The 144,179-nt window shown below is 32.6% G+C and overlaps 5 protein-coding genes across 7 annotated transcripts in view; 2 read left to right on the top strand and 3 right to left on the bottom strand.

The window, feature by feature from the left end:
* LOC139502467 (E3 ubiquitin-protein ligase TRIM71-like) overlaps positions 1-4,981 on the top strand; it is a 9,980-nt gene extending 4,999 nt beyond the window's left edge. The window contains exon 2 of the mRNA XM_071291944.1: positions 3,002-4,981. Coding sequence (XP_071148045.1) covers positions 3,011-4,702 — 1,692 coding nt within the window. The 5' untranslated portion in view covers positions 3,002-3,010 and the 3' untranslated portion in view covers positions 4,703-4,981. The remainder of the gene's footprint in view (positions 1-3,001) is intronic.
* A 16,704-nt stretch (positions 4,982-21,685) lies between these two features.
* Positions 21,686-23,377, top strand: LOC139504155 (uncharacterized). The gene has a single exon (XM_071294216.1). The coding sequence runs from the start codon at positions 21,686-21,688 to the stop codon at positions 23,375-23,377; it is 1,692 nt and encodes a 563-aa protein (XP_071150317.1).
* Positions 23,378-26,564: 3,187 nt separating this feature from the next.
* LOC139504154 (craniofacial development protein 2-like) lies at positions 26,565-27,599 on the bottom strand. Its single transcript, XM_071294215.1, has one exon. It carries the CDS (start codon positions 27,597-27,599, stop codon positions 26,565-26,567), a length of 1,035 nt encoding a protein of 344 aa, XP_071150316.1.
* Positions 27,600-30,704: 3,105 nt separating this feature from the next.
* LOC139502737 (uncharacterized) lies at positions 30,705-33,965 on the bottom strand. Its single transcript, XM_071292301.1, has 3 exons — positions 33,905-33,965; positions 33,206-33,502; positions 30,705-31,832 (listed from the first exon to the last, which is right to left on the bottom strand). The coding sequence occupies exons 1-3, from the start codon at positions 33,924-33,926 to the stop codon at positions 30,721-30,723; spliced, it is 1,431 nt and encodes a 476-aa protein (XP_071148402.1). The 5' UTR covers positions 33,927-33,965; the 3' UTR covers positions 30,705-30,720.
* An 11,621-nt stretch (positions 33,966-45,586) lies between these two features.
* LOC139502492 (uncharacterized) lies at positions 45,587-113,653 on the bottom strand. Of its 3 annotated transcripts, none has more exons than XM_071291977.1 (4): positions 113,634-113,653; positions 66,230-66,432; positions 49,251-49,342; positions 45,587-46,789 (listed from the first exon to the last, which is right to left on the bottom strand). In XM_071291977.1, exons 2-4 carry the CDS (start codon positions 66,406-66,408, stop codon positions 46,740-46,742), a joined length of 321 nt encoding a protein of 106 aa, XP_071148078.1. In that variant the 5' UTR covers positions 66,409-66,432; positions 113,634-113,653; the 3' UTR covers positions 45,587-46,739. The 3 variants fall into 3 exon arrangements, with proteins under 3 accessions (XP_071148078.1, XP_071148076.1, XP_071148077.1); XM_071291975.1 differs by lacking the exon at positions 113,634-113,653 and adding an exon at positions 99,344-99,488; XM_071291976.1 differs by lacking the exon at positions 113,634-113,653 and adding an exon at positions 81,643-82,004.
* Between the last annotated feature and the right edge of the window lie 30,526 nt (positions 113,654-144,179).

Here is a 144,179-nt window from a genome sequence, read left to right as displayed (position 1 = left end):
AAAACTTGAATTAAAACATTCCCAACATACATGTAGTTAGTTATCATTCTGTATATCAATTCGTTTTTTTTTACATGTGTCTTTGCCTTTGATGATTGACATGACCAAAAGTGATGTGAAAACCCTAATTTTTTTCCCTACTACACAATTTAAACGTTAATATAAAAAAAGATGTGGTATGATAGCCTATGAGACAACTCTCCACAAGAGACCAAAATGACACAGCAATTAACAACTAAATATCACCATACGGCTTTCAACAATGAGCAAAGCCCATACTGCATAGTCAGCTATAAAAGGCCCCGAAATGACAATGCAAAACAATTCAAAAGAGAAAACTAACGGCCTTATTCATGTACAAAAAATTAGCGAAAAACAAATATGTAATACATAAACAAACGACAACTACTGATTCACAGACTCCTGACAGGCACATACATACATAGTGTGGCGGGGTTAAACATGTTAGCAGGATCCCAACCAAACCCTTACCTGGGACAGTGGTATAACAACACAGCATAAGAATGAACTACATGTATTTAAAAATCCGTTGAAAGGGGCTTAACTCATCATTGGACAAAAAATACAAGTGGACTTAGCCGGGGAATTGTACATCCCAACAACAAAAAGACACTAGAAACAGATCTGAGAGCACTCGTAGTTAACTGACAGCTAGTTCAGACCACTAACAACTACTTAAAAAGCTTGCATCTAAGACTCAATTATCAATTCGTACACATCTAACATCCTATGTATTTAGTGTAAAGAAGTCATAAACAGTCAGAGAAAAACATGATCTTGTTTGACGTAATCAATTAAACTATCGAATTTCAAACTTACCTTATCTTATGAACATATAGATATAAGAAGATGTGGTTTGGGTGCTAATGACACAACTCTCCATCCAAGTCAAAATTTATGAAAGTAAACAATTAAAGGTCAAGTCAAAGTATGGTTTTCAACACGGAGCATTGGCTCATACCGAACAGCAAGCTATAAAGGGCACAACCAGTAATATTGTAAAATCATTCAAACGGGAAAACCAACAGTTTAATTTATATAAAAAAAACCGAGAAACGAGAAACACTCATGAGTCACATCAAAAAAACGACAACTATTGAACATCAGATTCCTGACTAAAGACAGGTGCAAACAATTGCAGCCGTTTTAAACATTTTAATAGGTACAAACCTTCACCCTTATCGGAAACAATAGTGTAACATGACAACACAAAAAGACAAACTATAAAATATCAATTGAAATGGCTCGACTCAATCAAAACACATATTAAAACACAAGTGAGCACTGAATGAAGTATATGGAAATGCTGTCATCTATTGACGTCTCCCGTAATTGTATTTTAACTTTTGGTCCGTTTGGCTAAGCATGAAGCACAATAAAGCACTCATATATTCACATGAGCATTACGACAGTTCCTACATGTATAGTTGAATCCATCTTCTTGCCCTTACTGAGCTCATGAGATTTTCCAAAGTTTTGTTTAGAAGGGCTCATGTTGATCTTGCTTCAGTTATTAGTGTTGCTGGTTGTGCTTTAGATTTTTATTACTAGTAACAACAGGTCAAATAAACAAGAAAGTACGATTCGAGAGTACAAGAAGTTACTGACAGCTAGTTAAAAGCCAAATACAATTAAAAATAAAAATCATGCAAGACTAAAATCAACTTAAACTAAATCCTAGATTTTATCGCGTCTTTGAAGTAAATCATCATGTAACGTGGGACGTCTGTTTGAATGTGAGATATGTATACATTTTCAACCATGTCCTGTCGGAGAGATATCGTTAAATACGAAGCTTCTTGATGTGACAACAATGAACCATTGATTGCAACAGTTCTTATTTTGCATTTGCAATCAAAATGTCTAACGTTCTTCTGTGTAATCCCATCTAAGACAACCTACCTAATGTATTTATCGTTTTGTTGCAGTCCTGAATATGCATAAAAAGTTGCCACTGGACGTTAAGCAAACGCCAATTAATCAATTAATCTTATTTAGTAAATTATCTCATCTCTTGACTGAAACTCTACTCTATAAAAATGACACAGATTTGACCAACTTATTTGTGCTTCATGTCGCTACACTTGAGAAAATCCTGAGAAAGAGAATCAGTGTTGAGACTTGACAATTGGCCACTGATTTTAAAGTTATGACGTCTCTATTTCTTATTATCTAAATGTATATTTATTGATAAAAGCTGCTGCGTTTTGCAAGCATTAAGCCCATGAAAACAACTATTGATATCCTTATATGCAAGGGAAACCAAGAAAACAAGTGGTCAGACAGGACATATCAGAAAGAAGCGACGGTGCATTTAAGAATTGAATGCTCTTTTTTGTAAATTTATTGGGGTGTAAAAGCGTTGACCGAAGTACATTTTGTATGAAGCCCTATAGGATCACGAAAACACGCCTTTTATCAAGTTTTTATTTCATTTACCTGTGCACTTTATTGTGGGACCTCGTGTCATCCTGAATGAAAAGTTTTATTGTGTGATACAACTGCTTAAGGAATAACACGTGATGTACAGTTAGCCAATGATAATAACGTATTATAGTGAAACATACATTTAATGTAATTATTACAGAATATTAACTCTGTGAAGGCCTATATGTAGTTGTCAATAACAAATATTATACACCATTATTATATAGTTACATGTAACCCACGCCATCGTATATTTTTCTTTTATTCCGTAGAAATGGATAGATCAATAAAAGAATTGCGATTTAGTCAGAAATTTTAATCAAGAGTTATATATGGCACGAAGACACTCAGGCAAATGCTTTAACGTCACAAACACAATACATACAGCATCGGTTAAATCACTGACATTTCCGTTGTTGATACAACAAATACTGGTCGGCATTTGCTATATATAGTTGAGAAAAAAACTTTAACAAAATAAGGTAACAAATCAGACCATCAATATAAAAGTAATATATACACTTACAAAACAAACTTTTTTTTAATCTTTCAGAATTTCAAAATGGCCACTATTACCAGTATATGTGGCATTTGTTCACTTCGACAGATAACACAAACATCGAAACACTGGTGCCCGCAATGTGAAGAAGCTCTTTGTGATGAGTGCAAAGATCACCACAAGTTACTAAAAGTCTCGCGAAGTCACGAACCTATACCAATTTCGGATTACAAGTCGATTCCGTCATTTATAACTGACATACAGCAATCATGTATCTATCACAATGAACAATATCAACAGTACTGCGTTGAACATGCATTACCTATTTGTTTCAAATGTATCAATGACCATCGTAAATGTAACGTTACTACTCTTGAGAAAATCATCAATAACGTCAAGACCTCTGAGCAGTTTCTAGACTTAGAATCAAGACTTGGCGACTTATTACAAAATATCGACCAAATTAAAAAGGACAGAAATTCTAATGTGACAAAAATTGAAGAAACGAAAACGAGACTTGTTAAAGAAATTCGACAGAAAAGAGCAGAAATAAACAAACACCTAGAAAATCTTGAAAAACAAATTATAAAAGATCTTGACAAAAAGGCATGTCAAAATTTCGAGAGTATTCAGAATGTTTTATCACCGGTCAAAGAAAAAGAAATCATTATCAGTAAATGTCAGGAAAATTTCCAAAAGATGAAACAATACGCATCTGATCTTCAAACATTTCTCGGAATGAACGAAATTGAGGTCAAAGTTTATGAAAATGAACAATATCTGCAGTCAATGAAAGAGGCAAAACGTTTGGAGCAGCTTGAACTAGAATGGACGGTAGACCCATTTGTGGAAACTATTTTGAACAGTTTAAAGAACATTGGATCAATTGAAATGAGAACTCATACAAGCAGCATTGAGTTTACTAGAGCGAAAAATAAGCAAGCGCAGTTACAAGTAGTAACAACGAAGAAGACTATTGACGATGTGAAGTTGATTCTACAGAAAGAGATAACTACAGACGGAATGGACATTAGAGGTTGTTGTATGTCAGCAGAGGGGGACATGTTATACACTGATTATCTAGTCCAGGGTGTATTGCTTACCGTAATTGCATCAGATAATAAACTCAAATATAAAATGTCAGTAGATCCTAGTTTAGGGTTTGACATAACACTAATTGATGAAAAAACTGTTGCTATAACATCTGGAGAATCAAGGGAAAAGGTCGGTATTGATATCATACACATTAAGAAACGAAGCAAAATAAAGTTCATAAAACTTCCTAGTAGTCCATATGGAATCGCACGAGATCACAACTCGCTGTTTGTTTGTGTAGAACGACGTGGTATATACAAAATTAATATTTTGGACGGTACTACATCTTGCGTGATCAGTTTTAAGTTACCGTCATATTCATACGTAGCTGTATACACAGACAGGATATACTTCACTAATTACTTAGACGACAGCGTAGTATGTTGTGATCGTAATGGAGCACTTGTTTGGACTTTTAAAGATAAATTTGTTTTGAATAAACCACAAGGCATTGTTGTTGATAATAATGGAAACGTGTATGTTGTTGGAGAACAATCGTCAAATGTTGTCATTATATCAAAAGATGGAAAGCACCACAAAGAACTCCTGACCAAAGATGACGGTCTCTCTTCGCCAATTACTATTTTCATTGATACAGATAACAGAAAACTGCTTGTTGCAAATACAAAGAAAACTGCTTTTCTTTACACTATTTCGTGAGACTAATTAGAAAAAAATGCAAATATGATTTGTGTGTTAAACTGAAACGTTCTTACTTTTTTTATATTGATATAAAACCAGCGGTTCTCAACAATGTTACAAAAATGAAAGTAGAATAAAGTAAATTTAATGCGAGCCATTTGTTTTAAAAATAATTAATGTAATGTTGTATTTGACATAAAAAATGTGTGGAAATGAACCAAAAATGCTTCCAATATCAGCAATCTTATAATCTATGTGTTCTATGAATTAGGCTTAATAAAGAAGTTATACAATTATTTCAAGTGTTTAGAGTAATATTTTCAAATACAGATTACGCAACGCGTATCTTATACTTACTTTGGTATACATTTTTGTACTTACATGATATTCAATGCAATGATAAATTATACCCATGAAAATTGATTATTTGTATTAGGATCAAAAGACGCAAATTGTACTCTTGTCATTCATATTTACTATACATAGTTCATTATATTTATAACTCACTTTGCTGAGATGTCTATATGAGGGAGAAACAGTCAACTTTTGTTTACCTGCTGTTCGATGTGTTCAAGTTGATTGATTAATTGATTGATGGCTGTTTAACGTCGAGTGTCACATTGTTCATGCATGTTTAGGACGATGTTCTAGCAACAACATAGGAAATGAAATTTTAAGGTATATGACAGATTATTTATTTTGAGCGTTCCTGAAGCAGATCGTAGTATTGTAACGTTCCTCAATTAAATTATTGATTGTGAGTGTTTCTGTAGCAAATCATACATTTTTAGCGTTTGTAACGCTGATTGTTCCTAGTTCGCAGTTACATGTATATATACAATTATAGATGAATACATCGTCTTTCATCGGATATGTTCCTTACTTCGTAACTACAATCCCCTTCCCTTTTATGAATGTGAACTACCGAATTAGACTATTTACCGGATTTGTGATAACATGAGCAACATGACGGATGTCACATGTGGAGCAGGATCTGCGTACCCTTCCGGAGCACCTGAGATCACCCTTAGTTTTTGGTGGGGTTCGTGTTGCTTATTATCTATGTTGTGTTATGTGTACTATTCTTTGTTTATCTTTTTCATTTTTAGTCATGGCGTTGTCAGTTTATTTTCGATTTATAAGTTGGACTGTCCCTCTGGTATCCTCGTCCCTCTTTTATTAATTTAGCGTAATGTCACTTTTTCATTAGTCTGTTGCGAAAGCGTGGTCTTTTTTCTTAGACCTATTTATTTAGTATGTCCCCTTCTTTAAAAGTGTCTTGGAAATGACAAAGTCTGATAAACGTTGGTGTCTTTAGCACAATAAGCAAAGATGACGGTATAACACTTTCCTCATTAAAATGGCACTTTGCGATGCACACAGTCACAGGTAAATTTAATATGGACTGCAAATAATCAAATACTTTCAATATATGGAAGAGAGACGAAAGATTTCAAAGTGAAATTCGCACTAATAAGTCGATTATAAGCCGACAGAAAGAAAACTAGAAAACAAAAAATCTCAAAAGACCTCATTTTGTGTGTCGCTTCTCTTCCTTCCACGATACATTAATCATCATGCCTCTGTGGTCTATAGGTAACATGCATAGTCGCATTTGTTATCCATTCTTAGGATTATTCAGATTGAGTTATTTTGGGAGAAAAACGACAAAAAAAGGAGTCTTCAGATTGACTTTTAGTCATGGAGAAGACTTCCGGTTTGAAACATGCACAAGTACAACCAATCGTATGATAGATGCCAAAAATGAAAAATAAATAAGCCAATCAGAACGTTCTCCATATCATGGTGTTTCGATCGCAAGAACCATAACTATATTATACCTCCTTATAGTGCAGAATTATTTTTCGCCTTTATCTTCATGTAAACTACGATTATACTACTTTAATGTATAGAGTTTCTCTGTATTCTGTCTACTGTTTTCTTTGAAATATTTACTAATTAAGGGATCATACCAGTTGCATATATATTAAAGTAAAACATTTCGAAACAAGAATGTGTCCATAGAACACGGATGCCACATCTACACTATATTTACTAAGTTTCGAGTTGATTGGACTTCATTTTCATCAAAAACTACCTCGACCAAAAACTTTAACCTGAATCCGGACAGACGAACGAACGAACGAACGAACGAACGCACGGATGCACATACTAAAAAACATAATGCCCATAAATGGCGCATACAAATTTATTGTTGAAAGTGAAAGTAGTGATTTAGCAAAAATGAAAGTAGGGTAGAGATTAGAGCTCAAGGCAGGACCTTTTTTTTGGATGTCGGGATCGGGTGTTTTTAATCTCGGGATTTGCGGATTGATCCTTATGGGATCCGGGAATATATTTTTCGATTTCGGGATTTCGGGATATGAATTTCTTTAAATTCTTCATCTCGGGATTTCATGTTTTTAAGCCCGGGATTTTTGGATTAGGACCCCTCCGACCGACCTTCAAATTAGTCTTAGTCGGTCTTAGTCATATATACAAGATTCATATCATACTATTGGCATGTTATTTATTAAGTCTCTCAAACGAAAAAGCACTGATGGATTGTCCTAAAAGCATATTCTATTAGACTAATAATGGTCTATATATAAGCAGTTACATTTATTTCATCTTTGAAGTGGTTCAAATTTTTAATTTCATTTGACTTTTACCAAAATATGCATTGTAGCAAAGGAGAAGAATAATTGTGGTCTGAGGCCAAAACAGGGAAATAATTGAATTTAACAGAAAGGAAACAAATATCGGAGTTTGGAAAAAAAGAGGGCTTTTGATACCTTTTATGAAATTCTCCATACATTATATCTTTTACAAAAAATCATCCTACAACACTTCACAAGCTGTAAATGCCTACGATTTCGCGGAAATGTTCTAGTATCACTGAAATATGGAGATGTGATTGCCCATGAAAAATTATTCAACATGCAGTATAGTCGGTAATTACTAGCACAGCCATAAGAAATGTAAAAACAATTCAATACATATAACTAAGGGTATAATTTATAGCAAACCATTTTACGAAATACAAATATGACAGACACGAACCAACAACTACAGGCTTCTGACGACTTGAAACAAGCACTTTAAATACAACAAAATTACAAACTCTAAGATAGGTTGAAATCAGCTATATTCAATAAATCGGTAGATACACAAAACAATTATAACGTTAAAAACGTAACAATTAGGATGCAATATCCCCATTTTAATAAAAGCTCTTAAGGTGGTAGACCTTGGTTCAGGGAGATAACTCTTTAAATCAGTTATGTGTTTGTTAAAGTCAAATTTCATCAATGTATTTTAAGCATTTACTTGAAACAGATTGGAAATAGTCTATGTATCCAAGAAGCTTAGAACATATTTATGAAAATGGCTGTCACAAACGTACTGATGATTTTAAGAGTTATTTCCCTTAACCTAGGTCTACTTCCTTAAGTTAACCAAAACAAATTTCTGTACCTTGGTTTGGTAAATGTTTTAATAAGTTTATGGTAACGAAATCAGTGACTTAACAATTTATTAGTTATACATTTTATTAGGGAGAATAAAGGAAAGATACTACTGACTTTCCGGGCAAATTGTACGAATAACGGACTCCATTAAAATTCAGTGCAAATTGTTTGCTTTGATCTTGAGTATTCAAGACCACAACGGCAATGATTCCAAGCGGATTTTCGAACGCAACCGATCGCAATCCATTCACGTTATCAGTTGAATCGATTCTGACTGTTTTTATGACGTCACAATAGGGAAATTCATAAAAAAAACCAAGAACATTCAACGTCACAATTAAATTTCCACCAATTATTTGCAGAGAACAATTTTGTTCACTAGAAAAAAAAATTATATTTCTCACACCTATCAAGAAATATGAAAAAAGCAAAAAAAATGTGAAAGGTATTTTCACAACTACAGTTAATAGTCATGAATGAAAATACATAAGTGTAATTTTTTTAGTGTATACTTTAGAAAATAAGAGAGAACAGTGGTTATTTATATGCCTTTTTGTGCCATTTTGTTACATATTTGTTTGTATTTTAGTAATCAAGATTATAACACAATCATGTTGCCTACTGTACACCTATTTTTTATATTTATGTTTGTATACTGAATTGGTATCTGACTGTCATACAAGTGAGATGTTGATTGGCTATTTATGGCTTCAATATAATTATATTGTCTATTCTAATGTCTTTACTAAACTATAAACTAAACCCACCAAGTAACATGTACCTGAAAATAATATAAACAAAATAATAGAAAACACAGTAGTTAACAATCTAATCCTTTTCTCTTTTCATTAGAAATGTTAATGTCCAAATAAAAATGAAAATGAAGGCAATTAAAATGTCATAGTATCAAGTATTTATCTGATCTTTCTTCTCCTTTTTTTTATTGTCAGTTGCACTAATTACAAAAGGCTTGAATTCAAAAGTCCTTTTTCAAAACAACGTAAAATGTCTTGTCCAGAAGCACCATGCTTTGTAAGAACATTGGCGATTTGTTCATTTGTCTGAATCCATTTTACTTCTTTAAGCTCTCCATCTTGAAGTAATTGCTTTATTGCATTGATCTCCACCCTCAATCTCTTTTCTCCAACAGGTTTATCAGAGTATATTGCATGATAAAGGTCTTTGTTGTCAACGAAACAATCTACTGGAGTATGCATCAAATCGTTCTCATTATGCATTAATTCCTTAAACAGAGCTGCTAAAGATATAACACCGTCCACACCATCAGCTAAGGCCAAGGCTTCACTTGCTAAAGTACTACGTACAACTCTTCTTAATTTCTTAGACTGCCAAGTGATTGGGTTCACTTTACCATCATCGCCCATCAAAAACACAACATAACCACCCTGACTTCCACCATCTGGAAGATTTCCAAATGATGCATCACTGAACAAAATAAATTTCACATCATGTCCAAGATTCTGGAATTGCAGTGAAACGGGATCGTTTTGCACCTTCCTAATTATTTTATTGACTTTCTTTAGATCTTCAATAGTGCTAGACTTAATTTTTGATGAAATAGCAGCAACATCAAACGCAATGTCTGGACGTGTTTGTCTTGCTAACCATAATAATTGTCCTATTTTTGACCTCAATAGTGTCTGTTCTGATGATGAAAAACCGTCTTTAACATTCTGACATAGTCTTGCTGGCTGAGAACAATAGTTTCATTTTCTTGGCTGAGGTCAAGACCTAAATATTTGAAAGACTCACAGGATTCTTTCCCTACCTTGAACATATCCCTAATTCTGGACACAACACTTTTCTCAAAGGTACTGGATCCTGCCCAAAGAAAGTCATCTACATGAACTGCTAGGACACCAGTCAAACCTTTTTCATTATACCAATAAAAAACTGCTGAATCAATTTTGGACACTGTTCCTCCACAATCTAGCAATGTCGCTTTAACTTTTTCATACCACTTTAAGGATGCATCAACAAGACCATATACACATTTGTTAAGGCGCCAGACTTTACCAGTTGCTTTAACTTCTTTAGGAGGTCTCAAGTAGACTTCTCTTTGCATTTTCTCTCCTTGAAGAAAAGCAGTTTTAATGTCCACAGAATTAATTGACCATCTTTTACTAGCAATAATTGATAAAATTAGTCGTAGAGACTGCTTTTCACATGTTGGTGAATTCTTTGGTATCTCATCTAGACTGTCTTCTTCAAAACCTTTTGCTACCAATCTAGCTTTTCTATGAAATTCGTTCTCTAATTCTTTCATAGTGTAAACCCATCTTGTTGAAATACAGTTTTGACCATTGTCTTCAACTTCTTCAAAAACATTGTGCTTTCTCCAGTTATCCAGTTCTGCCTCTCTAGCCTCAGTAAAATCAATATCACTTAAAAGTACATCTTCATTCAAGTCATCTGACTGGTTAACAACTTTCAAATCATTGACTGTTCTTAGATCAATTGATATCTGATCACCTCTCATATTTTCTGGCTGATTGTATTCTATATTATACCAGCTCTTTTTAACAGTTGTAGCCTTTCCTGCCCTGCCTAAAATTATTGCTTCTCTTGTGTCATTTTCACCAGGGATTTTAAAATTCACTATCTGATCCTTCTTTAATTTCATACAATCATTTTCCTGGGACTCAGGATTATGTTCCATACTTTCCTCCTGTATATCATTATCTGCCTGATTTTCCAAATCCAAACTGTCTCTCCCTTCAGACTCAGGACCATCTTCACCATTCAAACTACCATTCAAGCTACCAGCATGACTATCATCTTGATCAGCACTTTCGTCTGCAGATTCTTCAACATTTTCTTGATTTTCATCATTCTCAGTATCATTTTGATGAGGCTCTTCATCGTCACTCTCATAGTATACTAAGTCATGATCTGGTTCAGTGTTGTTATATGTTGCAGCTTGAGGCTTACGCACAGGAGTTGACTTTGCTGTATGCTTATGAATAATCTTTTGTTTTCTTTCAACATCAATGTCTCTTTTTATTCTACTTTCATGTACACGCACATATGTACCTCCATATCTTACAAAAACAACTACGTTATCTTGACCAATTACCCAGCCTGGTCCTTTCCACTGATTGTCTCGTAGGAAGAAAACTTTGTCACCATTTTTGAATTTTTCTCCTGAAGGCCGGATTTGCTTACGTAGTGCCCTTCTTACTTTCTCAGAGGATTCTGCGGCAATAAATGCTTTTCTAGCTTCATGTAAGCCAACTAAATGCTTTCCCATAACATTACTAATTGTTGTACCTTCTAATGCAGGAGGCTTGTTAACTATAGACGATGGCATGTTTGGGTTCCTTCCAAAAACTATTTGATATGGACTGTAGCCATAGACATTCAACAAACTGTTCTTAGCATGAACTGCCCAACTGACGGAAGTCTCCCATGAAAGGTTAGAGCTTTCTCTCATTTTATTGATTGTTTCTGTAAGCGTTGCGTTGTGTCTTTCCACTACACCATTGGACCAAGGACTATATCCTGCTGTTGTTTTAACTGACATGTTCAAGTTTTCTGCCATGTCTCTAAATATCTGTGAATTAAATTCACCTCCATTATCTGTGTAAACACCAACTTCAGGTGCAGAGTTGCGCAGTGGAAGCGTGCTGGGCCCATAACCCAGAGGTCCGTGGATCGTAACCACGCTCTGCTACCACTGTTGATTGGCTATTTATGGCTTCAATATAATTCTATTGTCTATTCTAATGTCTTTACTAAACTATAAACTAAACCCACCAAGTAACATGTACCTGAAAATAATATAAACAAAATAATAGAAAACACAGTAGTTAACATGAGAGGTTACATTAGCTATTAAACCAGGTTTAACCCACCATTTTAAACATAAGAAACACTTTGTACCAAGTAAAAAATAGGACGGTTTTTATTCATTCGTTTTGTTGTGTTTGAGCTTTTGATTATACCATATGATTAGGGACTTTGCGTTTTAAATTTTCTTCGGAGCTCAGTATTTTTGTGATTTTACTTTTTACCGATGACAAAAACATGGTTTATCTGTTTTACAAATTAGAAAAAAGAGACGAAAACTATGGGTATCGCATTCACTGAAAACGGAAGATGACCGATCGTAACGACATATTTAACGTCCGTGATATGAAGGCCTAGCCCATCTTGCGGATGTAGTCTTAGGAAACTAAACTAAGATAAAAATAAAACGCACCAATTTCAACAGTAGAGCTAAAAAGTTGTCTCATAATTTCATGCCTTTTTGGACTGTGGTAGATTACATATTTTTCATTTCGGAGCCTTTTATAACAAATGGTATAGGGTTTTCTCATTGTTTAAGGCCGAATGGTTGCCTGTAATTGTTAATATCCACTTCATTTGAACCTAGGTAAACAGTCTCATTGGCAATCATACCACGTCTTTTTATTTTTTTGCACTACGTTTTTATGGTTTTTTTTCATAGACAGAAAAAAATACAGTTATTCCTTTAGCAGATATCAAGCAAATATGAAAAAAAACCCAGAAAATTGACCAAAAAATTAAAGAATTGAAAAATTTATGCAAGCAAAATAAGGAATAGGGAATACTGGAGATCGATAATATAAGGATTTGAGAATAGTTTTAAGCTGCAGTTTCAAAACTACATGTATATATGGCCATATTTTTGGTTTGTAATCGGCACGAAACAGTTAAGCTGGGGTCCAACATTCACGATTTTACTGCCGTCGTTGACAGGACCATTCCCGATTAAAATTTGTCAAAAGTCTGATCAAGATCCTGTGAATCGTGGATGGAAATTCAAACTTAAATTAAAATTTGTAAAACAAATAATTTAATCACGACAACAATCAGATATTGTTCAAGAAGCGTCGATATTCAACCGTTCTTAAGCGAATTTATCCGGATAATCCCGTTCTCAATACGCTTCTAATCCAATGTGTATCTTTCACCAGGTAAAATTCGACCGAGTCTGTCACGACTGCGTCCCGATTCTACCGAATGTAATCCGACAGAGATCAGACAGTGACCAGACAGTGAACCGACGCTTACGGAAGTTATCAGTTCGAAAACTGTCGGCATACTCGGGATGATCAGGTACTGTCGGAACGTAATCCTATCACGGTCCGCTCTATCGCATTGCAAACGGCTTTGTCTTGTCTCAGTCGTATTGTATTCTGTAATTGTCGGGACTCTGACGTGGGTATCATTGACGAATTTCGTATTAATAACAGGACTCACTCGGAACTGTTTCGGAAAAAACGGTTCGCAATCGGCAAGATCTTGATGCAATCTGGACTCAGTCGGCAGAAAAACAGCAATGAAAAAATTCTCCAGATCATTCCCGTTCCACAGGACACCATCCAGAATACACAGACCATTGTTAGGATTTTGATCCGAAACAGCAGAATCTTTCACGACATAGGCACGATTGTAATCCGACTAGATAAAATTGGCTGAGGTTCACCGAATGTTACGGGAAGCACCTAACTGTCGGGGTGATTCGCCGAACTATTCAGACCCTTCCCGACCCGTAGGAATCTGTTACGAACTCAAACGACTGCGTTCAGACAGTGATAGGACATTCCAGATAATTGAGGATAGTAATCCGACTTTTTCACTTTTCGTGTCGTATCGTTGTATGATCTCAAACGGGAGCAATAATCGGCAATGTGTGAACCCCGCATTTAAGGTCTCGGTAAATCTTCTCCAGTTAAGAAACCTGAAACCAAAAAAATAAAAATGATATTTTTGAAATATTGACCTTAATAAATTGTATATTGACGAATGAAGTATAACTAAAAGTATATCATATTTTAAGATGCGTCCGGTTCAAGGATAATGAACGTGATAAAATATTAAATTTACATAAATGACATGTGTTTTAAGATTTTTGTTTACTTTTGGCTGAACTTTTATAATTCTTTATGATATGTCAAATATATGAATCGATTACAAATGTGGACCATCATATACGCACGAACTATTTGCCATCGGACATTTAGCAAACAATAGTCAAGTATAGCAAAAGATCCTCGATGTTAAAAGGAGACCATAATTGATTTTTAAACTAATAAAAGGAGATGTGAAAAAAATGTTAATGAGAAGGCAACCCAACGACAAAAACTAACAGAAAGTCAATTAGAAGCCAACAAACATGAACAGTATACAAGTTATCATGTTGTTAATCATTTCAAGTATATAAAAGTTGTAAATAAGTTGACAGAAACAATAAAGTTAATCCTAATCTAAATGCAAAAGTCTAAACTAATATTCATAGTATATATATTTTTTTTTTATAATTTATCAAACTGTAGTATAAAAAATGTTTTTTGTTTCTCAAAAATAAACAAAGGATGGATCACAAGTTTTTTTTCACGCTTCAGGTCCAGTATGTTCTGTTTTCGCCGAGTCATATTAGGATAATTAGGGGATGTTACTTCTAAAAAAATCTATCCAAAAAATACTCAGCTCAAACCGGTGCTTAGACGCGTCTTGAAGTAGGTTTTTTTTTTACTTCAAGTGGAAGTCCCAATGCGACTTTCAAATGGAAAACAGAAATAAAAGCGCTGTTCCTTGGCTCTTTTTGAGAGTATTGTGCTGATTTTGTTTCATGAATAGATATTCTAATATTTTAGTTTTTGTATTGTATATCTGTCTTTTAAAATCAAAAAGCACAAAACGAACTCAAACAACCCCATCAGAACAGCAAATCATTTGGGCGTTTGCAACAATCAGTTCTTGCCTTTGTCATTGAATCATTCGTTGATAAAGAGACTTTGATGCACACAACATGTAAATATGTACAAAATGATTGGAGCACTACACGTGCCGCAACCAATTCAATATTTGATCTGCAAACTTTATTCAGACAATTACATACTGAATGAAAATAAGGTTTATTTATCTATTTTACAAGTATGGCATACTTTTACTAGTATTATGAATAAAAATAGAAAACAAATAATATAGTGTTGCGTTTAAAAATTCCGTCAGTATAAATCAATGTGTATCATGTGATCTTTTTTCTTGTCAAAAAAGGACGGATGATTACACCTGATTGTTTGGGTGTTATATTAAAGGTAAGGCGCATACAATTTAAATAGATTACACGTATATATATATTTTACATATGGTTTAAAAGAAATTTGTAAAAGGGATTTAATTTGTTATTCATTTTATTCCATAGAATTCGAATGTGTCTCAATTTTTGTTAACAAAATGTACTAAACTGAAAACGGATCGTAACGAACTAAAATTAACAAAATTATTGATAATCTGATCACGTTCTTTACCTGTTTACCTTAGCTTGTATATTTGTTTAAAAGTAGCTCCATTGATAATTATTTCAATAGACAATATTATGGATAAAATCGATAAAATTAAATGTTGTGATATTATATAAACTGAACGTGGCAAGTTATGCACCATTTAACTAGCAAAGTGATCTTGAAAGATACCTTTTTAGCAGTTTTGTTTTTTTAAACTGGCTGATTGAAAATATTAGAAAGTACTCAATAACCTTTCTCAAAGATGATTTCAGAAAGATTAAAAAAACCACCGATTTATTTTCTGTGTCCAGTCGGAAAGCCTGGTGTAGTGGAAATCACTAAACATTGATTGCAACACTTGTTATATTTATTGGCAATCCGAATTTTACATTCATCATCTTAATCATTTTTAACTACCTACTGTATTCATCAATGTGTTCCAGACCTAGATATTCATTAAATGGTTGCAACTGAATGTTGAGCAAATGCAAATTAATCAATTGATCTTGTTTGGTAAAGCATTCCATCACTCCACCGACATTAAGGCTTCTTTATATAAGTAAAGGAATTTAAAATCCACCAAATATTTGATTTTCATGTCGTCACGGAACAAAAGTCTACGAAAAGACTCAAGATTTAGACTAGACAAAGAGCACAATTTTTTTAAGTAATAATGTCTCTAGACACATCTTAGGAAATGAGACATATTTAAACTTGACTCGTTCATATATATATTCATGAATACGAACTGCCGTGTATCGTCGAAGGATGCTTAAAAAACTTAAGTGGTCACACAGGAGATATTAAAAAAAGATCACAGTGCAAAAAAATATTATACCTCTTTGAAGACGTATATGTAGTTGTCCATAACATATATTATACACTTTTATGTTATAGTCAAATGTATCCCCTTCCGTAGAAATTGATAGATCATAGATAGACCATAGAGGAAATGAGATTTATTCTTTTTTTTGAATTAGAGTTTAATATAGTATGAAGACAACCAGGCGATTGATTTAACGACATAAACACCATGCATAAGATCAAAGGAATTTTCATGATGAAACAATAAACAACAGTCGGAATCTTTCGTGGATATACACTTTAAGAAACATAAAAAAAAAACATCTGGAAGGATCCAAAACTTTAATTAAATAAGATAACAGAACAGAATAACATTTTAAATGTAATATATATATACACTTACAAAATAAAATATCTTTCAAAGGGATTTCAAAAGCCATTAAACAAATTTATAAATATGACAAATCAGAGTGGAGCAAGATACTTGATAAGAATTGCAAAATAATGGAATAGTGATTTTCTTGCTCTTTCTTTTATATCCAGAAATCCGAATGGCCGCTAACACCAGTATATGTGGCATATGTTCACTTCGACAGATTACACAAACATCTAACCACTGGTATACTGAAATGGTATCTGACTGTCATACAAGTGAGAGGTTAAATTAGCTATTAAACCAGGTTTAACCCACCATTTTAAACATAAGAAACACTTTGTACCAAGTAAAAAATAGGACGGTTGTTATTCATTCGTTTTGTTGTGTTTGAGCTTTTGATTATACCATATGATTAGGGACTTTGCGTTTTAAATTTTCTTCGGAGCGCAGTATTTTTGTGATTTTACTTTTTACCGATGACAAAAACATGGTTTATCTGTTTTACAAATTAGAAAAAAGAGACGAAAACTATGGGTATCGCATTCACTGAAAACGGAAGATGACCGATCGTAACGACATATTTAACGTCCGTGATATGAAGGCCTAGCCCATCTTGCGGATGTAGTCTTAGGAAACTAAACTAAGATAAAAATAAAACGCACCAATTTCAACAGTAGAGCTAAAAAGTTGTCTCATAATTTCATGCCTTTTTGGACTGTGGTAGATTACATATTTTTCATTTCGGAGCCTTTTATAACAAATGGTATAGGGTTTTCTCATTGTTTAAGGCCGAATGGTTGCCTGTAATTGTTAATATCCACTTCATTTGAACCTAGGTAAACAGTCTCATTGGCAATCATACCACGTCTTTTTATTTTTTTGCACTACGTTTTTATGGTTTTTTGTCATAGACAGAAAAAAATACAGTTATTCCTTTAGCAGATATCAAGCAAATATGAAAAAAAACCCAGAAAATTGACCAAAAAATTAAAGAATTGAAAAATTTATGCAAGCAAAATAAGGAATAGGGAATACTGGAGATCGATAATATAAGGATTTGAGAATAGTTTTAAGCTGCAGTTTCAAAACTACATGTATATATGGCCATATTTTTGGTTTGTAATCGGCACGAAACAGTTAAGCTGGGGTCCAACATTCACGATTTTACTGCCGTCCTTGACAGGACCATTCCCGATTAAAATTTGTCAAAAGTCTGATCAAGATCCTAAGAATCGTGGATAGAAATTCAAACTTAAATTAAAATGTGTAAAACAAATAATTTAATCACGACAACAATCAGATATTGTTCAAGAAGCGTCGATATTCAACCGTTCTTAAGCGAATTCATCCGGATAATCCCGTTCTCAATACGCTTCTAATCCAATGTGTATCTTTCACCAGGTAAAATTCGACCGAGTCTGTCACGACTGCGTCCCGATTCTACCGAATGTAATCCAACAGAGATCAGACAGTGACCAGACAGTGAACCGACGCTTACGGAAGTTATCAGTTCGAAAACTGTCGGCATACTCGGGATGATCAGGTACTGTCGGAACGTAATCCTATCACGGTCCGCTCTATTGCATTGCAAACGGCTTTGTCTTGTCTCAGTCGTATTGTATTCTGTAATTGTCGGGACTCTGACGTGGGTATCATTGACGAATTTCGTATTAATAACAGGACTCACTCGGAACTGTTTCGGAAAAAACGGTTCGCAATCGGCAAGATCTTGATGCAATCTGGACTCAGTCGGCAGAAAAACAGCAATGAAAAAATTCTCCAGATCATTCCCGTTCCACAGAACACCATCCAGAATACACAGACCATTGTTAGGATTTTGATCCGAAACAGCAGAATCTGTCACGACATAGGTACGATTGTAATCCGACTAGATAAAATTGGCTGAGGTTCCCCGAATGTTACGGGAAGCACCTAACTGTCGGGGTGATTCGCCGAACTATTCAGACCCTTCCCGACCCGTAGGAATCTGTTACGAACTTAAACGACTGCGTTCAGACAGTGATAGGACATTCCAGATAATTGAGGATAGTAATCCGACTTTTTCACTTTTCGTGTCGTATCGTTGTATGATCTCAAACGGGAGCAATAATCGGCAATGTGTGAACCCCGCATTTAAGGTCTTGATAAATCTTCTCCAGTTAAGAAACCTTAAACCAAAAAAATAAAAATGATATTTTTGAAATATTGACCTTAATAAATTGTATATTGACGAATGAACTATAACTAAAAGTATATCATATTTTAAGATGCGTCCGGTTCAAGGATAATGAACGTGATAAAATATTAAATTTACATAAATGACATGTGTTTTAAGATTTTTGTTTACTTTTGGCTGAACTTTTATAATTCTTTATGATATGTCAAATATATGAATCGATTACAAATGTGGACCATCATATACGCACGAACTATTTGCCATCGGACTTTTAGCAAACAATAGTCAAGTATAGCAAAAGATCCTCGATGTTAAAAGGAGACCATAATTGATTTTTAAACTAATAAAAGGAGATGTGAAAAAAATGTTAATGAGAAGGCAACCCAACAACAAAAACTAACAGAAAGTCAATTAGAAGCCAACAAACATGAACAGTATACAAGTTATCATGTTGTTAATCATTTCAAGTATATAAAAGTTGTAAATAAGTTGACAGAAACAATAAAGTTAATCTTAATCTAAATGCAAAAGTCTAAACTAATATTCATAGTATATATATTTTTTGTTATAATTTATCAAACTGTAGTATAAAAAATGTTTTTTGTTTCTCAAAAAAAAACAAAGGATGGATCACAAGTTTTTTTTCACGCTTCAGGTCCAGTATGTTCTGTTTTCGCCGAGTCATATTAGGATAATTAGGGGATGTTACTTCTAAAAAAATCTATCCAAAAAATACTCCGCTCAAACCGGTGCTTAGACGCGTCTTGAAGTAGGTTTTTTTTTTTACTTCAAGTGGAAGTCCCAATGCGACTTTCAAATGGAAAACAGAAATAAAAGCGCTGTTCCTTGGCTCTTTTTGAGAGTATTGTGCTGATTTTGTTTCATGAATAGATATTCTAATATTTTAGTTTTTGTATTGTATATCTGTCTTTTAAAATCAAAAGGCACAAAACGAACTCAAACAACCCCATCAGAACAGCAGTTCATTTGGGCGTTTGCAACAATCAGTTCTTGCCTTTGTCATTGAATCATTCGTTGATAAAGAGACTTTGATGCACACAACATGTAAATATGTACAAAATGATTGGAGCACTACACGTGCCGCAACCAATTCAATATTTGATCTGCAAACTTTATTCAGACAATTACATACTGAATGAAAATAAGGTTTATTTATCTATTTTACAAGTATGGCATATTTTTACTAGTATTATGAATAAAAATAGAAAACAAATAATATAGTGTTGCGTTTAAAAATTCCGTCAGTATAAATCAATGTGTATCAAGTGATCTTTTTTCTTGTTAAAAAAGGACGGATGATTACACCTGATTGTTTGGGTGTTATATTAAAGGTAAGGCGCATACAATTTAAATAGATTACACGTATATATATTTTTTACATATGGTTTAAAAGAAATGTGTAAAAGGGATTTAATTTATTATTCATTTTATTCCATAGAATTCGAATGTGTCTCAATTTTTGTTAACAAAATGTACTAAACTGAAAACGGATCGTAACGAACTAAAATTAACAAAATTATTGATAATCTGATCACGTTCTTTACCTGTTTACCTTAGCTTGTATATTTGTTTAAAAGTAGCTCCGTTGATAATTATTTCAATAGACAATATTATGGATAAAATCGATAAAATTAAATGTTGTGATATTATATAAACTGAACGTGGCAAGTTATGCACCATTTAACTAGCAAAGTGATCTTGAAAGATATCTTTTTAGCAGTTTTGTTTTTTTAAACTGGCTGATTGAAAATATTAGAAAGTACTCAATAACCTTTCTCAAAGATAATTTCAGAAAGATTAAAAAAAACACCGACTTATTTTCTGTGTCCAGTCGGAAAGCCTGGTGTAGTGGAAATCACTAAACATTGATTGCAACACTTGTTATATTTATTGGCAATCCGAATTTTACATTCATCATCTTAATCATTTTTACCTACCTACTGTATTCATCAATGTGTTCCAGACCTAGATATTCATTAAATGGTTGCAACTGAATGTTGAGCAAATGCAAATTAATCAATTGATCTTGTTTGGTAAAGCATTCCATCACTCCACCGACATTAAGGCTTCTTTATATAAGTAAAGGAATTCAAAATCCACCAAATATTTGATTTTCATGTCGTCACGGAACAAAAGTCTACGAAAAGACTCAAGATTTAGACTAGACAAAGAGCACAATTTTTTAAGTAATAATGTCTCTAGACACATCTTAGGAAATGAGACATATTTAAACCTGACTCGTTCATATATATATTCATGAATACGAACTGCCGTGTATCGTCGAAGGATGCTTAAAAAACTAAGGTGGTAACACAGGAGATATTAAAAAAAGATCACAGTGCAAAAAAATAGTATACCTCTTTAAAGACGTATATGTAGTTGTCCATAACATATATTATACACTTTTATGTTATAGTCAAATGTATCCCCTTCCGTAGAAATTGATAGATCATAGATAGACCATAGAGGAAATGAGATTTATTCTTTTTTTTGAATTAGAGTTTAATATAGTATGAAGACAACCAGGCGATTGATTTAACGACATAAACACCATGCATAAGATCAAAGGAATTTTCATGATGAAACAATAAACAACAGTCGGAATCTTTCGTGGATATACACTTTAAGAAACATTAAAAAAAAACATCTGGAAGGATCCAAAACTTTAATTAAATAAGATAACAGAACAGAATAACATTTTAAATGTAATATATATATACACTTACAAAATAAAATATCTTTCAAAGGGATTTCAAAAGCCATTAAACAAATTTATAAATATGACAAATCAGAGTGGAGCAAGATACTTGATAAGAATTGCAAAATAATGGAATAGTGATTTTTTGCTCTTTCTTTCTTTAATATCCAGAAATCCGAATGGCCGCTAACACCAGTATATGTGGCATATGTTCACTTCGACAGATTACACAAACATCTAACCACTGGTGCCAGCAATGTGAAGAACCTCTTTGTGATGAGTGCCGGGATCATCATAAATTACTAAAAGTCACGCGAAGTCATGAAGTGATACCAATTTCAGATTACAAGTCGATTCCGTCATTTATAACTGACATACAGCAATCGTGTATCTATCACAATGAACCATATCAACAGTACTGCGTTGAACATGCGTTACCTATTTGTTTCAAATGTATAAATGACCATCGTAAATGTAACGTTACTACTCTTGAGAAAATCTTCAATAACGTCAAGACCTCTGAGCAGTTTCTAGACTTAGCATCAAGACTTGGCGACTTATTACAAAATATCGACCAAATTAAAAAGGACAGAAATTCTAATGTGACAAATATTGAAGAAACGAAAACGCGACTTGTTAAAGAAATTCGACAGAGAAGAGCAGAAATAAACAAACGCCTAGACTATCTTGAGAAACAAATTATAAAAGATCTTGACGAAAAGGCATGTCAAAATTGCGAGAGTATTCAGAATGTTTTATCATCGGTCAAAGAAAAAGAAATCATTATCAGTAAATGTCAGGAAAATTTCCAAAAGATGAAACAATACGCATCTGATCTTCAAACATTTCTCGGAATGAACGAAATTGGGGTCAAAGTTTATGAAAATGAACAATATCTGCAATCAATGAAAGAGGCAAAACGTTTAGAGCAGCTTGAACTAGAATGGACGGTAGACCCATTTGTGGAAACTATTTTGAAGAGTTTTAAGAACTTTGGATCAATTGAAATGAGAACTCAAACAAGCAGCATTGAGTTTACTAGAGCGAAAAATAAGCAAGCGCAGTTACAAGTAGTAACAACGAAGAAGACTATTGACGATGTGAAGTTGATTCTACAGAAAAAGATTACAACAGACGGAATGGACATTAGAGGTTGTTGTATGTCAGCAGAGGGGGACATGTTATACACCGATTTTCAAGTCCAGGGTGCATGGCTTACCGTAATTACATCAGATAATAAACTCAAATATAAAATGTCACTAGATCCTAGGTTTGACATAACACTAATTGATGAAAAAACTGTTGCTATCACATCTGGAGAATCATGGGAAAAGGTCGGTATTGATATCATAGACATAAAAAAACGAAGCAAAATAAAGTTCATAAAACTTTCAAGAAGTCCATATGGAATTGCACGAGATCACAACTCGCTGTTTGTTTGTGTAGAACGACGTGGTATATACAAAATTAATATTTTGGACGGTACTACATCTTGCGTGATCAGTTGTGTTTTACCGTCATACTCATACGTAGCTGTATACAAAGACAGGATATACTACACTAACAACGAAGACGACAGCGTAGTATGTTGTGATAGTAATGGATCACGTGTTTGGACTTTTAAAGATAGATTGGTGTTGAATGAACCGGAAGGCATCGCTGTTGATAATATTGGAAACGTGTATGTTGTTGGAGAAAAATCGTCCAATGTTGTCATTTTATCAAACGATGGAAAGCACCACAAAGAACTTCTGACCGCAGATGATGGTCTAAATTCTCCATCGGCTATTTTCCTTGATAGAGAGAACAGAAAGTTGCTTGTTGCAAATACCGAGGAAACTGCTTTTCTTTACAATATTTCGTTAGAGTAACTAGAAAAAAAATGCACAGACGATTTGTGTGTTAAATTGAACCGTTCTTAATGTTTTGATAGTGATTTGAAACCAGCGGTTCTCAACAATGCTACAAAAATGAAAGTAGAATAAAGTAAATTTAATGTAAGCTGTTTGTTAAGTAATTAATTCGATGTTGTATTTGTGTGAACTGAAAAAGGACCCCAAATATCAGCAACCTTTGAATATAGTCTATGTGTTCAATGAATTAAGCTTAATGAAGAAGTTATCGAAATTATTTAAAGTGTAAAGAGTTAGCTGTTTAGATACATACTAATCAACACGTATCTAATACTTACATTTTGTACATTGGTATTACCTCACCTATCCTCTTCATGCCGGTCGGCATTTAAAGCCCTGATATATTCTTTCCATTTTACACGGTGTTTAGCTGCTGTTCTTGCTGTAGCCTAGCTGTTCCATCCAAGTGATGTTCTTTCAGTCTCTACAGTCCGTCTCCAGGTAGTTTTGGGACGTCCAACTTTCCTCTTTCCCTCAGGTTTCCATGTCAGTGCAACTGAGCATATTCTGTTGGTATCCATCCTTAGTTCATGGCCAATCCATCTCCATCTTCCTTCTATTATATCTTCACTTAGCTTCTTTGTTCCAGTTTTTATGTGAATGTTTTCGTTGGATATTGTATCAGGCCATCTTATTTTCAGTATCTGTCTTCAACATCTGTTTTGGAAGGCGTTTAATTTCTTCTTGTCTTGTTCGGTTCTTTTCCAGGTTTTACATCCATAGAGTAGGACTGATGTGACTAAGCTGTTAAACAACCTGACCTTCGTTTTAAATGACAGTACTGACGATCTCCATATTTTTCTTAGCTTGCTAAATTGGCCTTTAGCTTTCTTCAACCTGTTGTCCATGTCATTGTCACAGCCACCTTTTGTTGTTACTATTCCTCCTAGGTAAGTGAAGGTATCAACATCCTCTAGGTCTTTCTCATTTAACTTCACTGGGTTGTTATTTGTGGTGTTCATCCGCATTACTTTTGTTTTAGAGGTGTTAATCTTAAATCCTATTTTGCTGGCATTCATTTTGAAGTTTATCTGTTTTCAGTTGTATGTGTTGGAATTTGGAAGACAGTAGTGCTAGGTCGTCAGCAAAATCAAGGTCCTCTAGTTTTGTGGTAAATTTCCATCTGATTCCTGTTTCATGATCTTTAATCGTTTGTTTCATGACATAGGCAATGGCTAATAGAAATAAGAAACCAGACATCATACATCCTTGTTTTACTCCCATTTTTACTTTAAACCATTCCGATTGTATTCCTTCGTCTATGACTGTACACTCAAACTGTGATGAGTTTGTCTGGAATGTGGTAAGCTTTTAAGAGTGACCATAAGCTTTCCCTGTGAATGGAATCAAACGCCTTTTTCAAAGTCTACAAAGTTGATGTATAAAGGAGCATTCCATTCTGAACATTGTTCTATGATGTTTCTTAACGTGAAAAGTTGTTCTGTAGTATTTTTACCCCTTCTGAAGCCAGCTTGTTCTTGTCTCAGCTCTTCATCTATTCCTTCTTGTATTCTACGGATAATGATTTTTGTGAATACCTTACTTGGCACAGAAAGTAGTGTTATGCCTCTGTAGTTATCGCAGCATGTTCGATCTCCTTTCTTTACTATTTTATCTATCAGACCTTTATTCCAGTCTTTTGGTATTTCATCTCCAAACCATATCATATTGTAAAGTGTATGTAAATACTTGGTGGTTGTTATTTTATCTGCTTTTAAAATATCAGCTGTTATGCCATCTATGCCACCTGACTTTCCATTTTTTAATCTTTCCAATGCTTTTGAAACTTCCTCTTTCCTAATAGGACCTGTATCTATTTCTCTTTCCTCAATTTCATAGTTTAAATTACTGTTAAATAGTATTTCAGGTTCAGGTCTGTTCAAGACTTCTTGAAAGTGTTCTTTTCATCTATTTAGTTTTTAATCATAGCTAGATAATGGATTTCCATACTTATCTTTGATGACTTGAGGTGGTTTCTGTTTTTCATTATGTCACCCTGACGGAGGTCGGGTGACATATTGTTATTGTACGATTCTTTTTTTTATTCTTATTATTATTCCACACATTTTGTCCATACTATTTCTTGGAATCGTATGGACCAATTGTAATGGAACTATACCAGAATGTTAATGACCATTGTCATAAGTGCAGTCGAGGTTGACACTTCAAGAATGTCTACTGTTACCATGGAAACACAAAAAGAGTGAAAAAATGAAGTTTTAGTTTTTGGTGAATAATTTAACTATAACAAAACATTTAATCATCATATTTTTATACAATGTAGCTGTCCTCGATATACATGCTGTGGATGATTTTGAGATTCATTGGAACTACGATGTTGCCATAGGAACTGATCAAAAATATCAAAAACTTGAAAATTCTTAAAAAATATATTAAACTTTTACAGAAATGTTACCTGGCAAATCTAGATGTGGCATTTAACTTTGGAATTTCCAAAATGGCTGCCGTTACCATGGAAACAAGGCAAAAACATCAAAATGTGAAAATGTGATGGAACATTCTAGAACATTAGTGTTTTACAGCCATTAAATGTTATATGATTATAAAATATTATGGGGAGTACAATATGAAGCAGAAGTATGACTTTGGAATTTTCAAAATGGCCGCCGTTGCCATAGAAACAGTAAAAACATCAAAATTTTAAAAATGTTTTAAACTTTCTAAAAATTTGCAAACTGATGTTTTGTAAAGTAAATTAAGTGAATTTAATGTTAATATTTCGAAATGGCTGTCACTTAGTGGCAATTGGTGGACCAGGGTGACATCCGCTATTGCTTGCAATGGCAAATCTAGTTGCAAATTGTTCTTGTTACTTCGTATACTGTTTTTATCATACCATTGCTTTCTGCTTTTTCTGCTTTTTCTATTAAGTTGTCTGTCCATTGCCTTTTGTCATTTCTCATACTTTTCTTCACCTCCTTGTCTTTGTCACTGTACTTGGCATGTAAGTTGTTCCTAACTCGTTCTGATCTACTGTTGTTAGTTTTTTCCTTTAGTTGTCTTCTCTCATTTACAAGTTTTCATGACTTATTGGAGATCCAGGGCTTTTGCCCACGCTCTTTGAAACCTAGGGTGTAAGTTGCTGTTTCTTTATAGCATTTTTTTTTATAACTTCCCAGAATGTTTATATGTCCTCTAGCTCGTCTAAGAGTTGGAACCTGTTCTTCAGCTCGATTGAATATTCTTTTCTTATTTCTGGACGTTGTAGTTTGGTGGTATCGAATCTCCTTCTTGAAGTATCTGTTACTATTTTGTATTTCTTAAGTTTGATTCTTAATTTGCATTTGAGGAGTTCGTGATCGCTACCAATGTCTGCTCCTCTCATAGCTCTTGTGTCCAGTATTGATGTTCTGTGTTGTCTAGTAACCAGGATATGGTCTATTTGATTTTCTGTTTTCTTGTGTAGTGATATCCATGTTACTTTGTGTTTGTCTTTGTGTGGAAAGATTGTGCCAGTAATGACTAAGTTGTTCCTTTGACAAATATCAAGGAGGTTTTCTCCATTTTCGTTTCTTCTCCCTATTCCATGCCTTCCCATGATGTTCTCATGACCTTCATTGTTCATCCCAACCTTTGCATTAAAGTCTCCCATTACTAAGAGGATGTCATGTTTAGGTGTTTCTGCTATGACTCTATCTAGCTGTTCTATGAAGCTTTCTTTTGTTTCATCTGTAGCATCGTTGGTCGGTGCATATACAGTGATGATACTTATTTTAATGGTTGATGTGTGAAATCTGGCGTACATTAGTCTCTCAGTGATTGGCTTCCATTCAATCAGTGGCTTTTTTGCTCGGCTTGACAGCATCATTCCAGCTACGGCCTGATGTAGTCCATCATTCCTGCCTGAATATAATAATACTTTACCATTTTGAAGTGTAAGCTTTCCACTGTCTAGCCATCTGACTTCGTTTAAGGCCAATATTTCTATGTTGTATCTGTCCATTTCTCTCTCCACTTCTGCAGTTTTACCTGTGGCATACAGAGTTCTTACATTCCAACTGCCTAGAAGTATATTTTCTTTTAGTGTACACAAGGGTGTCAGCTTGTGGACTTCCCGTGGGCTTTCATCCACCAGTGTCATGTCCCTTAAACCATGTTGTACAGCAGAGATGTTATCCTCATGCTGATTTCTAAATGTATCTTGGGTTTCCGTAATCATCAATTTTTTATTCTGTCTGGTGATTAGCCATACGAGAAACCTACTACCTGTAGGATTGAGTTTTGTTGTCTAGGTTTTCCTTCCCATGGATGGTTGCCTGCCATGGCTGACGAGTTTTATCTTCCCGGCTTTTCTTTCTGGGTCTGCTCCCATAGCCTTTTGATCTTCCCAGATCTAACCACAAGGCAGCGGTGCTATTAACCCATAGTTCGGACACGGTTGATGAGTGCAAGGGCGTGTCCACATGCCGGTGGGCCTACACACTGCATCTCTAGGGCCCTTGCTGCTCCGAGATCCTCTACAATAATGCCTAGAATGCTAGATCCTAGTTACCATGTGCTGTCGCGGGGAGGCATTGTAGAAGTCTTGAATAGTGTAGAGGCTATGTACTGGCAGAAAGACTTGGATACATTGTAAAATTGAGAATGGAAATGGGGAATGTGCCAAAGAGACAACAACCCGACCATAGAAAAAAACAACAGCAGAAGGTCACCAACAGGTCTTCAATGTAGCGAGAAATTCCCGCACCCGGAGGTATACTTTGGTATACTTACATCTTATTCAATACAATGCTTAAAATACCAATGTAAATTGATTATTTGCATAAGGATTAAAAGACGCAGATTGTAGTCTTGTCAGTAATATGTACATGAATATGAAACAACTGTATATTGTTCATTATATTTCTGCTGAAATTAAAAGTTAACAATAGCATGAGGCAGTAACATTTAACGTTGTGTGGCAAATATTTCATGCATGTTCAAGACGATGTTCAATTTGATACCATCTTTCAGCAATATAGAAAAAAAATATCAAAGTATTTGACATATTATTTGTTTTTTGAAAGAACAATATACCGCGTCATAAAATCCCTTCTACATTCCATGTGTCCAAACAATTGGAGAGATGGACAAACAGGCGTAGTACTTATAGATTTGGTGTACAAGATTGCTATTTTTTTAAACTTTCCTTTTTGTTTTCTTGTTATGTATCATTCGGTAATGAAGGATAATGTATATCCACCTCTGACTTTCATTGTTCGTTTCAAGCGTTTTTGAAGCAGATCGTTGATTTTAAGTGTCCACGAAGCAGATTGTTGTTTTTGAATGTTGCTGACGCAGATTGTTTAAATTTGTATTCTTGTTTTCGCAGATTGGTGGTTGTAAAAGGTAAAATAACCAACAAAAAAAAACCGCACTTCTTGGGAAATTTAAAACGGAGAGTCAGTAATCAAAAGGCAAAATTTAAAGCTCACACTCATCAAACGAATGGTTAACAACTGTCATATTCCTGACTTTGGCATTTTCTTATGTTAACAATGGTAGAAGAACCCAGATGTGATCGATAGCAAAACTTCTAACTTGTACGATAGTCGCTTAAAACTCTATTATACATGTTATATTGACAACGATGTTGAACAAAACAAACATATGTAAAAGTTGTAATATGTCAAAACAAGGCTACAGCAGTCAACATTGTGTTATAATCTTAATCACGTTAAAAAAACAATCACGTGACAAAGAAACACAAAACCGCCTACATACAAAGCACATCAGAAAAAATGAAACATAAAAATACAAAACTTCACCATAACACAATAACGCATGACGGGATGTATAGAGCAACATCATATATAACAACAATAATAAAACGCATACACGCAACAAGGTATATATACAAAGCAAATTAGCAAAAATTAATATCACAATGCCGTGATGTATAAGTACAAAGCCACGTCAAATGTATATCACTAAAATCATACTAAACGGTAAAAGTAAAATTCATAAAGACAAATAAAAAAATACTTTAAACAAGATGATAAACAACGTCATTACTCATGATATATACTTCAAGACCCTCATGTATTATTTGTGAAGTTGATACGGAATATTTACCAACAAGGTTTTGGTACCTTCCGATAAACTTTTTTGAAAAAAAGGGCAACACGTTCTTTGAAATTCACCTAATTCATCAACCTTTTACTCAGACACTGGTTCCTGCGGCATATTGTTGGTTTTTTTTTTGTCGTTTCTGACCCAGTCTTTTGATTTGGAGCATTTCTGACGCAGATTGTTGACTTTGATCGTTCCTTTAGCACATGGTTGAGTTTGAACATTCTAGACGCTGATGTTTGATTTTGAGTGTTCCTTAAGGACATTCTTGCTTTTAATGTTCCTAAATCAGATAGTTAATTGTGAGCGTTCCTTGAGCAGATGGTTGATTCTGAGCATTCCTAATGCAAATTGTTTATTTTTAGCGTTCCTAAAGCAGGTTATTGATTATGAGTGTTTCTGTAGCAGATCGTAGATTTTGAGGGTTCATAACGCTGTTTGTTGCTAGTTTGCAATTACATGTATATATATATATATATATATATATGTTGTGTACAAATTTTAATGTTGTACACATCATAATGTGTACAGTTTTGTTGTTGGAAGTTTTGAAGTTGGAAGTGTTTTATGAACCGGTTAACACAACAAATTGATGCAAGCACACAGTCTTTTGTTTGGCATATTCCTGTCAAATTTCCAAAACTATAGGATACAGTCTAATAATGAGCATTGATACTAAAATATTATAAGAACATTAAAAGTATTTTTTTATGAATATGAGCTTGGAATATATAGAATTTTTTTTTTTTAGAATTTAAACAATTCAGGTGTTTTCATTTCCAATTTGAGGACAAAGAGCAAGGCACTAAATGTTAGGTTGAAGTATATAAATTTTAAATTTAAGACATCAAACTGATACATTTTAGAAGATAACGTTATAGCACCTGATGCAAGAAGGTATGTGTCAAAAAACTTATAACGTGTACATACAAAATCTCTGTACAAATTACAGTTTTTACAAACTGACATCTTGTACACAACATATACAATAGATGAATTCGTCGTTTATTAATTTAGATTTAATTACAAAGAATCAGATGCTTTCTATATATATCAAAGAGAGGCGAACGATTCCAAAGGGACATTCGAACTCATAAGTCGAACATAAACCGACAAAAAGAAAACTAAAGACGGAGCAAAAATTTACTATCAATAAAATATGAAGATGTGGTGTGCTTAGTGGTAACGAAATCCTTGACTAATTAACAATGCATCAATTCTACATTTTATTAGGGAGAATAAAGGAAAGATACAACTGACTTTCCGGGCAAATTGTACGAATAACGGACTCCATTAAAATTCAGTGCAAATTGTTTGCTTTGATCTTGAGTATTCAAGACTACAACGGCAATGGTTCCAAGCGGATTTTCGAACGCAACCGATCGCAAACCATTCACGTTATCAGTTGAATCGATTCTGACTGCTTGTGTCTTGACTACCTTTGACAAATGCCCTATGATGTAGTATTCAACCTCTTTTTGGTATCGGTCAGACCCGGAATAAACTGTTACCACACCTCTACAATCTTTGCAACCTTGAACCTGGACCATAGGTCCGTGATTTTGATCAAGGGCAATATTCCAGAATAAAACTGTTTTAGCCCATACTCTTGGTTGGTGAAGGAAAAGATTGTCTAAATTCCAAACCAAGTTGCCTTTAAAATCAGGTGAAGCCGCAAAACCAGAACATTCTGTAAAATACTGGTCAATATTTGAAAATTTTGAATGAAGTCTTTCCGGTTCAGATTTGTCCCCAGCGTAGCAATGCCATGCCACGCCCCCAACATATTGTTTTGCATCATTGTCTCGAAGAATGTTTTCCGGATACTCGTGAAGATCCCAGTTATGGTCAAGAATTAGAATTTTAGTGTTAATATTATTTTGTCGAAACAGTGGTCCCATATGCCATTTAATAAGATCTCTTTGTATCTGCCAAGACATTGTCATGGTTGGGTAACCACTTGTTTGATAACGAGGCTCATTTTGAATTGTAATTGCAGTTATATCTATCCCTTCTGCTTTGTATGCTTGAATAAATTTTACAAAGTATAGAGATAAAGCCTGTTGATATTTTCCGTCCCAATCTTGGTGAAAATCGCCGCCGTATAAAGTATTGGTCGATTTCATCCATGCCGGAGGACTCCAAGGTGTAGCAACTATTTTCATAGACGGATTAAGACTCAATGCTTCCTTTATGATAGGAATAAAGAATTCGCGATCTTTTTGAATACTGAAGTGATTCATCTGGAAATCTGTTTGTCCATTGGGTATATCATTGTATGTATATGGAGGGACAGCTTGAAAGTCAGATCCACCCATTGTTATCCTTATATATGACACACCTACAAAAGAAAACAGCAATACTTTTACATATACAATAAAATACTAAGAACATTATGGTTAATATCAATTTTATGAAAGCACTAATAAAAACGTGCCACACATATTTTGTGATTTGCTTGAAATTGTGTTTGTTAATACGGATAATTATCGCTACTTTAGAAATTTGTCTTTGATCTTAATGACTGATAATTTCCTTTCATATCATGGTAGAGTTTTCACTAGAAACTATGGCGCATACGCCGTTGTCAATGCAAACGGCGTCATAGGTAAATTAGCGATAAAAATATTATCATTTGTCATCTAAAGTGTATAGCTTTCTCTATTTCGTCGTACCGCCTTAAAGGTAGAAAATCAATTGAATTTTACTATTTAAAAAGAGAGGCTTGCCGGGCTTTTTAAATAATCTAAATGTAACTGTTGAGACGAACGATATATCGTAATACACGAGTTATCATGTTGAAATCTGTTTCTTTAAGAATTTTTACCCCTCATTTTTAAAGATTTGAAGAAAGTTTTTATGTGACGTCATCAGGTATTGTTGCCACTTTTTATAATGTCACAATAGGACAATTCAGATAAAAACCAAGAAAATTTCGACCAATCATTTGCAGACAACCGATTTTTCACTAGTGAGGAGAAATATTTTTTATCACACCTATCAAGAAACGTGAAAATAGCGAAAAATTGGAGAAAAGTATTTTCACACTCGGTGTAAATGGCGAACTACAGTTAATAATCATAAATGATAATACATAGTAAGTGAACTTTTTTGAGTGTATACTGTAAAGAATAAGAGAAAACAGTGGTTTTCTATATGCCTTTTTTGTGCTTCTTTGTTACATATTTGTTTGTTGTTTAGTATTATTAAGATTATAACACAATCATGTTGACTTCTGAACACCTATTTTTGATATCTATTATGTCTGTTTGCTTTGTTCACATATTGTTATCAATCTGATGGAATAGTATTCGACTGGCGTACAAGTGAGATATTTGGCTAGCTATAAAACCAGGTTTAACCTACTATTTTATATTAAGAAACTAATTGTACCAAGTCAGGAATATTAAACTGGTTATCCATTCGGTGTGTTGTGTTTGAGCTTTTGATTATACCATATGATTAGGGACTTTACGTTTTAAATATTCTTCGGAGCTCAGTATTTTTTGTGATTTTACCTTTAACCGATAACAAAAACATGGTAAATTTGTTTTACAAATTAGAAATAAGAGACAAAAACTGTGGGTATCGCATACACTCAAAACCGAAGAAGACTTCTCATATCCACAGGTTTAACGTCCGTGATATAAAGGCCTAGCCCACCGTGTGGATGTAGTCTTAGTAAACTATATTGAAGAGAAAAATAATACTCACCAATTCCATCTGTAGGGCTAAAAAGTTGTCTCATAATTTCATGTCTTTTTGGACTGTGGTAGATTACAGAGGCAGCTGAGTTCGACAAACCGGCGCCAAAACCCTCCATCGTCTGATAACGCTGGTTCTTGTTGATATTTATTTGAGGCAAATTATTATTGTCATGCAAGGGATACAGATCTGCTTCTTGTGATAACTTCTTCGACTGGTCACCAGTAGTAAGAAGCACTTGCACCTTCGCTCTGTCCAGCGTACTGAATAGGAACGAATCGACAAAAGTGACAAAGAGAAAGGAAACTGAAATCAAAACATCAATAGATTAATGTATTACACTATTAGTTGCTTCTTTATATTATGCTACAAAAAAAAAATCAAAAATGTATTAATTCGTGTTGGCTTGTTTTAACTCATCGGTTACCTCTATTCTTTATTTTTTTCAAATAAGCTGTACTTAATTTAAAACTAAACAATCGTATAATTAAAGCGATTCATTTGACGTACGTCAATATTAGTCTCACATTTTTATTACATATATATATTTATTTTCGGAATAGATTCATTGTGATTTTGTACATACTTGACCAATAATTTTAATTTTCTCTTCCAAACTATAGGTGCCATCGAAAATCTTTAAAACTTAATTGTAATTGTAAAATACATGTGAATACAATATACATTCTCCTTTTAATGTCAACTTACAACAAATTTGTCGTCCTTCCATCTTTGTTTTATAAATGTATGTGTGTTCCTTCTTATTGACTTTTCCTTCATAGTATTGGTATATATAGTCTGAGATGTTATCTTCTACAGATGTAGGCCATACCTATTTATGTATTTGTTTAACGTCTACGTAAATTGTTAGCTTACTAGCCTATAACGCTATACTCACTATTAACCTCCATTTGGCACTTTAAGTTATTTTGATAAAAAGAAATGTGTTCAATAATTAGCTTAGCAAAACTAGAATAACACATACGATTGTTCATATTGGATATTGGATATTTCGAACCAAGTAACGATATATAGGACAAATCTTATCAAAATAATGATATCTGACTTAGATGAGAACACGAGTAAGGCTATATCTAAATTTTAATCAGATTGCATATGAATAAATTTAAAATGTCACTTTCAAGATCTTATTGTGAAACTTCAACAAATTTTCTTATTTTTTTTTTTTTGGTTTGTGATTAATCTAAAACCATTAAAAAATTACGGGAAAACTAAGAAGAATTACAGTGTTCAGTATTTGTCGTTGGTTCCTGATCATAGGACTCAACATCACAGAAGAATAAATCAAATATGATTCGATTGCAAAGATCAACCATCAAAATTGGAGCTGATAAAAAATAAAATGCATCCGGTTATTGCTTACATGAAACATGAAACATAACATAAAAATATAAGCAGACGTGAAATAATTGCCAATTATAACAACTCATCATTAGAGACCAATTAATAAGAAGCTAACAAATATTGGTCACCGTACAGCCTTCAACAAACGAACAAAATGTATACCAAATAGACAAATCAAATATAAAAAAAAATAAGAACGAGAATACTAACAGCCTGATTTATATATAAACCAATGAAAACTATATTTTTTATTAAAGCAAAATTACACCTATAAAAGGGCCAAAGGCATGACAAATCAATCACTGAATGGCTTATAACTTGGAGCATGTTCATTAGTAACATAAAAGAGTTAAAAAAATATAAAGTTTACAATATTTGTTTTTTATTAGGGGCATTCGGGTTTGTTTTTTGGTGTTGGTTTTTTTTTTGCGAGGGGACAAAATTCTATTTACATTTATTTCCATGAATATTTCCTTTTTTGTGGGGAAAATATAATTTGCTAAAAAGGAAAGAATACAGAAATAAAGCTTTTGTATTCATACCCTTCTTTATGGCGGTAAGCATACGCATGTCTTTATGAAGAAATACTGTAAACTTACATTATTATATTTGCGTATGGTCATATTGCACATATTGTGTTTCGTCCTGAATATCAATGAAATATTTGCAACTGAACAATAAGCAAACACCAATCAATAGTAAGTGATCCTGTATTTTAAAAGAAGACAATCAGTTTTTGTTTCTTCTGATGAATACAAGGAGATATGGAGAAAACAGAAATAAGACAGCAACCCAACTACAAAATATAATCAAAAGTCATCTAGAGGGCAACACACATGTACATGTACATGCTAAGTCTTTAACACTCAATAGTGTCTTACTCATGCAATTCAATTCAAAAGCTTTTGCAAGCATTTTGTAAATCGTCAAGAATCGTTACAAGTTCAAAAATGTTGACTGAAACAATCAAACTGAGAGTTCTTTCATCCACACACAGTTGCCCTAATAGAAAAACAAAGGGTCTAAACTTTTTTTTTTAATTTGATAAAAGAATTAGCATGAATACCATACATTGTAATACCCTTGGCCTATCTATTATAGGTCATTTGTCTACTTTTTGAAATACCTTTAGTTCTTAAACTTGTAATCTCTACATAGAAAGTGTGAGAAGTATAACGAAAAGGATAAAATATTATTTTAGAGTGCATCCGGTTCAAGTCACGGATAATGTACACACGATATTCAGATATTATAGTTGCATAAATTAAATATTTTTTGATGATGTTTTTACAATTGGGTGAAGTTATATATTTTCAAAAAGAAAACGACAGTATCTACGTTGCGTGTACGTCAATTATAACACGATTTCAAATGTTATTTATGCAATATGTAGCTTTTAATAGGCCATCTGAAGGATGCATCCGGGTGCAGGAGATTTTAGCTGCGTTGAATATATAATTTGTGGCCTTCGACTGTTGTCTGCTCATCATGATCGGGTTGTTGTCTCTGACACATTCTCCATTGCCGTTCTCAATTTTATTTGGTTAGACACTACATCTGCATACATGAAACATTACATGTCAATAAAAAAAGAAAGCAGGCTAAAGTGTCTAATGTGTGTTAACTTTGTTTTATGCGCCTGAAATATTTGCCGCTGGACTTTCGGTAAACAGCCATCAATGGTTACTGGCACGGAATCAATAGGAGTCGGATATTCTATTTCATATATATTGAAATGCATGTTATTGAGCCTACTTTACGCTAAAAAAAAATCTAAACCGGCACAAATATGTAAACCTCAGAGTCGATAAACGTAGTAAATGCATTGACAAAAACAATCAAATCACTAAAATTCTAAACTCAATTTTCGAAAAAAGCGAAAAAAAAACCCCCAAAAAACAACACCTGGTGTAACTAATTTTAAAAGCTCTTTTAGAAATACAAGATAAGGAGACGTTATCTTACTAATGGGGTAACTAATCACAAGAGACCATACAACGTAAATTTTACACGTTACAACCGTAAGTCACCGTCATCCAAGTTACATACACGACATGTGTTTAAATGTTTTGTTTTTTTATTTTTAAGTGAAGTTGTATAAACGCTTAAATTTTATCTACGTCACGTTTAGGTCAAATATGAAACGGTTACAACTTGGGAAGACTGAATTTAGAGCTATGAATTAGTAGTAGGGATATTATCAACAGATATATCATGTTAAGGAGGGGTATTACCCCTCAAGAACATGCTATATCTGTTTAATTACACCTAATGTTACAATCTAACTTCTCGGCCTTTCTCACTATGCAGTTCTTCGTGCAACCAGAAAGGCCGATTGCGAATGTTAATGTTCAATAAAGGGCTGCGATTGAGCGCATGCTACGCCGTTGCTCTTTTAACTTGTCTTTTATGCTTTAAATGAATTTATATGATCAACTAGAAATATATATACAAATCAAAAGGGATGTTACATTAATATATTCACCAAAGTTTCATAAAATCCCCCTTTTTTAAGTATAAAAATTCATTACTTAAGAAAACGTAAAATCTAAAATTTATAAAAATAAAAAGGGAGCTTATGTCAATAGATTTAAACAATTTATCAAAGTGGCATAAAATTTTGTGAAAGTGTTAGTTATTGTCCCAAAATTGGAAAATCCCCCCTTTTTTAAGCATAAAAATTCATAACACGGAAATGTAAAATCTGAAATTTATAAAAATTGAAAGGGAGCTTACATCAATAGATATAAACAATTCACCAAAGTTTCATGGACATTGGTGAAAGCCTTTTTGAGTTATTGTCCAAAGTGTTGAAAATCCCCCTTTTTTTATGAATAAAGCCCCATAAATCCAAAACTTAAAATCTGAAATTTATAAAAATTGAAAGGGAGCTTACATCAATAGATATAAACAATTCACCAAAGTTTCATGGACATTGGTGAAAGCCTTTTTGAGTTATTGTCCGAAGTGTTGAAAATCCCCCCTTTTTTATGAATAAATCCAAAACTTAAAATCTGAAATTAAAAAAAAACGAAAGGGAGCTTACGTCAATAGATATAAACAATTCACTGAAGTTTCATGGAAATTGGTGAAAGTGTTTTTGAGTTATTGTCCGAAGTGTGGACGACGGACTGACGGACGGTACGACGGACGGACGGACGGACAGAACGGACGGACGGACAGACGGACGGACGGACAACGGTATACCATAATACGTCCCGTCTAAAAGACGACGGGCGTATAAAAACGCATGGATGATCGTGACGTTACAAGCGTTTAGTCGGATAGAGTAGTTTTTCGCAAATACCACGGCAGAGGGGGGTAAAACATGCATATCCTTTTGGCAAATACCACTGCGGTGTTAAAAAATGAACGATATTCATTTGATAACAGTAAATTGGTCAAAAATACACTAGCTATCAATCAATCAAAATTCAGGATTCTTACATAAGGTGTAATTATAATTATGATCCACTTCCCATTTAGTTAAAGTGGCTTTAATTGAAGTTCAAAAACACAAGATCATTAACATTTGACTGAGGCATAACATATTATGTAGTAATTGAATTTACGTACATGAAGATAAACTCTTTGTTTGATACATTTTTTAGTTGTTTCTTAAATAAAAGAGTAACTTAAATGAATTTTCATGACATACATTTGTAGATCATTTCAATACAAACGAAGTTGTTATCCGTAATTTTACATTAAATATTCAGTGGTTACCTCTCTTTTCCTGTAAACATTTCAAATGACATTAAACAGATTTTCTAGCATAGTTTTAAAAATACAGGATAACACGTAGATAAAAGGATTAATTAAGAAGAAAATGAGAAGAAAAACATCACAAAAAATAAATACTCAAAATTAATCAAAAGAATGAACAAGCATAATTATAAGTTTATAGAGCAAATCGGCACGCCAACAAAATACTTTTTTTTTTTATCACACAATGGAGACACAATACACTTGAACCAAAAATGAATAAAAGAGAAGCATAGGACAAGATAAGAAGTGAAAATAAAAAAAATAGGTCGAAAATGACACACATTACAATGAATATTGGTACAAAGAAAAAGTAGAAGGACATTCAACTGTCAATATAAAAAAGAAGATGTGGTATGATTGCTAACAACTGTCAACAATACACTGCATATACATGTACATCATTTTTGTTCATTGACAGTCGTCTGTGTATATGTTTTGTTTGTTAAGAATACTTATAATTTTGTTATTATCTTTATCAATGTGTTTGGCGCGTTGCTTTTTCGCGAAAAAAAAAACATGTTTGGGCGACAAAACGCATGTCATTAAATGCATTTTTCGATAGGTTTCATGTTTTAGTGTCATGAAACTTTAAAGGGCAGTACTTTGGAATGAGTTAACACTGGTGTACTGTTTATAAACAAGTGAAACTGCGAGCTTCTGTTCACTGATAATACCCCCATTGCAAGTGGATAACTTTCATAGTGTAAACATATGTAAGTGTTCGGTAAACAGGAAGTTGCTGAGTAATAAATCTGAAAACGCATCACACAGTATAGCTGACATATATGAACCCTGAACCAAATTTCAGAAATCCTTGTATTGAAGTTCCTCACAAGAATGCGCTGAAAAATATTCATGGGACCGACAGACTGACGGATGGATTGACAGACAGGGGTTAAACATCTAGTATACCCCAACTTTTTTTTAAAGCGGGGGTATAATAAAATAATTACCCAACTTGTTCTGTGAAGATTCTAATTATAGTTTCAGGTTCAGGGTTCAAAATAAGAATCACACTTCTTAAATTTGATGCGCCCGAAGGACTTTTCCAGACTTACTTTCGTCAGCAAGGTTCAAAGCCGAATAATTGAAAGTCAAATATGTATGGTCCATCATACGTGTAGATCATATGTGTATATTCAGCCAGGATCATAAAATCGTTCTATATTTCTATACCTAAGTAACTACATAATATGGAGGAATGGAAAAGGGTCCCTATTTCTCACTTCCATTACTACAGTCAGTCTCCCCATCCAACTTGATTCCGTTCCATAATCTCATCCTCCTTTATCCCTGTCTACTCCTTCTTATATTATCATATGCCTTTTTTAATCATTTGACAGGATTAACGAAGTGCACCCATTTGATGTTTTCAATAGCTACATAAAATTTTGTGAAATTCAATGTTTGTTATAATGTCGTAATTTTATCTCCATAAAGAATCATAATTCTTTAATATACCAATACCTGTAGCTTTCCTATGTTGATTGCAAGTGAAGGAAATGTAGTCAAACCCTTTTTTTATTGTAAAAATATGTTCAATTGATATTTACGACGTCACTCAATATGTTCAGATACAATTAATGTCATCTAGTGCATAGCACCTATCAACCTTATTAAGTAACAACGAACAAACAAAAGAAAGAATCAGGGTATAGGTGGGGGATAGAAGAATGGTTGATTTCAACTAAACTCAAATATTCTGTAAATTAATGAACATTTCCATACCTTTCATACCAAACTGGCATTAGGTTTTGCACTCCTATTTTTTAGACGAGTGAGAGGTTAAACGTACATAAGTGTCTGTTACAATGAGGCATTCAGGGGCGGATCCAACGATTTTAAAGGGGGGGGGTCCCAACCCAGGACCAATGGGGAGGGGTCCAACTATATATCCCCATTCAAATGCATGGATCAGCCCAAAAAAAAAGGGGGTGTTCCAACCCCCGGACCCCCCCCCTCCCTTGGTCAGCCAATGGCATTAAATGAGTTTGCATAGTCTCTGAACACAATATGACAATGTTTATTTATTAACTTCACTCGTAGTAATTTACCTGCCAACATCTCGGTTACAGGATTCTCAGATTTGTTTTTAATTTCGAGGAACCTCAATTAATGATATGAAATAATAGAAATCAACCAAAAGGTCAAAGGACAACAATGATTAAATGTTATAAGTTTATTAAAACTACATCTTTTAAAAAAAATACTATTTGGTTGCGTGGGAGGAGAGTTGGTGTCGACCATTTGATATTCGGTTGAGAGGGTTCAGAAGATCAAAATAAGCCGCTTAACTGGAGATGTAGACTGCTATACAACAACTATAAAACAATCGAACAAAAATGGCCAAAAAGAAGTCTAGATGACATCGTCTATACAATAGCCATGCTGTTTTATACTTCTTGTCAATCTCAAAGTCGTCCTGAGTCTAAAAAGGACATAAAAGGTTGAACTGTTACTAGATGCTTCAAATATTCACCATCAGCACCAAGTTATTCCAAATAACAAAAAACATTAAGGTTATATTTGAAACAACCAATGATCATTAATTTATAACAAGGTTCCGAACTAGAGCATTATCGCTAGCCATTATCCATGATCCAGTCCCATTCTCCAGCTGACTGGATCGCAACCCTTGGCTAGCACAAATGGGACTAGAGAAAGGCTTATAGATAAGTGCCGATATGTAACTTTCTGATTTAATCCTTCCACTTCATCTTTTTTATATTAAATTATAAACTATACAAAGTCATATAATGTTAAAAAGAAATGTAATTTGTTTATAATTGATAACAAACACGGCTTTGTTGATTTGACTTTTTTTAACACTTTTTAGGCTTGATACCAGTTTGATATTGGAGGAAACACATGATTAACATGATTAATAACCAATAATAAAAATATTATTATGCATACACATGTGCCCTCTGCTTTCACATGCTTTGGTCAACATAAATTACAGAGTTCCAAAGTTTCCTTAAACGGATTTATGGCACTTTTTGGTCATATAGCTCGTCAAGTGGTTCTGTTCTATTTACTGCGTCCATCTCAGTACCAAAGTATGTGACAAACGACACGAATTAAAACTCATACAATATCCAATAGATTGCAGCTTGCAGACTTCGGAGTAAAACATTATGATAATCCGAGGTTTTTACCAAAGAAAGATTCGTCCTGTTCTCAAAAGGTTCATCGGAAGGTATCAAGACTTAACAGAAAAATATTCAGTGTCGACTTCACAAATAACACAGGATGGTCCTTAAAAAGGGGTTGACGTTGTTTTTTGTTTATTTGCTATGCAGTTTATCTCTTACTTGTCTTTGTTATACTGTTACTTTCTTTTTGTTCGTATGACTCTTACCTAGGTAGGTATTTATGCATCCGTGTTTTTATTTGCTTGTGACTATTCTGATCCGGAGGGTTCAGAGATGCGACGAGAATTCATTGTTTTATATTATCATTTTCATTTGTATACATTTGTAGTTATATTTTACTTTATTTGAACTTTAAAGGGAATGTGTGTACTATTAGTTAAATGGTGTGTTAGCGACTTAGTACAATATATATGTGGTCAGTTAATTCTATAAGGGATAACCCAGGCATTATAGGTAAAAAACGGTCTTCAACACGGAGCTTTGGATCACACCGACCAGAAAGCTATTAGAGGCCCAACAATTATTAGTGGTAAACAATTCAAACTGTAAAATCAAAGGTCTAATCTTTAAAGAAAAAAAAAAGGAGAAACGAGAAACACTTATGAACCACATCAACACACGACAACTACTGAATATCAGATTCATAACATGTTGCAAACAAATGTGGCGGCTTGAAACGTTTTAACTTACATACATTTGTACATGTATAATTGTGCACTTTCGATTAAAGTGTGGAATTGGAAAGGAAAGACTTTTAGTTATAAAATGGATGAATGCTCTATGATTGCCAACTCTATTAGAGTAGCATTTTTCCATGTCATCTACGTATAAAAGCAAGTGCAATAAACTTAATGAATATTCAGCAATAAACTTAATGAATATTCAATTATCACAGAACTAATACACATTTTTGTTTATGGACCAGCTGAAACACGACTCCGTATAGTTTGTCGCTGTATTGAAGTATCATTGATGGCCTCCAGCTGTTTTCTGTCTCATAGTCGGATTGTTGTTTATTTGACACATTTGTCGCTGTATTGAAGTATCATTGATGGCCTCCAGCTGTTTTCTGTCTCATAGTCGGATTGTTGTTTATTTGACACATTTGTCGCTGTATTGAAGTATCATTGATGGCCTCCAGCTGTTTTCTGTCTCATAGTCGGATTGTTGTTTATTTGACACATTTGTCGCTGTATTGAAGTATCATTGATGGCCTTCGGCTGTTTTCTGCCTCATAGTCGGATTGTTGTTTATTTGACACATTCCCCATTCCCCATTTCTATTTTCAATTTCAACTATTTTGTCCGAAATAGAAATAACAAATGTGAAACAGTAATACTATGAATTTCAGTGAAGATGCAAAGACATCGAAAAATCGCTCATATTATTAAAATAAAAATTTGCCTGTTGACATTTTTGTATGCGCACATAATCAAAACTGATTGGACTGCCTATAGTAATCCGTTTTCAGTACGTCACAAATACTAGTAGCTTCCGCTCTCTAACATTTAAACACTTCAGGGGTATCACGTACACAGAAGAAAATCCTATCTTGAAAGTCGTAGTCAAAGCAAAGTCCAGCTTACCCTTGAATTTTAGACATGTACATCTATTCACATAAAGAATTTTTGTCGAGTGTATAAAGTGGTGAACATGTAAGTTGAATGTATTCTACAAGAATCACCAGTCCTTCACTTTCATTCGATAAACCAAAATACATTTTTCATAGCTTGATATTTTTACCTATGAGCAGGAGCTATTTTGATTAATACTTTTTGACCGAGCTTGATTTGGTGTTACATCTTATAAAGTTAATCCACATTATTTTTTGCAAAGAACTCCACTCAAAATGCAAGTTGATGCTAGGGACAGTCTCAAACCTGTAGTGAGGTGAGATTGCTTTGTTTTTTTGCTCAGTGTTGATGGTCTTTGAGATGAAGGACAAATACATAATTTGTTCCTTTGCAGTTTGTGTAATTTTCGCTCTGCATATATTTGATTCTGTGTCATGGGTGGATATTTGATACCCTTTGTTTTTCTTTAAGACTACCCTTAAGTATACATGTTCAATTAATAATCCCAAAAGGCTCACTGTGATGTCTTCCACCAATATCTTCTAGCTATATGCTTAAATCAAATTGCATTTTTATTTAATGCTACGCATAAACAACCAGTCAAAAACTATCTTCAACATTTTAACTATCTATTTACAATTCTCGACATTGCATTTATCCCGAAAAAAGGATCAGATGCCACAATATAAAACAAATATTGGTTACACTATGTTTGATATCGTAACCATGTACAAGTGTGGGAAAATCGCGCATAGCAAAACATTTAAATGACTTTTTATGAAACCATTTATCACATGCAACCTTTAATATTATGCACAATTCATATAAAAAACCTTTCGTGGAAGCCAACTTTCATGTAGACTTTTCATATGTATAGCATGTATATACTTTCCATGTTAAATTACTTTTCATGCTTAGCCGTGATTGGTGTCTAGCAATTTTTCATTCTTAACCACTTTTCATTTTAGTCAACTTTCGTGTTAGCACAGTTTCATGTTTAGTCAGATGATGGTCAGCAACCTTTCATGTGTTCCCAAGGTTCACGTTAAGTTATCTTTGCGGTTTGACCACATTTCATGTTCAGCCATTATTTATGTTTAGTCAACTCTCATGTTAAGAAACCATTCATGAATAATTACATTAGATGTATGTTTCATTATAATACGTTATTCTGATTGGCTAACTAGCAATCTCGTGATATTCCTTAATCAATTGCACTACACAATGCAACTTTTCATTCATGATGACACGAGGTCCACAATAAAGTGCACAGGTAAATGAAATGCAAACTTGATAAAAGGCGTGTTTTCATGATCCTATAGGTAAAAATGTAATTATAAGTATTGAATGCTTTTTTTTGTAACTTTATAGGGTTGTAAAAGCGTTGACCGTGCGCACATTTTTAGTCTGAAGCGCTTCCGCGCTTCATACAAAATGTACTTCGGTCAACGCTTTTACACCCCAATAAATTTACAAAAAAGTGCATTCAATTCTTAATTATAAGCAACTTTCTTGTATCAACATCTTTGGCGTTTGGCCACCTTTAATGATTAGTCACCTTTGATGGTTACTAATGTAGCGACCGTTGATGCTTAGCCAAATTTTATGCTGAACCACCTTTAGTGTTGAGTCACCTTTTATGTGAGCCATATTTTATGTTTGGAAATCTTCTATGTTGAGTTATCTTTCATGTTTAGTCACCTTTAATGTTGCTGTTTAATCATATATATTTGTTAGTTAGTCATCTGTCATATTAAGCCGTTTTTAAGCTTAGCAAAATATTTAACGATGCAACCCCGGTTGTGGTGAACGTCTAGGAAGTTACTATTGTTGTCATGGTTTTCATGGTAACATTGATACTGGCAATGATATAAAGACCTTACTGTAACTTGTAGATGCATAGCAGCAATTTTTAATGTGTGTCTATACAAGAGAGTGTAAAAAAATAGTACCATTAATTGGTCATATTATCCATAACAATTTATTCTCCAACATTTATTCAAAATGGAGCTTTGGTGGTCTAGTGGACAACGCAGTTTTGTAATAGTATCACTAGCGTGTCAACACTGAGTTTGCAAGTTCAAACCCCTTAACGATCTTAAATTCTACGATTGACAGTTTTCCTACCTAATGTCGGTGGCTCTCTCCTGGTATTTCGGATCCCTCTACGAATAAAACTACACACCAAGCATGATATACTTTTTGTACATTTCCTGTTTATAAATCTTTGAAGTTTTCGAAATTAAAACTAAAGATTTTCTTATCCCAGACATAGATTACCTTAGCCGTATTTGGCACAACTTTTTGGAGTTTTGGATCCTCAATGCTCTTCAACTTTGTACTTGTTTTGGCTTTATAAATATTTGATATGAGCGTCACTGATGAGTCTTTGTAGACGAAACGCGCGTCTGACGTACTAAATTATAATCCTGATACCTTTGATAACTAAATGACTAAGAGGGTTAAGATGGCTTTTTTACCCGAACTATTAATCGACATCAACATAACATAATAAAAGCAAGTCACTGTTTTCCGGAGTTTTATACTAACTTTAATGAAAAACATTTTACAGAGATGAGCGAAAGGTTAATGAAAACATAAATACTGAAAATTGTACAAAATGAGTAAAGCAAAACTTAAATGGAATGACATTTGTTGTCTAAAACATAAGTCAATCCCTGCGATTTGTTTAATTGCCAAACCTTCATATTTTGCAAACGAAAACAACATAGTTTTTTTGCGATCAATTTTTTACTAAACTTTGAGAAATATTACTTAGGTCGAAAATAAATGACTGATATTAAAAAATCAGTTAATAAATTAATGATACGAAACTTAAATATTGAATTTATACATATTTGTTATGTTGCTACTCAGTTATTAAATTGTAAAACTGAATTACATTGTTTATAGCATTCTAAATGAAGGTTTTAAATATGACAATTATAACATTTCCATAATATCAATTTTTACTCAGAAGTTTTAACATATTCCCATAAACTCGAACACGTGGGAATATTATGTTTGTAAACACCAACGCTTTAACAAGTTATTGAATTAGCAAACTCTAATTTTGGACAATTATTTTATTTTAATGACTGTTTCTAATGTATTAAAAGATATAAATGTATATTTTGGAAATTTGATAATATTTTTTAATTACTTAATATGTGTTATGTCAGTTTATGTAAAATTGTGAATGGAAAGTGTGTTTACCTTTTTTCAAATTGTTATTACATATTTTGTAAGATTAACACGAGTGTACTTAGTAGATTGTACCTCTGTGTCAGAACACAAAATGGAATGATTTGTTCTTTTAAATATGCAAAAAATAGTTATAAGTATATTCAGCTATTACATACAGAAAAAAAAAACATACAAACAGAAGTGTACTCATTGTATCTGGGCATAACAAATACAATTTCTTATGGCTTCGTCAAATTTAAACATATAATTTGAATTTCAACATTATAGTAATGGTTTCAAATACAATTTTAATTATTAACAAAACATAAATGCATGATAGTCAAATTATATAAGTCTATGCAGTAAATTTGAAGCAAATAAATATAATTTCAGGAGATATATGCTGCCAACCAGGGCTATAAAACTGTTTATGGTGATTCAAATGAAGATATGTTAAATCCGGAATTTCTTTTCCAGATTCGTTTCATTTTTACACTACCGCATAAGCTTCCGTAAGAGTTCCTGATAACTTACTGACCCGTCATCTAAAAATAAAAATTATAATGATGAGATAAATAATTTAAGTGAGAGGTTTAGCTAAATGTAGCTATAAAATCAGGTTTAATCCACCATTTTCTACAATGGAAAAGGTATGATCCAAGTCAAGCATGTGACAGTTGTTATCCATTCATTTGATGTGATTGAGCTCTTGAATTTGATTAGGGGACTTTTCATTTTTGAATTTTCTTCGTAGTAAATAAATATAAACAACAGACAACGTATTTTTAGAAAAAGAGCCTTTATGGCCTGTTACTTCGAGAAGAACCAGTTTGACACGTATCATTGTTTTTCTAAGTTTTTCAGTAAAACAACTTATAGGAAACCAAGACACTTAGGCGAGCCGTGATCACGTAACATGTACTATGGCGACTGTGTTGATCTTCCGTTTAAGAAAGGTAGCGGAAAGGATCTGATTTAAAAATAACTTTTTGAAAAATCAATTTAATTTATTATCAATTTAGATTCTTATAAATAAAAAATTGTTTTGTAAAAATTGGCCTTATAAATGTAAAGAGAAATACTACATGCTGTCAAATCATGTTTTTGTATTTCCAATGTTTTATCTGATTTCCATTTGTATTTCTCTCTCATAGCTGGATTGTATCCTTATGATTTATTTTTTTTCATAGTAGATTTTCAAGGATTTAATTTCATCATTTGAAACCAAAAAGAATCGCTAGATGTTAAACAAAATTGAAACCTACAACCTTTCTTCCACCCTTTCCCACAAGCGATATTGATACTTAAAGTTAATTGTGAGCAATATTTGTTTTAAATTATCTGTTTTTATCATTTGTCAACCAACAAATTGAAAACGCTGTGATTTGTTTATTGGACAAACGCACCGCAATCTACTGCATGCGACATTGATTCGCCATAAATCATGTCCGTGAGCTATTAATCTCCAATCACATACAGAGTTAGCAGTAATTTCCTTTCCATATTATTTTCGTATCGACATTTTAATCACAATTGTAAGGTTAATTAGTTACCTGTTTGATCGATGATAAAAACTGACAACTGAATCGTTTCTGTTTAAAGTGAAATATGAATAAAATTTACAAAACATAACATTTCTTCCGTGTAATTAAAATTTTACATTTTCTAAGAGATCATTATGGTTTAATTCGGTTTCAATTAATAGGGCAAGCATATTGATAAAGTTTAATCCTACCACAAAGTACTAACGCTCATTAATTCATTTCATTTTAGTAGTTCAATAGGACGGTTTATAATCTTCGTAACATATCTGATCCTCCTAAAGTTATATACTATCGTTACATGTTCACGCTCATTACTTTAATTTCATTTTAGTAGTTTGATAGCACGGCTTTATTGCCTTTGAACCATTTATAATCTTTAGAACATATCTGATCCTTCTAAAGTTAAATCCTACCGTAAAATATTCACGCTCATAACTTTTATTTCATTCTAGTAGTTTAATATGACGGTTTATAACCTATTAACCATTTATAATCTTCAGAACCATACCAGATCTTTCTATATTAGCATCAATTGGGATGAGTATATTTGCCTACTTCAATAATTTCACTTTAGGCATTAAAAGATGTGTGCATTGTATTCTTCTTTGCTACCCAAAACATAAAATAGTATCTTATCGCATGGAAGATGCATAGATGTTGATGTCAGTGATGTGTAAATTATTCTTATTTCGTATACACTACTTGGCAATCCCCAATTACACGATCAACATGACATGCACTTGTAATTTCAATTTGATGCAACTGTCATATAAGTGAGAGGTTTAGCTAGCTTAAAAATTATGCAGGTTTAATCTACCATTTTCTAGATAAAATAATGCCTGTACCAAGTCAGGAATATGACAGTTGTTGGCCATTTGTTTGATGTGTTTGAACTTTTGTTTTTGCCATTTGCTTAGGGACTTTCCTTTTTGAATTTTCCTCGGAGTTCAGTATTTTTTGTGATATCACTATTTGGTAAGGAAAGCAATTAATTGTCACGTTCAGCTTAAAACACACTGTGTGTGCCACTCGCTGCGAATATACAGGGACAACAGTTCGTCTTTGACTATTTGATAACTAGTTACACCACTGGGGCGATGTCACTGCTGATGCACGTTTCGTGGACAAGGGTATCACCAGCCCAGTAGTCAGCATTTCGGTGTTGACATGAATATCAATGATATGGTCATTTAAAAAAAAATCCTGTTTACAAAACTTTGAATTGTTCGACAAACTAAGGATTTTTTTATCCTAGCTAGCATAGACTACCTTAGCCGTATTTGGTATGATTTTTTTTAAATTTTGGGTCCTCAATGCTCTTCAACTTTGTACTTGTTTGGCTTTATAACTTTATTCATCTGCACGTCACTGATGAGTCTTATGAAGACGAATCGCGCGTCTAGCGTAAATACAAATTTTCAATCCTGGTATCGATGATGAGTTTATTTTCTATAATACATACCATTGATATCAATAAATTTTCGTACTATGGCATCAGCTAACACTTCACTTTGCATAATATGTCGTACCAAATCTTCTACTGTCATTAAATCACTAAAAACAAAATAATAAAAATTAAATAAATAGTCATACCAAATCTTCTTTTTCTATCTAAGTATTAGGCGATACAAACCAGGTTCAATCCATCTTTATCTACATTTGAAAATTCCTGTACCAAGTCCGGAATATGACTGTTGTTGCCCATTCGTTTGATGTGTTTTATGATTTGATTTTGCCATTTGAGTAGGGACTTTTCGTTTTTAATTTTCCTCGGATTCAGTATTTTAGGGATTTTACTTTTTTTTACCTTTGAATTGCCTACAAAAGCGGGTAAACATTTAAAGTATTTCAAGAAATAACTGACCACATACATTGTTTGGGTTTTATCTTTCCGATCTTGTTCCTATAAATGTTTCATTGGTGAGAAAGACATGTTGCATTTCTATGATACAATCTTTTATTTTTATTTCGTCTTTAATTTAGAAGTTGAGAAAAATTTGTCATTCGAAAGCAATTATACTCAGTAGAAAATGTTTCTAACCAAATTGATAGTTGTTGAAGGCCGTACGGTGACATATAGCTGTTAACAAGTGTGTCATTTATATATACATACTTAAAATGAATCATATATGAGTCACATATGAAATAAAACTTGTAGATTTATTGTAGTATTAGTCGATTTCAAGGCGAAGAGCTACAGTTCATTTAGAAAATTGAGACAAGCCTTTGGAATAATTCAGCCATTTCGTCATGAAATATTTATAACAATTAAATATTAATAACCAATATTGCTATTAGATTCTCAGCATGGGTAAATTTTATTACATATTAATTCCAATCAAAAATAGAAAATGAAAATAATATGCAGATTTGTAAAGATCTACCTTTTGATATAGAATCATTTCGAAAACCTCAAATATATTTCTATTTTTCTCTGTGTAAAATAAATACATGAAAATTTTCAAATAGAAGCTGAATAATTCAACCCGTTTTTATCTTCTGTTTTTATGTGATTCTCATAACATGTTGCAGTTATGTACAAAATATGCTAAGTAGATTATCAAACGATGTAAATCAAAACATAACACACAAACGAAATAAATTATAAATAACAAAAAGTAATATCACAAAAATGCTGAATTTCGAGGAAAATTGAAAACGGAAAGTGCATAACCAATGGCAAAATCAAATAATAAAAAACTTCAAACGAATGGGCAACAACTGTCATATTTCTAACTATATAAACTACTTCAATTTAGAACTTATATAAAACTATCCTTTCCCTTACAATATGAATGATTTTGATGTCATCGTTCATTTAAACTAACCAACAAGTTTGCAAAAATGAAACTTACTGCAAAAGAAAAAAGATAATATGACCATTTTGTGACAGAATTTACTTGTCCATGAGTTTGCCTTTAATATTGGTGCATAGTGTACTTATTTCAGACTTGCAGAAATTCGTGGTCTGAATATCTCTCATATTGAACCAACTATCTGGGAATTCACCTATTGTTTTCGACTTTCATAGAGATAACTATTACACTCCTATAACAGATAACAGATAGAACGCAACCCATTCTCTTGCATCCAAATATAATTAACTACGTGTTGAGATGTCTAGAAGTGAACATCAATACATAGGTTTAATTCCAATGTACAGAATGAAACAATATAGAGCCACTAAGGACATCATTATAAAAACACATTGCTTAATCTACTTCTTTGTTCAAGCCTTTCAAAAATGACATATAAAAGCAATCAACGACAACCAAACAATGGATGTTACATATTAGTGGAAAGTGAACTAGTAAGAGTTGAATTCAAGTATCATACTAAAAAGTAAAATCACAAAAATACTGAACTCAGAGGAAAATCAATTCGGAAAGTCCATAATCACATGGCAAAATCAAATAACAAAACGCATCAAAACGAATGGACAAGAACTGTCATATTCCTGACTTGGTACAGGCATTTTCAAATGTAGAAAATGGTGGATTGAACCTGGTTTTATAGCTAGCTAAACCTCTCACTTGTACTAACTTATCATTACTAAAAATGAATAATATTGGTGATAACAATCATAATATTTAACGGTAGCATCAATTTAGATATAACGTTCTAGAAATAATAGTGCCAAAGTTACAAAATGTTTGAAAAATCATATTTGAAGCCGTCAAGTGTATTTTGCTGTCCTCTACAACAAAAGCAACAGTAGTATACCGCTGTTCGATAGTCATAAATCGATTGAGAGAAAACAAATCCGGGTCACACAGTATTTTATCAGACCCCTGTAGTAGAATGATGAATGCGCCTTTTTTCAAGGGCCTTATTTCTAAATATTTCTGAACTATAAAATTATACCATTTACTTGAGTACATGGAAAACGTGGTATATTTTTTATTAGTAATTTTTAACGTAAAAATATAGATTTTAATAGAAATTAAGAATAAGTTATTCAAGAGAAGATGCTTAAACCACGACTTCATAGATACACTATAAATAAATTTCTAATTTTAACCAATCTTAACCACAGCGGCAGCCAAGCACTAGCCACACTTTTTTTTAATTATGTTAATTCTAAGATAAAACCGCTTTTTTACAGTCTAGCGATATTTTGAACTCAGTCCTTTTTTGAGTCAAGCGGGCTTTGTTTTGACTTTTAAATACTTGCGTTAAAACACTCATCTGTATAACAATTTAGCGATACAAAATGTTTACGCCACCGCTTTAACCGAAACAAATACTTATTTCCAATTACAAAAATGAATTAAAGAACTAAAGCTGTTAAATAATTTTTCAGGTGTCAACATATTATGAAGCTCTTAACCTATTGTAATCATATTAAAACAGAGTATAACATTCCAACAACTTAATATTACCCTGGAGATTTCATAAAGAGATTCTGACATGATTAACAGGCGATTGTTTTCAGAATCTCAATCATCGCGCGCTGCTAAGGATAAAGCCAATAAAGATAATATTATAACAAAACATCCCAGTGATCAGTTTATGACTTAAAGCGTACAAATGATCAGATAAAAGCGTCCAACTGATCAATTTTATGACTTTCCGATAGAGATTGACACAATGTAATGAAACGATTATTTAGTTAATGTCGTTTATGATAGTAAGAAAATGTAACAGTAAACAAAATAGTTATTCGATATGTGGGAGATGAGGCAGGAAACCATATAAGAAATACATATATTCTAACAACATCTCAGAACAAACAAAAATAACTTTTTGATATGTGGGAGAAATGGGATGATATGATATAGAAAAAAACTTGATGAGGGTTTTTTTCTTATTCCAACCGCACCACACAATGTGTTTCCCAAAAAATAATGTCATCGTACCAAGTCGTAAGCAAGTGCTTGTGTACGTAGTAATTGATTCATGTAGTCCAAATGGGTTTTTTGGTCAGATAATATATCGAATACAAATTATAGGGTTAAAGTTAATTAGGTATATCAAGCTTTAAATTCGATGAAGTCAAACTGATAGAAATAATGAATAGACACTTTCATTGTTATTCATTCTTTTGGTGTGTTTGAGCTGATTTTGCCATTTGATTACGAATTTTCCGTTTTGAATTTTCCTCAAAATGTTGGTATTTTTGTTGTTTTACTTGTTGTTTTCAAAGATAGGTACTCGACACCAGATTCTTCATATAATAGAGAGACAGTGAAAAACAAAAACAAAGTTAAAAAATTACCATTGGTATTCCAGTGTGGTTGTTGAATTACTCTGTTTGAATATGTTGCAATAGGCGTATTGATTATAGTATACTATAATTGCTTTCAATGAAGATATTCAGCTTTTTTGTTTAATATAAAGCAGTGCATATTGTTAGAAAGCATGATTATTTTCTGATGATAAATTTCATACTTAGACTGATTATCAGGTGGAGAACTTGGGTTCAATCCTTGTTTTTGTTGTGTTCATATTGCCTTATGTTTAGTTACTTGTATAATTATCTGGTAACAGTTATTTTTATGGGTTTAGTTTTCATTTGACCAAGTTATTTTCAGTTTCTTCACCGAACTTTGTTGATTGCACCTTTTTCGTAGTGTTAACCAGTTATGAGTTGAATATTACAAAATCAGGACGCGTTAGGGGTAAGGGTTAGTTTTACATCTAGTCATCTTTTCTTCGTTATTGGTTAATGCTTCATCCTGAAAACGAACACTGTGAACGGACTGATTACACTACCACGAATATGGCGCACCTATCAACTCAAACGATATTCATTATCCCCCTTTTATTCTTTTTTAAGACTTTTAATTTAACCATACCAACCGCAGATATATTTTGTAAAAATAATTAATACTCGCTTAGTTAACATTCACTTAAATTTCAATCTAAACTATGATGGAATTTTATGTAAATGCCAAAGTAATTGTTAATGTCAAATACTACAACCGAGAAGTATCTAATTCCATCACGTCTTAGTTGGCTAAATAAACATTTTTGATTGAAAACTCAATTCGAGGTTTACAATTCATCAAATCACATCATACATCATGATCACATTCAACAAGAAGCTTGATTTTGACGCCCTTGTGACCAAACATGGATAACCATACCCAATCAATAAACGTTACAATGACCGTGATGAAAACGAAATGAAGACAATGACGGAGGAGACTTGTTACTGTCAGTGTACCCTAGAGATCACATCCGGTGATAAACAAAACAAAATGTACAAGTTTCATCCCCCACTAATAGATATTGAGCTTAATTTCCACATTATTTAATAAATATGTTCGAAATTTGATGATGACATGTTTTTCGTCACAGAATTAACTATTAATCCCAACGTATTCAATGAGTCAATTTATTCCCCACCACACTTCAGTGAACCCAGTTTGGTTTATTTAATGTACAAAAATATTTCAAGAAGACGCGCTAATGGACAGTTATTGATGAAATGGAAATGGAAATTAAAGCTGATGATGTGAAACTATAAAACTAGAAAAACTGCCGTTGTTACAAGCGATTGGTATTTTTTTTTTAAATGAATACGAAATAAAATATAAATGCAAGGCTTTTAAAACCCTAAAGAGAATCCTACTATAATTAATGTATTATTTGCTGTATTTCTATTTTCTATGTATTATCATTGTTTTTTTTATGTTATTTTCAGTGGTGAATGGATTGTTGCATTTATAAACTTAAACAATTTGTGGGAAGTAGTTGTGTCTTTAAATTTCAATCGGCAATACAACGATAAATTATGTCTCAATAGAGATTTTCCATGTATTATTCCCTGAATTAAATGCACTTGTAATTAATAATATAATACTTTACTATTGGCACATAATGCCTTATATCATTGTGATATCATCTTTGTTAATACAAAGTGAGAAAATACATAGTTTGTTATAGTATTGTACGGTGCAATCAGCAAATGCATAATAAAATATTTCTCGCCATCTCTTTGTACTTTTATACCCTACCGTTCAGAAATTTTCATATTTTATCAAATAAATTAAAAATGTATTCACGTCAACAATTTAAACATATGACGATTTCTATTTCTGCAAGGGACATTAAAATGTTATCCTGATTATGCACTCTTAGAATCTAAAGAAATATTGGTAATCTAACACTTAGAACCTAATGAAAAAATGAAAATATCCTCTCCGCGCAAGGTCTGCTTTTCAACAAATCACAATGTTTCTATATAATGTTAAAAATAGTACTGAAATAGTGAATTATCTTCTTCATTTAGTTCAGTTTTGTTACAAGTTATGGGACTTTAAATAAAATGATGCGAGGTCACCCTAACTGTTTTAAAATTTGAAGTAAGCTATTGCAAGTTATTAAAATGGGTGTTTGAAAGACAACTTTGGAGTTTAGTATGGCGTTCATTATCACTGAACTAGTATATATATTGGTGTAGGGGCCAGCTGAAGGACGCCTTCGGGTGCGGGAATTTCTCGCTGCATTGAAGACCTGTTGGTGACCTTCTACTGTTGTCTGTTCTATGGTCAGGTTGTTGTCTCCTTGGCACATTCCCCATTTCCATTCTCAATTTTAACTTTATCTATGTAAGCAATAAGATAAAGGATTCAATGAGAGACGAAAGCAGAGCATGGACTTTGGTGTGTTGAAATTCTAATCTGCTAATGTAATTCAGTATACTCGTATTTGCTATAACATATTGCCATTTGTTTATGGTTAAAATCAAAGGCCCGAAAATAAGATCTACTGACAAAAATGAAAATATTGGTAATCGTTTACAATATCCTAGTAAGTGCTTACCAGATATCACCTCATTGTGTTACATTTCTATGAACATGCTCAAAGTTCAAAGGGGGAAAATAGAAAAAGATTAATAAATATTGACACAAAACATAACGAGTGAATTAAATTAAATCTCATATCAACAATTATCATATTGATGTAAAATATTTAATTAAATGTCAGAAACAGTTATTTTCTTTTCAACTAAATACAGAAATTTTGTAAAACAAATATGGGGGAGGACATAAATGTTTTGTTAAACGATTTATCTTTTTTTCTTTTGAAGTAAAACAAAATGGAATACTATTAAATGATATTTTTTAAACCGTTAAATAAATAGATAAAATGTCACGGCACCAAGTTAACAATGAGTATGCTAACTAGAGAACAAAATCAATTTGAAAAGTTTCTGAATATACAAATTATAAAAGATTATCTGTAACCACTTTAAAATAACCTTTAAAAATTCGATGACCAGGAAAATCAAAACGTAGAGAAAAAATTGAGCAAAAAATTGTAATGAAATTACTGTCTACTTTTTATGTGTCTATGCCAACTCACCAGCGATACCAGGCTTTTACTTTTGTATGCCAGATGCGCGGTTTTCCATCAAAAAATTCATCAGTGACGACGTTTGTAACAAAAAAGGTAATAGTCAAAATCAAGTGCGAAATTGAAGTGCATTTAAGACATATAAATTCCCAAAGTTTTTTTCCAAATACAGCTAAGGTAATCTATTCATAGAGTGCAAAGGAGATGATGTGTATATGTCAATGAGATAGCAAAAGTGCCAAAAAATAACAAGAATTCTAATGGTCATTTTACGGTTCTCAACAATAGACGGATTTTGAATTTTACTGCTTTAAACTTTAAATATCTTATAGAAAGATAACAAAACGAATATAATCAACGGAGGATTCCAAGGCCTTCCCTGTCATAATGCAAATTGTCATTTTCAATTTTGAGTTAGTTCTGTAGAATTGATTGCCGTTTATGAATGTTTGATAATTTTGATTATATTTATAAAAAATAATTCAAAATATAGAACTGGTTCTAACATGCTGATAAAAGTTCACAGCTGTCAAAGAACCAAACACAACATAATCTCAAAACAGTGCGACTGATATTGCAAAGAAAGGTTTGCATAAACAGTCAAGTGAAAAAGAATAATGTATATTATATTCATTACTGTTTAAAGTATTTTAGGTTGGTCTTGATGGCTGATACCAATATTCTTTTAACCGTTACCGTAATTTTTTTCAACCGTTACCGTACATTTTTTTCTTTATACGGATATATTTTCATGCAATCAATATGTATGGTACAGTCTAGTATAATGCATTGCCAATATCCAGTTTTTAGGTCTATAGTAAACAATAAGATAGTTATCAATCTTTTTAAAGGTCTTTAACAGTGAACAAATCCTCATTCAAATGTCGAGTTGTATTTCACGATGAAGCCATGACACAAACGAATTCACAGTTATGCAATGAAGTTATAAAGAACCCTATTATATCAGTCAATACGGTAATAGGTAAATTTGGTGTAAATTGACCGTGAAGAATTGTTACGATTTTCAGAAATCAGTTGATCATGTGGTAATTGAATAAATTAGATTTCATTCTCAAATCAGAGAAAGGGAAGATGTTGACAATAGTATTACAAATTGATTAAAGGATGGTATGCAATATGCGTTATTTTCTAGGGAAAAATGTTTAAATTTATGTACACGATTTTGTAATGATATATGATAATGTAGGATGAAGTTACTAAAATACACAGAACAAGGAAATACATGCCAGTAAATACATATCTGTAACATTAGCTCCATATCCATTTGTTAATTATTTGTACATGTATATCATCATTTAATATGATTAAAGTTCAGCAATAAATGAATTTATACATAGTGAATGATTGGTATATCAAAACCTACATATTGTAATTTAGATACCAGGTTTAAACCACCACTGTTTTTTTTAAATTGCCTATACTTAATCCATTATCCTTGAAAATTTGTTATACTATTTTTATTTGCTGATTACTCTATAATAATTAAAATTTCAGAGAACACATAATTGTGGTTTGATGTTATCTATAGAAACTGATTGTTTTTAAAGAATAAATAAAAATGAAAAAAAAAAAAAAAAAAGTAGTTGGAAGTTCACACAAACGGCACTAACTAAGAATCAAGGAGAACAGTAAAATAGACAAATAAATGGATTCAAAATTGATTTACACCAAGTATTTTGGCATCGCATGTATATGTTTCTCATACATTATTGAAAAGCAGCTGATATGATGTTTATGGTTACAGTATGTTTTTTTTAGGAATAACATTTAAATTGTGAGCTCGTGATCAAAGTTTTGATAGCCAAATATATAAAATTTGAGAACATACACATCGGAAGGCGCAATTATGATACACAAAACCTAGTTCAAATAAAATTAACGGTACCAATTTTCTTGCACCAGATGCGCATTTCGACAATACATGTCTCTTCAGTGATGCTCGTGGCCACAATATTTGAAATCCAAAGCTTATATAAAAGATGAAGAGCTATAATCCAAAAGGTCCAAAAGGTATAGCCAAATCCGTGAAAGGAATCAGAGCTTTGCATGAGGGAGATACATTCCTTAATTTATAATAATTTCTTATATTTTGTAGCAGCAAATTTTAATAACACAAAAAATCCGTATTTTCATGCTAGTACCGAAGTACTGGCTACTGGGCTGGTGATACCCTCGGGGACTAATAGTCTACCAGCAGAGGCACTTTGAATGAGTCAGTTACATAAGTAGATTGTGTTTACATATTTTTTTGGAAAAAATAATTTGCCAAACATATATTATCTCAATCACGGCAATATATTTTCAATGTAAACTTGGCGAAGAATACACTAGCAACAATATCAACCAAGGTGTCGGAAAACAATCATATATATCTAAACGCTGTAAAACAAATATTTTGTTCCGCGTTTTAGCGATATAATATAAAAAAAAAAATACGTTTAGAAGAGCTTATTTTGGACGTTGAGTTGATTCATTTGTGAAACTATCAAGAACGTGGGGTTGGAACTCAAAGCTATGCCTTGCTTCAAAAGGGCTTGCATCTGGTCTAAAAGTTATTATTTTTCTAATTGTATATTCAGTATCACAGTATTACAGTCTTTGATAATTGCCCATTAACGCAAACATCAATTTGTCTGCATGCTTAATAACAACACATTAACAATCTCTTTTGACCATGTGTATGCATAGATTTTAAAAGGATAACAGTATACTACGTCTCGTCTAGGAGTTCAGTATCGAAAATGTCAAAGTCATATCGTAGACAAATTGTAGACAGTACTTGAAGAGATAAGAAGATTCAAGGGTCAAGATGTAGTATCATACGTTAAAAATTCCAGACTTAATTGCTTCATGTATGACTTTTTTTTCAAAAAAGGGCTCACAATAAATTATAACTAATTCTGATATAAATTAGGTTATAAATTAACTATACCACTGAGTAAAGTATAGCACTATAATTCTCAACCAAAGACAGTTGAGGCGTCAACATAAAACTCGAGCATAATGAACGTTTCAATTATATGGAGAGTTTAAATTCTTCAACCTGCATACGAACAATTGATGGAATCGGATATTGTTATGCTGTTATGTCTAGTTATATTTCGAACGACAATTGTGAACGTTCTATAAACGTCATCTCACATGGACGCCTTTTTCGGGATGTCAGAAAAGGCAAAACAAATAACACTTTGATTGAATTCTAACCGATAAAGTACTCAAAACCAGACAAAACACGCGGATTTGAATACTACAATTTATTTAATATTCATTAAATCAATAAAAGCTGTACTTTTAAATTCGGAATTAGAAATAAATTCTCATGAAGTTCCTAAGTTGACATGTGCGCATGTATTTGTCAATTTGACAATTTTATCTATAAAAAACGGGTTAATGGGAATTTAAATTTTAATACATTTATTAATATTAAATTGTTAGTAATATGAAAAGTACTTGTTTCAAATATAATCATTAAACAAGTAAATCCCTTGGGTAAAATTACAATCATACAACCACTTGGTCGATGCTACTGCTGTTGGATATTTATTTCCCCGAGGGTATCACTAACCAAGTACTAAGCACTTCTGTGTTGACTTGAGTTATCATTGATATGTTTATAATAATAAATTAACTGTTAACAAAACTTTTCAAATTGTGAAATACTAAGGCTTTTCTTCCTCAGGAATAGATGACCTTAGCTGTATTTGGCAAAACGTTTAGGAATATTTGGTCCTCAATGCTCTTCAACTTCGTAATTTATTCGGCCTTTTAAACATTTTTGGATACGAGCGTCACTTATGAGTCTTTTGTAGACGAGACGCGCGTCTGGCGTATATATAAAATTTCAACCTTAATATCTATGATGAGTTTATTTACAATTATTCAGTCCATTAATTGTGTTTGTCCATCTCTTTTTATCTCTGATGGTCAATTTCGAATTAATTTTTCGCAACCACTCTAAGTATTCAATTGTCAATGCATTAAACACATCTATCAATCGTTGTTTTTAATACTTTCGGAAAATATTCAATGTGCTCCTTGTTACTATAAAGATTCAAACATCCAGTTTTTAAGAAATTGAAATCCGAGCGTTTAAGGGGGTACCCATCACTTTGATTCAAATAGATTTGGCTCGTTTGTTTTTCTTCAAATTTGGAAAAAATATTGAGTAATGACCTTTGATACTTCAAATGAGACTTTTGAAAGTGGCGTATTTTAGAAACATATTCCTCTTTTTGTAAAAAACAAATCGGTTAAGATATGATTTCTACTACACTTTTGTACGTCTAGACAAGCTTTGCATTATCTAACATGTAAATTTCTCGAAAATGATATCTCAGTCCAATGGATTTTTATATTGAAATGAATTTGAATTTAACAAATACAGGAATGCACCATTAAAGTTGATTCTTGAATTTCACATACAAATGTGATTTTCTATGCACACAGAGGAAAGTCATGAATTCGAAAAAAAGATATCAATATGTAGTGTTACGTCAATATTACAAAGTTTGTTCATACAAAATTAGAAGGTTATGAGGAACAATATTAATAGATTCAAAATCAGGAATAATCACAAAACTTAATTGTATGATTTCGTTGATTGGGTCATTACCCATATCATAAGCAGTAAAACAGAATATGACATGACAATTGTATTATATCATAATACAGATAAAATTGAGAATGGAAATGGGGAATGTGCCAAAGAGTCAACAACCCGACCATAAAAAAAAAACAAAAAACAAAACAACAGCAGAAGGTCACCAACAGGTCTTCAATGTAGCGAAAAATTCCCGCACCCGGAGGCGTCCTTCAGCTGGCCCCTAAACAAATATATACTAGTTCAGTGATAATGAACGCCATACTAATTTCCAAATTGTACACAAGAAACTAAAATTAAAATACTAACAAAGGTATTGACTTTGATGATTTGGAAAACAATCTTACTAAACGACAAATAAATCATCAAAATTACAAGTCTTTAATGTAAGACGCATGTTTCGACTAAATAAGGCTCATCAGTGACGATCAAACCAAAACAGTATGAAGCCAAATGAAATTCGATTAAGAACAGCATTCAAAACTATAAATGATTTAAAAAAAAGTCAAATAAGGCTATAACCTGTATATCATGGGATAGAAAATTCTAAGTGTTTATAATAGTTTAGCATCACCTTTAAAAGGAAAATGAGCATTACGACAATTGAAAGAATAAAAGTAGCACACAATTGTAATTCATAATAGCATTGCTATTTAAGGAATGATTGTAATAATGTTTCTGTCTGTGAAGATATAACATCAAAAATGTGGTGCACACTTAATAACGCGCGTAGCTTTGGAAATCTTATAATTTAATTCTAAATTCCATTTTAAACTGGAGTAAACCATGAAAAAAACGTTGATATCGTCACTGTCACATGGTAAAATTATGTCTTTTAGCTGATTAACAAAACAACGTTAGCCAATTGGAAGACGCGTTACACAATTAACAAACACCTTAAATACGTCAGTCTTCTGTAGCATACCACATCTTCTTTTTTTTATAAAAACTGGTAGAAATGGGGTGTCTGATTCATACTGGATTACTCTCAACTTCACGATTACTTTTCAGTCAATTCGGTACCGTTCATTACCTATTTAGACAATTCAGTATACTGTTGATAATTACAGATAGAAATAGACCTTATGCAAGTGCTTGTATATTGGTATATCTATAGATAAAGAAAGGCAACAGTAGTATACCGCTGTTCGAAAATCATAAATCAAAAGAAAAAAAAAATAATCCGGGTTACAAACTTAAACTGAGGGAAACGCATTAAATATAACAGGAGAACAACGACATAACAGTAAAATGTAACACATAAGAAACGAACTAAGCATTAGAGAAAATTCGATGAGAATTACAAATATAACATCAAAACTAAATACATGAATTTGGGATAGAAAAGTACCGTGACATGTCTTATAGTAATGTGAATTCACACTCAAATATAAAAGGAAACAAACGTCACAACAGAAACACAACGTTAAAATGTAACACACACAGAAACGAACTATACTATAACAATGGCCATATTCCTGACATGGTACAGGACATTTTTTTTTAAAGAAAAAAATGGTGAGTTGAACCTGGTTTTGTGGCATGCAAAACCTTCCGCTTTAATGGCAATGTTAAATATAACATTACAATGACAACATAACATCACAGGACTACAATACAAATAAATGGGAGAACATATTGGACAAAGAAAAACACGAATAATAGCTAACAATATGCACTAGGGTTAAAAATTTAATACGCCAGAAGTGCGCTTTGTTCACACAAGACTAACCAGTGACACCTAGATACAAAAGTTCGAAAGCCAAAACAAGTACAGAGTTGAACAGTTAGCTTATAGGACTTTGATTGATTTTCAAACATTTTGTGGTTGATTTTGGAACAAACAAATACAACACAAGAGTTACATTTTGTAAGGATCTTATAACCCGCCATTTTTTTCTTTAAAAATGTCCTGTACCAAGTCAGGAATACGGCCATTGTTATATTATAGTTCGTTTCTGTATGTGTTACATTTTAACGTTGCGTCGTTTCTTTTCTCTTATTTTTGAGTGTAAATTCACATTGCGATAAGACGTGTCACGGTACTTGTCTATCCCAAATTCATGTATTTTGTTTTGATGTTATATTTGTTATTCTCGTTGGATTTTGTCTGATGCTTGGTCCGTTTCTGTGTGTGTTACATTGTAGTGTTGTTTCTTTGTTCTCCTCTTATATTTATGCGTTTCCCTCAGTTTTAGTTTGTTACCCCGATTTTGTTTTTTGTCCATGGATTTATGAGTTTGAACAGCGGTATACTACTGTTGCCTTCATTTATAACAGTTCAATGTTCAAACAGTAACAGGTTTTCCATTGGGATATTTTCAATCCCAAATAGGACATCAGATGTATTGACTGATAAGCATAAGGTCGATTTCTATCAGACGCAGCCCTACTACTACAGATCTTTATTTCGCATATTTTTACTGGAATTTAGCACATGACTCTTAAATAATTGGTGCAATCATAAAAAAAGGTTAAGCCAAACAAACAAATAGCAGAACATACATATCTCTAAATAAGAAACACAAAAACAAAGGCTGAAAAACGCCAAAAACGTTTCATACGTTTAAAGCGGTTTTTTGTGGATTTACTTACATTTTGATTGCTCGAAACCGAATATTTAGAAGCCAAGGATGTATAAGAACTGTTACTATTGAAAGGTTATATGATAAGAAAAGGACATAACAAACTGAATGCAAAAATATCATAAAAAGCTATCATATAAGTATCATAGTAGTTTAAAGGTTACATTTGTAAATATAAGAGTAATGGCATTCATAGTATACTGATAACGTTTGTAACAGAAGACCCATCAACCTTCAAGTTTCTGATTTCTTTAATAAAAACATATCTGAATTTCCTTAAGATATATATTCATTTCTATTAAGATCCATTTTAAAAGTAATTAAGAAGAAGCTTGTTTATACCGATTTTAACATTTTTAATGAAAAATAGTTTGTACTTTAGGATATTTTTGTTCCTCGTTGTAGTATATGGTAGAATAAGACAGTTGTTCATTATATAAACTTGTAATACAATATGCTTGGCATAATAAAGAACAAGTTCATATTAAAGCAACGTGACAACTCAATTTTCATCTCGATTTAAAAATTATTATATAATGTTCATCTTAATCCATACCTGTACTTCCATTTCTAGAAGCCTGATGCATATACATTGATACTAGTAAACATAAATCACAACCGTAACACATGATAAAAGGTAGAAGAAACTAAACCAACAAGTCAAAAGGACCTTATCAGAAGAAAAAAAAGATATTCTGAGAGTATTTAGCAACATTTTTTTTGTAATAAAATTATTCTTACTACTGAAAATTTAGAATGGAATATATCTGTAGTACGTGGCTCATCAACTTTGTTCGTTCTTGAATATCTTTGGCTTATAAATTTTCGGCTATGAGCTTTCCTGATGAAGGTAGATCATGAAAAAAAAATTTGGGTGTATAAAATTGTTTTCAAATTGTTTTCATTTTTTACAAGGCAATCATGGTAGTGAGTTTCTACTCAATATGTATTCTCTATTTTATTTGGTACTAATCGGTATTCATTCCCACGTGGAATGATGGTTGCGTGCGAACCCTGAGTGCAGGATGCGGGGTGCTGTATTCCAGACCTGGTCAAAGCTAGCTTATGAATAATTGGTGTTTGTTTTCCACCCCGGAGTTTCATATTCATATCACAATAGTGTTATATTTTTTATATGCTGTGAACTTTTGGCGGGAAGACGCTCGTGAGGGTAAAAAAGGAATATCAAAAATGGCAAATTCCATGGTATTTGAGGCAATAATCACCGGCAATGGTGAAAAACAGGCAAATTCGTTTGAAGTTAGGAAAAAATATTAAAATATGCGAAAATACACTGGCTATCAACCAATCAAAATTTAGCATTCTTATATTAGGTGTAATTAGGAAAAAAATCCAACGATGCATAATTCCTTAATTCGTGTGTTCACGGACTGTCTTTTATTCATGTCTGTCATATTTTTTTTTTGTAAATTGTTTTATAATAAATTAAGCCGTTAATTTTAAATGCTTACATTTGTCATTTAGGGTCTTTCAAAGCTGGATATGCAGTATGGGTTTTACTCATTTTTGAAGGTCGTAAGATGACATATAGTTGTTAACTTCTATGGTATTTGTCATTAGTGTGTACAGTTGTCTCATTGGCAACCATAACATCTCTTCTCTTTTTCATAATAGCCAGTAGCAGCGAAAACAGCTTGTCTTATTGGGGCCTTTCATAGCTGACTATGCGGTATGGGCTTTGCTCATTGTTGAAGGCCGTACGGTGACCTATTATAGTTGTTAATGTCTGTGTCATTTTGGTCTTTTGTGGATAGTTGTCTCATTGGCAATCATACCACATCTTCTTTTTTATAGTTTAAATGTACTGAATGAAGCAATAGTAGTATATCGTTGTTAAAAAGTAATAAATCGATTGAAAGAAAACAAATCGGGGTTACAAACTAAAACCGAGGGAAACACATAAACTATAATTAATAGGAAAACAAAAGAAACAACAGGAACACTGATGTGCAACAAAAACAAATACATAGAAACGAACTATTTGATCGCAACATCAATATTACTAAATAAACATTTTTTTTTACTATTTGCAGTATCATATCGTTCATCTTGATACATGTAATTTCTTTTTATTTGGTGATAATTTGTTTGAATGATATAGTTAACAGTGTATAATCATATCAATTCAAAGTTTAATTTTATAATTACTGACATAATATATCACGTGTAGTTGTAGTTTTCGTTATGGGTCCCAAAGGTCGCGAGTTTACATGTCCTTAAATGTTTGAACGATACTTTATTGAGTTCAATATCCTTTAGGAATTGATTATGAATAATATAACCTGGTTAAATCTAATTATCATCAGAATAACCAGGAGAATAATTTTGTCTCCATGATCTTTTTGTATCGAACTTGAAATGGTTGTTTTCAATGCGATTACGTTTATTAAATAGGTCATGAGAAACACAATAGTAGTTTAAAATGCGGTGCTGTGTATCAACTAGGGCAAGGTAAATCCAATGATATTTTTAAACGCGGTGTAGTGTATCGGCTAGGGTTAGGCAAATCGAACGTTATTTCTAAACTCTTAACGACATATAGTTAGTAACAGATAGGTTAAGGTCGACTAAAATGCAGTTGTAAATGTTGGCAACAAGGTTATTTTTACTCAAATCTGATCATAAACACGTTATGGTAAAATTTGTGCAATACGATACATTAAAAAAATCATTAAATTTAGAAGTAAACTTTAAATTATCAAAACAGTTGACGTATCAGCTGATAATATTCTAATATGCCCTAGATTACAAAAAAAAAGGAATACTTTGTCTATGTGCATTGTAATATAACATTGAGAATGGAAATGGGGAATGTGTCTGAGACAACAAACCGGCCATAGTGCTGATAAAACAACTGTTAGCATGTTCAAATTATCCGTATTGTTTCTAAAATAATTCTATGTTACTTACTCTTTATCAACGTCATCTACATAGCTTGAAAGTATTGGGTCTGTTCGTTTACCAAAACCATGTCCCATTCGATCATGTACTCCGGCTAGAAATCCTCGTTTATGCCGACTAAGTGCAGGCGAACTGTCAACAATCACAATAGATACACTAATTAAGGCAAGCAGTCCACACAATCTCATTTCGAAGTTTCTTTTTATGTATATCTGAAATAAAAAAAAGGGGGGGTTAATTATGAATATTCGCCTTAGGATGCGGGATTTCCTCGCAATGTTGAAGACGTTTGGTGGCATTTGGTTGTGTTCTGCTCTTTGATAAGGTTGTAGTCTCGTTGACGCATGCCCTATGTCCATTCTAAAATTTATCATCTACATTATTGAAAGTCGTAAAGTTAGTCTGATAACATGACATACAAAAATGTACATGTAGTAAACTATGAATTTATTTGATGGAAAATAGGCAACGACATTCCCCTAAAAATAACTTATTTTTGCATGGAAATAAAGAAAAATAAAAAGTTACAGCAACACCAAACGTTTCGCCTTACTTACTCTGCATGGAAAATATCTAATAGCCAATCATCAGTTAATCCTATCAAAGTATACAGACATCCGTATTTCTCTCCATTAGTGTTATGAAAACAAGTTTCTGAATGAGTTCAATATTAATCATACCCAACTATAACATTTCAACTCATTCTGGAAAATATACGATATTAATTCCCCCTGAAGTCAGTACGTATCAAAAGATCAAAGCCAATATTTAAGATTAAAATGAAATATTAACATTTTTATATGGATACATAACATCTTTGATAAGCATACATACATATCCTTTTTTTTTAAGTAAACTATCAATGTATTTTATCATATTTTTATAAATGTACGGTGAAGATGTTTAGATATCTTTTTTATAACGAACTTGCTTTCAGTTTGTATGGGGTGAAATAAATCATATACTATGTTTAGACCTGTACATATTAAAACATACAAGTGTTGAGGTAACAAATGTTGATGACTTTTTTGTGTATATTCAATTTGTAATTTTCTAGTATCGGTCTTATACATACATGTATCGAGTTCTGTGAAACAGCAACCGAATAGAATAAAATCAGTACAAAAAATGAAATACCTTGAAGCTTGTAAAATCACAATCAAATATATTTAAGTCTACGAAGTTTAAATCACATATTAAGTTCACATCGACAAATTCCGTAACAAATACAAGAGCAGCGGATTCACCCGATGTTTACCGATTGCACACAAATTGAAACTGAATCTCCACCGAACATTTACTTTTATACCATCAGGATTTATTATTAATACTATGGCAAAATGTTCATTACATTATGTCAATAAGTATTATAACTGGTCGTACAGAACAAAACAATAAAAGATTTGCAAATTAAAAGCAAACAATTCTCACCGTGTGACTCAGTCATCTTTTCACTCCCAAGTTATTTAACATTAATTTTAATTGGTGGGAAAACATAACGATTATCCATATTATCTATAATTATATTATTATTATCTCATACCGTATCTTTCAAGGTGAAGTGTGGGTGTAAAACACTTGTTTTCTCTGAGGTAGGTGTTACGAGTAGAGGTGCCCTATTAGCCAAAAGTATGGCATAATTACATGTACTTTAACCCGAATAATTCAATCACTCCCCGTCATTGACTCTCCCTCTTGCAATCATCGTAGTGCAGTTGCATGTAATGATTGAATTATTTTGGTGTCATGTACTTTTGATTATGGTTACTTTTCTTACTCAGGAGAACGATATTTTTGCAGAGTTTTTTTCATGTTGTTTATTTTATATTATTTACCATTTTCCATTTTAAATTTTTTGAGCGGGAACCACAAAAATCTTGTCAAGTTACGAGTAAATTGTGTAATTTCTATCATTTTTTTAGAATCATATTCAACGCATGAGCAATATTGTAACAGTATCTACATATTTTAGTTATAATAGATACTTGTAATCATATTTTTTTTTTAATTTCCAATTTTTCGAAAGTGAGTTATATCGTTTTTTTGTCCTTTTGATTTTTAGAAAACTTTTTCTCTCCATCACATTAAACAGTGTATACTTGTTTAAAACTGTAACACTATTGTCCCTGTTACGGGTTATAAATATTGAGAGCTCACAAACATATTTAGGCACACAACATTCTGTATGTTCTTGTCCGAAGCCAGTATCCTGTAAATGAGTGATGTCGCTGGTTACTGTATGTCGTTTTTAATATAAAAAAGATGATGTGGTATGATTGCCAACGAGACAACTGTCCACAAGAGACCAACATGACACAGATATTAACAACTTCATGTATTGGTCAACGTAAGGCCTTCAACAATGAGCAAAGCCCATACCACATATTCAGCTATAAAAGGCTATATACATAAGACATTGTAAAACAATTCAAACTAGAAAAATAACGGCCTTATTTGTATAAAAAATGAACGAAAAACAAATATGTCACAAATAAACAAACGACAACCACTGAATTGCAGGCTCCTGACTTGGGACAGGCACATACATAAATAATGTGGTGGGGTTTAAGTTTAGCTTAATTATTTGTTATTGGTTAAAGGTCATACGGGTTCCTATAGTTAGTTAAATCCGGAACTTTCGGATTCTGTTTGATAGTTGACTCGTTGGAAATCATACCACATCTCCTTGTTATATATTAAAACGTCTTTTCGTAGAGGATAATACTGAAGCACCTGTTTAGCCAATTAAATTTTTCAAACACTACAGCATTTAAAACTGTTGGACTACATTAAAATTTGAATTTATAACTATAACCATGCATGTCAAACAGTAAAGATTTGTTGTAAAGTTTTTTAACAAATATAAAAAAGAAGATGTGGTATGAGTGCCAATGAGACCACTGTCCACAAGAGACCAAAATGACACAGACATTAACAACTATAGGTCACCGTACGGCCTTCAACAATGAGCAAAGCCCATACCGCATAGTCAGCTATAAAAGGCCCCGATATTAAGGTTGTTAGCAAATATGCATTTTAGAGTGTCTCCTTTTGTCTTTTCTTCACGTTTATGCAACTTTCTCTATTCTTTATTTTTTCTCTCATGCATTGTCTATTCTTTGTACTATTGACTATATTCGTTACTCTTTAAACTTCGTTTAAACCTTCATACAAGTTTGACATTTACCCTAGTCCCAGAAATACAATTAAAATCAAAATTAAAGATCAGTTACTTATTTCAGATACTTATCTTAACACTTTATTGTTATAGAATATCACGCTATAATAAATATCTTTAAGAGAAACTCAACGAATTTACTTTCATAATTCATACCAAAAAAAAAAGATATAGAATAAAACATAAACATAAAGAATACGTAAAACTTGTGTTTGATAAGAAATAAAAACATTAATAAGTCATATTTATCTTGAACTAAAGGTTATATAAGGTAGTTCACATTGACATTTGAAAAATATAAAAATCGCTGAACAAAATAAAAAAAAAAGTCCATTACAATAACGGGGAGAATGATTACAACACAGCTGAAACAAAAGAACACAGACAGGACAAAGACAATAAAAGATACCCCAATCCAGATCATAAAAACAAACTAAAGACGGAGCAACGAGATGTCCACGAAAATTTGGTGTTAATCCCAGGTGCTCCGGAAGGGTAAGGGTAGGCAAATATTAGTGTTTTTGTACCTGGTAAAGGTAAAGGGAAGTTTGTTAAGCGCAGACTACTGTTAAACAACTCACAGAAAATAAAAGAGACTTGTTTTTTTTTGCAATAATTCAACATGCTAAAATAACGTGTTAATTTTAACAATCTCCTGTCAATGGGAAAATCAATATAAATATAGAATTCTGAGAACATGTGAGAGTCATGTGAATTGCAGGAATTTGTATAAATGGAGGGGTAAATGACTAATTCGATGAAATTCCCCTCACTTAGCAAAATATGCTTTCAATGAATGATTTAATTTGAAAAATTGCCTTAAATGGTGTAAAACTAGTTATGTATGATACCGCACTGTTACTTAATGTTTAAATTAAACATGTGTAGAGATGGTGGATGCATAGTGTTGTACCGTTGAAAACTGCACTTTAACAATTATGTTCAACTTCTCTTCTTTTATTTATTTTTTTCAAAGTGAGTACTTTTTTTTAAAAATCATTTGACTTTAAATAACGATAATTGCTTTGAATCAAAGTGAAATTTGAGCACTCCAATATGAAGATAATTGTTAACCAATTATAATATATAGAGTAAAAGATGAGCGAAAGATACCAGAGGGACACTCAAACTCATATGACAAAAATAAATCATACAACACCATGGCTTAAAAAGAAAAGACCAACAGACAAACAAAAGTACGCAAAAACACTACACAGAAACTAAAAACTGAGCAACACGAACCCCATCAGCAGCTTGGGATGATCTCCGATATCTGGAAAGGTAAGCATGTCCTGCTCCACAGTTGACCATGCACATCAAACTTTGACGGACGGAATCGTGATTCGATTGGTCGTTATGCCAGGGTTTTTTTCAAAACATACCACAGATGTGTGCCTATTATTAGTTTTTGACAAATTTAACTTGACAAGTCATGAAGAAGACAACAGATACAATTGCTTGTAATAATGTATCTACTTAACATGCACCTGAGTTCGTCCCCGTTTTTAGGGGATAGGATGGTGTTGTTAAGTTTCAATTTGACTACATGGTGTTCTGTGGACTGTTGTTATATTTATCGTTTTATCATTTTCGTGTGCCATGTGATTATCTGTAATTCTTAGACTGATATTTTCAAAGCTTTGATTTCTAGATGCCTTCTTAGTTAATTCATTCTCTCCGGTTTTAAATGTATTAATATCATATTATTAGGAAAACCGATTAAATAAAAATCAAAGATAGTTTAAATCATGATTTCCTTTTAAATAGCATGGACTTGCTTTTTGATATATGTATTTATCGAAAATCAACATTTCGACTATTATGTGAATTGCAGTTTTGTGATTAAAATTTAAAAAACTTAATTACGGTTATTGGATCCGCTATTTTATATCTAATATATATTCAATATTAATTAAATGAATTATACATTGTAAACGTGAAGTTTGATCACAATTCTTTCATTTGAGAAGTAAATGCAAAGCCACGAGTCAAATGTATGTGTCTGTGTCGGATGACACGACTTCCTGCGTGAAATAACTATCTGATGCACGTGCAAAATACGGCTCCTTGTGTTGGCATCATACAAAGCCAGGTTCATAATTATTTCTATCACAATAGCCTGATCTCATTCTGAAAACTAGTATGCATTTAACTTGCCACTGGACGATGAATAGAAATTCATCGTCACCATATTTTATTTTCAATCTTCGTGTAAGACATGCCCAAGAGAATTTGCATCTACACTATTAATGTACAGAGGTAATAACATTTAGAAACATTAGCATTGATTGACGCATTTGCTTACTGACAGCCTCGTTTTAAATTTTGTCATAATGTCCCTGATAATAACATAAGTGTCATTAAACGAAATACTTTAACTACTAAAATTTAGGGATACAGATAAACTAAAACACATTACTCTGATTTCTTAACGCACTTTGTTAAATGATTGTTAGTAAGCCCAAAGAGCAAAAATAAGGGTCTAGGTAGGGTTAACATAATAAAGAATTATGTACAAAAGGTCTCGAACAAAGGGCCCAAAAACAAAAAAACGAGATTAACGTCCAAAAAAATACTGAACAGTAAACAGTGAGGTTGTAAAGTACAGAATATAGTAAACAATGGAAAAAATGATAAAAAAAAAAATAGAGAAAAATTACCTGAAAATTACAGAAATAAAGGACCTTCTCTTTAAGAGCATGAAAAGCAATTTTTAACCCACACATAATACATTAAAGGGATAACAAGAATCCGATAAAACACAGAACAGTACAAAGTAACCTTTAGTTTCACCCAATAAACGAACTAAATGAGTTGTTTTCATTTAATTTTGACGCGCTGAAAGACTCCAAGTAGTGCTCCAGAGATTAACTTCTGGCGGTGTTCTACCACTACAACGGAGTGAATCTAAAAAAAATAAAGACAAGGATTTAGCTTTTCCAGTTAAAAGTATTGATTATCTAAAATACTAAAGTTATGGTTTTGCATTTGCCTCTGGAAGACAGATTGATTGTTTAGTTGCTTAACGTCCAGTGGCAAATATTTCATGCAAGATCTAGACGACCCCTTGTAAACACTACATAATTTCTACATCACTTTCAAACATGAATATCTTAAAACGTCATTTCGACTGATGGATAACCATAGAAGATTAATTTCTCCTACTAACTGGAATTTTTATATATTTAAGGATTTTTGTGTAAATTAAGTTAAAAAAGTTCAACACAAAATTGCGCACAATTGTTAAGTACGTACACTTTTGTCAATGGGTTTCTCCTATATACTTATTAATTCAACATCAAGTTATTTATTGATACTGCATGTCATCAACACAATGATCAACGGCCTCAATCAGAGAAATATGAAAAGAATATTTTACCAAGTTAATAGTGCCGTCATATTCAGATAAATAAAATGCAGATTTAACAAAATATATAAAATTAAAGAAACGTAAAATTAGTGGTTTAATGAAAATATTTAGTACATTTCTTCTAATAAAACTCACATTAAATTTATAAAGCAGGAACTAAATACTTGTTATACCAAATATTCATTTCATGGTGACATGGTGATATAATTCTTTACGACAAATTGAGGAAACACATGAACTTCATGATACATAAACTTCATCTATCAATTAAATTCTGCATACAGGTTATTACAGAAAATTTAGTCTTAGATGCATGAATTTGTTTTATAAGTTGTAAGTGGCTTTAAACTATCTGTCAGATATTTTGAGAACAAAATCATCTTCTTTTGAAGTGGGGCCGATTTTAAACCTTTATGTCTCTACTCATTTGCCAGGCAAGCGAGCGTGTCCGTGTTTTTATAGCACGGAATTAAACAAAGAACGTCTTCTTGAGATTGAATTATCAAGGTTTACTTATAAAGTAACAAAATTAAAAAAAAAAAAGAAGTTTTAAACCAATTCGTGGTCTTGTCACTTTATCGAACATTTCATTCACAAACTTAAAAAAAAAAGAAAATAGACACACCAATCAGAAAAAGAAATAGTGGACTCTTGTTTTGAATATCCTATAGATGTAAGAAGACATGGCATGAGTGCCAATGAGATAACTCTCCATCTAAGTCACTATTTGTCAAAGTAAACCATTATAGGTCAAAGTATGGTCTTTAACACAGATCCTTCAATTGGCTCACACCGAACAGCAAGCTATAAAGGGCCCAAAAAATTACTATTGTCAAACCATTCAAACGGGAAAACCATCCGTCTAATCTATATAAAAAACGAGTATCACTTCTGAACCACAACAACACACGACAACTACTGAACATCGTGTTCCTGACTTAGGACAGGTGCAAACACATGCACGTTTGCTCTCGTAGTTGCCCTCGTAGTTTGCTCATTTTTCAATAAAAAAATAGCTCGATCTTTTACACTTTACTAATATGAATTTCTCTTGATCACAAAGGAGCATGTATTTTATTCATATAAATTTTTCAATAGACTTGTCTACAGTATCAAATGTTTCTATGAATCAATTCAAATATTCTGCAAGTTCTAACAACCATTCAAACATAATCAAACAAAAAAGTACCAAGAGAGCTCAATAATTCAAAATGAATAATGAAAGAGAATTTCTATTCGCCGTGAAAGCTTGTGACTGTTAACACGAGTAACATAACACCACATGCTAATATGCTTTTAAAGTGCATACAAATATCAGAGCATAAGTTTGACGGAAGGCAAACGTCTAACGTTACAAAATTCACCAGAGAATTGTTTTATATTTATTGATAATGCGTCTAACTATTTACAACATAATTAAATAAAATTCATTCAATGCATTCTATATGAATAATGCAATTTTACTGTTGGAAGTACATTTATCCAACCGATGTTGCACATATTTGCACTGCCGTCTTCAAACGACTTTTGCTATAACTCTCTTATTAGATGACAGATTATATTGCTCATTGTTGTAGATTTAATCTTTGTTGTTTGTCTCTGCGTCTGATCTTGTTTGCCCATGCGCGTGGTTCGTTAGTTTTATTTCCGTTCGTGTATTTTGCTCATTATTTGTATTTCAATGCAGGTTATACACATCATTGTATGATTAACAAGGAGACATGGGGTCTATCAAAAGACTTTTTTTATCACATTGTAACTAACAATTTTGTGTTACTTGTTAAATTTGTAATCTGTTATGTTTTTATTTTTTATTGTCAGCATAGCTTTAGAAACTATTTTCAATTCCTAGAACAATTCATACTTATAGGAATTGATAGAATTTTTAGTTTATAAGAACAAATAAAATTGAGAATGGAATGCCTACTTACAACATTCGAAGAAACTCAGATCCGAGCTTTTTTTTTCCAGCAAACTACATGGTTATATCGAGCCCACGCTAGACACCTAGTCTTTTTGAGATAGCTTAAAAATGCTCTACGTTTTTTAAATAGTTTTGTTAAAATGGCTAATCTTCGATTATTTCTGTTAAATTATGCATCCTCAAGACAAGTTATAGCTTGGCATAGCATAAAAAAATGCACAGTTTGTACCGTTATGATTGTTGATTATATGTGACAAATCATCCTCCAAACGTAACAAATATGTTGTCAACAAAAATATCTAGCATGATGAAGATGCCAGTTTCATAGAAATATTTGTTTAATATAACTTTTAAAAATGAGAGTTTGAAATTCAATAAATTGCTTGATTACACTTTTATTCCTTTTTTATCGAATATTATAAGTACAAATCAGCATGCTTTTGGGTGGAATTAATTTAATTTGAAAATTACCAGCAAATTTATCTGTTGAAAAATTGAACACGCAAACTAATTAGGTTTAAGAAAAACATATTAATTCGCCGTAAAGTATCTTGCAAGTAGTCTCAATCACAATGCTAGAACCTTTAGTGACTATATGAATACAAATTGGATTCCGTTAAGGAGTGGATTTTGCAAAATTATTGACAATATTAATTTTCCAAATAAAACTTCTAAAAACAGAACTTCCCAAAAAAGACTTTGTAATATGTGTACCCTTCCTGAGTACTTAGTCATTGTTAAATGTGTACCCTTCCTGAGTACTTAGTCATTGTTATATGTGTACCCTTCCTGAGTACTTAGTCATTGTAATATGTGTACCCTCCCTGAGTACTTAGTCACTGTAATATGTGTACCCTTCCTGAGTACTTAGTCATTGTAATATGTTTACCCTTCCTGAGTACTTAGTCATTGTAATATATGTACCCTTCCTGAGTACTTAGTCATTGTAATATGTGTACCCTTCCTGAGTACTTAGTCATTGTAATATGTGTACCCTTCCTGAGTACTTAGTCATTGTAATATGTGTACCCTTCCTGAGTACTTAGTCATTGTAATTCGTGTACCCTTCCTGAGTACTTAGTCATTGTAATATATGTACCCTTCCTGAGTACTTAGTCATTGTAATCTGTGTACCCTTCCTGAGTACTTAGTCATTGTAATCTGTGTACCCTTCCTGAGTACTTAGTCATTGTTATATGTGTACCCTTCCTGAGTACTTAGTCATTGTAATATGTGTACCCTTCCTGATTACTTAGTCATTGTAATATGTGTACCCTTCCTGAGTACTTAGTCATTGTAATCTGTGTACCCTTCCTGAGTACTTAGTCATTTTAATCTGTGTACCCTACCTGCGTACTTAGTCATTATAATCTGTGTACCCTACCTGAGTACTTAGTCATTGTTTTATGTGTACCCTTCCTGAGTACTTAGTCATTGTAATCTGTGTACCCTTCCTGAGTACTTAGTCATTGTAATATGTGTACCTTTCCTGAGTTCTTATTCATTGTAATATGTGTACCCTTCCTGAGTACTTAGTCATTTTAATATGTGTACCCGTCCTGATTACTTAGTCATTGTAATATGTGTACCTTTCCTGAGTACTTAGTCATTCCGTATTTTGTGTTTTTTAGGGGTTAGGGTTTATCAGACACTGAAGCACAGGCTCCTTACTTGTGACAATACATGGTGCATAATGGTTGTCTTATGTCATTGAAAAACAAAGCACCTTTGCTTATTTTATTAATAACAAAGTCAGTTACTAAATTAAAGTTCATATTGATAGCATGTTTGTAAGGACATCAATGAAAGTTAATTATTAACGTTAAGTTCCTTGAGGTAAATAAGATAATGCGCATATAGAGCACTAAGGGACACTTTAACAGATTATGAATACACTTTTGTTTGATTAAATGATATATGATGTATAGTTATCATATATGATATCATTAACTAGTTATGCGATAAATCACGAGATCGATTAGCTTCCGAATGAACATTATATCAAATAAAAACGTGTCGATCTGCGTGTCGAAGGACTTCACTTCCGGCAGAATGAACGTTATACCAAATAAGATCGGTACTACCGACCGAGTTGAATTATATCAAATAAGAACGAGTCGACCAGTTCTGTCGGCGAAGATGGCGTCAATACCGGCCGAGTGAACATTATATCAAGTAAGAACGAGTCGACCTGTTCTGTCGGTGAAGATGGCGACAATACCGGCCGAGTGAACATTATACCAAATACTGTACGAACATGTCGCACTGCCCTATCGTTAGAATAGTCTTCACTACTGGCCAAGTGGCATGTACCAAGTAAGAACGTATTTGTCTGTTCTGTCGGTGGACGTGGCATCACTACAGGCCGAGTAAACATCATATCAAATAAGAATGTGTCGAACTGCCTGTCGGTGGAATTGGCACGACTACCGGCCAAGTGAATATTCTATCAAAAAAGAACGCGTCCACCTTTCTGGTCAGTGGATTTGGCTTCACTTCCGACAGAGTGAACATTCTATCAAATAAGAACTTGCTGACCTGCACTGTCGGCGTACTTTGCACGATTATCAGCACAAAGCGTTACAACATTTAAATTCAAGAGTTATTAATTTTATACAAGGGAAAAAATCTAGCCATAAGTTTTTCAATGATATGCTACTATTTTGGTTTATTATTTTGAGGTTCTTGTGATGTTATGTCTTTGGATTTCCGACACATTTCTTGTAATTGTGTCAGACTCACGTTGGTACTTCTCTAGTCTCAATGACTATTAATGTTCTGGGGGCAAATGCTTTTTAGTTGCATAACGTCCTGTGTCAAATATGTCAGACATGTACAGGACAAATTAACAAAATATACAAATAGTTAGGTCCTGTAATAGAGGCTTTCGTGGATGAAGGTCGGGGAAAGATGGACTGTCACTTGAAAAAAGAAGTCATATAGGGAGAAATATTAACAAAGTTGGAACACAGTTTCTTGACACGCCAAGAACGCGTTACTGTCTTTACACGAGTCAAAGGATTTAACGTCTTCATTTTCACCGGGAGTGGCTGCGAACTTAAACACCCCTCACAGCCAAAACGGATCCCCATCTGTAGCAAATGTTTAACTGCCTGTGTGAAAGAGAAATTTTTCCATTCCTTGTGTCGCTGTTTAAAAGACATTACACAAATGTGTCAATGACGATTTATAAAAAAAACCCCAGGCTTTTATGCAAGAATTTGTTTGCACCCCCATATTAAACCACATTCAGAATAATTTAATATCCTGAATCAAAACTTATAAATATACACGCCGACCCCCTCCTCCCTCAAAAAAATAAAGAGGGTTGACATATAAAAAAAACTTCGTTGTAAAGTCTAAAACAATGGTATGCCATACAGTTCATCTACAAACGAGCAGCGTCGGATGGAATTCAACCTTATAAATATGCAAATGAACAGCAATACATCAGTTAACCTATTTCGAGGTTAAACAGTATCTATGAAAGACTGTAACTGCTAAAACATTTAATTAGATTTGTAATAAAAGTACAAATGGTAAAACTATACTTAACTTACGGAAACTTAACTTAAATCTATATCAAATTGAGTACTGTATGTTATTTATATCGTTAAAAGTCGATAAACGAAGATTCAAATGTATTTAGGATACTATTTTGCGGAAGCGCATTTCCGTAATCATTAAATTACTGGAAAGTAGTTCTGATTGCACTCTATATGTGTAAAGAGCATGCATTGATACGATGTCTTTTAGAGACAATGTCAATATTCGTCAGATATTTAGTTTTCTTTCTACATTGGTCCCAAGACAAAGTATCAAGGAAGAATTGACCGAAATAAGCTTGAAAACAAATAGTAGTAGATACAACACTGTATTTACGAAATTTGCCTGAAGTCGTCTAATCAGTAATTATACCGATTGTGTCCTATCCTTTATCTGGCCTTACTGTCTTCTTGCCCTTGTCTCCGCATGAACATTCCTTTAATTAGGAACACCACCATGAGTTATGGTGTTAGAGGAGGACATCTGGAGTCTGTATCGGTACAGATTAATGTTAGCATTTGCCTACCCAATTCCCCAGACAGGCCGTGACGGGTCTTATTATTAGAAAGTTATAAACATTTGAAGTACGACTTATGAACATATATGCAGACTCAAACATAAACAAATCAATTTAATTGTTATTTCGAGTTCAAATTTTGTACTCCAAATACTGAGTAATGTTTTAGAATCGTAAGCCGCTATATATAGCGTCTTTTTGCGTTTATGCGATTTCCTCAGATTGTTTGGATTTCCCCCCCCCCCCCTCAACTTGTCTTTTTAGTAATTCCGTGAGAATAGAACATCAATAAACTAATTTTGTCTTAATTTATAACGGGAATCTACTTTTACTTGATTATGCATTAAAAAGTAAAAAGAATCTGTCAAAAATCGCCATATTGCAAATAAGCAATTTGAAACACTGTGACTAAAACATTGACAACGGAATGACAATCACTCTATTGTCGACAATATTCGATTCATAAATTGTTCGTTGAAATTATTTGCAACATTGTTATTACTATACCAATGTCATCTTTTAACAACATGTGTCATCATATTTGTCAAATGTAAACTGAAAATCTGTAATAATTACAGCCCCAGTCACACTGTTACGTTTCATGAGATACGTTTTGAAAGCGTAGAGAAACGGGAGTATACGTACCGAAGCGTATCGAAACGCAGTAGACACGCAAAAAACGTATTGATCCTTTGTTCAAAACTGGAATTCAACAACAAACGTAGAGAAAATTTAAACGAAGTTGAAACCTAGTAAATGTCTATCAAAGCTTAGTGGAACGTAACAAAACGTGCTTACTACGTAGCGAAACGTATCAATAATTGGTGGAAACGTGGGTCCTCACGTACTAGTACGTAGGAAAACGTGATAAGAACGTGGCACACATGCACCTAGTAAAACCTAGCTTTCAAAATAACGGGCCATATTTTTTTCAAAACGTAGTTGAAACGTAGCATTTTTAACGTAGTAAAACGTGACAGTGTGACTGGGGCTAAGATGAAAATGTGAATGGTATTGGCTAGTACAAACTTGTGAAGTACTTTATGTTTTATTATTTATAAATTTATTAACTAACGGTGAATAGATCAAGTTACGCTTACTCGTTGAGTTATTCAGGGGACTAACGATCAAAATAATAAGCCAGGTGGGTCATATTCAACACTCAGATCGAATTTTATAAATCCAAAACAAAACAACAAAGAAAACTACAGAATTGACCAAATACGGAAGTAGCTAAAAATCGGATACAAACGTAAATGTAACGTATTTCCGAAATGATGGATAACAAGTTTGACTTTTAGACATTATCATGACATTGATTCAATAAAAGTAGCATGACAAAAAACGCTTAATCATAATTAAGGGATTAAGGCAACACCAATGATTGGGATACACATTATAAGTACCATTGATGGATAAAACTTGTCGTACAAATTGTGTGTCGCATTTGATATGATAATTCGAAGTTGTTTGATTCTTTTAAATATTAAATTCAAAAAGAATTACAAATACATTAGGTGAAAAAGGATTACTTACAAAACAAACTGTTCTTTATAAAGTTCGATATCAGTTTAAAACTATTATCAGCTTAAACAGTGAACGAATTCTAAGTCTAGGAACTTGTTTAGTTTAACAGCAAAAACTTTTGAACACTTTTTTTTTATCTACTAGAACACACCCGTGATATCGCGGGTCCGTGACTGAATTAAAGTATATAACTATGTGCAAGCCTTATTATAGTAAGTCATGCCGATTATAAGATACACAGTTTTCTCTGCTTTCAAATCTTTCTGTTTGAACCCTTCGAACTGGAACTTATCAATTATTGGTAATATTATTATTTGGATAACAAAAGGTCCTGGAATGGAGTATTTTTTAATCAACAGCATTGTCCTATGTTAGTTATAAATAAAGTTGAATTCTTTGATTCACTGTTTTATGTCATTCCCGCTAACAAATTGAAAACGGTTCCTATATACACCTTATGTTTAGTCCAGATTTTTAGTATTCGTATTGTTATCTTAGAAAGTCTTACTGATTAAAATTCTACAATAGGTAACAATTTGACAATGATTGAATTTAGTAGTGTCAACCCTGTGATTATGATCCGTGTCTATATCATAATCCTAAATACACCGTTTGGTGGTGCACCTGTTAGATGCGGAACGTACAGATAAGGTAATAGGTAACAGGTGAATATACTATTGGTATCGGTATCGGACTCGACCCGAACTTCTTAATTATTGGCAATATTAATTACGTGGAAAACAAAAGGGCCTGGAGTGGTGTAATTTTTAATCTACATCTTTGTACTATATTAGTTATATATAAAGCGGAATTCTTTGATTCGTCGTTTTTGCGTGATGACGACTGAAAAATTGGACCTCGTAATTTTAGTATTATAGATACGCATATAACGCGTTATAAATAAATTACGTAGACGGGTTGTTGTTTCTTCTTCTAGATTTGCTTTCATCAGAAACGCTCAAACCCGAACATTAAAACAAATAAGAATGTTTCAATGTACAGAAACGTTAAGATCATCATGACCAATAAGGGACATAAAAAGAATAGCTAAAATAAAATAAATCAAAATTAATAACATTTTCAGGTTATTTAGAGATTCCAAAGCGCTTCTCTTGATTTGCCTTTATTGGGAAAGCTTTTACAGAAAACATTCGAAAGCATGAGATATATAAAAACGTAGAACATTTAAGAGCTTTATAACTAAAAGTAGTAGCCAAGCCCAAGTAAAATAAATTAGTTAGATTCTCAAGAACTAATCTGCTAGATTCAAAATAGAACAAAAATTTAAGAATATATTAAAATGATCTTACCGCGAGTAATTGTGAGTATGAATAGATAACAAATATCAAAATAGACTTACCACGAGTAAATGTGCGTATGAATTTATGTGTAAATCTCAATCTGCAGTTTGTAGTTCTAGGCAACGTTGTCTCAATTATACAATAAATTAAATTGTAATGTAAACTATCACTTTAAACACAATGTAAATGATTCAGTGTTAAATTTCATTGTCGTAAAATTTCATTTTCATACACATTTTGAAAATTAATTATTTAAATAACTTAATTGCTAACTCTCCACGTGGTATCCCCGTAAAACTTTTATGTATGAATGTTAAATAAATGTTTGCAAAAATACTTTTAACCCTTTTTCCAAATCAATATTTCTAAACAAAAGTTTCTACGCTTTTTGTATGTTGTAGTGCGTTCGCAGAAACTGTTTAAGATACTATTGGTTGAATGTTTCCAGTTTTTTATTGATTCGGGTAGGAGTGGCGATAGTAAAATTATAACAATTTAATACAGTGTAATATAGCCTGCCTTCTAGATATTTGAGGACAATTATATCTGATAGAATATTTATGTATATTGATATAATATAATACTAGTTTTTATTCATTGACTAAGATATTTTGGAAAAAGAAAGTTTAAATAGCAAATTTCATCTAAAGCGTTATAGATTGATCGAAAATTTAAATTTGTTTCTATTAAACGTTTTCAATTAATGTTTTAATTTTTTTTTTTAATTATTTTCAAACAACATAATTTTATGATGTTTGCATAATTTATTTACTTCTGTGTTTTTTTTTCAATTTTCTTCTCTTTCATTTTGAGATGGAACCATATGCATTGATAAAATTTTTAATTTTAAAGGTTAAAGTTCGGTTCTGCTCATAATGATTTAGCGAAAAGTATATAATTACGCCCGCTCATTGAAAAAGAACCAACCAAAGAATTCAGTCTAAAAGTGGGGGTAATTGCGTTAACACAACCCAACGAGTACATACGAATTAAATAGTGTTTATCAAGATTCAATCCCAATAATAGTAAGCGTAGGTGAAAAGCGATAAAAAGGGAAAAAATGTTGATCAATAACACTTTTTTTCTCGAAAACTACACTAACTTCAAAATTGTCAATGATTTAATAATGACTTATTTATATGTCAATGACGTCTTTAAAGTCGTGACAAGCGTTAATACAACTTTATTTGTCGAAAAATACAAATAATTTAAAAAAAGAAATGCCAGAGTATAAATTTCACAAAATGTAAAAATCACTTAGAAAATGAAAAAAATCACCAAGATAACAACCCAAAGAAAAAGAAAGAAAACTATTTTTGAATATTCAATGTCATGATAAAGTTTGTCAAGGTAATAACATAAAGGACATCACCTTCAATTCAATCAATAAATAGCTGAGGTAAATGAGAGGCGAAAGATACCAAACTTATAAGTCTAAACAACTGACAACTCTAAGACAGATCCATACATTGAATCACCAGTGAAGGTGAAACATATTGTATTCATAATTACTCTTTATATCAGCTCTACAATCATGTTAAATTTGTTCTTCCTTCGACAGGATTCGAACTCATGCTATTGAGATATCGAAACAACACCGCCTGAACTGTGTCGATCGCTCTAGACCACTAGACTACATGTACGTATCTAGATTGAACTGAGGGGTCTAGAGCGGTGGACACAATACAGGCGGTGTTGGCCCGATATCCCAATAGTATTTGTTCGAATACCAGTTCTGAAAATTGGACCAAAGCAATAGTTATAACGGTTTTAAGATAACACTTGTATTATTAATTTCGTGCTTCCGAAGCTCTTTTCTGGATTGAACTTTAATAATAGATTACACACGGTCTTTGGTGGGGTATGTGATTAGTTAATACTTTAATGTGTCGTTTTGTTTTTGCCAAACGAAGAGCTATACAATTTAAAGGAAAAATCGAATACTTAAAAGTGATCATTGCATGTGCCTATGCTAACAACACATAGGTGAACAACAGTTTTTCTATCCTTTCTCTATTTGGTTTATTTATTGTTGATCTAATTGTAAACATGAAATAAGACAAATACCCTTTAAATGTTAAACATCAAAATACTAACTGTCATGGAATGTTTGAGTTTGTACATAAACCGAGGAAATATTATCAATCAACATTCACTGAAATTTTGATTTAAGCACAGTTTGGTACTCACCCAAACGGTTGTGACAGTAATTGATTTGTGTCATAGAAAATTAAAATTGATTAATATTTTAATTACAGAAATGCATTAACATATAGAGCAGCCGACAGATTGTCATGTCAGTTTCAACATTTTTGTAATATCAGCAACTTCCGGTACCGATACGTATGGCGATACAAGCGAAAATTGTTTGATTTTTTTGAATGATTGGAATTTACTTTATCAACCACTTTCTGATTCAATACTACATTTTGGAATAGGTTTTATACACCGAAGGACAAGTATTTATCGGATTTAATAAGCCTCAGTAAATATTTGCATTGCAAAAAATGAATAGTGTGGCATTACAATAAAAATCCTATGGCAGAAATTGACAAGTTCCACCTTAGTAATTTCAAGTGTCAAAATTTCTAGTTTTTTTATTTTGTTTAATTATTTATAGTTAGCGATGAACAAAAACTTGCAGTTTGTTTACTTAATTGCTTTCAAACGGGATCAAATGTAGCAGATCGAAATACATAATTTCAGTTCTATCGCCTGTCAATCACCTTTAAATCACGGAATGTACTTTTTGTTGGTTGAATTGTGCAACATGTGCAAAAGTTTTTAAATGCAATCTTGTATTATATTAAATTATAAAATTAAAACCATATCATACCCGTAGCCAGGGGGACGGGGGGGGGGGGGGGTCGTACGAACCCCCCTTGAAAACAAATTAGCACTGTTAAAGTCAACGTTTTGTTTGAATTGTGACTGTTAAAGTTTAGTTTGTGAGCCTAAATAACTCCTCTTGGAAATTCCTGGCTACGGGCCTGTGTATTATTTGTTGTTGTCTATTCGTTTGATATGTTTGAGCTTTTGATTTTGCCATTTGATTAGGGACTTTCCGTTATGAATTTTTCCTCTGAGTTCAGTATTTTTATGATCTTACTTTTTGATAGCATGTTTAAAAGGTAACACTCAACTGCTTTTCAATCAAAAGTTTTAAGTGTTAAGAAAAGCTTTAAAAAATAAAATCGTGTGAGAGATCAATCGGAAACTGTAAGCTAAATTGATATGGAAAACAGTTCCCGTTTCCCGTATAAATGACATACTGTAGAAAAATTACTCTTTGCAACAAGAGCAAACTTTCACACAAAACTGAGTCATTTCAATTATCGAGGGAACATTACAATGTAACATATGGAACCAAAAAGAAGAACTTTTCAAACCTTTTGCTAAAAGCCCACAGAAAAGAGACAATAGAAGCTCTTCATGTTTTTGCTTGTTCGAAACTAAGTTTATATTTATCATGCAGTGTACGTTATTATGAAAACATGTAAACCATTGGAGTCATTGCCGTAATGAGAGACGTATTAGATGCAAATCGAATTAAAAGTAAAAATGTGTATGTAAAAAGTTCTTCCGAATGTGGAGAAGCGAAAAAAAGTACCAACACAATATTCATCATGCAAAAATAAGTAAATTGTAGTCTTATTAATAATATCAATTCATATATTCCTATTATCTTTTATAATCTCTGTTAAATAGTTTAGTTAGTTATTTATTAATCAAATATATTTGAAAATCATTGTTCTTTTTGTTTTGTGAAAATACATTTCTATCCTCAAGTTTAAACATTTAATCTTGCGAGGGATTTTGTAAAATCCCTGAAACTGTTAGTGACTTTACATAAACACTAATTATTCCAAGGATTTTACCAAATCACTGATTTAACAAATTCACTGTAACATATATACCAGACTATTATCTTACAAATGATACCACATACATGTACCCACTTTCCAAATGGAATGTTAATGCAACGTAAAACAATCTTAATGAATGTTAACATCAGAGACAGCACCTTACTTTTTTCCTTGTTTATGACATCAGTAATTGCGAATATATATCAAATGTTTACTGGATTTAAGGCAACACTACGGGTGCAACTAATAAAGAAGTAATTCCTTGCCCTTCTCGAGTACCTCAGATAACCCTCATTTTGGTGAGTTTTGTGTTTCTCTCTCTTTAGTTTTCTGTGTAGAATTTTGTGGACAATTGTGTGTTTTTCATCGATATTACTTTTTTACTACGGTATTGTCTCATATCTTAAGCTAAACAGTACCGCTAAAATGATTTCCAAGTGACCTTGTATATGTGTTATCATTAAGTGTACCTGCTTACTCTTGAAATAAGGCCATAAAGAGTAAACTTTAGTCACTAAAAAAAATCTTAATTTTAAAGCAAATAAATCTTTAAAGATATTGGTTTTTTATTGTGTTTTTACAGTAAAACTTCCTCCTGGTGTTGTAACGATTGCAATTAAAATGTGTGAATATTGAGATATGAATACAATTAAATTAAAAGTTATAAAAAACGAAACTTATGATTGTGCAAATATTATTACTGTAACGCAAAATTTGAGTAATGAGAAAAATACAAAATCGACATACAAAGACATTGATTTTTTACAGCTTCATAATTTTATGGTTGGTTTTATGCATTATCTAATAAATTGTCAGCGCAATAGTTTGCAAGATTAATATAAGTTAATATTTACATTTGAAACGTATTACTATATCGACAGTTTTGTTTGTCTAAACTGATGACATATCTATCGAAATCTGAACCGTAGTTAAGGTTAAGTATTAACATTGTCGACATTTGTCATTCTTCAGCAACGATTTACACAATTTTGTATTAAAGAGTTGTAAAGATACAGAATTCATTATCATGTCCAGACGGGAATGGACTTCTGATGTTATACAAGCTATTATCATAACGCGTTGCCCCTGCAGTAAGTAAGTGTCATTATTGAAATGAAGTGATAAGTAGAATTTCTTATATACTCATTATATATGCTTGCATTTCCTATCAATGATTTTCTTGATAGAAGGTTGCTGCTAACAAGGAAGCTATTAAACCAAGAGTTCCAATTGGTGAAATTGAAATCATTCCTTCGTAAATTTTACGGACGCCATCACGAGTTGGTTGACCGTTATGGAATAACCGTTTCACAAATGATATCGGATATGTTCCTTACGTCGTAACTACAATCCCCTTCCCTTTCATAAATGTGACCTACCGAATTAGACTATTTACCGGATTTGTTATAACATGAGCAACACGACGGGTGCCACATGTGGAGAAGGATCTGCTAACCCTTCCGGAGCACCTGATATCACCCCTGGTTTTTGGTGGGATTCGTGCTGCTTATTCTTTAGTTTTCTATGTTGTGTCATGTATACTATTGTTTGTCTGTTTGTCGTTTTCATTTTTAGCCATGGCGTTGTTAGTTTGTTTTCGATTTAGGAGTTTGACTGTCACTCTGGTATCTTTTGTCCCTCTTACATTCGAATGTGAATAATGATAATAATAATGATAATAAATTCTTTATTTAAAGAGGGTAACTTAATTAGAGCTAGTCTAATTTTCATTAAGGCCCTTAAACATTACACATGTATACAGTTTACATTTATATATTCAAATACAATAGATGTAAAAACGAACTGTGTAAATATATGTATTTGATAATACATATTTGATGTACGCTTTGATAGTTTGGGACAATTTTGAAGTATTCAGCCAAAACTAATAGATTAAACACTACATGTAAGTGATAATTTTCAAAATACCAAACTTGTATCAGCTGCTACAGTATACTGTTTCATACATATTAAACAGTATCATTCTTAATTGCAAATTCGGCAATGTTTTAAACAATTGTCAATGAAATAAAACCAACTTTGATGACCTTTTTAAAAACTTGTATTTTTCAGCTATTTGTAGAACACGATTGAATTCTTTCACATTTAGACGATACGTTGGTGTGAGTGCTTTTCGCGGACTGCAGACATTAGTGTAATTTACTGACATAGAGCTGAATGAAAATACAGCGGGTCGAGTTCCTTGATGTCTATACGACACAACACATAACTTCGTCATTTAGACTTCCATACAAACGCGTACTGGTGTATATGACTGCGATTAATTTCTGATTTCAACCTGTCTATCTTTTCAACAAGTTGATGGCAAAATGTTACGAGATCGAATATAGTAGGGTTAAAATTCTATTTTACATTTCATATTCATCTTTTTTTTAAATTTCTTTCGGTTTTAATTTTAATTTATTCATGGTATTTCAATTGCGTTTAGAATTTTCAGAAACTGTATTGATCTAACCACCAGTGGGGTATAATACTGTACTGATACTTTATTTATTTATCACGAAGGACATGAAAATCCGTTTCAAAATGTAAATTAAGAGTACATAATCGGCCAAATCATGATATCTGACCTCACTTTAGCATATTTCTTGAATACATCCATTCGAGAAGAAGTAGTATGAAATAGAAAATAGCAACAATCATTAGTTTTATAATTAATTAAACTTGACAAATGATTGGTATTTGAATTTACGCAACGGCGTTTAAACTAATTATTTATGTGACGTCATTCAATAACTGATTTCATGGTCATTTTGATTTAAATAGTTTGCAATTTTAAAGTTACATAACGATTTGTATGATAACAATCTTACATTCTTTGTGTGTTGGTTATAAATATATATATCTGTATAATTTAATGTAATATATGTTGAAATGGATATGTGGGGTAGATATCAATAAACACCAACGCAACGTCAATATCAAGCATAAACTCATCAAGGATACCAGGCTTATATAATCCTGTTACCTTTGATAGCTATTTACACCACTGGGTCGATGCCACCGCTGGTGAACGTTTCGTCCCCGAGGGTATCACCAGCTCAGTAGTCAACACTTCGGTGTTGACATGAATATTAATAATGTGGTCATTTTATTAAATTTCCTGTTTACAAAACTGAAATTTTCGAAAAACTTGTTTTGCTCTTTAAATATTTTGATATGAGCGTCAGTGATGAGTCTTATGTAGACGAAACGCGCGTCTTGCGTACTAAATTATAATCCTGGTACCTTTGATAACTATTATAAGACAGCGCAGTGGCGAGAGAACTCAAACAGTAGGAAATTTACGAGCATTGGAAACTAGAAATAAAGAAAAGTTAAGAATAAACTCATCAACAATATACTAGGTATCAGATAAATAAACTCATCATATATACCAGGATAAAAAGTTTATATCTGCGCCAGACGCGTGGTTCGCCTATAAAAGACTCATTAGTGACGCTCAAATCGAAAATATGTATACGCCAGATGCTCGTAAACATCTTAAGGTCAGCAATAGACATTCAATAACGAACATGCATCAATATTTCTATTACAATGGTTATAAAAAAGTTTTAAATTTGATAGAGAATGGGGAGATTAAGGGAATGACGTGATTTACAATAATAAATAAATTTATATATAACAAGGGACACTCAAAACAATAAAAAATGAAAAACACAAAAAACAATCTTTAAAAAAGGAGAGGATACTAAACCAATTGAAAGAGAAATTTGGGTAAAAATTTGTCAGCTGTCTTTAAATAATGCGCTAAAACAGTTTTGGTTTATGACAGTTCTAAAACAACTTTCATTCATTTAAATCAGGTTTTGATTTTTACATAGCAACGATTGATCACTATAAAATAAATATCTTTTTCATTTACACATTTCTATACAATCATTAATACTCTAGAATAATAACCAAATGACTTTTTTGTATCAATAATATCCAACATATATAACGAACAGGGTAACATATTACAAGACAAAGATAGTTAAATAACTTATACATGTCCAAAAATCTATTCATACACGCCGATACGTTGACAAAAATGAAAGTGTTCTGACAACTGACAACGCCATGGCTAAAAATGAAAAAGACAAACAGAAAAACAATAGAACACATGACACAACATAGAAAACTAAAGAATAAACTACACGAACCCCAACAAAAACTAGGGGTGATATCAGGTGCTCCCGTAGGGTAAGCAGCTCCTGCTCCACATGTGGCACCCGTCGTGTTGCATATGTGATTACAAATCCGGTAAATAGTCTTATTCGGTAGGTCACATTCATGAAAGGGAAGGGATAAACAACTGACTCACCAATGAAAAGTCATTGAGGACCTAAAATCCTTTCAATATATTAGGGAACCCGGACATTTTGTCTGGTTCCGTATTAAAAAGACAATCGATGTGTTCGAGTTTATAATATAAAGATGTCTATCATTAGAAAATAGACATAGATTCAGGAGCCTGTTATTCGGTGGTTGTCGTTTGTTTATGTGTTACATTTTTTTTTATTCAAACTAGAAAACTAACTGCCTCATTTATATAATTATTTTTTTTATATATAAATGAGACCGTTCGTTTTCTAGTTTGAATTGTTTTACATTGTCATTTCGAGGCCTTTTATAGCTGACTATGCGGTATGGGCTTTGCTCATGTTGAAGACCGTACTGTGACCTATAGTTGTTAATTTCGGTTTCATTTTAGTCTCTTGTGGAGAGTTGTATCATTAGCAATCATACCACATCTTCTTTTTTGATATAGCTCTTTATACTAGAATTTACTATTTTCATTCATTCCTAATCATTGCTTTATTTATGACCATACCCTTAATACTAAAATTCCGACTAAAAACTATACTGAGAAACAATAAATTATACATTAGGAAATCGAGGCTTAATCAGATATCCGAAACGGAAGCAGGTCATATTGTTCCGGAAATACTTATTCCGATATTGATTTAAGATGGTTTTATTCAATGTACACAATAATTATTTAAACGACACTAAAATCTTTGATGCTTCTAGCAATTAATAATATAATAATTATAATTGGCCTCTACGGAACTCGTGCTGTAAAACCATTAATAACACATGACAGATGCTTTTCACTGTTTTCTTTGTAACCTTTGATTAAACGTTATTACGACGCATATTTATACTTAGTTTCGGATTATTTTCGTGGACTGATTATTTATTTTCGTAGTTGATTGCGCTGTCATAATTTTGAAAATAAAACAATATTTTCCCGCAGCGGGACCATCGATTGGATAAACAGAGATTAAAAATTTCATTTCTGTGTATTGACGAATGTTATTTCTATGGATATGAATTATTTAATAACATTATTATGATTACAACAATACCAGGTATCATATCTCAAATTTCTATCATTTTATGACTAGACTACTACTACTAAAGAGTAATAAAATATCTTCAATTCGATGCAAAATAATAGAAATTGTCTAGGCTTGGAATTTGTATTGTACTATTTACTTTTATTAGTAGTAGAAAATAAAGTTTACGATCTGAAAATTAAATTAGATATTGAAAAATATTTATTCGGTCAATACAAACAATTTCAACGTTTTAATCATTAACCGAAATGTGTTTCCTGTTGTTCAATTTATTTAATTGAACAGTTTTACTCATCTCCGAATTCAATATAGTATAATTTGTCAAATTTCCTTATATGTCCTGTCCATTGAAACTTATTGTTGAGTGTTAGTTATAAATTTATGTAATGAAGTCATAAGTTTGTATACACCAGCAAGCAATTCAATTAAATACTTGGAAGACATTTTACACCATTTTAACTTTTGACCAATTCCAAGTAAAATGAAAGCGAAAATTTTTTGTACACTAGTCACCTTGATTAAAGAAACAAATTTTATTTTTAAGGGATAAAATCATGATTTTAATGAAGGTTAAACGCTTCTCCCCGCTCGACTTTAACAAAGCCTTCTAAACCAGACGAATCAAATCTAAATAAAACAACCATACAGTTGAATCGCACAAACAAACAAAACAAAGCAAAACAAAAGCAAATAATAAAAAATGACAAAAATAGAAGAAGTAGGGAGACCAACCAAAACAACAAAAACAAATCAACAAAACAAATTAAAAACTTTGTTTATTAATATTTTTTTCACTTCAAATTTAATAATCTAGAGTATGAAACAGACATCTGTAAAAAGATTTGAACACAATCAGAAATTTACTAATGAATACGACTGTTTAAGTTTTCATGTATACATATTTTGTAAAGTTAACATGTTATTCAGTGTTACACGCGACAATCTGGCAAATATTGTAGGATTTGAAATCATTGGTTATAAATTGGTTTTACTACAGAATAAAGCATCACACATGGAGTTCATGACATAGAATTAGAATACGGACATGTGGTGAGATTGCCTGTGATACATTTAGCCGTTAAAATGACACAAAACAAATATTTAAATACCAGTAAATCACTGATTGGTTATCTATAATGAGCATACCTCGTACAATTAAGCAAATTATGAAAGGGTCCGTCTTGAAAGAATGAAACAACATTGGATTACATGATCCAGGTATGGGACAAAACATGTGTCAATGCAACTCTATTTTATTTAGTAATTCTAAGTTCTTATTTATTCCGTTCAATTCTAGTTGACTTTACTTAAATTTTGTTCTTTTTTTCCTTATTTCTATTTTTGTATAAGAGGTGCCTCATATCTTGTATATTTTTGCACAATTTTAATATTTTAATCAATTAAATTTGAATATGCCTTGGTTGTTTCTTTTTCTTCCTTCTTTCAAAATACTAAAAAAAAACTTTCGTAATGCCTACGGCAATGTCAACAGAAATTTACCATTTTACAATATAGGTTGTTTAATCATGTCTGTGTTTGACTGTTACTCTTTATCCGTATTTGGGAAGCAGTATATTAGAACGTAACTCAATTTGAAATGATACATGTACATGTACATAAGTGAATCCTTTATATTTCTTTAGACTTAGAATGGATTAGCTGTAGGTATACGTCGTTTTATCCAGGGTTGAATCACTTGTCTCATTTTGGTTGATTTAATTTGTTCGAATAATATCCGTTGAACATTGATCTTTATGATTTTCCGTTTGCAGTTATATTTGATAGAGGTATACTATTCATAGCTGGTACAATATACATATATATATTTATAGGGATGTGGGTTTTGGTCCGCTTGCCGTTCCTTTTCACTTTTGTATCCGCTACTGCTCCCAAAAAAATAATTATTTCTTTATTCGACTGACATGGACTTCGTCAGTTCTATTTGAAAATCAAGCGATATCTGCTTGTGCTACTGAACCCGTAATCTGAAGTTTTCGAATTCCCATCGATTCGTCATAATTAATCCTTTTTTTTTTTAAACAACATAATAATATTTATTCATCTAATCTTGCTTGTTAAAAATTTCACCAAGAGTCCAAGCTTCTCTTGATTTACCCTGTTACACTCCACTGCTTATCCAGGGAAATAAACAGCTGATCCAACTTATTAACTTATAAAAAATAATATACAGGATGTATAGTTGTCTTATGCAGAGATTCATCAATGCTAAAAATTCTTTCTAATTGACAATAACATTGGACATTTTGATTTATATGCATCTATTCTTTTATTAAATTCATTTTCAAAAATACTAAAGACATCAACAGTTTTTGTTCTCTGCTCGGATACATAGTATGACTTATAAATAGAAAAACTTAATACTGTTAGTATATAATTCAAAAAATAATATTTACTATCTGTGATTTTATTTCCAAATACCAGATGTTGCAATTTAATATCAAAATCTATTTTACTTCTTTTAAGGAGTTCATAGATTTTTTGCCAAATTTTTTTCAAATATCTACACTTCAGAAAATAGTGAGCATAATCTTCTTCTTGCTTACAAAAATTTCACTTATCTGTCTTAGTTACTTTCCACTGCAATAACAGTTTTTTAGTTGGAACAATATAATGTAGTAATTTAATAATCTAAATATTTTTAATTTATTTTCAGTCATATATTCAAAAATAAATTTGTACAATGTATTCATATTAAGACTTTCTTGTATTGGTAGGATTCTAAGCCATCCGTGTATCCCTATTGACGACTCTAGTTTTATACTTATGAAAGAGTTATATAACATTTTATTTGTTAATAATGTAGTATGGATAAAATTATTTTTCCATATGATTTTTTTTCTCTGAATATTAACTGTAGTTTTGACAGAATTCTCTTTTTGGACAACTTGAATCCATTCTGCTGGTATAGATTTTTTTAATTTTTGAAATTCGGCGATCCAGTTTTTTTGTACTTTAATTTGTTTAGAATGTAGATTTCCGATAATGACATTTTATCATCTAAGATATCATTTATGTAAATTAGATCACTCCTAATCCAGTTCTCAAATATAATTGGGTTATTACCGAATTTTATACATTTATTTACCCATATTACATGCTTTCAAATATCGACAAATGTGTCTGGTTGGTTTGTTTGCCCCCCCCCCCCCCCCCCCCCCCCCTCCGTCAGTCAAATTCCAAGACTTTATTACTTCTTTATTTAATCCTATTTTGCACCTCTCATTTTGTTTGATATTCAAACAATTTTAAAGTGATCCTCAGCAAATATATGAATTTTCCATGATCAGTACGTAAACACATATACATACACTATATAAACAGTCGAAAGTTATATTTTACATTTCTATTTGTCAACAATCTAGGATATTTTCGACACTTTACTAACACAACATTCCTGTATTTTTTTGTTTAACAGTGTAAGTATTTATTGAAGGAACATGTTTATTTGATTGTAACACAATTTCATATAGCAGTCCTAAGTATGAAATCGTTCAAATTATAATGACATATTGTTATTCTAAACTGTTTCCCTAAATTGATCGCCATGAAGATCATAAAAACATTTTATTAAAAGAAAGTATGTCAATAAAGGTTTTGATTTTGTACATATTGCCGGTATTTTTAACGACCATTCTATTAAAGAACAAATTCCTGATATTTTGATAATACTGAGCACCCTCTTATTTTTATATTTACAAGAAATCTACCCGGAAATTTGTGTTTATTTATAGACAATTGTATAAAAGAGGGACGAAATATACCAAAGGGACATTAAAACTCATAAAGATGTTAATATCAGTGAAAATACACCTACTTCATGTAATTGCAGTAATTCCGAATACATTTATACACCCATTTCCCATGTTATAACAGGAGATCTTAACATCGTTCAAGACCGAGAGTTAAAATCATTCCTCAGTAAAGGACCTAAATACCGTCCCCCGTCAATTATTAATTGGAATGAGTGTCGTAATATCATCCACGACTCACTCAGTACTTACTGTTTAAAATGGATAAAACGGGAAAAAGCTGACAAAAAGTCTTTGGACTCTTTTTTTAATTCAGTTATGAACATAGTTGATATACGTATTCAACATTTTAAAGAACATTTTACTCTTAACAATAACCACAATAAACCCATTTCGCGTATCAAACATAAACTAAAAGAACTAGCCAAGGAATTTGTTTTTGTCCCGGCCGATAAAGCTGCTAATAATATTATAATTGTTTGACGTAAATTTTACATTGAGGTTCTACAAAAAAAAAATCACCAATGTTCACCAACATTCCAACTGACTCCATTTTCAGAAAACGACATATGTAACAAACATAAACTTTTAGCTACCGCTTTACAAGCAGACCCAAAAAAAATGCAAGTCCCAACTATGTACTGGCTTCCGAAGCTACACAAAACACCTTACGAATATAGATTTATTTCATCTTCAAGCCATTGTTCCACTACTAAATTATCTATTCTTCTTACCAGAACACTTGGTACAATCAAAAACCTGATAATAAATTGTTCAAATAAGGCCTTCGAAAATAGTGGAATTAATTACTTTTGGAGTGTCAAAAACTCGTTGGAAGTACTTGACAAATTGCATGCTTATATTGGTGATTTGAATCTGTTCAAAGTTTTGATTTGTCTACCCTATATACCACATTGCCTCACATCCTCATTAAGAAAAAATTCACACACCTGATTAATTGGGCATTTAAAAAGTCAGAATGTGTATATATATGTTCAAACTCTTTTAAGTCATTTTTTAGTAGCAATAAACAAAAGAACCTTGTCAATTGGACATGCTTTGATAGTATATCTGCCCTTGAATTTTTACTAAAAAAACATTTTTGTTCGCTGTGGAGATTCAGTATATCGCCAGGTTATCGGAATTCAAATGGGGACTAACTGTGCACCACTTATTGTGGACCTATTTTTATATTACTATGAGTTACAATTTATGACAAAAATCAGCAAAGACCCATCGAAACAACATCTGATACACAAATGTAATAATACTTTTAGATATTTGGATGATATTTTGGCTCTCAATAATGACGACTTCAGTATGTATACCAGAAAATTATCCTTTTGAACTTACTTTAAATAAAGCAAATACTAACAATGACCACTGCCCTTTCCTCGATCTTGATATCTATATCATTAACGGAAAGCCTAATACTAAAATTTATGATAAAAGAGATGATTTCTTATTTCCTATTTTTAATTATCCATTTTTAGATAGTGACGTTACCTTGTCACCATCTTACGGTGTTTATATATCTCAACTTGTACGATTCGCTCGTGTATGTAACAATGTTTTAGATTTTAACGAGAGAAATTTATGTATTACTGAAAAATTATTACACCAGGGTTTTCGATATCACAAACTAGTCAAAACATTTACTAAATTTTATCATCGGTATAAGGACATCATTCGTAAATATAGCTCAACATGCAGACTTCTTATACGTTCAGGTATTTCACATCCGATATTTTATGGAAATATTCTTTATAAAGCACAAAAATGTCAGTATTCACCTCAGAAGCTAACAAAACCTTTAAATAGACTTATTAAGAAGGGATATAGTTACGATACTGTTGTCAGGTCATTAAAGATTGCATATTTTGGCGTTAATATTGATTCACTTAATAGGGTCTTTGCATCGGAGCATAACACATTTATTTAAAAACCAGTTGTTGGCATGACACGGGTTATGTTCTTCTCATATATGTTATGATGGTATGATACTAAACCCTCACGGCAAGGATTGTGCCTGATATTCATATGATGAAGACATAATCTTTCAATCAGTTTGATTGAAGTTTAGAGCTGGCATGTCAGTTAATTGCTAGTTATTTATGTATTATTGTCATTTTGTTTATTTTCTTTGGTTACATCATCTGACATCAGACTCGGACTTCTCTTGAACTAAATTTTAATGTGCGTATTGTTATGCGTTTACTTTTATGCATTTGCTAGAGGTATAGGGGGAGGGTTGAGATCTCATAAACATGATATGTTTCACCCCGCCGCATTTTTGCGCCTGTCCCAAGTCAGGAGCGTCTCTGGCCTTTGTTAGTCTTGTATTATTTTTAATTTTAGTTTCTTGTGTAGAATTTGGAGTTTAGTATGGCGTTCATTATCACTGAACTAGTATATATATTTGTTATGGGGCCAGCTGAAGGACGCCTCCTGGTGCGGGAATTTCTTGGTGCATTGAAGACCTGTTGGTGACCTTCTTCTGTTATCTTCTCTTAGGTCGGGTTGTTGTCTCTTTGACACATTCCCCATTTCCATTCTCAATTTTATTATTTGCCAATATTCAATATAAATCACTTTTTTTTATTAATCGGTCATTCCAGTATGTTTAGTTATAATTACTCTTCATGTTTTAGGCCTTCTTAACTTGTTTTACTAGAGCCGCATTGGTGATTATTTTGCAGAGGAACGCGCGTCTTACAACGTATAATGACTGGTATGTATGTTGAGTTTATCACACAAAGCATGTAAATATATTTTAATTCAAACAGCGCTACATTTTCTGTGAAAATTAGAAATAACGCATTTAATCAAGAATATAACAGTTGTTTTCTATACGTTTGATGTGTTTGAGCTTTTGATTTTGCCGTCTGATTAGGGACTTTCCGTTTTAGAATTTTCCTCGGAGTTCAATAGTTTTGTGATTTTACTTTTTAGTTCGGCTGATGATAAAAAAAACACATACGCATACAGTTACTGTCACTTTGATAACTGGCATATTATAAGTATCAGAAGGTAATGAAATCCATTAAAAATGAGTTAAGCAACCAAATAGAAAATATGTAATATAAACGAACTAATATATCAGCTATCATTGAAACTGCAGTCACATACTGCTTTCAAATTTGACAACTTGTTTTGCGAAATCTGTTGACCCTTAAAGTTTTGATGTATTCCGAAAAGTTTATTTATATAAATATTATGATTTATTGTTTGTTAAATGTCTGCTCATTATATTGTCGGTCTCACTATTACTACGACTTGTTGCGAATTGATCGTTCGCTTCTTTGTTTCTTTTCCCTGCTTACGTAAACAAATCTTCAAAGAAGAAAAAACACCGAAAAGGCAGAAAACAAAAGAAATGAAAAGTATAACTTGGTTTGTTACACAAAGAACATTAGTAACGTGTCTGTGACAAACGTGTTAAATATACCACACATTTTTAGAAGTTATTGCGAAAGTGCTAATTGCTAGTGTAGGTTAACCGTCTACCGGGCAGTGAATTGCTACAGTCAGCAAATTGTGAACATAACAAATGTAATGAGATGGAAATTACTTGATAATGATAATATTTATGAAAAGTATTAAATAGCGACCATACTGAGAAAAAAAAAAGCATTACAAAGCGAAACTATTCATTAAAAGATCGGCAATATCCACTTCATCATTGACTCCTTACTACGGTAAGAGACAGGCAGGATGTTGCGGAGCTGACATTGTTTGTGGGCTCTAACCTAGGACGATGGTGACACACCACTTATAAGAACATACAGTTTAGCATATTAAATAATCAGCTAGTACACACCAAACAGATTTAGTGAAAAGCGCCAATACAGTAACTGTCTGCGATAAGCATTACATTGTACGATGGCAAAAAGTTGGAACATAAGGGATAAGCAGTGTTTTATACTATATATCAAAATTTATTGGTATTGATTTCAACCAAAATGAAAATTAATACCGAGCAAGACAATATTCACAGATCTTTCGAGAGTTAAATTGAAAATTTAAGAACGTAATCTATGCAAAGTATCAATACGTCGACGTGCATCGTATTTGAATTTACTGTCTCTTTATCAAACATCATTGAAAAGGTTATACGGGATAAATTAAGGCTACAAAAGTTTATTGAAGTCCATGTCTCGCAAATCAATAAAAAGGAGAATACCACAATACTAAAAAAAAAGGATTATGGGAATGTTACGCTGGTTTAGGACCCTTATTTTTAGTGCATTTAAGTGCTGCTATCTTTACTATGGTTTTTGGATATTGTTAGCCTTTTTTAAAGGCCAAATTTTTCCAACGAGTTCAAAGTCGGTAGTTTGCCTGACCTAGTGTTTTTCAATTATTTTTAATAATTTTTGTTTTCTCTCCTTGTATAAAAAAAAAGGAAAATCACAAAAATACTGAACTCAGGGGAAAATTCAATCGTAAAGTCAAATTGAAAAATCAAAGGATAGAACACATCAAACGAATGGAACAACTGTCATATTCCTGACTTATATTGCTAAATATCATTTTCTTCAAGAATAAAAACCAAGAAAATCTAACGTTTGCATTTACTTAAATTATTATTCATCCATTTCAGGAATATATGAATGTTGATAGAACTTTTTATTTAAAGCTATGAGATATGTTTTGTTATCTGCATTTAATAACATGAAAATTTGATATGTTTTTGAATGCAAGATTTCAATTCTGTACTTAATTTCACAAACACTACTAAAAATTAAAATGACCTACCTCCAATTATTATGAAATTAAAGATGCAAGTGAAAGTATGTTCCGTCTTTTGTTCTTTGTTTTACAATCATTCATTTCATTTCCGTCTATCCTGCGTTTTGTTCATTATTACTATGTGGGTGTTTTGAAGACAAATGGTAAAATGAGCTAAAATATATAGCAGACTGAAAGGATAATTGACCTATGAACTTGTTGAAAGGGGATTATTTACGTATCACTGATCACGTGTAGATATTATATATAATTCTGTAAATGGTTTATGTTATGAAAATTCCAATACGTACAACTGGGATGGTTTGAGTGTTAAAATGCAGTAACCGAACGGGTATTTATCTAAGGACACAAATTGATATAATTGACGAGTTATAAAACATATTTACGTCCATTTATATTTGAGATGTGAAGATACAGTTACAAAATTCTATTTATTTTGTAGAATTCTAGAACAGTTAAAACCCATTGACTAAGTTGTAATTTGACCTGACATTAAAAAGCAGGAATATTTCAGATCTCTCAAATCTCTGACTCGATATTTGTTTGCGAAATATCTTTCAATCTTTTATTCACCATGTTTTCACATATGAAAATAAACACAAAAGAAACTGGTGATCATTTATTGTTTTGTATTTTGAATTGTTGTATGCTATATAAGATTCACTGTCAGTTGTTAAATCAATTCTACTGTATAATATTACAGATATGGCGTATTCTTCAAATACAAATTTGCTTATTGTTTTTAAATAAACACAAATAGATTTGAATTTTACTTTATTCTTTATATACTATACGTATTTTTAATGTGGAATGATCAATAGAAAATAGAATTAATCGTGTTTTAACATAAACAAAATGTAGTTTTCATATAATATATTTTTTTTCTTTTCACCTTAAAATAGAAAATTAAATAATAATGATTATGTATACAGTTCTAATTTTAATTAATAAAAAAAAAATAAAGCTTTCCATATTTTTATTGGAGATCAAATTATTCTTTTCTTCTATAATCGATCAACTAATTCGTTATTGTCTGTATTTCTTTGATGTCTACGGTAATGTGATGAGCAATCTCTTTGTTAGGTTAGTGAGGGTAAATCAACAAAACATCAGCTGAAATCAACATACTTGGGAGGGTTGTATTAAGTTGAGATAGTACGGCACAGAATGAAAAGTTCAAAGGTTACCATTGACACCTTCATACAACACTGACAAAAGGTTTTAATTTTTTTTTGGATTCGATTTAAAATTTTGTAAAGATTTCGTAAAAAAAAATATCATTGTGTTTTATTAACGTTGTTTTATAAATCTATTTGTTTCTCTTTTTTGTGTCTTTTTTATTGACTCGAGTATCGGTTTTTGTGTCCCTTTTAACTTTTTCATACTAAGTTAATGACAGTTTACAATGTAAAGGGTATATAGATTAATTTACATTGTATGTTTTTGTTCATTTGTAATGCTTTGTTAAAACAAGCATTTAGATACGGAGGTGTGTAAAGATTGAAAAGGGTACAACATCTCACTAAACACCTACTGACAAGAATGAACCTTGGTAAATAATGTGATTCCCATCCTGCTGTTTTTATTTAGATATAGAACAAGAATGTGTCCATAGTACACGGATGCGCTACTTGCACTATCATTTTCTATGTTCAGAGGACCGTGAAATTGGGGTCAAAACTTTAATTTGGAATTAAAATTAGAAAGATCATATCATAGGGAACATGTGTACTAAGTTTCAAGTTGATGTTACTTTAACTTCATCAAAAACTACCTTGACCAAATTCTTTAACCTGAACTTCGAACTATAATTTTCTATGTTCAGTGAACCATAAAATTGGGGTCAAAACTATAATTTTGCATTAAAATTAGAAAGATCATATCATGGGGAACATGTGTACTAAGTTTCAAGTTGATTGGACTTCAACTTCATCAAAATCTACCTTGACCAAACACTTTAACCTTAAGCGAACAGACGCACGGACGGACAAACGGACGCACGGACGGAGGCACAGACCAGAAAACATAATGCTCCTCTACTATCGTAGGTGGGGCATAAAAATAGTTTGTCCTTTTTTTTTTACACGTGTCCTTTTTTGCACGTTTCTTTTTTCATATAAACTGCGTTCGTAGATGTGTGATTATAGAAAACCTAACGAATGATGATCTAAGAATAACCCAGGACCAAATGATAAGGTTATAAATCAATTTAAAAAATAATATATGAAAATTCCTAAAATGATGATATTCAATATCGATCAGTGACGTTTTTTCTACTATTCTAATTTCATTGTGTACAATATCATGACGTCATTGAGATGTTTCAGGGCTAACGTGCTGGTATTTATTTTAACGAATCATTGATGAATTAAGGCATCGACATTGGAATATTTAAAAAAAAAATGATCGCTTAACAAAACAACTCAATTTTGCAATTATGACGTTATCAATTTTCCGATGATACAATCAAAAGGATTTGAGACGATATCAACAGCAACTACATGTGTCTCGGATAATAGCCATATTTGTTTTCTCTTTAAAGCTTTTAGAATAAAATCGGTCACTGCTTTTTATTAATTGCTGCACAATTTATCATGCAGCGGCCTTTGGAAGGTTTTAAGCATTGTTGAAGATCGTGCGATAACCTCTAGTTGTTTTCATCATCATCAAAATTTGGTCCATGTCGATAGTTATTTTACTTTTTAGTTAAACACTATCTCCCTTTTATGCTGTTTCTACTTGAAACAAATACTTATTATAGACTGTAGATTGTTATAAGTCTTAAGGTCTTGTGGTATTTTTTAACTAGTTATGTGTAGATTTAAAAATGGAAACTTTGGTAATGGAAAAGGGTTTACTTCGTTAATTTTAAGATTGAAACAAAATATGGAAAATATTGGGTAAATTGGATTGTTACAAAGTACATGAGAACTAAAAAAATCACCGTGCTGATCATCATAGATGACATAAGTAAACCGTATAGAACCACTTTTTAACATGAACTAGTTATCTATTCGTACTAGTTTTGTTCCCCCATGGTTAAAGTGTTGTAGTTGGTTCTTTCAATATTATTTGGATTTTATAAATTTTACAACCACTGGATCGATGTCACTGCTGGTGGAGTTTTTTTTCCCGGAGAGTGTCATCAGCCCAGAAGTCAGCATTTCTATTTTGACATGAGTTATCATTGATATGGTCATAATTATTAATTAAATGTCCACAAAAATTGCATTTTTGAAATACTAATAAATGCTTTTCCATCTCAGGTATAGATTACCTTAGCTATATTTGGCAAAACGTTTAGGAACTTTGGATCCTCAATGCTCTTCAACTTTGTACTTTATTTGGGCTTTTAAAGTTTTTTTATTGGAGCGTCACTGATGAGTCATTAGTATACGAAACGCGCCTCAGGCGCAAGTACAAAATTTCAATCCTGGTATCTATGATGAGTTTTTTGAGATGTGTTTAGCACATCTCGTGTATGTATTACTAAAAAAAACTTATTAGTCTAGTCATTGGCTGTTTTCGTCTCACCAGCGAAAATTATTTTCGCTCTCTATGACCAACATAGTCGTCTCATTCGTTTGAACCAAGTGTGACATTTTGTGTTCCATTGTACATGGAAACGCGTGGCGGATGATGCATACATACATGACATTGTAGGGCATGTTTACTGTTATGTCTTTTGTAGACGAAACGCGCGTCTGTCGTACACATTTTAGTTCTAGTATTTGTATAATGAGTTGTTTTTACCGTGTCGACGCAACTAGTCTTATAATACGATGCAAACCAGTCTTTTAAAGTCAAGTATCTGTTTTACAATGTAAACTAGTCTTGTAATACGACGCAATCCAGTCTTGTTCATTTTGCATTTCATGCTACAGTCTCAGCTTTTGTTTGTGTTTTAAATTAATCAATATATTGAGATACCTGCCTGTGTTATGCTACATGTAAAAGATTTATAAGAATATATAGCTCTGAATATAATATAAAAAACGTCGAAAATAGAGGCAATGTGTACCTTGAACTTTAACTTGCAAGTTTGTCTTTAAACTGGAAACGAAACTTTGAAATCATAAAAAAAAATACGAACATTAGAATTGTTAGAACTTTCGTGATAGACTTAATTGATGTAAAAACAACAACATCTGCTAAAACTCAAATGGCAAAAATATCGAATTTCAACATCAAATTAACAACATTTCTTTAAACATTTATGTTTTATAATATTGTGCATTGATTTATGACTGTTACATGTCGATTAACGAATATTGCATCTATATTCAATTGATGTTTTATATTGTGACATTTTCTGTTGTTTTTACACTACTGTTTTATGTTAGGTCGAAGGTTGGCAACTGATAAATGTTTAAACCCATTGCATTTGATTGCATCTGTCTTTAATCAGGAACAGTTTTTCAGTGATTGTCGTTTGTTGATGCGGTTCATAAGTGTTTCTCATTTCTTGTTTTTTAAAGACTATACCGTTGATTTTACTGTTTGAATTGCTTTACACTAGTAATGTTGAGACTCCTTATATGCTGCTTGGTGTGATTCAAGGCTCCATGTTGAATGTCGATCTTTAAAACATAATTGTTAAGTTTTTATACATTGAGACTTAGATGGAGAGTTGTCTCATTGGTACTCATTACACATGTTTTTATTTCTATATTTGGTCAAAGGACAGGGAATATATGTGCGCCTTACCATCCTCATAAGAACTCACCAATCACTATGATGAATTGTGCATAAAGAAAATCATCATAGTTACAAGGATCAAATTTTATATTTACGCCAGACGCGCGTTTCGTCTTAAAAAGACTTATCAGTGACGCTCGAATCCAAAAACGTTTAAAATGCCAATATATATACGAAGTTGAAGAGCATTTAGAACCAAAAGTCCTAAATGTTTTGCCAAATACATCAAAGGTAATCTATTCCTGAGGTAAACAAGCCTTAGTATTTAAAAAAATACAAAGTTTTGTAATCAGTTAATTTATAAATAAGACCATATCAATGATTATTTGTGTCACCACAAAAGTGCTGACTACTGGGCTGGTGATACCCTCGGGGAATTAAAACTCCATCAGCAGTGTCAACGACCCAGTGGTTGTAAATAAACTCATCATAGATACCAGGATTGTATTTTGTATTTACGTCAGACGCGCGTTTCGTCTACAAAACACGCATACATGTATTTCAGTAATAGAAGGTAAATCAACAAAGATTAAATAGATAAGAATGCAAAAACTCTGTTAAAATATTTTTGAAATTAAGAAAGTTATACCCATTACAACAACAATTTATGTATTTATATAGATGCTTTGTTGTTGTTGCCTTTTTGTTTGTTTTAAATTGTGCTTCGTTCTTATAAGCTGAGTCAAAACATCCCAAATGATGTTTAAAATTTGTTCTTTTAAAAGATTATGTTGTGCTTTTACACCACTGTCCTAGATTAGAGTATGGACTCTTAAATATGTTTAAAACCCCGCCCCATTTTTAATGCGCCAATCTCAAGACAGAAACATGTTATTGAGTTGTCGTGTTGGTTACTGTCGTAATGATTTTTCATTTGTGTCACAAGAACCTGTTGTTATGCATGCATATTGGTTGCTGAATTCCCCTCCCCACCCCCTTGCATTGCAATTTGTATTACAGAATACTCATTTTAATCCCTTCTTTTCAAAACTGTTTTCAGTTCATGCCAGGCCAGTATATTAATCATTAAAACCCACCTGTCAATACCCTTTTATTATGAAAATTCAATAGTCTCCCCTAACTATCCCTCTGATACTTGCAGTGTATATTATCATTGATTGAAATTATATATCGTTAATTTTATATTTTTAGTCGATTTAGTTTATAAAATATTAATTCAAAACTCATCGCTCAATGCACCTGGCGTTACTGATCACTTAATTTAACGATATAGCTTAATTCAAATTTGAAAATGGAATTAAAGTGCTCTTAATTTACGCAAATGTAATGCATATTAAAATGCTTCTGACAAAAACTAATAAATCAAAAGCCCGGCTCTAGGTTATATGTTAGTTCCTGATTGGTAGAATCATGGTTTTTACTGGAATTTTACTGTTTACTTTCATTGTATTAATAACGAGTCCCAGTTTGAAAATAAACTAGTTGTTATGTTGTCATTTTAATTATACTAAAATTAAACAATAAATATTATTTAATACACTTTATTATATTGTCTAGAAAATGAATCATGTTGAATACTGTTTTACATAGGGACAAAACACCATTGGCGCTTGGATATTTTATTCTGTTATGTTTTGTTATAAACATTGAATACCTTGAATAATTTTACGTGCATTCAATCTTCTAGCTTATTTATTTGATAGGGTACAAGGCTAGTCGGGTTTACAGATATGAGACCAGAAAGTTTTCTCAGATACCCGTACACCACAAGGAAGAGAACCAGCTTAATAATTACAATGCCATATTTAATACACAAATTCGTACTATTGCATGGTAGAAGGTAAAATAATCAAAACATTCTCCAAGGCAGATTCTAAACGGAAAGTGGCAAATGGTAAAACCAAAAGCTCAAACATGGTAACAAATTGTCATATTTCTGACTTGGAACAGGCATTTTCGTAGGCATTTTACATGTATATTCTTTTGACTTTTCTAAATTTAAGACAAAGAGTTCTTAAAACTGTTCTATGGACAGAACTGACTCATTCAATTCTAGCCGTAGAACTGACCAAATCAGTTCTAATCGTAAAAATGTTCTAGTCGTAGAACTGTTCTAGGAAGAACAGTTTAACACTGTTCTAAAGTAGAACTGTCAGGATCAGTTCTAGGTAGAACTGTCTAAATCAATTCTAGTTAGAAATGACCAAGTCAGTTCTAGGTTAGAACTATTCTAGCTAGAACTGTCTAAAAGGTGTCAGAATGACAGTTCAAAAACTGTTCTCCTGACAGATTCTGACAGATTTGACGAGAAGTAAGAAATGATATCCACTGTAGCTAAACCTTTGGTATGTATGACAGTCGCATATAATTCCAGTATATTGACAACAATGTTGGAATAAGACAAACATTCTTAATCACTATAAATAAACTCATCATAGATACAATGATTGCAAATTTATAACAACGAACAAATATGTAACAAGGAACACAAAAGCATATAAACAAAGCACATTAGCAAAAACGAAAGAATACAGTAAAAATATAGACGATATTTTGGTTGATGAGGTCGGAGCAACTATGTAAGACAACTGCCTAACTCATGCGCTGATTTAAATCCTTGGATAAGGATCGATCATTTATTTCTAAGGAAGGTTTGAGTTTCAGACATTTTTTGCGTATCACGAAAGCATCGAATTACTTAATTTTGTTGCACGAATTTGTTTGATGAACAGTTACTGTATATTAAATGGCAAATAATCTCTTTAACGGTCTTATACCGATAACTAATGTAATACATTTAAAGATAGTATATTTTAAACTTAGCTTAGGTGAAGAATATCATCTTGAATCACAAACAATTGTAGATATGAAAACTGTCGAGTTTAACAACATGCATCTATATATTCAAATGTAAAGAAGCCTGTAATTCTTTGGTTGTCATTTTTTCACATAAATAAGGCTGTTAGTTTTCTCGTTAGAATTGTTTTACATTGCAATTTCGGGGACTTTTATTGCTGACTATGCGGTATGTGCTTCGCTCAATGTTGAAGGCCTTACAGTGACCTATAGTTGTTAATTTCTGTGTCATTTTGGTCTCTTGTGGACAGTTGTCTCATTGGCAATCATATCAAATCTTCTTTTTTATACTTATAACGGAATTATTGTTAAAAGGAATGTTTTTACTAATACGCTTTGTCTTTATACCTTTTTTGTTTTTTTGATACATCTGACGTAACTCTGTAACTATACAAACCGAGTTTGTGTTATTGTGCCAATGTGTGTTAACATATTTGTTTGTTAATATAATGATAAATAATAACACAATGGTGACTGCTGTGCCCCTATTTTTGAAAAATTTACCTATAAAAGAGGGACGAAAGATACCAAAGGGACAGTCAAACTCATAAATCTAAAACAAACTGACAACGCCATGGCTAAAAATAAAAAAGACGAACAGAAAAACAAAAGTACACACGACACAACATAGAAAACTAAAGAATAAACAACACGAACCCCACCAAAAACTAGGGGTGATCTCAGGTGCTCCGGAAGGGTAAGCAGATCCTGCTCCACATGTGGCACCCGTCGTGTTGCTTAAGTGATTACAAATCCGGTAAATAGTCTAATTCGGTAGGTCATATTCATGAAAGGGAAGGGGATTGTAGTTCCGACGTAAGGAACATATCCGATATCATTTGTGAAACGGTTATTCCATAACGGTCAACCAACTCGTGATGGCGTCCGTAAAATTTACGAAGGGATGATTTCAACTTCACCATTTGGAACTCTTGGTTTAATAGCTTCCTTGTGAGCAGCAAACCTCTATCAAGAAAATCATGATAGGAAATGCAAGCACGGGAATATCGTATCAATTGGGAGATATATACCCCGTATGCAGGTGCTGCTGGAATGTTGCTACTTAGAAATGGAAAGTTCACAATTGGAAAGCTGAAATCATCTCTTTTGTCGTAAAGTTTTGTTTTCAACCGACCCTCATTGTCAATTTCTAGATGTAAGTCAAGATATGAAGCCGACTTAACTGTATCTGTAGTATCCTTTATCTCTAGTTCGATTGGATAGATGCGTTCCACATAGTCACCAAATTTTGAATTGTTTAGTGAAAGAACATCATCTATATAGCGGAAAGTAGAGTTAAAGGATATTGCTAACTTCTTATCTTTCTTCCTAAGAAGTTCCTGCATGAAGTCAGCCTCATAATAATAAAGAAACAAGTCGGCGAGTAGAGGGGCACAGTTTGTTCCCATTGGAATGCCGACAGTCTGTTGAAAAACACGTCCTCCGAACGTAACAAATATGTTGTCAATCAAGAAATCAAGCATCTTGATAATATCAGTTTCAGAGAATTTTTTGTTTGAATCAGAGTGATTCTTTACAAAGTAGGATTTATCCCTCCCTAAGACAAGATACTTGTATCTACGTTGGCCATTCTTTTTTATGAAGCAAAGTAATATCAACTCTTTCAATTTGTCTTTTAGTTTGGAATGTGGAATACTTGTGTACAGGGTAGAAAAGTCAAATGTTTTAATACTGTTACAAGATGAAAGAGAGTTAGATTGTATGTACTCTAAAAGATCTTTTGAATTTTTAAGTATCCACATCTGATTCACGCCACCTCTAGAATAGGCAGTTTCACAATAACTTTGAAGCCCGTCTTTGATTGCTGATAAAATAGATGTTAATAATTTAGAAAGAGGTTTCGTGGAGCACTTGGAAGACCCAGCAATATACCGTTGTTTGTAAGGACACTTATGTAGTTTAGGTATCCAATACAGTGATGGAAGATCCAGTTCTTCATCTTTGGTTGAAATTCCAAAGGAACATAGAACAGACCTATGATTATTCAGGATTTCCTCTTTGGTAAGTGTCGTGAGGGTATATGTTGAGTTACCAAGTGAATTGTCAATACCTAATTCGTTTATCAAGCAGTTGATGTAGTGACTATAAGACATTATGTCTGTTTGTTTTGTTCACTCATCGTTGTCAATATAATGGAATTTTATGCGGCTGTCATATAAGTGAGAGGTTTATCTAGCTATAAAACAAGATTTTATTCACCATGTTCTACGTAAGAAAATGCATGTACCAAGTCAGAATGTGACAGTTTTTGTCCTTCGTTTGATGTTTTTGAGCTTTTGATTTTGCCATTTGATGAGGGACACTTCGTTTAGAAATTTCCTCGAAGTTCAGTATTTTTGCTAATTTCCTTTTTTCGAACACCGAAATTTTATCAAAACTGGATTGTAACTAGATAAATATGTTAACAGAATGTTCACATGAACCATAATTCAGAAGGGGAGTATTGCCTTTGATGATAGAAACTGGACGTTATATATAATATATTGGTGATGGAACAGCAGAAAGACTTTGCAGATCTTGCGTTGATACAGTGACCCAATCTGAGACTAATTTTTTGTTGGACTTTTCGGTTTTTATATGTACATCTGGTTCAAATATTATATTTGTTTAGTGAACTTTTGACAACATCTTCTTTCTTATAGTAACGAAAACTGTCTATGTTAATAATGAATCATACTTAAATATCAGCCAAATATTAAGGCATACTCCAGTCTATAATAATAATATTGAATTAATATTCAATTATATAAATTCACACATACATGTACTTTGTTATTTTCACGAACGTGAATATTTACATTTATCTATGACGCGGAATTAGGGTCATAAACATCGATTTTAGTATATGCTTAAATTATTTTACCATATGCTATATTATAAAGCTAAATTAATTTTAGCATAAGCTGAATTCATTTTAGCATAAGCTAAATTCATTTTAGCATAAGCTAAATTCATTTAAGCATAAGCTACAATCATTTCAGCACAAGCTTAATTCATTAAGTATATGCTAAACAAACTTTAATTTTATTATGTATGACCTTTTAATTGATTCCACTCCAACATTTATGTATAAGCTAAACAATTCAGCATATGCTAAATTGATTTTAGCTTATGCAAAGTGAATTCAGCTTATGCTAAATTATAATATAGCATATGCTAAAATGATTTAAGCATATGCTAAATTCGTTGTTTATGACGCTAATTCCGCGTCATACTTATCAGCAAGAAAAGGTCAGATTTTGGCAATTAAACCAGAAATAAATACGATAGTACAGAAATAGATTATTCTTTGTCATACAAAATCAGTTGACAAGTTTTAATTTGATGTTAGAAAAAATAAACGCATTTCAAATTTTCATTTAAATCATAACTTGTCTACCTAAAATTTGTTTTATCAAAACTCAGTATTCTTTTTAGAACAAGAGAAAAGATAAAATGTACTTCTATATAAATAAAAACGCAGTTCAAATTTTCATTCAAATTTATAAATACATGTACAAATGTATCTAAAATTTGAGAAAATGATACTTTTCCTGTTTTATCAAAACTATTTTTTTTTTTAGAAAAAAAGAAAAGATTAAATGTACTTCTATATAAATCAAATGTAATCCATATTGCCGGTTATATACATATCTCTCGTATACTTTATCTTTAGTATTGTATATAAACTTTATTAGCGAACCATATATAGAGCTTTACAACTTAGTATTTAATGAATCCCATGTTTTTCGGTACATTTTGTCTATTTACATGACACCGTATCTTTAAGAAATAGCGGTATCGGGTTTGCAAATGAATGAATTGCGAAGTAAAAGTGTCCAGTGTTTCAACGCAATACTTATAACCGAAAACTGTATCTGATTTAAAAGCATCAAATGAAATGATTGTAGTTTTATTCCTTAGTTTGAAAAGTAAACATATAGGAGTTTCTCTGCTGACCTTGATGACACTTAGAAAATCATTTCTCTTTTCCGGATAATAAACACTCGCCTGGTGTGAATTCGATATGATTTCAGATAATGAAATTTTCATTGAATTCTAAAACAGTTGCAATAAAATACTAAAGTTTCAATTTTTATTCAAATACCGTTTGAATGTTATTGTAAGTATTAGATTTTAATATTAGCAATTGGTTTGTTTTAAAGTGGGGGTAAATTTTTAAATTTCGAAGAAAAAAATAACGTTCAGCATTCTGTAAACAAAGGTAAAAGTAGTATACTGCTGTCCAAACGTCATAAATCGATTGAGATAAAGGTGTCACACCACCAATTAAAAATCCCTATCTGTTCAACCAAATTTTGCAATTTTCACAGCTTTCTAAATATTTTACCTTAAGTTTAACTTCATAGAAACCAGGTATTTCCTCAATTGTACATGTATCAGCTTTCTACATGCCAATTTTCAACATACCTTTAAAGCCTTCTAACAAAATAACTGACCTTCAAACAGAGGTACTCCAAAACAAAAACCTGGTTTTCTGGAAATCTAAAATTAGTAAACTATGGAGCGCATTAATCCTCAATTTTTAATGCAAACTCATAGACAAGTACATTTTGGCTCAAAATGATCTAGATATATTTCTCTTTCACCAAAAGTTTCATTTCTGCAAATTTGTTGGTTAGTTTAAGTAAACAAGGATATCAAAAGCACTATTTTGTGTCAGAGTAGGGGCTACTTTTACATACGTTCTAAATTGGAGGGAGTAATTGGTGGTCTGACCCCTAAACAAATCCGGATTACAAATAATAACTGAGGGAAACACATCAACTATAACAAGAAACAACAGAACAAGAGAAACACAGATGTGCAACAAAAACAAACGTCAATGCAATATACATAGCTGGGGCGGATCCAGCCATTTTAAAAAAGGGGGTTCCTAACCCAGGACAAAGGGGGGTTCCAATTACATGTCCCCATTCAAATGCATTGATCGTCCAAAAAAAAAGGGGGGTTCCAACCCTCTGGATCCGCGCCTGCATAGCAACAACATTTTGATAACAATTGCCATACTCCTGACCTGGTACAGGACATTTAAAGAAAAAAATGTGGGTTGAACAAATTCCGAACTTTTAAAATTCTGACCGGGGATCAAACTCCTTGTATTTGATTGGTGAGTTAATTATTTTAGTTAACTTTGGATTATTTTTGGTGTACAACCAACATCGAGCCGTTTTGTCCGGTTCATATCATGTCTTAATTTTCTTTGTTATGCCTTTGAGTACATTCTTCAGATTTGATAACTTATTATATATAAGATTGTCGAAAGTGTTAACGAAAAAAAAAAAAAAACACAAAATACCCTATTGCTTGATTACCAACAATACGTGCCAGTGAAAAACCCATAAGTTTAATTATAAGTAGGTGCCCATGAGGCTGCCCTTTTGAAAGATCAACTACAGTTTTTATATTTTGTTTTAAAATCAGCCTCTCTCTTGGAGTTTACAAAATCCAGGGAAGCTGAACATGAGTCCAAAACGTTTAAGGTAGATTTTTTCCAGAGAGGTGCAATCTAATCTATAGCATAATTATAAATATTTAATGAACTGATTATTTGCAGACAAAATGTATCACATGAATCTTGCCGATACCGGAGCACCTACACTTTACACCAATCAAATTGATTAATTAATAAATGTTACAAGATATGCACCATCACTACGTTTACTCGTACTTGATGAACGAGAACGAGGTTAAAATTTTGTAATGAAGCTTAAATCTAAAATTGGAAGTAACGAATAGACCCAGATTTTCTAATCTGTACTGTCACGATTAACGATTATATTACATCAAGCAGTGAAAATTAAACCGTCGTTTCGTACTCACAATTTAAATTTGTCAATCTTTTTCATTGTTGAATGTCAATGCTAAGAAAACAAATATTGAAAATTGTACAAGTGATTACAGATTCAATTAAACTTGTGTCAGAATGTTCCGATATAAAATGATTGAGAATTTTATAATTATTTACATAAGTATTTGTCAGGTGTTTCTTTAAGGAGAGTTTCTTCAGTTTTGTTTCTGAGTACTACTAAATCATTAAGTTGTCAAAGTTGAAATTTGTTCTTTTCATTTTGAACTTTAAAGACAGACTATTCTGTATTTGCTATTCAATAAAAGACATTTAAAACGGATATGTGTAGGGTTTGTGGTCGATAACAGAATGTCTCGGAAATATGAACTGAATTTTCTCTGTGGAAATTTCAAAAATTCTGTGTCCAGAAAGAGATTTTCTCTTAGAATCTTTGTGTCTTCGAAAAAACTGTTTTGGTGATAAAAAGTATCTAAACCGAAACAAAAACCACGAACATACTGATTTAAATGAGTTTAAATCGCCGTGGATCGTTTCCAGGATACAATGTTGTTTATCTTGCATTTATTTTGTAACTATAATTTTACGTGTACTACACAGAGGTAAGCGATACACAATTAGCGTTAGGAATTATTCTTCTTAATATATTAAATACGTATACGAGGTCCAATAATCTCCGAACTCTTAAACTAGACATAGTTTGCGTCATTTACTTTTTTTCTCATTTTATTTGGGTCCATATTTCTTCCTTCTGTATGCCGTCGCACCACATCATGACCCTAAGTTATAAATACTATACGCACTTTATTGTTTTGTTTTTGTTTAGAAGTTAAAATCGGATAATGAGATTATAAAAAAAAATCAGCAACCGTCATTTCACATATTACAAGGACTGAAATTGAATACAAAATTTCCATACGTTTCAAAGTTTTAAGTGTACATATACCTTACTTTTGGATTCCTTCAGTGGTCGAGTGGTCTAAGTAGCCAAACAGCTATTTCACTAGCCTGTCAACACTGAGGTTGTGAGGAGTTGGAATCCCACACGTGGCAGGTGCACTCGACTCAAGTCTTTATTTACTAGGATGTTAGTTTTCCTACCGAGGTCGACAGTTCTCTCTGTGAACTCCGACTTTCCCCATGATATCAATAAAAACTTAACTGCCACGAAATAGCCCAAAAGTGCTACAAGTAATGTTAAACACAATCAATGATTAAAATAATATAATCATTCTCCAGATGCCAGCTATCCTCTGTTAGTTTCCTTCAGTTTAGAAGGCTACTATAATGACATGACAATTTAATAATACTATATTCGCTTAATAACATGCGCTATACATTTTTGTAGTTCAATAACTTCAAATGTTTCAAATTAAAGCTTTTCTACACTTATTAACAAAGTAGAGAGAAAAGGAATGATAGACAATAATATTACTAAGAAACTGCAACAAATAGTAATTTCAACGTTCATTTTTTTACATAAATAAGGCCGTTAGTTTTCTCGTTTGAATTATTTTACATTGTCTTATCGGGGCCTTTTATAGCTGACTATGCGGTATGGGCTTTTCTCATTGTTTAAGGCCGTACGATGACCTATAGTTGTTAATGTCTGTGTCATGTTGGTCTTTTGTGGATAGTTGTCTCATTGGCAATCATACCACATCTTTTTTTTTATATTAATATTATAATATTAAAGCGATACTGTAGTAATAAAATGATACAGTATTTGAATACTTAGTTAATTATTAACGTATATCGTCCCGTATATTATGCAAATAAAGCTATTAGAAAAGTCAATGACATTTTAGAATGATCATTTCTGTCCCTCCAGATTTTATATCAAATATTGTAATTAAACCTGTTTAAAAAGGCATTGCGGAGATTTTAATCAAGTTTCAAACTGTTAAATTGGAATTGATGGATGGAAAAGAGAATAATGGGCAAAAAATATAAAATGAAGGACAAAAATAAAATAAAAGTGAAAAATATAGAAACATAAAGACATTTATTACAATTCACATGTACCTCATTTAAAAGTCAAATATAAAAAAAGAAGATATGGTTTGATTGCCAATGAGACAACTATCCACAAAAGACCAAAATGACACAGACATTTAAAACAACTATAGGTCACCGTACGGCCTTCAACAACGAGCAAAGCCCATACCGCATAGTCAGCTATAATAGGCCCCGATAAGACAATGTAAAACAATTCAAACGAGAAAACTAACGGCCTTATCTATGTAAAAAAGTTAACGAAAAACAAATATGTAACACATAAACAAACGACAACCACTGAATTACAGGCTCCTGACTTGGGACAGGCACATACATAAATAATGTGGCGGGGTTAAACATGTTAAGTTTATATTAACCTAATTGCACTGATGCTGCAAAATCTCCATAGAAACATTTACACAAGTCAGAGATAAATATGATGATTATATACTGATTGATTTTGGGTTTGTCGTCTTTTTTTTAATTCAAGAAATAACTTGTTTATTATTTACTTAAGGAAGCAAAACTTTTTTTAAAGTTCCCAAATGTAATGCTTGTCAACAATATGTTGTTATAAAGAATAAAAAGGAGATGTTCGACTATCTAATGTGTAAATAATGCGGTTTCCAATGGACACACACACAAGCAAAAAACGCTACCCACACGATTCCGAAAAGTCAATATTTATGTATAACAGAACAGCAGTAAACTCTAATATATCTATAAACATCAACCCAACAATGTTAGATCTGTAAATTTGCTTTCGCAAATTTTTTGTTCTTCCCTCGCCGGGATTAGAACCCATGCTATTGAGATATCGTGACACCAAATCGCCTGCACTGTAGCCGTCCCGCTAAAATAACCGAAACTGAATAATCATAAGAATGGATGACAAATGCGACTATGCATGGTACCCATATGACACAGAGGCATGATAATTAGTTTATTGTGTAAGGAAGAGAAGCGACACACAAAATGAGGTCTTCTCGTTTAATAGTATAGATGTACATGTAGGTACGAAATATACTTGTTTAGAACTCTTCAACATTTCACAGTGTTTAGTCCTGTCGATGAAATTTGCGTTGCTATTCTGAATGGAAACCGTATATACATGTCTATTCAGTGGTTGTCGTTTGTTTATGTGTTATATATTTGTTTTTTGTTCATTTTTTATATATAAATAAGGTCGTTGGTTTTCTCGTCTGTCATTACGGGGCATTTTATAGCTGACTATGCGGTATGGGCTTTGCTCATTGTTGAAGGCCGTACGGTGACCTATAATTGTTAATTTCTATGTCATTTTAGTCTCTTGCGGACGGTTGTCTCATTGGCAATCATACCACATCTTCTTTTTCATATACATGTACATGTATACCTTTCACATCCAAAAGACGCCACGTTTTAGTGTGGGTGTTGGTACAGAATGAAACATATAATTCTAATATGACGTGCTTCTTTCGCTTAGAAAATAAACCCATGCTCGAAATCCAATACAATTTGTTTGCACATTTGTATATAAACTACTGCAGAAAAAAGATTTTTTTCAAAACAGGCATGCATTTTTATTAACTAATACATTTATTATGTCAACAATGTGTTACAATTCGCAATTGACATGTTTGACCTAGATACGACAACGTTCATGTTGGCTGTTCAAAACCCCTCCCTCTAAAAAAAACCAATTTGCCAGTCGTTTACTTGTAAAAAAAAAAGTGAGGTCCATGAATTAGTCTAACAAATGCTCTACACTTATACAAATCGCTCGTGCAAAAATAATCGCGAATATAATGCCTACTCATGTTAAAACTACAATAAAATATAGCTTGTATCAATTATTTCTTAAGTATACAGATTTCGTACAAAAGTTATTTATTTAACTCTAAATTAGAAAAAAAACAATAAACCCATTATGACATGAGTTGTACATCTATACTGAAATCCATGTAGACTTGTAATTCTGTTGAATGAACCAACTAAATAAATTCATACCATTCAAGCGGTTCTCTTAAATGTTTAGGTTTTCTTGATGTAATAAAAAGGCTATTTTACTGTTTGGAAAATACATTAATCCTCTACGAAAATCATCCCTATGGTTGTTAAATTCACATTAATCAAAATTAAACGCCAAATCACAGAACAAAATATAAAAACACCACCAAAATTAATTAAACTAACATTCAAGTGTTCTGTACTCTTGAACGATTAATAATTTGGTGTCGAAAATAAAACCTAAACGTTAAGATTTGAAGTCAAATTTTAGCATTTCTCAAGCTGTCTGCTATTTTAAAGATATTTATTCTGATTAAGTCGATTAGATTTTTGAAAGACGATGTGTTTTGTGTTAAAATACCCATAAACAGAATTAATGAATTGACTTATAGTATCAAACCTTTATCATTATCATGACGACTTCCGTTTTTCACCAATATGAAACGACAATGACGAGCGTAAGCACCAGTGAAGAATAAACACGTCAATATATGACCAAGATTTCTCGTAATTAATATCGCTGTTTAGGCAGTTTTCTTGTACAAACGTGCTGTTGTACAAGTATTTTTTTTGGTACATTTATATTGCTGTACCAGCAGTTTTTCCTTACATTTGTCGCTGTAGAAGCAGTTTTCTTGTACACATGTGTTATTGCACAATCAGTATTTAATACATGTGTATCGCTGTACTAGCAGATTTCCCATAATATCGCTTTTTAAGCAGTTTTCTTGTACACATGTGTTGTTTGTACAAGCAGGTGTTTGTTACATGTGTATCGATGTACAAGAGGTTTTCCCATCCAACTGTCGCTGTACAAGCAATTTCCGTGTACACTTGTATCGTTGGTATATGTGTTTCGTTGAACAAGAAGTTTTCTGTTATATATTTTGTTCCAGACATTTGTCATAAAGAAAATGCAGTTTTCAAATACATTTGACTCCTTGTTCAAACAGTTTTCCGTATATCTGTATACCAATTAATTATCGCAACTTTTGCGAGAAGAAAATTAACGCAAAGAAAAATCATTGTGAAAATTTAAAACTTGGATGTTTCCTTTTCTAACCACATCAATTGAATTTAAAAATCGCGAAATTAAATCGCATTGAAATGCGTTAGGAAGAGCTAAACTAGAAATAAAGTATCCGCAAAAAAGTAGTATCTGTGTCACACATTATATTGGTACTAAATTTTATATTTCAACATGCTAGATTATTAATTTATATTTATCAATAACCTTTTAAACTCTAAGCTTATACAAACATCTTACAAGTTATGCAACTTTTATTCGGTCATATCAAATACACACATAATTCAATTGATTGATTGATTGATCAACTATCGTAATTCTCTTTAATGAATTAAATCACTTAATTATATAAATTTTGTTTACAACATGACCCCAACAAACTGTGTTGTTATAACAACTTTTTATTTGGTATTTAAAGAAACATAAATCTATTTTCAGGGACTCCGTTTGGATATGCCAACGAGAGCACATGAACTACGTTCGGATTTTCCATCGCAATCATATAAAATGTATATTGTTTTTGGTTGAAAATAAAATAGACTATTTGTAACACTGATATTTTAGATTTGGACTTTATTAAATGAATTTGGACTTTACCAATGTGTTTATGTTATTGTATTGAACTGCCAACTTGTGTGTGAATAAAGAGCTAGTACCCCGCATTGGGAATCGTTCCCAAAGACGGAATCACATTCGAAGCTGTTCTGGCAATGTGTATAAGGAAAGTACAAAATCTTTCTTCATATCTGTATAGTTGTTCATGCAGGTTTTCGATGCATTCTTTGAATATGAAGTTGTTTCGTATATCTGACAATATTCGCACAAAAGGTTTCCGAATATATTACTCGTTCTTTCAAAATTTCCGTAGACCTTACTCGTTGTACAATCCGGATTTTCATGCATCTGTCTAGCTGTACCATACAGATAGTTTTTGGTGCATCTATGATGTGTATCATGCAATTGTATTGTACCTATCTTGCGTTCCCGTACATTACAAACTGTCTCGCTGTACTCGTACATTTTAGCTTGTTTGTCTCGTTGAACATGCAACTATTCCGTATATCTGACTCTCTGTAAAACAGATTTTCCGTACATCTGTGTTTGTATAATTAACTTTTGTATTGCAATCTGTATCAAGAGGCGGATTTGGGGGCAGCGAAGGGGGACAGAGTGTCTTTCCCTCACATAATGTAAGAACAATTATATAGGGAATCACTGAGACATGGGTCAACAGTAATCTGATAGCGTTCCGTTCAGCTTTCTGATTTAGTTAATTTTTTTGATTCTCTTGTTTTGTCGTAATAATAAACACCTTCAAATATGTAATGCACTTATTGACGAGAACAGAACAAAGACCGGAGAATTGTTAGATACTCGTAAGCGAAACCTGGATACATGATCTGTATTTTAAACAGAGTTCGGTAGAAAATGCAAATGTACCAGCCTTACTGCGAAGAGGAATTTAAATAGCGTGCATCAGATTGCTAACATATATAGTCTTCACATTTGAATGGTTTTACACTATTCATTTTGGGAGCCTTTTATAGCTAGTACATTTGTAGTTCGGTGTGAGCCAAGGCTTCGTGTTGAAGACCGTTCTTTTACCCATAATGGTTTACATTTGACAAATTGCGACTTGGTTGGAGAGATGTCTCATTGGCACTCATACCTCATATTCTAGTATCATTCTTATTAATGAAGACCGGTTGGTAACCCGCATAGATGATAGTACATATATATAACGGTTGAATTGCATTGTTGGTTTGCTGTACCACTTGATGCTTACACAATATCGTCTTTTTTATGCGTAAAACTGCAATGATTTTGTTAACATTCCGAAAAGACCAACACGGAGCTTCGATCAATTTCCTTGCTCGTAATCTTTCTTTTAATCATCCGAAAAGTAAAGGCATTAAGCTTTGATGAAAAGACAGATTACATCAAGAAATCATCTATCTGTGTCTTAAGACAAACACTATAGGATTGCACTGATATCTATTGAATTTTTCTTTTCACTGTCTGGTCTATTGTTTTTGTTATAGTACTATAAGGGAAAAACGACAATTAACTGTATTAACAAATGGCGGGAAAAACGGATAATAATCTATTAAACAAAGGCAATATTTTTATTGTAAATTTTATTTTACTCATCTTAAAACGGGGAATACGTTGCAAATATTCTGCAAAACTCCAGTGTGTTTAATATTAACTTTACATTGTTTTGCGTTTGATTGGCTGTACCTTGTCTACCTAGACGTTCAGTGGCGAATATTAGAGGGGGAAAATTAACCTAACCCTGATATATAGGTTTTGAAAAAAAAATCTACTGGAGTAAAGGTTTTTTTTCAGCAAAACTTAAATCCATTGCAACCTAATAAACACTAATCAAAATTGTTGTGAAAACAGTATAAATATTAACTTTTATGAATTATGAGCCTTGTGTTGTGCTCTCTCGTTGTCCGCCGTCAATGCCGAAGGATGATAAATCGTAAAACCAGTATCTATCAATTAATAAATTATCTTTATAGAAACTCATTCTTGTTGTCATCAATTCCGCACGCAATAGCCGTGCGTGGGTTAAAAATATACGTGAACGTTAACACATAGGAAACTTGGTGAAAATTGATCACTCATAAAGAATAACGTTGTTACAATGTCCGACTGCAACCTTATTACAATGTTTATTTAGTGTCAGACTTCAACGTAAATTGATCCAACGTCAAACTTCAACCTTGTTACAACGTTGTTACAAGGTCATACTTAGATGTTGTTACAATGTTGATCAATGTCAGACTGTAACGTTGTTACAACATCAGACTTCAACCTTGTTACAACGTCTTACTTCAACGTTGTTACAACGTCTGACTTCAACCTTGTTACAACGTTAAGTTAGTGTCAGACTTCAACGTTGTTACAACGTTTATTTAGTATCAGACTTCAACGTTGTTACAACATCTGACTTCAACCTTGCTACAACGTTTATTTCGTGTCAGACTCCAACGTTGTTACAACATCTGACTTCAACCTGGTGACAACGTTTATGTCGTGTCAGACTTCAACGTTGTTACAATGTTGATCCAATGTCAGACTTCAACGTTGTTACAACATCAGACTTCAATGTTGTTACAACGTTGATCCAGTGTCAGACTACAACGTTGTTACAACGTTGATCCAGTGTCAGACTACTACGTTGTTACAACATTGTTTACGTCAGATTTCGACGGTGTCACAGTTATTGTTAAACACGTAAATATATCAATTGCCTTTACCTGAATATATATTAACCGCTGAATAAACATTTACATTTGATGAATTTATGTTAAAGTGTATGAAAATCTGTATAGTATATCATTAGACTCTATAATGTTAAAATATTTCTTACGGGAAACAATCTGAAAAATTTGTGATACGCTTATAAATGGCGGGCTGCACTATTTGTTTTATTATCTGCAACACACATTTTTCCATCAATACTATTTTGTACTTAAGTCAAGTATATATGACCGCAATTATATTACGGAATCCTAGTAAATTGCCAGACTGAAGTAGTTATAACAAGCTCTTGACATTTGATAATTAGGTAATGAGTCCTCCACTGGGGGGTAAGCTGACCGATTTCAAGGTCACGTCATTATAGTTTTACTTTGATTCCCCATATTAGGTCAATGTCACGTGTACCTTATGACATGCCAAGTCACGTTCGTTATCATTGTAACAAGGTTGTGAATATTGATTCGTAATTTGACGGAACTTAACGAATTTGAACGAGTTTCATTAACGTAAAATATTCAGTGTTTAGGTCTACATGAGAGACAAAAGATACCAGAGGAATATTCAAACTGAAAATTCATAAACATCATTTTTATATAAAATAAGGCCGTTAGTTTTCTCGTTTGAATTGTTTTACATTGTCTTATCGGGGCCTTTTATAGCTGACTATGCGGTATGGGATTTGCTCATTGTTGAAGGCCGTACGGTGACCTATAGTTGTTAATGTCTGTGTCATTTTGATCTCTCGTGGAGAGTTGTCTCATTGGCAATCATACCACATCTTCTTTTTTATATGACAAAGCTATGGCAAATTTAAAAAATAAACATCTAAGAAAACCAAATCAATACACAAAACACCACATAGAAAACTACATTTTATAAACACTTAACAAAACGGACCCCACAAAAACGATGAGTGCTCCGAAGGGTAAACCGGTTGTGTCTCACATGTGGAATCCGTTGTGTTGCCCATACAAGTACAAATCACGTGTTACGTTTAAATTGATTGGTCACATTTGAGGAAAAAAGACGGCATTTTGATGACGACAATTACAAAATGTTCATCGTCATCTCCTCAGGAACATATATTCTATAACGCACAACCAACTTGCGACTATTTTTTTTTTTTTTACATTATTTTCATATTTTGACTATTATAAATACTACTTGCTATGGTTTAAGGAGAATCGCATTATTAAAAGTATTTAATTCCCATCCAATTTCTTAATGTGTTGACCCGCGTCATGAGGCTCGAATCCAGTTGGTTCCTCTGGTTTGTGTTTTCATATTTTATGTTGGTGTATCATATTGTCATAACGCAGGCCTTTGATTTTCTTGTTCGAATGGTTTCACATTTTATCATGCAATATGCATTTATGGCTATTGAAGGGCTCAGGGTGAAGTATAGTTGATAACGTCTCATTTGCATTCATACCGCATGTCCTTATTTTCAAATAATCAGTTTTCTTTAAAGGGTTGTCAAAGTTCATAATTCAAAAAAATTACAAAACAAAAAAAACATAAAAAAATTTAAAAAAAAACAGATAGTATTAACAAAAAGACATATATGAACATATGTGAAACATATGTATGTTTAAATTCAAGATCCCAAATCGATACAAAATAACTCTGCATTGTTGAAAATGCATTTCGAAACAGCAATAACAAATGGATGCTTAGTATTAAGTCAAGTTTTGTATTCTGGACTTTTAAACGCACTGAGCTACTGAAACTATTTTGAATTTATTTAGCTTGTGCTTTATGATCTCACAACAATACGAAAACAAAATATTGTAAAATGCATTCACCTAGCCAGTATATAGTGGCAAAGCTTTGAAACAATAAAGAAAAAAGGGCAATGCATTATTACTAGTAAATTAATATTGTTTGAAATACTAAGATTTGATATTTACAACTGTCCTGTTGACATTGACGTAAAAAAATTGAAAGCCAACATACATGTACTTTAAAATGTCTACCTGTTTTTATAATTTGCCTTTATGTTGTACAGTATCATTTTAGAAGTAGAGATGGTGTGCCTAAAAACAAGAAATGGTATACTATATGTTTTTCCAGTAAGGATATTGATAAGTAGTTGTCGTTTGTTTGTGTTCATAAATATTCTCGTTTAATGTTTTTTAAATAGATTAGACCGTTGGTTTTCCTGTTTAAATTGTTTTACACTAGTCATATTAGGACCCTTTACAATTTGCTGATCCGTACGATTAAAGGCTCTGTGTTGAAGGCCGTGTTTTGACCTATAATGGTGTCTTTAAACAGTTTGACTTATATTGATAGTTAATTATTTCATTGTCACTCATACCACATCTTCTTATTTTGATTGACATCGCTACATTCTGTATGTGCCTGACTTGGGGCAGCAGCCTGTATAAACTTAGTAGTTGTTCACCGTCTGTAATGGAGAGTTTCTTATCGTACAGCATGCCACATATTCTTAATTTTATCTTATCCCTAAAAAGGAAATGCATTTTACATCTTTTATATAAAAAAAGAAAATGAGAAATTATTTAGTTGAGTAAAAATATCTGACACATCAATGTCAAAAAAATATCATGCTAGCACACATATGAAACTATCGGAAGACGTGTTATAGTAGATTTAACTGGATACATTGCATCATCAGAATGTTTGTTTTTTTTGTAATGAGACGGACAAACCTGGGATTATTTTACTAACTATGTTATACTTTTAGTATTATAGTTCCAGGACAAACAAGAAAAGAGGCACAAAACACACGAAAGAAGATGTCAATATACAATTAAGGGGGATCAATTAAGTATCCAATAAAATGAATCATGACGACCTTTCTTTCATCCACCCACGCATTTAATACATTTGTTTTGTTTAACCTCAGAACTTCATTGTAGAAAAACATATTATTGTTTTGTTAACACATCATACGTCGAGTATGCAACTCTAACCTTCAAATAAGAATCCAATTTCAAGGAGATTTCCAAGGTTTCAGATATATCTTATGAAAGGGATTTTTAGAGAATTAGCAAAATTGAACAATCATTTGGAATGTCTCTTATCCTTTCGATAGGACTTGAGAAAATCAAACGTATAAACAACATTTCGGAAGATCTCAGATTTCACTTGCGACCCGTACTTTACCTTTATATCCCCTTCAAACCCGATCATATTGCTGATCCTGTAAGACTTGACAACGAATTACCGAGTGGATTATTTCCCTTTGATGCAGGACAAATAAATGAATGGAAAGGTCAAACGTCATTATCACAATGATTACGGTTTAGTGTGGTACGTTCTAGCTGTAACTAGTAAAGTCAAACAATCTACGATGTATAAAAAAAAGTATAAAATTGAGAATGGAAATGGGGAATGTGTCAAAGAGACAACAACCCGACCAAATAAAAAACAACAGCAGAGGGTCACCAACAGGTCTTCAATGTAGCGAGACATTCCCGCACCTGGAGGCGTCCTTCAACTGGCCCCTAAACAAATATAGACTAGTCCAGTGATAATGAACGCCATACTAATTTCCAAATTGTACACAAGAAACTAAAATTAAAATAATACAAGACTAACAGAGGCCAGAGGCTCCTGACTTGGGACAGGCGCAAAAATGCGGCGGGGTTAAACATGTTTGTGAGATCTCAACCCTCCCCCTATACCTCTAACCAATATAGTAAAGTAAACGCATAACAATACGCACATTAAAATTCAGTTCAAGAGAAATCCGAGTCTGATGTCAGAAGATGTAACCAAAGAAAATAAACACAAGAGGCTGTCACAACGACAGCAAACCGGATTTATTAACATTTATTTGTGTCCTGGCAATATCACAAGAACCATTACTGATGAATGGTGAAAGTGAAAATCGTCAATATCAAATTTGACCTCCATTTTGTCATCAGTATCAACATATTAAAATTTGAAAAGCTTAGATTGAATGGTTCATGAGTAAATGCAACAACCTGAACGGAAACGCCATTTTACGATCTTTCAAGAACCATAACTCCTGAATGGTAAAAGTCAAAATCGTCATTATTGAACTTGACCTCTATTTTGTCATCCGTAACAACATATTAAAATTTCAAAAGCTTTGGTTGAATGGTTCATGAGAAAATGCACGGACACGACGGGAAACACCAATTTTCAATCTTTCAAGAACCATAACTCCTGAACGGTAAAAGTCAAAATCGTCATTATTGAACTTGATCTCCATTTTGTCATCAGTAACAGCATATTAAAATTTCGGAAGCTTTGGTAGAACAGTTCATGCATAAATACACGGACACGACTGGAAACTTCATTTTTCAATCTTTCAAGAACCATAACTCCTGAACGGTAAAAGTCAAATTCGTCATTATTGTTCTTGACCTCCATTCTTTCATAAGTAACAACATATTAAAATTTGGGAAGCTTTGGTAGAACAGTTCATGCGTAAATGCACGGACAATTCCATTTTTCAATCTTTCAAGAACCATAACTCCTGAACGGTAAAAGTCAAAATCGCCATTATTGAACTTGACCTTCGAATAGTTGTCAGTAATAACATATTAAAATTTTAAAAGCATTGGTTGAACGGTTCATGAGTTAATGCACGGACAACATTTGATTGCCGCCCGCCCGCCCGCCCGCCCGCCCGACTGCCCGACCGCCCGCCCGCCGTACATCCCCAAATCAATAACCGACATTTTTGTCACAAAAATCCGGTTAAAAATGACAATAATACATAAATAACAACAGACTACTAGCAGTTAACTGACATGCCAGCTCCAGACTTCAATTAAACTGACTGAAAGGTATGCGCCTTTAAAATTCATTCTTGTCCAGTATAAAACATTTTTTGAACGATTGGAATTCGGAAATAATTGTTTTTTTAAAGCTTTTGTCGGAATTAAGTAAACCTTAGAGTTTGCAACTTTGGTTTGCTGAACTTGAACTGGAAATCGAAAACAAATGCATTTATCTATTTTATTTGCTGAAATATAACTGAATGAATTCTTACAAAAAAAATTATCAATGTCCATGACTGTATATAGAAAACATATATTGTACAATCGGCGTAAAACGTGTAATTTTCTTACAGTCATTAATTGTCCAATTACATGTGCCTAGGTTTTTATATATGTTTCGGACCATATGAGTATTTGGACCATACGCGTATGGTCATGACCATATAGGTATATACTCATATATATGGTCCGACCATACGCGTATGGTCGGGGTAATTAACACCCTGTTACAGTTCTTTTAATACTTCTAAACTATTTATACATGTATGATATGACCGTTCATTAAAAAGACGTTACCTATCATATAGGTAACTTAATTAGTATATTATAATAAAAATATTAGCTAAATAAAAAATGAAAAGTTTCACATACATGTATAGTTAATTTGATTTCCTTGTCAAAACTATAATAAACACATTTTATACCGATGGTCATTACCGATTTGTTATTACGAGTGAACGGCTATATGTCGACTTAAAAAAATAAATTCCAAAAATTTCTTAATGAACTGTCACACAAGAATCACTAGAAAATAACATAGTTTATATAAGTTGTCTTGTGAATATGGTGTATTACAATCATGTTACGATATTTGAGATCTAGAGCTTCTTAAAAGCACCGTAGAAATATCGGAATGGCCCAAGACCTTGGTATCACTGTAAGCAGCTACAAAAAGGCTAACTTTTCACTCGCAAACAAAAGGTGTAAATGAAAAGGATCATGCACAACCAAGACTTGCAAATGCAAAAAATCTATGATATCATGTGGAAGTAAATGTCACCCAAGCCTACATGCAAGAATGTAATTAGCGATTAAAACTAACTATGGCATCACTATTTAATTTTTACGTTGTATTTGAAACATAAAATAATACATTGTCATGTAACCATCATTGTTTTTTAGATTAAGTTTTTGTATTATTGAAACTTTTATAATGTAATTTAAAAAAATATATACATATATGGTCCAAATACTCATATGGTCCGGCCCGTTAATAACCAAACGAGTATTATACTTATATGGTCCGACCAAACGCGTACGGTCGGATCATACACGTATGGGCGTACCATATGAGTATACGCACATGATCATTACCATACGCGTATGGTCCAAATACTCATATGGTCCGGAACACATATACACATGTTCACCAATTTTGAAAGAATCCATCCAGCAATATTTAAGATAATAAAAGAGATAAATGATTTTTTTTAATTTTCATTTCAAGTTTAGCATGTATGCAATATTTGACCCATTTACAGTATTTAAACATTAAATAAGAAAGTCTTTAGTTTAACTTCAAACTAAAGTAGACTAAAACTATTCTCACCTGAGATTGAACAAACGTTCAAGCCTAGCTTACACCCAATTGTTGCCTAAAAGGAAACAAGTATGATCACATGGACGCCTGTCATCTACCAGTTAAACCGTTTAGCTGTGCGAAATATATATACTAGACACTGCCACTATTTGGAATGGGAATGTTAATTATCCGTAGAAGACATCATGTTAATATTGAATAATCTTCTGATTTTATAAAGATCTTATATATTAGTATACATGTTGAAAAATATGTGTAGAGTCTTTCCTTTTGAAATAATTGTTATCGAACTTTAAGCAAGACATCAAATCTAAGAGTAGTACCCATGGAAACAAATGTTGGTAAAGCAAACTACCCAATTTACACAATCATATTGCTATTGAACTTTAAGAAAGTGACCCTTCTCTTCCAGCTAATGTATTCGATTGAACTTTAAGAAAGTGACCCTTCTCTTTCAGCTAAAGAATTCGATCGGACTTTAAGAAAGTGACCCTTCTCTTTCAGCTTATGAATTCGATTGAACTCTAAGAAAGTGACCCTTCTCTTTCAGCTAATGAATTCGATTGAACTTTAAGAAAGTGACCCTTCTCTTTCAGCTAATGTATTCGATTGAACTTTAAGAAAGTGATCCTTCTCTTTCAGCTAATGTATTCGATTGGACTTTAGGAAAGTGACCCTTCTCTTTCAGCTAATGTATTCGATTGAACTTTAAGAAAGTGACCCTTCTCTTTCAACTAATGTATTCGATTGAACTTTAAGAAAGTGACCCTTCTCTTCAAGCTTATGTATTCGATTGAACTTTAAGAAAGTGACCCTTCTCTTTCAGCTAATGTATTCGATTGAACTTTTAAGAAAGTGACCCTTCTCTTTCAGCTAATGTATTCGATTTAATCAAAACCATAGAACATGTACTTTAGTCTAAATCTATGTCACACAATTAAACGTTCAGTCTTGTTCATTTATATATCTCTATGTGGCACCTCCATACATTTCATCTGCAGTCGCTCTAAACCTGTTCACCTATTTCAGGTAATTCACTTTTTATGATCTTTTATGTGGCAATCGTTGGTCGAATCTTTGTAGTTTCTGTACAGTAAACACTAGCTTGACAACAATAAGGTTGTGCTTTCGAGCTTGTGGCAAGGTGTGCTATAGTAAAATTGTAGAATGGACAATTTTCTTGTCGAAAGTAAGTCATAGGCGGATCCAGCGGGGGGGGGGGGGGGGGGGGTTCTGGGTGGCCCAGGCCCCCCCCCCCCTTTCGTGGGAAAAATTTGGTTGATTATACAGGGACTCACTGAAGCATGACTGGAGAGGCCCCCCCCCCCCCCCCACTTAGGAAAAGTTCTGGATCCGCCACTGTAAGTGGTATTTCTCTGGGTACTCGGACTACCTCCACCAATAGAAACTGGCTGCCACAAAGTAGCGAAGTGTGCTGTAAGCGGTTTTGAATCCGAACAATAAATAGTTTTATAGTTTAGCATCATGAACATAGCACATGTAAATAACACCCACTGACCACTCTAAACAGTCTGAGATGAGTAATAAATACCGCTGTGCAAATATCTGTAAATAAATAGAAAGTAGGAACATGACTTCCAGTTTAATTTTTTATAGGTTTAGATCAAAAGTGTCGTTCCAGTTGAGTAACTGTTAAATAAAAGAGACATTTAGGTAAATTAAATGTAACTAAGTGTAAATCGTTATATGTCTTTGCAAGTTATAATCAGTTTTGGGATTCAGGATTTGGAAAGGACGACACCACAATTTAAAGAACACGACTTGTAAACAAGTTTATACATTAATCCTATAGATTTATCTAAATAGTATGTTCTTTGGCTTATGGGTTGCAACTTTAATTAGATCGTAGTGTGAACATAATATATGTACAAATCTTTATTTGCAAATACTGTTTATATTCAATCTCATAGATTAAATCAGCTGTCAAAACGGATAGATATCGAGCTTGAGGAAACGATGATAGTCCGTCGAAAGGGAACATTACATGGCTGACCCGTGTTAAGAGAAAGCCACATCTATTGCACGTTAAAGACACCTTTGTAGATTTTGAAAAAGAACAGGTTAATGCCGCTACAAGTCAGCACGCGCACCCGCAAAGTTGAAAGGGATGAATATAAGTTGCAAAACTTGTTTCCCAATCCACTATCAATAAATATGTTTAAACTAAAACTGATAGATATCAGAATAAAGTGTAACCTGCCTAATCCGACACCTTAGTATTCCAAAGTCCTGCTTTAACAGACACATTATCATGGTCCCAAAGTATGCCTATCCTTGAAGAAAAAAAAACCCCTGAGTATTCTGACACCCTGCTTAATCCGACATTTTTTCTGGTCAGAAAAAAGACACCTGTGTGTCAGATTAGGCAAGTTACACTGTACCATTGATAGAAATATGCGTTTATGTCGCATGTGGGACAAACATTTAATTAAAGACGGGTATCATTTTATTTTAGGTTTTAAAAAATGTACACTTTAAAAAATGTAAATAAAAGTTATTATTGGAACGATCATTCAGTTTTTAACTTGTACAACTATTGTCTATATATATAGAAATATGTGGTATGAGTGCCAATGAGACAACTATCCATCCAAGTCACAATTTATAAAAGTAAGCTATTATAGCTCAATGTACGGTCTTCAACACGAAACTTACAAGTTAGCTCACACCGAACAGCAAGCTATAAAGGGCCCCAAAAAATCACTAGTGTAAAACCATTCAAACGTCCACAATTTAAAAGAACTGAATGATTTATGAAAATATATAAAACTTGTTTTAAAATCTTTTTTTTTTTAATTATCATGATTATATACATATTCTTTGAATTCAAAAAGTTTATACATCTTTTCAAATTTGACATTGTCAGTGTTACAAATACATAGTAAATTTGTCCTAATTCTCCTCCTAACTTTAAATTGAAAGTTTGTTGGTTGAGCGTACTCATTTATTGGATGAAGCTTATTTCAGAAATATGTGAGGGGCCTCGATGGCCGAGTGGTCTAAGAAGTAACTACTGTTATCACTAGCCAGTCAATACTGAGGTTGAGAATTTGAGGCCCCCTCGTGCGGGTGCACTCGACTCCAAACTTAATTGACTAGGATTGTTTATTGTCCTATCGAAGGTCGGTGTTTTTTCCGGGCACTTAATTCAGCTTCCTCTACCAATAAAAACTGGCCGACACAATTTTGACACAGAATTATTCATTTTTTAATGTAATTGAGAAGGGAAATGGGGAATGTGTCAAAGAGACAACAACTGGACCATAGAGAAGACAACAGCAGAAGGTCACCGACAGGTCTTCAATTCAGCGAGAAATTCCCGCACCCGGAGGCGTCTTTCAGCTGGCCCCTAAACAAAATATACTAGTTCAGTGATAATGAACGCCATACTAAACTCCAAATTGTACACAAGAAACTAAAATTAAAAATAATACAAGACTAACAAAGGTCAAAGGCTCCTAACTTGAGACAGGCGCAAAAATGCGGCGCGGTTAATGCACGTGAAAGTGGCATTTTTTCTCCCACTTTTGAATTGCATTTCATCGAAACTCTCTTCCAAAATATTTTGTTTCAAGATCTTTCAAGGGGTACACACATACTGATGAAGTTAATTTTAGAAACACGAGGATATATTATCCAAAATATTGTATGCGTCATTCACACGGAAGTTTCATTTTAAAAATATAATTTCGTTCTCAAAATGTTTTGTTGTACGTTTTGAAAAATCATTTGTTGAAGATAGTATCTAAATAAATTCCCTTAAGCTAATTACAAACAATAGTTTACTGTCGTTTGTGGTATACATAAATACAAACATTCATAAGGCACAGCAGTGTATTGCAATAATAATTTCCAATTAGGTTATATAAAATATAATTTGAATTCTGACCACGTTTATTATTATCTGTCTTCATATAGAACGCTAATATTTGTCTTTGACAATGGGTAGTCCTTTTTCATCGCAAAATAATATAAAAACAAAAAAAACATTATTTTTTTAATATCTATACCAAATTGAAACAGTCGCAAAGAAATATATTTTCAGCCAATGCGCACTTTAATGAAACAAAGTATTTTTCCAATTGACGACACATTCAAAGCCCTAAGTTTTTGTTTTACGGTATTTCACTATGACCGACTCTAATGTTGTCAATTACTGAACCGGTCAGGCAAATGAAAATTAAAAAAAATGACTCACCACTTATCTATTTGGTTGAGGAAGATATTTGATATATTTGATATATGATTTTTTTATGCCCGACCAAGAGACGTTGTGTTTCCGGTCTGTGTATTCATGATTCCGTTCGTCCGTCTGTTTGACAGACTGTTCCGCTTCAGGTGACAGTTTTTGGTCAAGTAGTTTTTAATGAAGTTAGAGTTCAATCAGCTTGAAACTTAGTTCACATGTTCCCCATGATATAACCTTTCAAATTTTAATGAAAATTACCCCGATTTCAAAAATTGATTGAATGATCAATTTATTGATTAAGAAGGCCACTTTTAGTACTTTTAATGGTCAGTTTATTGGCAAAGGAAGCCGGCGTACCCAACGAGAACCATCGACATTCGGCAGGAAAATTGATACATTAAGATTAGAAACGAATGCACATGCAAAGATCGGGGTTTTAACTCACAACATTAAGGGAGCAACCATTTGTGTTTTATGAGGGGGCTAGGATGCAAAAGGCAGTACAGGAGTTTTGAGTAAAAAAAAGGCAGGATGAGTAGCTTGGCAAAAAAAGGCAAGATGACAATTAATTTTTAAAAGTCAAGATAAACTAAAAATAAAAAATGGAAGACCGAATAGAATAAAAAATAAAAAGACAGGACAAAGAATACAGCTAAAATATTCAGGACAAAGTTGTTCATCCTAACCACATCCTCTATAAAATTCAAATGATAGCTCCCTTAGTGTTGATAGACTGGTGAAGTACTCTATAGATGTTTTTAATAATTTGCCAAATTGTAGTTTATATCATGCTATAAAAAAAAAAGCATAAAAAGAATTACACAACCTGCAGCGTAATAAGACTACAAAACATCCGACATACTTGTGGGTACGGATAGGGGTCTACAGAATAGAGAATAATGGGCAAAAAACATAATGAATAGAGAAAATAGACCTTGAAAATAAATATTATAGAATAATGAGTTGCTAAAATATACAGAAAAGATAACAAAGGGCAAAAGTTTAAAGAATACAGAAAACAGGACTAAACATTTACAGAAATGTAGAACACCCACCCAGACTCTTATACTTGAGCAACATAATAAATAATATACATGCATTATTTTTTAGTAAAGTAGAGTCTTCAATATCTTTTATTCTTTAAGTTAGGCTACTTTGGAACAAATTTAAAGTATGCAGTAATATCACAGTTCGACAGCTTAATTTAATCTTAAATGAACTTTCAAATTGATAGATAAGATTACATTGTCTCTTCGTGCTAAATGCTAAAAGACGATCCATCTGATGCCCAACACTATAAGCACTTTCAGAAAATACAAATGACAAATAAAAGCATGATACGTCATTGTCAACGTGATTTGTTTTTGCTGAACACCAAGTGCTTAATATAGAGAACTGTACATCATTGTCCCAGACGAGGGGGAGGATTGAGCTCTCACACATATTTTTAACCCCAACACCTTATTTGGGTATAAATCCAATTATTCGGGAAAATACAAGAAAGTTGTAAGTATTTTAAACAACATAGTTCCTACGCATAGCTGTATCTTTGACAATAGGTGAAACATTTCGGTGGTTTTGGTATCAATTGAAAGCTTTGGGACTTGAGTTCATATTGTAGAATCCTAAGGCTTGTTAAACATTTTCTATGAAGAATTAAAAAAAGTATACTATGATAAAAGGGAGGCACATTTTCCCTGTTTTTTTAGAATAAGAAGTACTATTAAACTTCTGGAAACCGGTACGTTATAAAATGCAGTTAAAGGTACATGTATGTTGACTTTTTTAGTATATAAAATCAAAATAAGTTATACATGTAGTTTTGACATGAAATGACTACCACTTTATTTGAACTTATGACAAAATAGCAATTAATACTTAAACTTGCAGATATTAATAAGTGGTTTTATACCTTTAGTCAGGAGCCTGTAATATTGTTATTTTTTTTTTGTTTTAAATTGTTTAACACTTTGTCTGGGCCCTTTATATCTGACTATATACGTTATGGGTTTTGTCCACGACGGTTGACGGCCCCTTTGTGACCTATATAGTTGATAAACCCGCTTTATCTAGACCCTGTTGGATAGTTGTGTCATAAGAAATCATGCCACCTCTCCTTATTCTATTTGTAAATACAGGATCTACAGTTTTAATTTCGAAGAACCTTTTGTCTGAATTTTCTTATTTTTATAATGTATGAATTAAAGTCGATGTCAACGACAGCAATCAGTATTAAAAAAAACCAGGAAAGGTACTTATATCTATGATATATATATCATGGTACAATAGATAAAAAAAATATGAACAGATGATGCCGTTTTAAACAATGTAGATAGATTGAGAGTTTATAAACGTCTCACCATTAGTATACACAAAAACATATACATATGTCACAAAAACATAAACATATATTAGATATAAAAAAAAGAAGATGTGGTATGATTGCAATGAGACAACTCTCTACAAGAGACCAAATGATTCAGAAATGAATAGCTATCGGGTACCATACGGCCTTCAACAATTAGCAAAGCCCATACCGCATAGTCAACTATAAAAGGCCCCGAAATGACAAATGTAAAACAATTCAAATGAGAAAGCTAACGGCCTAGTAAATTTACAAGATATGAACGAAAAACAAATATGTAACACATAAAAAAACGACAACCACTGAAGTACAGGCTACTGACTTGGGATAGGCACACACATACACATTGTGGCAGGATTACACATGTTAGCGGGGTCCCAGCCCTCTCCTAACCTGGGACAGTGGGGTAATCGTACAATATAAGAATGAGTTGAAAAGGTCTCAGCTCACCAAATGGTTACAAATAGAAATACATCTTACAAAAACACAGAGTGAACGTGGCCGTGTACTTGTATATTCCAACAACAAAAATACACTAAGTACTGATCTGAGAGTACTCGAACTCGGTGTTGACATAAATATCAATAATGTGGTCATTTTTATAAATTTCCTGTTTACAACACTTTGAGTTTTTCGAAAAACTAAGGATTTTCTTATTCCAGGCATAGATTTGCTTAGCCGTATTTGGCACAACTTTTTGGAATTTTGGATCCTTAATGCCCTTCCACTTTGCACTTGTTTGGCTTTATAAATATTTTGATATGAGCGTCACTGATGAGTCTAATGTAGACGAGACGCGCGTCTGGCGTACTAAATTATAATCCTGGTACCTTTGATAACTATTTACATCACTGGGTCAATTCCACTGCTGGTGGGCGTTTCGTCACCGATGGTATCACCAGCCCAGTAGTCAACATTTCGGTGTTGACATGAGTATCAATAATGTGGTCTTTTTTTTTTTTTTTATAAATTTCCTGTTTATAAAACTTTGAATTTTCCGAAAAACTAAGGATTTTCTTATCCCAGGCATAGATTTGCTTAGCCGTATTTGGCACAACCTTTTTGGAATTTTGGATCCTCAATACTCTTCAACTTTGTACTTGTTTGGCTTTATAAATATTTTGATATGAGCGTCACTGATGAGTCTTATGTAGACGAAACGTGCGCCTGGCGTACTAAATTATAATCCTGGTACCTTTGATATCTATTTACTGACAGCTAGTTCAAATATCAGGTCAACTATTGAAAAAAAATAACCTTAATTTGAAAAGATTTATCATAATTGGCACTTCATAGTTATTTTTTAAACATTGTCTGTTATTTATGTATTGTTAAATGTTCTGAAAAAAAAATAGTCTGAAATAATAATATCTTCGTAATTTGAGAGAAGCGTCAGCGCATAATGTTTAATACATGTCCTGAAAGATGGGTAAACCTTGATCTTGGTTTTATCACAAATGCATGTACAGTGTTTATCATTTTGATTAGCAAATTGATATAGGTAAACGTTATTTCTCCCATGTTATTGATTTAGAGATTACTGCAGACAACAAATATGCAAACGCGTATGCAAGAAAACAGAACATCGATGTCATACTTGACGAACCATAGTGTAGACAACAATCTCGAAAAAATATGACGATAAAAGACTGCATGTTGAAGTGTTTGACATTTCTAAACGCAGTACTGTTTGTTTTTCGTATATTGTTTTGTCATAAATACTGAGGCCCCTCATGGGGGGGGGGGGGTCCTAGTAATCACATAATCACCATTTTTTTGCCAATATAATCACATAATCATTAAATATTTGCTTATCTTTAGTAATCAAATAATCATAAACTAAAAATACAGTCCTAGGTAATCAAATAATCATGAAATATTTGGCTTAATAATCAAATAATCATTAAAAAAACGGCCAAGTAATCACATAATCAAAAACCCCATGAGGGCCCTCAATAATGGGATCTTACGTTTGTAATGTATTTTGAAATGTAGATGCTCATAACTGTAGACCATCGTACAACCGTCAACAACTATCAAACCAAACAAAAACCTCTGAACTATATAGCTAGTTAGATTAACACAAAGCATACAAACAAACAAAAAATAAATGGCTGAAGACATAAGAGTACTCGCAAATACTGTTAGCTATTCAAAGCCACTAACAACTTGGAAACAAATCACGAATCTACAAAATGTAAGATAGAAATATCAATCACTACACATTCAATAGATTTCGTATAAAGACGTTATTACCAGTCAGTGAAAATCATGATCTTGAGGGGTTAAACAAGTTTGCAATTGACCAACCTCTCTCTAACATCAGAACACGGTATTAGACGCCGGTAATTATTCACTACGTAAAAAGACGGAACTTTGATATTGACTGTGTAGCAGATAGATGAATAATTATTATTCCTTCTGACAATATAAATAGACAACTTATCTTATTTATCTTGACTGGATATGACACTTTTGCCATGATTTTGGGAAAAAATACCCGGTGTCCTGATTAAATCTCCGTTTCAATTAATGGTTCGAACGTGTTTATTAACAAAATCATACCATTATTTTATGTATCATATTTAATCTGTTATTTATTATTTGTAAATATTACCCAGACGCTTGAGGGGAAATATTATGAAATAATTCCATCAAACATTTGAATGAGTTTGATCTTCCTGTTTACACTACGCCTCAGTAAACAAAGTAGGCGGCCATTTGCAGTGATAAAAAGTGACAAATTAGCTTTGATTTATTTCAGTTTTTGACCTTCCATAAATGATGTTACGAAAATAGAACTGCTATGGTTGTGGATTAAATTGTTTAGTGCTATAACTACTGCAGGCAATCACTTGCTATCTAACTCACCGTGCAAAGTTATGAAAATTAGGGCTCCATATGAGTAACCTAGTGTTATTTTATATATCTAAATATATCAACCATGTTCAATTTGATAATTTTGCTTAGAACGTGACAACAAATAGGCGAACATTGTATACAAATACTGTAAACCTGCTGAAGGCGCGCAAATTAATCGGTCTCAAAATAAGTTGGTTTGTAGATTTTTATAAGTAATTTATTTAGATTGTGGTAGCCCTCCTGGTTGTCTAATACGATATGTGCATGTGTTAACACACGAGAGCTATGTTATTAAGAGGGTGGCCATGGAAAAACCAGGCAGTGGGTGGCACATGACATATTTTGTTTTCAATTTTTTTCATCTATTTCATATCACAATTTCATCTCTCTTAAAGTTAAATTTTGTTTTTTTATCAACTACAACAAATAAAGAGAAAAAAAATACATAGAAAGCACTGCAAATTCATTGAAAAGGGGAGATAACTCTTCATTTTGTACAAAATTTTGTTGCATTGTTAGTGAACTTTAAAATCATTTTCTGAGCCATCCACTGATGATTCTAAAATATATCTTTGACATATATATCCTTTGTATGATATAAACGTTGCATTGAATCCAAAAATTCAGTTGGAAAAAACATATGTTGGGCCACCAATATCATTGGATTTGCCTGATATTTACTTGGACAGCCTCTTAATTTCTCAGGTATATTCAAATAGATAATAGTTGTCTGATGTATAAGCATATTCAAATTACTTGTATAGCATTTCTTGCTGCGTCTGTATTTATATGGGGATTGGTCGATGCAAAACAGGAGATGATTCATTTGTAAACACAACCGATCATGCTTCTTTTAGATTGCATGCTTGTCCTTGGGGCATTTTCCTCTTGCTTTGTATACACAGAATGTGTTTATGAATTTTCAACATCAGTAAACTAGCTATGGCGTTATTTTTATGACAATAACAAAGTATTTTATTTTGTAATACAAATATGCCTGTTAAACTATATTGTTTACCTTGCATATTCATTATATTATTTTTAGTTAGTTATTTGAAGCATTCTTTTAGACAGCTATGAAATTGTTTGATATAAATAAGTTTGTTTATTATTGTGTTTGTAAGTTTTGTTTTGTCTGAATGGACTATAGTGTACCTTGTTGTGTAAAGAGGGCTTACAGGCTTTGTATGTTGCTAAATCCAAATCAATCACGCTATCTTGAAAAAAATAATATTTCTAACTTACATATTTAATTAAATGACATATTAAAATAAAAAGATGTAGTAAAATTGCCAATAGGACAACTCCCCACAAGAGACCAATTTGTACGGTAGTTAACAATTATATGTCAGTTTACAGCCTTCAACAATAAGTAAAACCAATACTTCGTAGTCAGCTATAATAGACCCCAGTATGACTAATATAAAATAATCTAACGAGACAACTAAGAGATTTTTGTACAAAATAATTTCCGAAAAACAAATATGATCAAATACAGCAACAAATGACAACCACTGAATTACAATAAGGAAAAGACGGGTGCCACGTTTGAAACAGGATCTATTTAGTCCTTCCAGAGCACCTAAGATCACTCCCAGTATTGGTCGGGTTCGTGTTACTTAGTCTATGTTGTATCTTTTGTACATGTATTTGTCTTAGCGCACATTTTCATGACTATTCAAATTGAGTTCAACTTAATGTGGCTCGTGTCTAGTGTTTATTAAAGCCACAGTCCCACGCTCACCGCGATATTAAATAAGATAAGATTGTGGTGAAGTCGCGGTATGAGCTTCATGGAAATGTAAATTTTTCGTTGATTTCGCAATTATACCACGTTCTCACCACGCTTTTTCTACGATTGTCATGATCTTACTACTCTCATCACGTTCCTACTACGACCATACCACGAGTTATCCGATTGCAACATGATCTTACCACGCTTCTACTGCGATTATAGCACGTTCTTACAAGGATTATACTACGTTCATACTACGATCTTACTACATTCTCAGCAATATTGTCAACATTGTGTTCCATATAAATACTTTTCCATTCATTATATTTCTGATTAATGCGTAGATTTCATGGACACAACACAGTCATGCCACCAGAATCTACCCGAACACGTGGACGTGGTGGTAGGAGTAGATGTAGAGACAGAGAGAGCTCTGATAGTAACGAATCCTGATCTAGCAGAGATGTCAGACCGACCAATCCAACATGAATCAAAACCTATTGCTGGTCCATCAAGCTCAAATGATTTTATTGAGTGAACGATAGCAGGGATGACACAGGTGTGTCAAGCATGATAGATTCGTTGGAGAAAAAGAACAAGAAGTCCAAATTACATACATACAAACAATACCTGGAGTGCTTTTATATATTTCATGTGAAAATAAAAATAAGCATGATGGTTGTAGTATGAACGTAGTCAGGTCGAAAGAAAAGCGTGAAGAGAACGTCATGGGCGCGCTAGAATCGTACTATGGTCTTGAACATGCATGGTGTAAACGTAGTATAGTCGTAGTGGAAGCGTAAATGGGTCGCGGTGTGAACATGATGGTCGTAGTGAGGTCGTAGAAACATCTCTGTGAGATCGTAGCGCAGTCTCTCCGAAAAGAATCAAGCGTTCGCTACGTCCTCGCTACGATGGTACAGCGACCTTTGCGATCTTACGACGACCTTGCTGCGCTCTCACTGCGCTTCTACTACGACTTGATTTCGCCAAGACCGCATCAAGATTGTTTTGAACATGTTCAAAGTTGGTCACTCTAATCATGATTTGGAAGATCTCACCATGGCTGTATCAGTTTTACCATCTACACTAACCCACGTAAAAGAGAGTTTCTACATTGCTACCCTTAACACCCTCAGTGACTATAATCGATTGAGTCGTTTACTTTTAGCGAGCCTGCTTTGATTAGTTCAAATTGGAAAATGATTAGCGAGTCAATCTGATCAGTAACGATAAATCTAATTGATGGATTCCTATTTCAATTTTCTGATTTTCTAATTTAAACATGCTGGCTTAACACACCTCACTACTGCATTGAGCAAAATGTTGCAATTGCTGGCCAACTGTTCTGTTATATTGTGTATTCTGTTTGTAAATAGAGTGTTTTAAGGAAGTACATTTTGATTGGATGATGAATTGATTGATGGATAATTCATTAATTGATCTGTTAATCCAATAATCCTTGAATTCATGCAACAGTTTTTATTTTATTTTTATCTTTTTAACAGTTTACTGCCACGTATATGTATGTTACAAAAAAACAATAATAAAAAAAATAATTTACTAATCTATGTATTGATAAACATATCAATCAAAAATGTTTTGGTTAGCGATTCATATTCAATATCATTTGTTTAAGGTTTTGTTTTACTTATCTGCTTCATGCTTTAATTTTTCGTTGTTTTATCCTATTATACTATTTCATTCATTCCTTTTATGTTGAACTGATATTTTGATACCACCCTTTGTAAATAGTATTCATCTCATTACCTCTTTCTTTAATAGTTATCCCATAAGGGCGCGGTGTGTCAGTGTAAGATAACCCCGATGGCCGGAGGCCAGAGGGTGATCTTACACTGACACACCAAGTCCGAATGGGATAACTATTTTACATCCCAGCTGTTTTAGAATAGACGAAAAACCATTTACAATTCATAAAATCTAGTTTAGAACGCCACACAACCATTATAATATACTTTATATATTACTATATGATGTATACCCTTTATGACCCCCTAACACGATGAGTAGATATCAAACAATGTAAACTCGCCCCACTGGCCAATCGGCCAACACTATATCGCCACTTTATGAAAAAATCGCCCCACTCTTGTTACCGACTCGCCCAACTTTAAAAAAGTGTAAAATCAAATTGAACAATCAGTCTGACAACTCATTTATTTAACGAAAAGGGTTTAAACCCCACTGAGTGAAGGTCTGTCAACTCGCCCCAGTTATAAAAATATCTTGCTTCCTTTAAGTGTGTTAAATTTCTGATAGTTCGTATCGAGTTGTCCTGGTGAAGTGGTATGTATCGTGGCTTGATATGCTAAAGGTCTTGAGTTCGAATCCCAGCATATACACTGGATTTTTTCTACGTGAATTTTGATAGATAGTCTTCTCCGTATAATTAATTATAAGTTTTATACTGGATTTGACATTCCCGCAAAATGTTACAGAACAAAGGAAAGCATGCATATTATAACAAAGAAATTTAAACTGGGGTGATCTGGTTGGGGTGATCCGGCTCGATCTGACCCCTGTTAGAACAAAGGAGCTGGGATGTAACTTTTGATATCCTATAGCTAGTAGACGAATTAAATACGAGTTCAGTTACAGGATTGTCTCTGTTGGTGTATTCTTTTATATCATGATTGTATTTACATTAAGTAGGACGTTACTGTATCGATTTTGTTTTGACAATTATAACCCTTTACCCTTTTGATAAGAAAACATGGAACAAAGTAAGTGGTTGGACGCATAACCGTAATGTATGATTTGGTTAAAAAAAATGAAACAATGATTTAATGAAATCATATGAAGATTTTGTTCTAAATAAAGTGATGAGGGCAAGTTGATAAATAGTTGACAAGCGTGTACTTTTAAGATTCAAAATTTCCCGATAGCAACCAAGTCTACCGACGAATAGTGACATACATTTTTTGGTGTTTGATGCCCATAATCGCATGTACTCCTAACTGGTAGTATCTACAGGGTAATCCTGGTTTAAAAAAAAATAGGTTATGTAAGTGAGGCATAACTAATACTTGTTAAAAGGATATCTGAGCTTGATTGTCCCTCTGCTATCTTTTGCCCCTTCTTTTTTAAACATTCAAAGATAAACTGAAAAATCACGAAAAGTATTAGACAAAAAAGGTTAACGTCACATGCGCATTTCGTCTGAAAAAAGACTAAACAATAACACCTGCATAAAAAAGTGAACTGGCCAAATCCAGTTCGTAATTAGCCGTTTCAGAATCTAAAGGACTATGGGTAATTTCATTGTTTGTACCCTAAAATGAAAATAACGTCACGACATTGGTTGAATTTCCATTGTTTTGGACGTTTTCAACCAATCACGACGTTTCGGTGTACATTTTTGAAAATATTACCCAGAATGCAATAGATTCTGAAACGGCGAAGAGCATCCATGACAAACCAATATCAAAACCCAGTACTTGAGACAACAAAAACAGGCCATCAAATCATTGGATATACATATATAGACGTTATACGACGAAAGTAAAAACTTATTGAGTTACTGATATAGAAATTCCTCAATATAGCAAAATCTGACTAAAGCATCATTAAAAAACAATGAACTTGATGAATTAAAACATATAAATATAATAATTATATACTTGTTTGGATCGTTATTGCTTTTCATACGCATGTTATATATTTATAGAAACATAAATGACAGTGATTGTGCTTATACATTTTGTAAAAACGATTTGCGGTATAATTGTGCTCTAATGATGATAAAATTAGCATCGACCTATAGGCATAGACAACCGATATCTCGTTCAAGTTATTACGTCATATATTTTATGTAATATACTTTGCAGGATTTACTATGTGACGAGATTATCGATAGTCAAAACTGTGGTTGTATTTGTCTTTGAATATTTTAAAGTCTACGGCCTAACCAACAAACATTTCACACAAAAATGCTTCCAATATTCTACAAATCTGAAAAAATACCAAAAAATGGTTGCATATTTATGCAAAACAATGACACAGTAGATGAACCAAAAGCAGTTATTTAAAAATTTATGCACCTACAAGATTGTGATATTTGCTTTTATTTGAAAATACCTGTACCAAGTCAGAAATATGACAGTTGTTTTCCATTCGTTTAATGTGTTTTATCATTTGATTTTGCCATTTGATTAGGGACTTTCCGTTTTGAATTTTCCTTGGAGTTCAGTATTTTTGTGATTTTTCTTCTTATATGATTTTACACCAACTTATTTTTACAATATACTTATATTGTCGTATTCTAACTTATTTGTAAACCCACACGTAAATTATCATGTTCCAATTTAAATTAACACCACGCGATTGGGATCGAATTATCAATTTTTTTTTAGGAGCCTCACATATGTGATCAAATTAAAAAGTAGTTGTTGCTATATATGTATCACTATCAAAGAAGTACCTACATACGTAATGTAAATCTACAGTTGATACGATATCCATGGCTCTTATTTCCTACCATAACTTCCTGATAGAGTGATACTAACCACAAGGAAGGTAACAACGCAAGCGTTCCAGGTGTTGCGGTTAAAAGTATCCCTTCGTTAATTTTACGGACGCTATCACGAGTTGATCGTTATGAATAATCATATAAACCAGTCTACTTTCCCCCGAATGTAACCAAATAAATTAGACTTATCAACTCGTTTGTGTTTACACGAGCAACACGGTGGTTGCACCATATGGTGCGTCTTTTGTTTAGCCTTCCGGAAAACCTGAGTTCACCCCAGGTTTTGGTAGAGTTCATGTTTCTCAGTCTTTAGTTTTTGATAATGTGTTTTGCGTTTTGTGTACTGTTGCTTGTCTGTTTATTTTTTACTTTTGTATTCATGACTTTGACAGTTTATTTTATATTGATAAGTTTCCCAATGCCACGAATAGAACATTCTATATTTTAAGTGTTACTTTGACGGTCCATTTCTAAATTTCAAATTCAAGTTTTATTGAACTCATAAGAAGCATAATTTATACAAAGGTTATTTAATATAAGATAAAGAAATATAGATAAATAAACACATCATAAATACCAGGATTGAAGTTTTGTATTTGCGCCAGACGCGCTTTTCGTCCACAAAAGACTTGTCAGGGACACTTAGATATTTTTTTGTTTAAAAAGGCCAAACAAAATACGAAGTTTTTTTTTTATCAGTGGTATTTGGAATTTTAATACCAGATATATTCACATTTTTTCTAATATTACATTGTAAAGTTTCAGCTGCTAAAATAAAGAGAAGGGCACTTATTGGACATCCTCGTCTTATCCCATTATCGACACAAAAATAGGGTGTCTATAATTTTTCAAAATTCTTCTATCACCTTTTTTCTTATAAATTAAGCTTAAAACACCTTCTCTCATAGACCTTGACATAATATTTTCATCATAAATACTATTATAAACATGACATAATATATTTCTTAAACAATCAAAAAATTTACAGTAAAACTCTGTTGTAAGCTCATCTGTACCAGGACTTTTGTTTTTTGACATAGCCATCAAAGCTTCAGTAATTTCATCATATAATATTTCTGCATCACACATGTCTTTATCATTGTGATTTACTTTTACATCAATAGAACTAATGAATTCTTCCATGTTCACATTATCTACTTTAACACAAGAATATAAATTTTTATAAAAAGAATATTCAATATCTAGTATACCATCAGTATCACTAATG

Source organism: Mytilus edulis, chromosome 14 (assembly GCF_963676685.1).
Source record: "Mytilus edulis chromosome 14, xbMytEdul2.2, whole genome shotgun sequence".
NCBI lineage: Eukaryota > Metazoa > Mollusca > Bivalvia > Mytilida > Mytilidae > Mytilus > Mytilus edulis.
This window is presented reverse-complemented; position numbering and strand designations above follow the sequence as displayed.

What these genes read in the sequence shown, in the direction of transcription:
- LOC139504154 (XM_071294215.1), bottom strand. Translation starts at nt 27,599, where the DNA reads ATGATTACGGAAACCCAAGATACATTTAGAAATCAGCATGAGGATAAC.
- LOC139502737 (XM_071292301.1), bottom strand. Translation starts at nt 33,926, where the DNA reads ATGGAAGGACGACAAATTTGTT. An exon ending in GGAAGGACGACAAATTTGTT is followed by an intron (nt 33,503 to 33,904) that starts GTAAGTTGACAT and finishes TTTTGATTTCAG; the next exon opens with TTTCCTTTCTCTTTGTCACT. An exon ending in TAGCCCTACAGATGGAATTG is followed by an intron (nt 31,833 to 33,205) that starts GTGAGTATTATT and finishes TTTCTTTTGTAG; the next exon opens with GTGTGTCATATATAAGGATA.
- LOC139502492 (XM_071291977.1), bottom strand. Translation starts at nt 66,408, where the DNA reads ATGAGATTGTGTGGACTGCTTGCCTTAATTAGTGTATCTATTGTGATT. An exon ending in GTAGATGACGTTGATAAAGA is followed by an intron (nt 49,343 to 66,229) that starts GTAAGTAACATA and finishes TTTTGTTTTTAG; the next exon opens with TGATTTAATGACAGTAGAAG. An exon ending in AAAATTTATTGATATCAATG is followed by an intron (nt 46,790 to 49,250) that starts GTATGTATTATA and finishes TTTTATTTTTAG; the next exon opens with ATGACGGGTCAGTAAGTTAT.
- LOC139504155 (XM_071294216.1), top strand. Translation starts at nt 21,686, where the DNA reads ATGGCCGCTAACACCAGTATATGTGGCATATGTTCACTTCGACAGATT.